The sequence below is a fragment of the Mastacembelus armatus genome, chromosome 22 (assembly GCF_900324485.2).
Source record: "Mastacembelus armatus chromosome 22, fMasArm1.2, whole genome shotgun sequence".
In the NCBI taxonomy this organism is placed as follows: Eukaryota; Metazoa; Chordata; class Actinopteri; order Synbranchiformes; family Mastacembelidae; genus Mastacembelus; species Mastacembelus armatus.
Genome location: NC_046654.1, coordinates 20563463 through 20692037, shown reverse-complemented (window position 1 = coordinate 20692037; position 128575 = coordinate 20563463). Strand labels below are relative to the sequence as shown.

The 128575-nt window shown below is 43.0% G+C and overlaps 1 protein-coding gene across 2 annotated transcripts; it reads right to left on the bottom strand.

The window, feature by feature from the left end:
* Positions 1–15018: 15018 nt before the first annotated feature.
* On the bottom strand, positions 15019–113787 carry gabrr2a (gamma-aminobutyric acid type A receptor subunit rho2a). Of its 2 annotated transcripts, none has more exons than XM_026302227.1 (9): positions 113666–113787; positions 110275–110381; positions 80802–80869; positions 69572–69795; positions 58309–58391; positions 57013–57153; positions 46698–46850; positions 22764–22972; positions 15019–15354 (listed from the first exon to the last, which is right to left on the bottom strand). In XM_026302227.1, the coding sequence occupies exons 1-9, from the start codon at positions 113785–113787 to the stop codon at positions 15019–15021; spliced, it is 1443 nt and encodes a 480-aa protein (XP_026158012.1). The 2 variants fall into 2 exon arrangements, with proteins under 2 accessions (XP_026158012.1, XP_026158020.1); XM_026302235.1 differs by having other exon boundaries at positions 110275–110385; positions 113673–113787.
* Positions 113788–128575: the final 14788 nt, after the last annotated feature.

Here is a 128575-nt window from a genome sequence, read left to right as displayed (position 1 = left end):
GCTCCAGGGAAACAGTGAGTAGTGGCGTTGAAAAAGCGTACATTCCTTATAATTGAGTCTCCGATGATTAACGTGGTTGGGGGGGAAAGGGGGCGTGGAGAAGACGCCAGTAGTTGGCCATTTGAGTCGTGTCGTCTTGCTGACTGGCGGGGAGGCGGGGTGGTGACATCAGGTGCTGAGGTGGAAGATGGAGGCGGCAGTTCGGTTGGTCCGTAGCTAGGGGGCCCGTGAGTGTGCCTGAGCACGGCCTCGCGAAGGATCCTACGGCGCACTGATGTAGTAGCTGAGCGGGATGGAGACTGTTTTCCGCCGGGGCAACGGGCTTCGCGAGGAGCACTTGGACTAAGGCGGGGGTAGCGGGTGTCGTCAGAGGGGAGCGAGAGCAGGTGACGGCGCCGAACGACATTGGCGGGTGACGGGTGTTGTTGGGATACCGGAGCGGAACGATCCGGTACGTGATTGGCAGATGAGACAGTGTGTAGGTCCGGAGTGGCAGAAGACAGAGGTGCAAATCGACTGGAGAGGTCTAGGGAGGGACGCGGAGACCCGTGGTGATATTTTTTCCGCCCACGAACCGCAACCTCGGTCCAGGAGGACCGAAGACATGGTGTAGAAGAGGAAGAGGGTCGTGGACAGGTTGACGGGTCCCATGGGGCAGTGTCCTGGAGAGTGAAGGTAAGTGTGGAGATCTTCCTCGACTGCTCGAGGGCAACGTCCCTGAAGCTAGTCAGTATGGAGTCTTTCTGTTGGAGATCGTGAGAGAGGCGGCGTATTTCCTGCTTTAATTTGGTGATTTCATTGTTTGCTAGACGGAGTAGTAGATTGGCATTGTCCGAGTTGGTATTGTCAGGTAGTGTTGGCGTTGTTGTTGTTCTTGGTGTTGGTGGCGTTGTAGGTGCCTCACTGATTGTGTCGGTCGCCATCTTGATTTAGCTTACGTGCTTACCAGAATGTTGCTCTATTGCTGTATGATATTGATACCAGTATCCAGTCATGTATCCAGTATCAACACTCATGTTGATTTATGATTTATGACAAGGATGCAGACGATTTCTATTTGTTGCAGACCTACTGCAGACCCACTAACGCGAGTAAGAGCTCATTTCATTAAAAGGGTTGACTGGATAAAAATTTCAGAGTGTAGTGTATTTCAGAATTAATTACTTCAATAGGTTGAAGGAAATATTCAGTGGCATCCCATTGCCACCGGTGTGGAACAAAACGGTAACGGCCCATATGCACAGCAGCAAAGAATGTTTTCCTGAATAGACTTAAGCCTGAAATTTCTGGGGTCATTCGAAAACAACAAATTGGCTGGTGAACATGTGCTTTAACTGATACTAAAAACTATGCTGTGCATGCAGACACTGTTCTCCAACAAAAATCTAAATTATAAAAGAAAAGCAGAAAAACAGCTGAAGTGTTATATGTTTTATGATGAAAAATCTGTTTCTGAGTAGTGTTTCCAGAGTAGCAGACGAGGACGTCGCAGTGATTTAAGACCTGGCAGACAGCAACAGCCTCAGCATGACTGCAGTTATGTCTCTGGAAAAACAGGCCACAAAGCTCGAATGTGTCCACAGCGTAAGAGACGCTGACAAATGAAACAGGTTGGATGCAAAACACACACACTGAACAACAGGGAGACATACAAGAACTACAGGTAGACAAAATATACATTCTGAGCTTAGATAGTGTTACTGAAATTATGCTCTAAGAGGAAAAGCTAAAGTAACGTTGGTACAAAGGCTTGAAAATAAAATTCCTTTATGGTACAAGAGCTTGTAAAATAGGAGTCCACCAGAGAAACTTAGTGTTTGACTCATTGTTAAAATCAGGCACTATGTAATAAACCATTGTTTCCTGTTAAGAAGACTGTCCCATCCACTGGGTGGAGGATAGTGCAAAACCTACAGGCTGTAAATTAAGCAGCAATACCTAGAGCTCCACTGGTACCAGACACACACACCCTGCTGAATGACATCAAGCCTAATTCAAAAGTGGTTTACTGTCACTGATGTGGCAAATGCTTTTTTTTCTCTGTTGAAGTTGACAAACAATGCTAATTTTGGTTTGCATTTGAGTTTTTGGGCAAAAGATGGACTTGGACCTGGATTCCACTGGGTTATTGTGAGTCTCCCACCATCTTTTCCCAAGTAATGTCTGCTAACATAGCTAAGTTTTCACCTCCTGAAGGAAATCAAATACTTTTGTGTTAGGTAAATTCTTTTAACAAATAGACTCAGAGGACGAACTTCGGTAAGATTAATTGGATTAATTTTGTACATATTTCACATTGTTGATTTTTTTTTTAAGAGTAGTTTGTAAAACCGTATGTTGTAAACACTTTGTTTACTAATCTACCATCCCTCCGGCTGACGTATGCACATTAGCATGCGTCAGTACAGCTGCATATCTAAATAAACTTTTAGCTAATCTTCTGTCAGAGGATGGAACAACACAATGCTTGCTGAAGTTTGGACTGTCATGGAGGCTGCAATAACAGCTTGAATACATACAGGCATTCGTCTTGCTATTGGATCCAATTGGTCAGATTATTAAGCAATAGGCCTCTTTTTGTCCCCATAAGGCTGAGTCAGCACTGAAGTCATGTGACCATTTTTACAATCAACAGTTTGCATAAAACATTTTTCATAGTTAGGCAGTCCTAAAATAGAAATGCTGGTCAGGGTCTTTTTAAGATCAAAGGCTTTTTCTGCAATTTTAGGCATTGTATTTTATCATAAGTTGCCATAGGTGTGTCATAGATAAATTCCAACAATGGACTAGACAACTCTGAATAGTTTGGTATCCCTGCTCTGCAGAAGTTTGTCATATCTAGGAAAGACATCATCTGTCTTTTAGTTTGTAGTTTTGGTACTTTAAGTATAGCTTCTTTCTTCAGAAAGACATCTGGGCCCTTATTAAATAGTCAAGGTTAGAGCAAACTGTTCTCACTGAGAGCAACAATTATATTTCCACAATATACAATACGCCCTATTCAGAAGTGTTTCAGTTATACTAAAGTAAGGTGGATCAGGTCACAGGAGGGTAAACATTTTAATTTCTCTAACATTTTGTATGTAGATGATATTTTGATATGCTTTAAAATACAAGAACAATGTAAAACAGACACCATAGCTCTGCTTAAGTTTCTAGCAGAAGAGGGACACAAAGTGAGTAAGAACAAACTACAGCTGTGGAAAAAGCAAGTTAAATACCTAGGTACCTGAGTTAAATACCTAGGTCACAACCTTTCACAGCAAGGGAGAGCTCCAGATTCACACAGAAAAGAAGCTATACTCAAAGCACCAAAACCACAAAGTAAAAGACAGATGATGTCTTTCCTAGATATGACAAACTTCTGCAGAGCATGGATACCAAACTATTCAGAGTTGTCTAGTCCATTGTTGAAATTATTGCAGGCTCCATGACAGTCCAAGCTTCAGCAAACATCATGTTGTTCCATCCTCTGACACTAAAGATTCTACATCTGATACATCTACAATGATAGCAACTATAGATTTTCAACTGTAGATGTGTTTACTCAGCAGTGGAAGAACAGAGGAATGATTACATCATCTGGTAAGCCCATCACACATAAAGATCTTATTTTATAGCTGTTAGATGCTGTGTAGCTACCTAAAGAGGTTGCTATTTGTAAGTGCAATATATACGTGAGGAATAGACATGATTTCTTTTGGTAACTGTAAAGCTGATGAAATTGCTAAATCAGTAACACAGAAACCACTGCCTGTTGTCTGGGGCTATATGCCCCTGGCAGGGTCTCCCAAGGCAAACAGGTCCTAGGTGACGGACCAGACTAAGAGCGGTTCAGTGACCCCTTATGGAGCGACAATTGAAGACCGTGACGTCGCCCGGCATGGCGAAGCCGGGGCCCCACCCTGGAGCCAGGCCTGGGGTTCGGGCTCGTAGGCGAGCGCCTGGTGGCTGGGTCTCCCCCCATGGGGCCCAGCCGGGCAAAGCCCGAAAGAGTGACGTGGGGCCGTCCTTCTGTGGACCCACCACCCGCAGGAGGATCCATAAGGGGCCGGTGCACAGTGGATCGGGCAGTGGTCGAGGACGGGGACCTCGGCGACCCGATCCCTGGGGGCTGAAACTGGCTCTAGGGACATGGAATGTCACCTCACTGGGGGGGGAAGGAGCCTGAGCTTGTGAGGGAGGTTGAGCGGTACCGACTAGAGATAGTCGGGCTCACCTCCACGCACAGCCTGGGCTCTGGAACCCAGCTCCTTGAGAGGGGCTGGACTCTCTTCTACTCTGGAGTTGCTCGCGGTGAGCGGCGGCGAGCTGGTGTGGGCTTGCTCATAGCTCCCCAGCTCAGCCGCAACGTGTTGGAGTTTTCCCCCCAGAGTGAAAGGGTCGTTTCCCTGCGCCTTCGGGTCGGGGATAGGTCTCTCACTGTTGTTTCGGCTTATGGGCCGAACAACAGTGCTGAGTACCCGGCCTTTTTGGAGTCTCTCGGGGGGGTGCTGAAAGGTGCTCCTACCGGGGACTCCATAATTCTGTTGGGGGACTTCAACGCTCACGTGGGCAGCGACAGTGAAACCTGGAGGGGCGTGATTGGGAGGAACGGCCTCCCCGATACGAACCCGAGTGGTGTTTTGTTGTTGGACTTCTGTGCTAGTCACAGTTTGTCCATAACGAACACCATGTTCAAGCATAAGGGTGTCCATCAGTGCACATGGCACCAGGACACCCTAGGCCGGAGGTCAATGATCGACTTTGTAGTCGTGTCATCTGACATTCGGCCGTATGTCTTGGACACTCGGGTGAAGAGAGGGGCAGAGCTGTCAACTGATCACCACCTGGTGGTGAGTTGGATCCGCTGGCGGAGGAGGAAGCGGGACAGACTTGGCAGGCCCAAACGTACTGTGAGGGTCTGTTGGGAATGTTTGGCCGAACCCACTGTCAGAGGGGTCTTTAACTCACACCTCCGAGAGAGCTTCTACCAGATCCCGGGGGAGGCTGGGGACATTGAGTCCGAATGGACCATGTTTTCCACCTCCATTGTCGACGCGGCGGCTAGGAGCTGTGGCCGTAAGGTTTCGGGTGCCTGTCGTGGCGGCAATCCCCGAACCCGGTGGTGGACACCGGAGGTAAGGGATGCCGTCAAGCTGAAGAAGGAGTCCTACCGAGCTTGGTTGGCTTGTGGGACTTCCGAAGCAGCTGACAGGTACCGCAGGGCTAAGCGTGCTGCAGCCCAGGCGGTGATGGAGGCAAAAACTCGGGTATGGGAGGAGTTCGGTGAGGCCATGGAGAAGGACTACCTGTCGGCCCCGAAGAAATTCTGGCAAACCGTCCGGCGCCTCAGGAGGGGGAAGCAGTGCTCTACCAATGCTGTTTACAGTGGAAGTGGTGAGCTGCTGACCTCGACTGGGGATATTGTCGGACGGTGGAAGGAATACTTCGAGGATCTCCTCAATCCTGTCAACACGTCTTCCATAAGGGAAGCAGGGGCTGGGGATTCGGAGGCTGATCCATCCATCACCCAAGCCGAAGTCACTGAGGTAGTTCGGCAGCTCCTCGGTGGCAAAGCACCGGGGGTGGATGAGATCCGTCCCGAGTACCTCAAGTCTCTGGATGTTGTTGGGCTGTCATGGCTGACACGCCTGTGCAACATCGCGTGGCGTTCGGGGACAGTACCCCTGGATTGGCAGACCGGGGTGGTGGTTCCTCTTTTTAAGAAGGGGGACCGGAGGGTGTGTTCCAACTACAGAGGGATCACACTCCTCAGCCTCCCGGGGAAGGTCTATGCCAGGGTGCTGGAGAGGAGGATCCGGCCGGTGGTCGAACCTCGGATTCAGGAGGAACAATGCGGTTTCCGTCCTGGGCGTGGAACACTGGACCAGCTCTACACACTCTCGAGGGTGCTCGAGGGTTCATGGGAGTTTGCCCAACCAGTCCACATGTGTTTTGTGGACTTGGAGAAGGCATTCGACCGGGTCCCTCGTGACATCCTGTGGGAGGTGCTCCAGGAGTATGGGGTCCGGGGATCTTTGCTGGGGGCTATCCGGTCTCTGTACAAACGGAGCAGGAGCTTGGTTCGCATTGCCGGCAGTAAGTCAGACCTGTTCCCAGTGCACGTTGGACTCCGGCAGGGCTGCCCTTTGTCACCGGTTCTGTTCATTACTTTTATGGACAGAATTTCTAGGCGCAGCCAGGGGCCGGAGGGAGTCCAGTTCGGGGACCACAGGATTTCATCTCTGCTTTTTGCAGATGATGTTGTCCTGTTGGCTCCATCGAGCCAGGATCTCCAGCGTTCACTGGGGCGGTTTGCAACCGAGTGTGAAGCGGCTGGGATGAGAATCAGCACCTCCAAGTCCGAGGCCATGGTGCTCAACCGGAAAAAGGTGGTTTGCCATCTCCAGGCCAGGGGAGAGATCCTGCCTCAAGTGGAGGAGTTTAAGTATCTCGGGGTCTTGTTCACGAGTGAGGGAAGGACGGAACGTGAGATTGACAGACGGATCGGGGCATCGGCAGCAGTAATGCGGTCGGTGTACCGGTCCGTTGTGGTGAAGAAGGAGCTGAGCCAGAAGGCGAAGCTCTCGATTTACCGGTCAATCTACGTTCCCACTCTCACCTATGGTCATGAGCTCTGGGTCATGACCGAAAGAACGAGATCGCGGATACAAGCGGCTGAAATGAGCTTCCTCCGCAGGGTGGCCGGGCGCTCCCTTAGAGATAGGGTGAGGAGCTCGGTCACCCGGGAGGAGCTCGGAGTAGAGCCGCTGCTCCTCCACATCGAGAGGAGTCAGTTGAGGTGGCTCGGGCATCTGTTTCGGATGCCTCCTGGGCGCCTTCCTGGGGAGGTGTTCCGGGCATGTCCCACCGGGAGGAGGCCCCGGGGAAGACCCAGGACACGCTGGAGGGACTATGTCTCCCGGCTGGCCTGGGAACGCCTCGGTGTCCCCCCGGAAGAGCTGGAGGAAGTGTCCAGGGAGAAGGAAGTCTGGGTATCCCTGATTCGGCTACTGCCCCCGCGACCCGGCTCCGGATAAGCGGTAGAAAATGGATGGATGGATGGAGAAACCACTGCCTTTACAAACTACAGTTGCAGTTGAACAGCTTGATGAGCAGATACTTAAAGACATACAGAACAGTGTACCTTAGAAATGAAAAGACTTACAGACAAAAAATGAGTGTAAATTAGATGAGAACGTTTGAAGATGTAAAGATAACAAAGTAGCGTTACCTAAAAATTTATTTAGATATGCAGCTGTACTGACGCATGCTAATGTGCATACATCAGCAGGAGGGACGGTAGGATTAGTAAACAAAGTGTTTACAACATACAGCTTTAAAAAACTACTATTAAAAAAATGTTGTCAACAATGTGAAATATGTACAAAAATAATCCACAGGGACAGATTGTGACAAGAAACAGTGGAAGGTTTCCACTACCTTAATATCCTTTTCAGTATATTTGCATGGATTTTATTGAACTAAATAACTGTGAGGGAAGGAAATACTGAATCTGACCAATTTGGTTTTAACTTTTGGACTGTAAGACATAGTGACTCTATCATTTGAAGATTCTTACAGAAAGTTATGTTGTGAGGTCATGAGGGCCTCTTGTCTTTTATTTTCACATTACCTCATTCTGTACCTGACCATTAAAAAGATGTCTCTGCCTGTGCCTAACCAGTGATCTCTCACTTTGCACTCTGTGTGCTTAGTGAGTTTACTCCTTGTACAAGTAAAATTGACTAAAACCTCTAAGTTCGTTCTCTGAGTCTATTTGTTAAAAGAGTTTATCTAACACTGGCAAACTGGTTTGTGTTATCAGGTTTCATAGATTTATAAAGCTGAGTGTCATCTGCATAGCAGTGGTAATTAATAGAGTGCTTCCTAATAACATTGCCATGTGGAACACCATAACTAACCTTTGTGCGCTGGAAGGTTCATCATGGACATGAACAAATTGTAATCTGTCCAATAAATAAGATTGGAACCATTTTAACGCTGGTCCTAAGAGAAGATCATTGGTAACTTTTAACAGTGCTGTTTCTGTACTATGATGTGCTCTAAATCCTGATTGAAAATCTTCAAATAGTTCATTCCTGTGTAAGTGGTCTGATAGCTGCTTAGCAACAGCTTTTTCTAGGATTTTAGAAATAAATGACAGGTTGGATATTGGTCTATAATTAGCCAAGACTCCTGGATCAAGACTAGGCTTTTTGAGTAACGGTTTGATTACTGCAGTCTTAAAGGCCTGTGGTACGTAGCCTGATACTAGAAATAAATTTACTAAGTCTAATAAAGATGAGTTAATTAATGGCAGGCGTGAATGTCTTTAAGTAGTCTAGTCGGATGGGGTCTAATAGACACATTGATGATTTAGATGAAGCAACTACTGATGTGAATTCAGAGACATCTATGGGAGAGAAGCAGTCTAAACAGTCTTACAGATGATTCAAGAGCTACTGTAGTAGAAGATTCATTTATTGCAGGTATAGGAAGCATCTGCTGAATTTGATCGTAGTTGTGAAAATAGTTGTGATTTTATTTGTAAAGAAACTCATAAAGTCATCACTGCTGAGAGCTAAGGGAACACTGGGCTCAACAGAGCTGTGACTTTTTGTCAGCCTGGCTACAGTGCTGAAAAGAAACCTGGGATTGTTCTTATTTTCCTCTATTAGTGATGAATAGTATGCAGTTCTGGCTTTACAGAGAGCATTTTTATATGTTAACAGACTGTTTTTCCAGTCTAGATAAAATTCCTCTAAATTTGTGGAACACCACTTCCTTTCCAGCCTTTGTGATGTCTGCTTTAAGGTATGAATATGTAAATTATACCATGGGGCTAATCTCCTCTGATTCACTAACTTCTTTTTCAGAGGGGCCACAGTATCAAACGTTTCATGCAGTGAGACTGCATGATTAAAGGATTGAGGCAGCTGCCCTCCACTGTGTTGGCACATGGCATAGATGAAAATAAAGATGGAATCATTTTCTTAAATTTATTAACAGCGTTGTCAGATAAACATTTACTGTAGTGGAATTTTCTTCTAAATGCTACATGATCCATTATCTTAAATTCAAAAGTTATTAAAGAATGATCTGACAAAATAGGATTTTGGGGAAAAACTATTAAATGTTCAATTTTGATGCCATAGGTCAGAACAAGATCAAGGGTGTGATTGAAACAGTGGGTGGGTTTATTAACATTTTGAGTGAAATCAGTTGAATCTAATATTGAATTAAATGCAGTGCTGAGACTATTATTTTCAACATCTACATGAATGTTAAAATCTCCCACTATAATGACTTTATCTGATCTAAGCACTAAATCAGACAGGAAGTCTGGAAATTCTGTTAAAAACTCTGAGTAAGGGACAGTTGGACGGTACACAATGACAAGTAGAACTGGTTTTTGTGTTTTCCAGTTTGTATGTGAGAGACTAAGAGTGAGGCTCTCAAATGAGTTATAATTGTTCTGAGAATTAAAGTTTAATAATAAGTTTGAGTGGAAGATTGCAGCTACTCCTCCACCTCGACCTGTGCTTCGAGGAACATGACAGTTTCTATGACTGAGGGCGGTTGATTCATTCAGACTGACATATTCATCCTGCTGTAGCCAGGTTCCAGTAAGACAGAGTAAGTCAATTTGGTGATCAGTTATCAAATCATTTACTAACAGAGATTTAGATGAAAGAGACCTAATATTCAATAATCCACATCTGACTGTTCTGTTTTTCTGTTCGATAAGAGGAGTGGTCTTAATTTTTATTGGGTTTTTATGAATAACTCCTCTTCTAATATCGATTGATATTGATATTGATATTCTAGAATGGCGCCTGTTAGGTGCCTGTTAGTTTTTTACTGAATTATCATCTGTTAATCCAAGTCAAGTCAAGATCTATGCTTTCTCTCTGATAACGGATGAAAGTGGATGAGATCTTCTAATTCCTGTGGAGAGACATATGGAGATTATGGAAACTGCATCAGAAAATATACGTTTCTGTGGAAACGGCATCTATACAAGAGAGCAACTGTTAGCTCTCAAGGGAACAAGTCTGCTTCTTGGTATAAAACCTGAAATCCCTCAAGACCTGAGGAGGCATAAGAGGGGCTGCAGAGCAGGAGTGAAGCATCGAGAAAAGCATAGGAGATTTAAACTATTTCTCCCAAAAATTTTGGGAAATGTGAGGTCACTCTGCAACAAAGTGGATGAACTTTCTGCTTTAGCTAGCAGCCAGCGAGAGTACAGAGAGTGTAGCTTGCTTTGCTTCACCGAGACCTGGCTGAATAAAAACATACCGGACAGCTCGCTTGAACTGCCTAGGTTCTCACTAGTGCAAGCGGACAGAGGCAAACAGAGTGGCAAGAAAAGAGGAGGTGGTTTTGCTGTTTTTGTTAACACCAAATGGTGTAACCCTGGACACATAACAGTGAAGGACTGCGTCTGTACTCCAGACATTGAGCTGTTGGTGGTTGGACTGTGGCCATACTACCTGCCCCATGAGTTTTCACACGCCATTGTTGTGACTGTTTACATTCCTCCATCAGCTGCAGCACAGAGTGTGATCCACACAGTTGTCCCTAGTCTCCAGACAAAACACCCCAGTGCCCTTATACTAATTAATGGGGATTTTAACCATGTCAGTATTTCGGGAACTCTGACCAACTTCAAACAGTATGTGGACTGTGCAACACGAGAAAATAAGATTCTTGATGTCCTTTATGCCAATGTGAAGGAGGCATACAGCCATGGAATCCGCTCAAGCATTATTTAATCACGTCTTCCGAATCTATGGGCTACCAGAAGATATTGGTTCGGATATAGATACGTCTCAGGTGTGGAAAGCCATCTGTCGACACTTGGATATTAACATAAGCCTCATGTCAGGATACCATCCACAATCAAATGGCCAAGTGGAGAGATTGAACCAGGAAATTGGTCGATATCTCGACAGAGCAGTGAGGACCCAAGAATCGTGGGGGTGAACTCCAATATCTGGTGGACTGGGAAAGTCATGGACCTGAAAAGAGATCATAGGTAACCACCCAGGACATCTTGGATCCATCACTCATTACAGATTTTCATAAAGCCAGACCCGATCGCCCAGCACCTCGGCCACATGGATAGCCTCATCAAGCGCCAGGAGACGCTCCTATGGGGGGGATTATGTAACACCACGCCAGCAAAGGGAACTCTCTTTGACTGATAACACACCCTTACTTCTACAATAATGTCCAGCTGAACAAACATTTAAGCAACAATTATTGCGAAGTATTGCCAGTTTCAGTGCTATACCAAGCATTCATCATAGCCTAAGTATTACGAATATGACTGTTACTTTGGATTTACATCTCTTGGATTTCCCTTTTTGATTGACTGTCTGTTGAATAGCTTCCTAGTTATTGGATTATTTCGCCTGTGACCATGACTTTGATTTTTGCCTAATGATTTGGATTTCAGTTTCAGTTTACAAGTTACAGCTTTATGTTCACATTGGCCTTGATTACTTTCATCTTTGTTTGTTGCCAGTTCCTTGGTTTCCCCTGCCATGTCTCTCTCTCCTTGTGTGTATCTAGAGATTGAGTCATAGTAAGTGGACTTTTCAGTTTTTAGATCAAAACGTTTCATCACTCATCAAAGTGGCTTCAGTTATCAGTCGTACATATACATATATATATATATATATATATATATATATATATATATTATCACATTACAGAAAAAACATTTCAAAGAAACATGACAGTGTAATCCAGAGAGGTAGGCAACTACTACCGTTTTCATCCTTGATGTGGTTTGAACTAGTTTTCACTCTTGCTTGATTCATCTTCATCAAATAATTTCAGTGCTCTCAAGATCAATGCCAGTGCATTATGAAAAGGAATAAATGAATAACCAGTCAAGTATAGTAGTGAATAAAACATTTCCATACTTGACAACATCCTGACTGCAATTTGAAAAGAAATGGTTGATTAAACTACTGAAATGGTCTGTAAAATGATTTTATTATATAAGCTGTCAGGTACCTATCCAGGCTGCCAGGCTGACTGGGTTTTGTTCCCCGCCCCTTTTCTCTCTCTCTTCATTTATGTGTGTTTGGTTTGTGTGTATGTGTTTACAAAAAACACCTGATGTTGATCAGCCATTAGAGGGACCTCTATATGACACAGCTTTCTACAACACCTCAGCGCCAGATTGTACTTCTGCCTTGGATAGTGGCAGTCGTCTAACCAACTGTTTGATATAATCAAGTGCATTTTCTGGATCATCGCGTCTCAACTACAAGGCTTTCCTGGTTCACGCCTGTGCCTAGAGCACTGTTTGCATTACGTGTTCTCCCAAAGATCTTACTGTTAATCCATGTTCTAGTTACTTAGTTACTCTGTAACTCTATCATGACTTTATTGTTTTAAATTTTAAAAAAAAGTCCAGAACAATGCCTTGCTGAATCATGGCATAAACATGATACATGATACACCTTACTGGTGTCCACATTGCTTTCCAAAAATGTGTTTTCTGAAATCCTGATGTTTTTTTTCTCATATTGTTTATCTTATAAATTGTTTTTTCTCAAGTACATTTACCCCCATCCACCCATCCATCCATTCTCTGTATATCACTTACTTCAATTCAGGGTCAGGATGGGCTGAAATCAATTCCAGCTGACACTGGGCGCGAGAAACCATGGACAGATCACCAGTCTTTCACAGGGATGACACATAGAGACAAACTGCCGCTGGAGAGCGTGGATAAAACCCACGCAGGCATGGGAAGAACATGCAAAGAAAGGCCCTGGGGTCAAATCCTTACTGTGCTGCTCTTGTGTTTACCCCCAGTTTTATTCTTTTTTGAAATATTGTTGTTTGCATTGTACTTTCTTATTGACAGTCTCTGTCATTAATATTTCAACTAAGAGTAGTTATTTGTCACATTATGTGTTCCAACCGTAGAAGTGCTGTCAGTACAGTATTTTAATGCAAACAAACAAATGCTCTTTTAACTTAGTTTAAATGCTAAGATTTTCAAATTTTACCAACCAGCAGGGAAGCAGATACATGTACATACTGTATGGACCACATGTGTATTGGCTTAGTGAAGCAAAAAAATTACATTTAGCAAGTAAAGTGTGAAAGTGCAGGACACTGATTCTCCATAGAAGATTATCGCTTTTGAAGTCACACACACATGAAAAACCATAGCTTGATAACAAGCTGTTATTTACCATTTAGTTTTAATAATACAAAGAATATGCAAACCACCCCCTGCAGCTGTTACAACACAATACAATAGCTGTTATCAGTTATTGAGGCCATAGCAAACAATTAGTAAAGCTCTACTCCATCACCTAGTTGACTCAGTAGGTCTATATCATGTGCCGGATCTTTGCTATCATGATTATGAAAATAAATGCTGAGCAGGCAAGTTTATCCATAAAAACTACTTTTTTATGTTTTGGCACAAACCCTCCTTGTTTACGTTTAGTAAAAGATGGTGTTTGGTTTCCAATGGGACATGAATGACTGTCTACCACTTTAAACTTTTGTGTTTATCACCCATCAACCCCAGTCTCCTCATTACACCTTCAAGACTCCTGGTAGGTGTGGCCAGCATCTACTGAAGCAGTTGTGGCACATTGTCTCAGTCACTGTTATAGTACTGTAAAAGTAAGTTTGTCTCTTTTATGACATTAGATTACTTGAAGATGAATAATACAATGAAAGCTTAGATAAACAACTACAATACAGTTAGGTGCTTTCTAGAGGTTTTGAAATAGACCTGTTTGATGATCGAAATATGCAAAACAATAAAAGGTCAGGAAGGGCGTAAATAATTTTCACACACTCACATGTATATGTGTCTCTCGTGGTTCAGTTAAATGATATTAAATTCAGTCAGATGACTATGAACCAATCATGTTGTGCTCGGATAAAGACACATTTAAGTAATGACTATAAAATGGTTATTCATGCAATGGGGCTGTGGGATGGCAAGTAGTAGATGGATTGTAAATTTATCCCCAGTTTAATTTAATGGTACAGATAGAGTATTGACTATAAAACCTTTGACTTTTCATATAGTATAACTAACAGGGTGACATTTTTGGTTCAGTAAAATGACTCAGCTGAGTGAAAAGTTATTGAATAGATTGTCATGCACTTTGGTAGAAACATTCATGATTTCCACAGTATGCATTGTGATCACTTAGTTGATCCAAATGTTTCTTCTAGTGCCATCATTATGTCAACGTGACATTCCCATTGGCTGTGCTTTGTTTTTAGCAAATATTTGTGTGTTACAGTAAGATGGTGAATATGAGAAATATGACCTCCTGTTAGCACGTTTAGATAAAAGCACCATTCAATACAGTCTCACAGAGCTGCTAACTTGATGTACATGTCTTCTTGACTCCTCAACATTCAGTTTTTTGACACAACAGGCTAAAATGTCATGGTCAAGTGTGTTGTATTAAAATTCATCATTATTGTTTAGAAGTAAATCACAGCTAATAAATAGGTCTAAAATCATGATGACTTTCAGGTTGACAAATGTTACAAAAAAATTCAAATGCCGGAATCAGTCAACCAAGTAAGTCATAACATGAATTCATGGAAATCATACCTTATCCTTATTGATCAACATTACAAGTCAAACAAAAATTTACTTTTTCTTGACAGTTAAACTTTCTAAACCAGCATCATCTTAGGAGCACTAGTAATGAAGACAAATAGCTTTTTAACTGCACTTGACAGAGAATTAGTATCAGTAGTTAAAGAAATTATTCCGTTAATTTTAGCTTGGAGTTTTAATGAACTTTCAGACTGCACAAGAAAAAATAATGGAGTGCTCTGAGAAGTGCCAAAATCTCAATATTCAAGTTCTGCAAGACTTTTGCTGTCCAAGGCTTTAAACCTAATGATCAATAAGCACTAGACATACAGTACAGCACTCATAATTTATCTAGAAATGATGCTCCATTCATACTGACTGTGTGTTCATATCTCTGGCTTCACTCCTGACTCAGGTGTGTCCTTTCAACAGTAGACAGACCAGTAGATAAGATTGAAGAAGATATATGAACCAGGAAAAATCATTCGGGAATATTTGTCAATGGCATGCGTATTCTGAATAATGTTGAGTGCCCGCAGACTCTTCTTTTTCTTGGTGGTGGTGGACTCGCTGCTCACTGACAGATGGACCACCATGTGTTCCTGTTTCTCCGGAACCTCATGCATCTCTTCCTGTTCTTCTTCATGGACCATGGGTTCCTCAGTGTAGCCTGCCAGGCTGTTGGTGTCAGCCTCACTGTAGGTACCATCCAACATGGTCATAGTTCGGGTCTGGGAGATGCCACAGGTGCAGGGTAGTGACTGGGAGAGAACACATACATTATAATCATTCTTATATATGGAATTTTAATAGTTAATTTACAATATCAAAATTTAGGCAGATTAGCAACAGATTCATTCATTCTTTTTTTCCCCCTAGTAATTATGGGGCCTAATTACAGCAGTCATTGTTGGTGATTGGTCACACCACCACTTCAGTATGAAATTCTGATCAACTATAGGCAACAGTATCATAATATTCCATTCCACTACTGTCTGGTGTTTAATGAGGTAATGGATATTAGTGTTGTTGCTTCCCTGTCCTTTCCAGTAAAACTGTGAGGCCTAAGGATGGTACTGAATGTTGATTTGTTGGTTGCTCCACCACTATGATATGTGGAACATTTAATGCCTCTTCGCACTTTACCTTGGTCAAACCTGCTCTTGTCTGCCCTTAGGAGGCAAGCAGGGTCTGATCTGGTTAGTACTTGAATTCGAGACTGCTTTGAAATGCCAGGTGCTGCAAGCAACGGTTGGGAGTTGGGCTAACATCCCAGATTAATATGTTTTATCACACGCAGGGTCAAAACTACTTATCCAGTAAAATACACTCCATATCAACTTGTGGCCAATAAAAACAAAATGTTTGTTCTGTTGCTTCCCCAAATATCACCAGAACTAATGTCCAACATTTTTTTATGTGGCAGTACAGGTATATGGAGCCAGAACAGTGACAGATGAACTTTGGCATGGAAAAATAGCACTTATAACACAAATAACACAATCAGAACTGAAAAATAAAACATTGGCATTAAAACAGGTCTCAGGAGATTGAAAAAAAAGGAGCTGTACAGCCCATTTGTGGATTAGCTACAGATGGAAGTGCTTCCCTTAGGCAATGTTTTTACGAAGCACTGTAGTAATTACCATTGTTAGGCAGATAACACTCAGCTGTATGTATCTATGAAATCTCATAACAAAAACCAGTTACTCAGATTTCAAGCATGTATACCTGACATAAGGGCCTGGATGACCCATAACTTTCCACTTTTTAACTCAGAGAAAACAGAAGTTATTGTATTTGGGCCTAAAAACCTCAGAAACAGCTTTTCTAACAATATAGCTACTTTAGATGGCATAGCCCCGGCCTCCAGCACTACTGTGAAAAACCTTGGATTTATTTTGACCAGGACATGTCCTTCAATTCACACATTTAATTCACTCACAAAACAAATCTCTACAACTGCCTTCTATCACTTAAGCAACATTGCCAAAGTTAGGAACACCCTGTCTCTTCATTGGCTTCCTGTAAAATCCAGAATAGAATTTAAAATCCTTCTCCTCACATACCCTTCATGATCAAGCTCCTTCATACCTTAAAGACCTCATAGTACCATATCATCCCAATAGAGCATTTAGCTCTCAGAGTGCAGGTTTACTTGTGGTTCCCAGAGTTTCCAAAAGTAGAATGGGAGGCAGGGCCTTTAGCTATCAAGCTCCTCTCCTGTGGAACCAGCTCCCAGTCTGGGTTCAGGAAGCAGACACCCTCTGAACTTTTAAGGTTAGACTGAAAATTTTCCTTTGTCACAATCCATATCCCGTCTTCCTATCAAATACTATTTTGCTGATTAGGTATCAGGTGGAGGAAGTATTTAAACCAGCTCTCCACTTCACCTAGTTGCTATATTGTACTGTGATCTTACTACTATCCCACTGCTACCTATGATCACCATGATCTTACTTCTAAACCTTGTTCTTCTCATGGTTCCAGTGTTCTGGACTCTTCACCTGTGAATAGTCAAAGTCTCCTTTGGCTCCTGTGTTCCATGTTTCCCGTGACTCTGTGAGTTGTCATACTCACCCTAGTCCCCTCAGTTTTCCCCTGGCTCCTTTAAAATAAAATCAGATGTCTGCAAGCTTGTGTCCAGATCTCCTCTATACACACTAAATGCAAGATTCAAAGGTTAGGGCTAGCTAACCATCCATTAGTTAGGCCTATATTTGTGAGGTTTGCTGTAGCTGAACCCAAAAGCACAGAGTCAAGCCAAAATAAAAGGTAGACCGTTCTTTATTACAACTGCTCTTGAGTCATAGAGCAGAGGCAGGCAGTGGTATCCAAAAAGGTACAGCTAGGTAGCAGGTCAAAACACAAGCAGAGATTTAATACACGAATAACTATCAGGACACAAGGAGAAATGCTGTTAAGCTGAACACAGGGGTATCAGACAAACTGGCAACTAGACAGAGGAACACAATATAAATACAGACAGGGGTGGAGTTAACAAAACACAGGTGGAAACAATTAGGGAAAACGTGTGAAACAAGGACATAGGAAATGGGGAAACAGAAACCAATTACAAAATAAAACAGGAAACTAACACAGTGACACTAACACAATAAAGCATGCCATACATGACAAGACTGTCACGATCCCGGTTTTGGACTTCTTGAGTTTGGACTTTTATTCTGGTGGTATTTCTTATGTTGCCTGGGTTCTTCCTAGGTAGTTTTGTGTTCATTTATGTTGATTGTTTTCACCTGTGCCTGGTTTCCCATGTGTTCGCCGCCCCTGTGTATCTCTCCTTCTCCTTCTATGTGGTTTTCTTAGGCAACTAGGTGATTGACCTCACCTGATCCTAATCAGTCATCAGAGCAGGAGTGTATAGTCCTGCTCCCGGCCTCACCCATTTGCTGGATTGTCCTGTTGGTGTCCCTGTTATGCTTTCTCTGGTCTTTCCTGGGATCATCCCTGTTGTTGAGCTAACTGCAACTTGATCTGTTCCTTGTGTGGTTTTATTCTGCTCCCTGTGTTTGCGTCTCTTTGGCTCCTGTTTTCTCCATGAGTGTCTGTTACCTGCCTGTTTCCTGTGCATGGCTACCTTCTCCTGTGTTTCTTTAGTTTCCTCCTCGTGTGTCTGGTGTTTCCTGCGGTGTCTTCATTAATTGTTTTGATGCACAGATCACATAAACATAAGGATTATAAGAACCTGTAGTAGCTAAAAAGGGAAGACTGAGGTTCTCAAGGAACTGTATGAAATTTCTGATAGCCTTGTAGTGTCGCTGTGATACAGCAGGGCCTCAAATGCAGCTGTTGAAGAATGTTGCCCCTGAATTAGGACGCAGCTAATGTAACATATTCTGTTATGTACTGTCTTAGTGCAAAGATGTCTAGTGTTATCTATAGACAGCAAAAATTGAGTGCAAAAAAATGTTTGCCACCAGCAGTGTATTTGGGTATGTCTCTCATGATACAGTGGGTACGGAAAGTATTCAGACCCCTTTAAATTTTTCACTCTTTGTGTCATTGCAGCCATTTGCCAAAATCAAAAAAGTTCATTTTATTTCTCATTAATGTACACTCAGCACCCCATCTTGACAGAAAAAAACAGAAATGTAGAAATTTTTGCAAATTTATTAAAAAAGAAAAACTGAAATATCACATGGTCATAAGTATTCAGACCCTGTGCTCAGTATTGAGTAGAAGCACCCTTTTGAGCTAGTACAGCCATGAGTCTTCTTGGGAATGATGCAACAAGTTTTTCACACCTGGATTTGGGGATCCTCTGCCATTCTTCCTTGCAGATCCTCTCCAGTTCTGTCAGGTTGGATGGTGAACGTTGGTGGACAGCCATTTTCAGGTCTCTCCAGAGATGCTCAATTGGGTTTAGGTCAGGGCTCTGGCTGGGCCAGTCAAGAACGGTCACAGAGTTGTTCCTAAGCCACTCCTTTGTTATTTTAGCTGTGTGCTTAGGGTCATTGTCCTGTTGAAAGGTGAACCTTTGGCCCAGTCTGAGGTCCTGAGCACTCTGGAAGAGGTGTTCTTCCAGGATATCTCTGTACTTGGCCGCATTCATCTTTCCTTCAATTGCAACCAGTCGTCCTGTCCCTGCAGCTGAAAAACACCCCCACAACATGATGCTCCCACCACGTTTCACTGTAGGGATTGTATTGGGCAGGTGTTGCTTCATCGAAATCATCAACGTGTCTCTTGGACCCCATCCCGACTAGACTGCTTAAAGGCACCCTGCCATTAATGAACTCATCTTTATTGGACTTGGTAAATTTATCTCTAGTATCAGGCTACGTACCACAGGCCTTTAAGACTGCAGTAATCAAACCTTTACTCAAAAAGCCTAGTCTTGATCCAGGTGTCTTGGCTAATTGTAGACCAATATCCAACCTGCCATTTATTTCTAAAATCCTAGAAAAAGCTGTTGCTAAGCAGCTATCAGACCACTTACACAGGAATGAACTATTTGAAGATTTTGCAATCAGGATTTAGAGCACATCATAGTACAGAAACAGCACTGTTGAAAGTTACCAACGATCTTCTCTTAGCCTCAGATAATGGACTTGTTTCGATACTTGTCCTCCTAGACCTTAGTGCAGCATTCGACACCATTGACCACAACATCTTATTACAGAGACTGGAGCATGTGATTGGTATCAGAGGAACAGCGTTAAAGTGGTTCCAATCCTATTTATCGGACAGATTCCAGTTTGTTCATGTCCATGATGAACCTTCCACACGAACAAAAGTTAGTTATGGAGTTCCACAAGGTTCTGTGCTAGGACCGATTCTGTTCACCCTGTACATGCTTCCTTTAGGATATATCATTAGGAAGCACTCTATTAATTACCACTGCTATGCGGATGACACTCAGTTATATCTATCTATTAAACCTGTTAACACAAACCAGTTAACCAGACTTCAAGCCTGTCTAACTGACATAAAGGCTTGGATGACCAGTAACTTTTTACTTTTAAACTCGGAGAAAACAGAAGTCATTATATTTGGGCCTAAAAATCTCAGAAATAACTTTTCTAAAATTATAGCTACTCTAGATGGCATAGCCCTGGCCTCCAGCACTACTGTAAAAAACCTTGGAGTTATTTTTGACCAGGACATGTCCTTTAACTCACACATAAAACAAATTTCTAGAACTGCATTCTTTCACCTGCGCAACATTTCCAAAATTAGGAACATCCTGTCTCAAAATGATGCAGAAAAACTAGTCCATGCGTTTGTTTCCTCAAGGCTAGATTACTGTAACTCATTACTATCTGGATGTCCTAATATCTTAATAAAAAGCCTCCAATTAATCCAGAATGCCGCAGCCAGAGTCCTGACAGGAACTAGCAAGAGAGATCATATTTCTCCTATATTGGCTTCTCTTCATTGGCTCCCTGTAAAATATAGAATAGAATTTAAAATCCTTCTTCTCACATACAAATCCCTTCATAATCAAGCTCCTTCATACCTTAAAGACCTCATAGTACCATATTATCCCAATAGACCACTTCGCTCTCAGAGTGCAGGCCTACTTGTGGTTCCCAGAGTTCTCAAAAGCAGAATGGGAGGCAGAGCCTTTAGCTATCAAGCTCCTCTCCTGTGGAACCAGCTCTCAGACTGGGTTCAGGAGGCAGACACTCTCTGTACTTTTAAGGCTAGACTTAAAACCTTCCTCTTTGACAAAACATATAGTTAGGGCTGGCCTCAGGCAACCCTGAACCATCCCTTAGTTAGTTATGCTGCTATAGGCCTAGACTGCCCGAGGACCATCGGTGCACTGAGCTCCCCTACCCTAACCCCCCCCCCCCCCCCCCTCTCTCCCACCTCATGTATATTCCACCATTGAATGTTACTAACCTTGTGCTCTCTCTCTACCCTAGTTTGTGCTCTCTCCCTCCCTCTCTCTCTCTCTCTCTCTCTCTGTACCTTCTGCAGGTGTCCCTGGTCCTGGAGCTGTTTATCGCTGATGTGCAGTTACTGGCCCCACCAACTTGCAGTGTCTATTTGTTGTTTATTGTTGCTGTTCTTTTCTCTCTGCTCTATCCACTCACCCCAACCGGTCGAGGCAGATGGCCGCCCAAACTGAGCCCGGTTCTGCTGGAGGTTTTTTCTTCCGTTAAAGGGAGTTTTTTCCTCTCCACTGTCGCCAAGTGCTTGCTCATAAGGGAATTGTTGGGTTTTTAGTTTTAGTTTTTGTAAAGTGCCTTGAGATGATTTGTATTGTGATTTGGCGCTATACAAATAAAAATTGAATTGAAATTGAATTGAATTGATGAGCAGTGCCTGGTTTTCTCCACACATACCGCTTAGAATTAACGCCAAAAAGTTCAATCTTGGTCTCATCAGACTAGAGAATCTTATTTCTCATAGTCTGGGAGTCCTTCATGTGTTTTTTGGCAAACTCTATGCAGGCTTTCATGTGTCTTGCACTGAGGAGAGGCTTCCGTCGGGCCACTCTGCCATAAAGCCCCGACTGGTGGAGGGCTGCAGTGATAGTTGACTTTGTGGAACTTTCTCCCGTCTCCCTACTGCATCTCTGGAGCTCAGCCACAGTGATCTTTGGGTTCTTCATTACCTCTCTCACTAAGACTCTTCTCCCACGATTGCTCAGTTTGGCTGGACGGCCAGGTCTAGGAAGAGTTCTGGTCATCCCAAACTTTTTCCATTTGAGGATTATGGAGGCCACTGTGCTCTTAGGAACCTTGAGTGCTGCAGAAATTCTTTTGTAACCTTGGCCAGATCTGTGCCTTACCACAATTCTGTCTCTGAGCTCCTTGGGCAGTTCCTTCGATCTCATGATTCTCATTTGCTCTGACATGCACTGTGAGCTGTAAGGCCTTATATAGACAGGTGTGTGCCTTTCCTAATCAAGTCCAATCAGTTTAATTAAACACAGCTGGACTCCAATGAAGGAGCAGAACCATCTCAAGGAGGATCAGAAGAAATGGACAGCATGTGAGTTAAATATGAGTGTCACTGCAAAGGGTCTGAATACTTATGACCATGTGATATTTCAGTTTTTCTTTTTTAATAAATTTGCAAAAATTTCTACATTTCAGTTTTTTTCTGTCAAGATGGGGTGCTGAGTGTACATTAATGAGAAATAAAATGAACTTTTTTGATTTTGGCGAATGGCTGCAATGACACAAAGAGTGAAAAATTTAAAGGGGTCTGAATACTTTCCGTACCCACTGTATATTGTGTTTTGGAGCCTGAGAGTGTTTTCTCAATTTGAACCTTTTCCCCCATATTTCACATGATTTCATAATACTTGTTAATGTAATTTGCACATTTAGATAGCTTCAATTGGAGATATGTCTCTAAAATGTCAGTTATAAGTGGTTAGCCTTCAGCAGGCAGTAATATGTAACTTAGCAGCTATTTACTTTCAAAGAACACTGTTGGACATGCTCCTGCAGGGATAATAACTGTTTGTAACTATTGATTACAAACATCCATTGTTCTTCTAGCTCTTGTTTCTCTCTGTTTTAGTGTTGCTTTTGTTTTCTTGTTTGCATCCATACAACCTGACAGATACTCTTGTAAATTGGTGGCAAGTGTTTGAGCTTTTGGGGTCTGGAGTCCCTAAAGAGCTTAAGGGACTGGGCAGCGGCTCATGAGAACAGAAAACAGCACCAAACACAAAGTAGAAACAAACCTGAGACCGTGCCCTCTCTCTCATCTTACGCTCCCGGCGATCCTGGACGGTGGAGAGGTAGTTGACTGCAGCGTATTCCAGCACAGACAAGAAGACAAAGACAAAGCTGACCCAGAGGTAAATGTCTACAGCCTTGATGTAGGATACCCGGGGCATGGATGCATTCACACCAGTGATGATGGTGGACATGGTCAGCACTGTGGTGATGCCTGAACACAAGATGCACAACATTCTAATTAAACTATGGGTTCAAAATTAGTTTCACTCTGAGTCTATTTTTATTGTCAGCGTGGACACTATATAGTGGATTTACTCACTGCCCTGACTCTGGGAGCCGATGCAGTATTGTGAAAAATGTACTTAAAAAGACATAAATATTAGCCCCAAAAGGCCTTGAAATATCAAAGGTTTGTGGAATGCCCCATTCAAATGTATTGTTGCATTCATGTGTCTAAATGTGTGAATCATTTGACCTACTATTTATACAAGAGCAGTTGGAGCTGCCTAGTTGTTATGGAACAAGTTCTAAAGCACTCAGAGAACTTTCTTTTAAGGTCTACCTCATGTCAGCTGTTTGCATGGTAAAGAATTCATTTTCACTCTAAAACCATGTGCACAGTGCTTAATTTTGTTTGAATTATATGAGAGGTGCTATTTCTCTACACTGATGAGATGACAGAGTTCATAAAATGCCTTAGTGAAGATGACTGCTGGGTGGAAACTTTCAGCTTCCTCAGAAATTCTTGGGAATAAAACTGCATCTACTGTTATAGAATTCTGTCTCCTAACATGAAATAATCAAATAACCGGCAATGGAAGGAAAGACAGGCTACAGGATCAAGTTTAAACGAGTGTGTGTGCATTCATGGTAATGAAGGAACATATCACACATCAACAATGTGGTTCATCTGTGTGTTTGTAACAGTTCTTTTTGTGCTAGTCATGCAGCATTGGATTGCAATAAAGCTGACTAAAAAGTTTGTTTTTAAGACTTAATGCAAAGCAGTGCAGCTCTGTAGTACAGAGCAACAAAACTGTTTCAGGCTTTGAATACACATGAAGTACATTTTAGTAAGCTATATTCATTCTCATTTTGATTCCACACATGGTATTTAATGACAGGAAGTATACCACCAGAATTCATCTTAAAGACTGCAAATCATTGTGTGCTTCAGTCTTTCTTTCATTCTGAAGTTGTCAATTCAACAACTGACATTCTACAGATCCCCATTCACTTTTCAACTAATCCTGTCACATACACCAGTCAGTGACTGTGAATATATAATGTGTTTTCCAAAGCTGAACCTGGAACAAGAGTAACTGACTGGTTGTACATTATGCTTACACTATATGAGCACTTGAAAGTGTCCATCCATCCACTCTCTATACCGGGGGATTTGCTCAACTCTGTTTGGGTGAAAGGGAGGGGTTGAAACTGTTCTGCTGTGCGCATGCCTCGACAGGTGCAGGCAATTATCTATCAGCCGAATGGGCCTCATGGTGTGTAAGCAGAACACTTTCATTTGTCTGGTGTGCACGGGAGCTGACGGACACCATGGCAGCTAATCACCAGCTGAAAGACACCCTTAGACACCCAGTGTGAAGGAAAAGGGACTGAAAACTCTATCCATCCATCCATCTTCTTCTGCTTATCCAGGGCCTGGTCGCGGGGGCAGTAGCCTAAGCAAGGATGCCCAGACTTCCTTTTCCCTGGACACTTCCTCCAGCTTGTCCAGGGGCAAGTCTCAAAACTCTAAAGTGTTTATTTTGTTTGTACTAGTTACTTACACTGGTGTTTTCTTTTGTAAAAGGTTTTTTTTTTACCTATGCTATGCTATGTCATGCTATACCACTATGCCACATGATCAATGAAAGAAACTAATTACTACATAGAGCATTGAGTGAATTCCAGTTGTTAGAAGTGAGGCCCTTCCTTTTTCAAGTGTGGGGAAGCCGTGCAATCAAAAGGCATTTTACAACTACAGTGGACATTTTACCATGACCTCGGGCCTGTTTCAGAAAGCAGGTTGAACAAACTCCGAAGTTAACCCTGAACTCTGGCTTGACTGACCCTGACGATGTTGAATGTGGTAATGAAAAGGAGCCATCCTTCCATCCATCTACATTCACTGCCCAACTAGCCATTGTAAGATTGTATATAACAGGAATGAGGAACATATTTGAGGTCTTTATTTAAGTACTCACAATATCGCAGGAAACGAGGAAACAGGAATGGTGTGTCCATAGAAATGTTACTGAGATCCGACAGTGACTCAGAGTGAGGGAAGTGCCTTTATACATGAGGGAGAGTGCAGAGGAGGTGCAGGTGAGTGACTTGGGAAGAGGTGAGACGAATAGTGGTGATTGCCAGGGGGAAAACCTGGCAGAACCGTAACAGTACCCCCCTCTCCACGGCCAACTCCTGGGGGCCGAACCCCCCTCCTGAGGACAGGGGACCGTGGAGACTGGGGACAGGGGACAGAGGAGACTGGGGACAGGGGAGACCGGAGACTGGGGAGAGAGGAGACTGGAGACTGGAGACTGGGGAGAGAGGAGAGAGGAGACTGGGGACAGGGAAGACTGGAGACTGGGGAGAGAGGAGACTGGGGACAGAGGAGACTGGGGACAGAGGAGAGAGGAGACTGGGGAGAGAGGAGACTGGAGACTGGGGACAGAGGAGACTGGAGACTGGGGACAGAGGAGACTGGAGAATGGGGACAGAGGAGACTGGAGACTGGGGACAGAGGAGACTGGGGACAGAGGAGACTGGAGAATGGGGACAGAGGACACTGGGGACAGAGGAGAGAGGAGACTGGGGAGAGAGGAGACTGGAGACTGGGGACAGAGGAGACTGGAGACTGGGGACAGAGGAGACTGGAGAATGGGGACAGAGGAGACTGGAGACTGGGGACAGAGGAGACTGGGGACAGAGGAGACTGGAGAATGGGGACAGAGGAGACTGGAGACTGGAGACTGGGGACAGAGGAGACTGGACACTGGGGACAGAGGAGACTGGAGACTGGGAACTGGGGACAGAGGAGACTGGAGACTGTGGAGACCGGGGACCGTGGAGATTGGGGACCGTGGAGAGGCAGCAGCCGCGGTGGCGGTGGTTCTGGAGGCAGCGGCAGTTGCAGTGGCAGCTGCGGTGGCGGCGGCTCCGGGGACACTGGCGGCGGCAGCTCGGGGGACTCTGATGGCGCCACCTTGGGGGGCTCTGACGGCGGTCGCGGCAGCGGTGACTCGGGGATCTCAGGTTTCTGCTGCAGGGGCGGCGACCTGAGACTCGGCGGTGACTCGGGAGGCTCTAGGAACGCTGGAGACGGCGACGGCTGGAGAGACTCTGGAGACGGCGACAGCTGGAGAGACCCTGGAGAGGGCGGCAGGAGAGACTCTGGCTCGGGCGGCTGGAGAGACTCTGGCTCGGACGGCTGGAGAGACTCTGGCTCGGGCAGCTGGAGAGACTCTGGCTCGGGCGGCTGGAGAGACTCTGGCGCGGACTGTACCTGCTGCGAGGGCGGTGGTTCCAGAGGCTGTGGCAGCGGCGGCGGCAGCAGCTCCGGAGGTGGCGGTTCCGGAGACCGAGGCAGTGGCCGTAGCAGCTGTGGAGGCAACGGCTCCGGGTCCTGCGGCAGAGGCAGCAGCCGCTGTGAAGGTGGAGACTCAGGAAGCTCAGGGGACGCTGGAGGCCCAGGGGACGCTGGAGAAACAGGTGACGCAGGAAGTACTGGAACTTCAGGGGGCCCAGGCGGCTCTAACTCATGTAGCTGGGGAGACTCTAGCTCAAACTCTGGCTGCTGATGAGGATTCGGGAACACTGAGGGCATGAGTGGGTCCGGGAGATTAGTGGGAAGGAAAGGATCCATGATGGGCTGCTCAGGGAACTCCGCTGGTGGCAGCGGCTCCGGGGACACTGGCGGCGGTAGCTCAGGGAACTTGAGCGGATCCGGACGTTCGGGTCCTGGTAGCAGCTCGGGAATCGGCCGCTCGAGAATCGGCAGCTCGGGAATCAGCTGTGCGGGGCGTGGCTGCTCGGGGAGCTCTGGCGGCTGCCGCGGCGGCGGCGGTACGCTGGCGGTGGCGCTGGCTGGCGAGGTGGCCGTGACGAGGGAGACGCCCGGGGAGAGGGGGACAGACATGTCCACGACTCGGGAAGCTCCATAGGCTCGGCCGGGTGCTGCTGCTGCTGGCGGCAGCGTAGGTGGGTCTGGGAGCGGAGGTGGGTCCGGCAACCCTGGGAGCAGAGGCGGGTCCGGCAACCCTGGGAGCAGAGGCGGGTCCGGGGGCAGCTGTAGGGACTCCGGAGGAGATGACTGGCGAGACGGTACTGGAGGCGGCGACCGGCGGGGCGGCACTGGAAATTCAGGTGTCTGCTGGGGTACTGGAAAGCGTGGTGCTGGAAACTGCGGCGCTGGAGAGGGCGGTAGCTGTGGGGGCGTGAGAGGAATCCCGGCAGCGGAGACTTCATTAGGGGACGGTGACTCTCGGGCTGGTCCATTACGACGGCGGCGATTCCGTCGCTGTCGAGACGGCAGGTCAGGTGGCTGTCCTCCGAACCTCCTTGCCAGATGGGTACCGCAGAAGGAGTTTCGGTGGGAATCCCCGATGAGGAGGTCAGTCCAAAAGAGGTCCCAGTCCTCATCGTCGAGGCCCTCCCTGTCTGAATAGTAAAGGAGATCCCATGGTTCTAATCTGTGCTGCAGAAATTCTAGATCCTCGGGATACTCCGGCTCCTCGGGATACTCCGGCTCCTCGGGATACATTGGCTCCTCGGGATACATTGGCTCCTCGGAATACATCAGCTCCTCGGAATACTCTGGGTCCTCGGGATACTCCAGAAACTGGGAAGAAGGGAGAACGGGTGGTTCGGTGCACGGCGGCTTCAGGGTCCAGGGTCTTGCCTTAAGTTCCTGCCAGATGGCACGTGCCTCAGCCGGGGTTAGAGATTCAGGCTTCGGGAATGAGTCCGGAGATCTCCTCCTGTTTGTTCGGTGTCGGTCGGATCTTCTGTAACGGACACCCTCAGAGACAGGAATGAGGAACATATTTGAGGTCTTTATTTAAGTACTCACAATATCGCAGGAAACGAGGAAACAGGAATGGTGTGTCCATAGAAATGTTACTGAGATCCGACAGTGACTCGGAGTGAGGGAAGTGCCTTTATACATGAGGGAGAGTGCAGAGGAGGTGCAGGTGAGTGACTTGGGAACAGGTGAGACGAATAGTGGTGATTGCCAGGGGGAAAACCTGGCAGAACCGTAACAATAATGACTTGCAATACTAAGTGGCTATGAAACTATGAACATTCTTTTTGTGTTCTTCTAGCTCCCAGAGAAACAACTGTATAAAGTATACTTGGAGAAGCAAATATGCTTAATGAATTTGGAGATGGATCATTTAAATCAAAAATATTTTTATTGAATTTACATGAACATAGAAACACTTTAACTATAACAAGTTGTAGGCTCACAAAAGGTCTATCATTTGAATTGAAAGTACAAAAACAGAAAAAGAAATGGAGTACTGCAGCATTGTAAATATGAAGACTTGGCCCTCAAAAGCCAATGATGTGAGTCCTTAGTGAGTATAGAAAAACTACAGTGTCCAAGAGAGCCTAAGATTGACGTATATCAAAACAAACCATACAAAATCATGGCATCTTTCCATCTGAGTAGGATAGCACGGCGTGCCAAGAATAAAGTGAAAGCCATAGATAATTAACTAATAACTTAAGTAACTTCAGGGTACATAGAAGACAGCCTGGCCTTGGAGATGTGAACCTGTGTATAACTTTAAATTGGATTAACCGGTGGTGAGCGCAAAGGGAAAATGAATTGACTAATCTGAGAGCCGCATCCCAGGCATCGTCAGTAATGGTGAGACCCAAGGCCTCCTCCCAGGCTTTTTAAAATTTGTCCACAGAGGGGCTTTTGAGGTCTAGCATAATATTGTACAGCTTGGAGATAAGGCCTTTGCTGGATGGATTCAGGGACAAAATTTGGTGTACTGTAGCTATTTCTGTAGTAATTGAAGAAATTGATAGTTGTGATGTAAAGAAATGTCTTATCTGAAGATAATGGAAGAAGTCTGTATTTAAAAAGTTAAATTCGTCTTTCATCTGAACAAAAGATGTTATGGTGCCATCTATCAGCAGGTGTTTAAAATGAGTAGCACCCTCCTGGGGTGGGGTAGGGGAGCTCAGGGCAGGTCCTCGGGCAGTCTAGGTCAGCTCAGGTCCTCGGGCAGTCTAGGCCTATAGCAGCATAACTAAGGGATGGTTCAGGGTTGCCTGAAGCCAGCCCTAACTATATGCTTTGTCAAAGAGGAAGATTTTAAGTCTCAGGTGTGAATGGGGAGCAGGTGTGTTAAATTTGGTGTTTGCTCTCAGTCTCTCATACTGGTCACTGGAAGTTCAGCATGGCACCTCATGGCAAAGAACTCTCAGAGGATTTAAAAAAGAATTGTTGCTTCTATAAGAAGATTGCCAAGACCCAGAAACTGAGCTGCAGCACAGTGGCTAAGACCATACAGCGGTGTAACAGGACAGGTTCCACTGAGAACAGGCCTCGCCATGGTCGACCAAAGAAGTTGAGTGCACGTGCTCAGCGTCATAACCAGAGGTTGTCTTTGGGAAATAGACGTATGAGTGCTGCCAACATTGCTGCAGAGGTTCAAGGGGTGGGGGGTCAGCCTGTCAGTGCTCAGACCATACGGCGCACACTGCATCAAATTGGTCTGCATGGCTGTCGTCCCAGAAGAATGCCTCTTCTAAAGATGATGCACAGCAAAGCCCGCAAACAGTTTGCTGAAGACAAGCAGACTAAGGACATGGATTACTGGAAACGTGTCCAGAAGCAGAACCAACTCTGATAATTGGCGATTCTCTAGTCAGGAACGTGAAAATAGAGACACCAGCGACCATAGTCAAATGTATTCCTGGGGCCAGAGCGGGCGACATTGAGTCAAATCTGAAGCTGTTGTGTGTGTTGTGTGGTTCGTCTGCAGACTGGCGGCAGACTAGCTGTGGTTTGGCACACCTGGGAACCGGCTAGACTTTGAACGGTTCACTGGCTGCTGCATTCCGGTGCTGGTCAGGTACCTTTCTGTTTTGACCGGTGTTTGTTGCTATTTCCTGACTTAGCGCTCGTTGGCCTACCGGTTAGCTTAGCTAGCTAGTTAGCTTGCTAACATGGCCTCTCCCTCTCTCTCTCTTTCTTGCTCGGTGTGCCACATGTTTAGTTATTCCTCTGCCTCCTTTAGCGATAATGATACCTGTATTAAGTGTAAGGTTCTGTTAGCCTTGGAGGCGAGGATCACTGATTTGGAAGCGCGGCTCCGCACCTTCGAACAAAAGCCAGCTAGCCTAGCCCCGTTAGCTGGTGTGGAGCCACCGAGCTCAGGGTCTGTTAGCGGTCCAAGGGCAGCTCCGGAGCAGCCCGGAGAATTAGCCTGGGTGACGGTCCGAAGGAAACATACTCCTAAGCAGAAGCCCACGGCTCATCACCTGCCTGTTCATGTTTCTAATAGATTTTCCCCGCTCAGCGACACACCCGCTGAGAAACCGACTCTGATAATTGGCGATTCCATAGTCAGGAACGTGAAGCTAGAGACACCAGCGACCATAGTCAAATGTATTCCTGGGGCCAGAGCGGGCGACATCGAGTCAAATCTGAAGCTGCTGGCTAAGGCTAATCGTAAATATGGAAAAATTGTTATTCATGTCGGCAGCAATGACACCAGAATACGCCAATCGGAGGTCACTAAAATTAATGTTGAGTCGGTGTGTAACTTTGCTAAATTAATGTCACACTCCGTAGTTTTCTCTGGACCCCTCCCCAATCTGACCAGCAATGACATGTTTAGCCACATGTCGTCGTTCCGTCGCTGGCTGTCTAGGTGGTGTCCAGCAAACGATGTGGGCTTCATAGACAATTGGGCCACTTTCTGGGGAAAACCCGTTCTGGTAGCGAGAGACGGCATCCATCCCACTTTGAATGGTGCAGCTCTCATCTCTAGGAATTTGGCCGAGTTTCTTAGCCAACCTAAAGCCTGACAATCCAGGGTGGGGACCAGGATGCAGAGACTCAGTCTAAAACGCCTCTCTGCAGTTTCCTTAGAGCTGCCGCCCCCCTCAAACCACATAGAGACTGTGTCTGCCCCTCGAACATATAAATTAAATAAATTAGAAGTTAACAGAAGAGGAGTTATTCATAAAAACTTAATAAAAATTAAGACCACTCCTCTTATTGAACAGAAACACAGAACTGTCAAATGTGGATTATGAAATATCAGGTCTCTTTCATCTAAATCTCTGTTAGTAAATGATTTGATAACTGATCACCAAATTGACCTACTTTATCTTACTGAAACCTGGTTACAGTAGGATGAATATGTCAGTCTGAATGAATCAACCCCCCTCAGTCATAAAAATGATCATGTTCCTCGAAGCACAGGTCGAGGTGGAGGAGTAGCTGCAATCTTCCACTCAAACTTATTATTAAACTTTCATCCTCAGAACAGTTATAACTCATTTGAGAGCCTCATTCTTAGTCTCTCGCATCCAAACTGGAAAACACAAAAACCAGTTCTACCTGTCATTGTGTACCGTCCAACTGTCCCTTACTCAGAGTTTTTAACTGAATTCCCTGATTTCCTGTCTGATTTCGTGCTTAGATCAGATAAAGTCATTATAGTGGGAGATTTTAACATTCATTTAGATGTTGAAAATAACAGCCTCAGCATTGCATTTAATTCTATATTAGATTCAATTGGTTTCATTCAAAATGTTAATAAACCCACCCACTGTTTCAATCACACCCTTGATCTTGTTCTGACCTATGGTATCGAAATTGAACATCTAATAGTTTTTCCCCCAAATCCTGTTTTGTCAGATCATTCTTTAATAACTTTTGAATTTAAAATGATGGATCATGCAGCGTTTGGAAGAAAATTCCACTACAGCAGATGTTTATCCGACAACGCTGTTAATAAATTTAAGAAAATGATTCCATCTTTATTTACATCTATGCCAAGTATAAACATAATCAAGATCAAGATCATGATGGTTTATTTGTCATATGCAGGTATAAACAATGCAATAAAATGCTTTGGATGAGAAGAACCGTCCAACCCGTGAAAAGTACTGATAGCATGCAATATAAAAATAATAAGATAAATAAGATATATTTACAAGTGCACAGGCAATGAAGTGAAACGTAACATATATAAAAAGAATATAACATATATGATGGTGCAGGTAGGATAAAAAGTATAAACAGTATTTCACAAGTTTGTAATGTTCCTTGATAATCGTAAGCATATTGCACATTGCACATAACATACTGCACAGTTGTGTAGCACGTTATTGCACAAGTAATCACTGAGAGAAATTATGAGGTAATTTGGTGACATACATAATACTGTAGTGACATACATAATACTGATCTAAGGGAAGTGTGGAGGGCAGCTGCTTCAATCCCACTCCCTACCAAATTGATCATATTGTTGACAGCGCTGTAACCTCACTGCGTGAAACGCTTGATTCTGTGGCCCCTCTGAAAAAGTTAGTGAATCAGAGAAGACTAGCCCCATGGTATAATTTACATATTCGTACCTTAAAGCAGGCATCACGAAGGCTGGAAAGGAAGTGGCGTTCCACAAACTTAGAGGAAATTTTTCTAGCCTGGAAAAACAGTCTACTAACATATAAAAAAGCTCTCCGTAAAGCCAGAACTGCATACTATTCATCACTAATAAAGGAAAATAAGAACAATCACAGGTTTCTTTTCAGCACTGTAGCCAGGCTGACAAAAAGTCACAGCTCTGTTGAGCCCAGTGTTCCCTTAGCTCTCAGCAGTGATGAATTTATGAGTTTCTTTACAAATAAAATCACAACTATTAGAGATAAAATTCAGCAGATGCTTCCTATACCTGCAATAAATGAATCTTCTACTACAGTAGCTCTTGAATCATCTGTAGGACCTCAGTTATGTTTAGACTGCTTCTCTCCCATAGATCTCTCTGAATTCACATCAGTAGTTGCTTCATTGAAATCATCAACGTGTCTCTTAGACCCCATCCCGGCTAGAGTGCTTAAAGACACCCTGCCATTAATGAGCTCATCTTTATTAGACTTGGTAAATTTATCTCTAGTATCAGGCTACGTACCACAGGCCTTTAAGACTGCAGTAATCAAACCTTTACTCAAAAAGCCTAGTCTTGATCCAGGAGTCTTGGCTAATTATAGACCAATATCCAACCTACCATTTATTTCTAAAATCCTAGAAAAAGCTGTTGCTAAGCAGCTATCAGACCACTTACACAGGAATGAACTACAGTGGGTACGGAAAGTATTCAGACCCCTTTAAATTTTTCACTCTTTGTGTCATTGCAGCCATTCGCCAAAATCAAAAAAGTTCATTTTATTTCTCATTAATGTACACTCAGCACCCCATCTTGACAGAAAAAAACAGAAATGTAGAAATTTTTGCAAATTTATTAAAAAAGAAAAACTGAAATATCACATGGTCATAAGTATTCAGACCCTTTGCAGTGACACTCATATTTAACTCACATGCTTGATGTAAAAAGGTCACCGATGACGCCATCCAAGATGGCGACCGACAAGATGGCGACCGACACAATCAGTGAGGCACCTACAACGCCATCAACACCAAGAACAACAACAACAACGCCAACACTACCTGACAATACCAACTCGGACAATGCCAATCTACTACTCCGCCTAGCAAACAATGAAATCACCAAATTAAAGCAGGAAATACGCCGCTTCTCTCACGATCTCCAACAGAAAGACTCCATACTGACTAGCTTCAGGGACATTGCCCTTGAGCAGTCGAGGAAGATCTCCACACTTACCTTCACTCTCCAGGACACTGCCCCATGGGACCCGTCAACCTGTCCACGACCCTCCTCCTCTTCTACACCATGTCTTCGGTCCTCCTGGACCGAGGTTGCGGTTCGTGGGCGGAAAAAATATCACCACGGGTCTCCGCGTCCCTCCCTAGACCTCTCCAATCGATTTGCACCTCTGTCTTCTGCCACTCCGGAGCTACATACTGTCTCATCTGCCAATCACGTACCGGATCGTTCCGCTCCGGTATCCCAACAACACCCGTCACCCGCCAATGTCGTTCGGCGCCGTCACCTGCTCTCGCTCCCCCCTGACGACACCCGCTGCCCCCGCCTTAGTCCAAGTGCTCCTCGCGAAGCCCGTTGCCCCGGCGGAAAACAGTCTCCATCCCGCTCAGCTACTACATCCGTGCGCCGTAGGATCCTTCGCGAGGCCGTGCTCAGGCACACTCACGGACCAACCCCCCCTAGCTACGGACCAACCGAACTGCCGCCTCCATCTTCCACCTCAGCACCTGATGTCACCGCCCCGCCTCCCCGCCAGTCAGCAAGACGACACGACTCAAACGGCCAACTACTGGCGTCTTCTCCACGCCCCCTTTTCCCCCCAACCGCGTTAATCATCGGAGACTCAATTATAAGGAATGTACGCTTTTTCAACGCCACTACTCACTGTCTCCCTGGAGCTACGGCCTCAGACATCTTGGCCATGCTTCCTGGATTACTGCCAACACTTCCGTCTTCCATCATTAGAATGATTGTTCATATCGGAACTTGTGACACGTCACTCCACCAGTCTGAACTAACTAAAAAGGATTTTCTCTCTCTCCTCCACCTCCTAAGCAACTGTGGTAAGACTATTTTCATGTCTGGTCCCATCCCCACGTTTGGAAGAGGCTCTGGCCGCTTCAGCAGAATCCTCAGTCTCAACACCTGGCTCAAGTCTGTCTCCCTGTCCTACAATCTCCAATTCATCGACAACTTCAACCTCTTCTGGAACCGACCTGCCTTCTTTGCAGGAGATGGTCTGCATCCCAACCGCCTGGGCTCCCATATACTTTCCACCAACATTCAACATGCAGTTCACTGTACCCCACACGCTAACACTGGACAACCTGTCCATTCTGTCCCACAAGCCTGACTATCTGACTCCATACTACCAATCCCCTCCATCTGGTCATCCTCCCGACCTCAGCCGAGGAAACCTGGTATACGCCTGATCAACCACTCTGTTCTAGCTAACATCCCCAGACACTTGGACTCTACACCTTTCCATAACACTCATTTTGGGCTACTTAACGTTCGCTCCCAAAATATCCATCCACCCCACTGTCACCTTTCAGTCCTTTGAAGCTCTCATAGCATGTATTCACGGTCACACACCAACCTTCCTGGCCACTATCTACCGCCCACCAAAACCTAACCCGACCTTCCTGGATGAACTGTCTGACCTCTTAGCTAACCTCATCTCTCTGTCAGCCAACATAATTTTTCTTGGTGATTTTAACATCCACTTCGACAATCCCAACAACACCACAACAAAAGACTTCATTTCCTGTCTGGACAGCTTTGGGCTCCAACAATACATCACCTCCCCAACACATTCTCTAGGCCACACCCTCGACTTAGTCTGCTGCTCTGGCGTCACAGCTCAGTCATGTTCTACCCTCGACACCTCCTTCTCCGACCACAAACTTGTCTGCTTTAACTCCAAACTACCTATCTTCAAAACCCACCTCTCCCGCACCATCACCTTCCGTAACTTAAAGAACATTGACCTCCCCTCCTTCACTGCTGCTCTCAACAACCTTTCATGTTCTAATTATACACCGTCCCTCTCCAACATGTTATCCAATTTCAACCGTGAGCTACGAAATCTACTCGACACCTTCGCCCCACTCAAAACTAGATCTGTATCCTTTACGCACTCTGCTCCATGGTACACCCCCGAACTCCGCCTCCTCAAAACCCAAGCCCGTCGCCTTGAACGTCTCTTCAAAAAAACCGGTTCATCCACCCACAAGGACTTATACCTAAACCACATACTGAAGTACAAGCAAACCATTACCCAAACAAAATCTGACTTCTATGCCTCTCTTATTGTATCCGCCTCTGGCTCCACGCGTTCCCTCTTCTCCACTGTCAAAAATGTATTGGGCCCTCCCGATACTCCTCTCTTCCCCTCACTCTCCACCACCTTGTGCAATAACTTCCTGGATTTCTTCTCATCAAAAATCGAAAATATACACCAGCAATTTCCCCCCATCTGTGACACTGCGAATTGCCTCCACTGTACCCTACCCTGTCTATCAGTATCCTCCCCGCTTTCGAGTTTTATCATTCCACCCACCACGGTTATCTCTTCACTGATCCTCAAATCCAAACCCTCAACCTGCAAACTTGACCCCCTACCAACCAACCTCGTCAAGCTCTGTCTCCCCTCTCTCCTTCCTCATCTTACCCACATTATTCACACTTCCCTCAGTTCTGGTATTGTACCCCCATCACTCAAGACAGCCATCATCACACCAATCCTAAAAAAACCTGGCCTCGATCCTGCGAACCTTAACAACTTCCGCCCTATCTCCAATCTCCCGTTCCCCTCTAAAATTCTTGAAAAAGTTGTCCACCACCAGGTCCATACCCACCTTGCCGTCAATAGCTTATACGAACACTTTCAATCTGGTTTCCGCCATCTTCACAGCACTGAAACTGCCCTGGTCAAAATCACCAACGACCTCCTAGTAGCCGCAGACTCTGGCCTTGTCTCCATCCTCATCCTCCTTGACCTAACTGCAGCTTTTGACACCATCTCGCACAATATTCTCCTCCATCACCTTGCTTCCATCGGCATAGCTGGCTCGGTCCTCTCATGGTTCACCTCCTATCTCTCTGACCGCACCCAGTCCGTCCATCTCCAGAACTTCCACTCCCAGCCCTCTACTGTCAGTTGTGGCGTGCCCCAGGGCTCTGTCCTGGGGCCCCTCCTCTTCATTATCTATCTCCTTCCTCTCGGACATATCTTTAGGCAACATAACATCAATTTCCACTGTTATGCAGACGACACCCAGCTCTACCTCTCTGCTGCTCCATCTTCTACCCTCCCCCCTCCCTCCCTCCTTACCTGCTTACATAATATCAAATCCTGGTTCACCCATAACTTTTTGAAACTCAACCCCGACAAAACTGAAATTCTCCTCGTGGGCACCAAATCCACCCTTTCTAAAACCAGCACCTTCTCCATTTTAATTGACAACAATACTGTCCTCCCCTCCCCCCAAGTTAAAAGCCTGGGTGTCATCCTAGACGGTACTCTCTCCTTCACTCAGCATATCAATACCACTACCCGGTCGGCCTACTCCCATCTCCGTAACATAAACCGCATCTGTTCTTCACTCACCATCGATAGCACGGCCATACTCGTTAATGCCTTTGTCACCTCTCGTTTGGATTACTGTAACTCACTCCTCACTGGTCTACCTCTCAAATCACTTCATAAACTTCAACTTGTCCAGAACTCTGCTGCCCGAATCATCACCAGAACTCCACTCTCACATCATATTACCCCTGTCCTTAAACAACTTCACTGGCTCCCTGTGTCCTTCCGTATAAACTATAAAATCCTCCTTCTCACCTACAAAGCCCTCCACTCTATTGCCCCACCATACATCACTGATCTACTTCACATCTATTCTCTGCTTCGTACTCTCCGTTCCTCCAGTTCCACTCTCCTCTGCACCGCTACAGTGCGCCTGGCCACCATGGGCGCTAGATCCTTCAGCCACACTGCGCCCCGCCTTTGGAACATTCTCCCTCATCGCATCCGGTCGTCTCCGGACTTATCAACTTTTAAATCATCACTCAAAACGTATCTGTTCCGTATAGCGTTTTCCACCTAACTGTCTTAACTTCTCAAAGCAGCCCGTGATGTTCTACCACCCTCCGCCTATTTCATATTGTCTCATATTGTTTCAAATTTGTTGTTCTGTCATCTGGGTTTCTGTGTTTCAATTTGCTCTTGCAGTACATCGCCCACTTCCTGGATGCTCTGCACTTTTGCCTTTACATTCTGGCCCTCTGTTAATGCATTGTTGATTTTATTGTTGTTTTAATGCACTCTATGTATTTCATGCTGTATGCTTCCTTTTTCTCTCTGTAAGGTGACCTTGAGTGTTTGAAAGGCGCCATGAAATAAAATGTATTATTATTATTATTATGCTGTCCATTTCTTCTGATCCTCCTTGAGATGGTTCTGCTCCTTCATTGGAGTCCAGCTGTGTTCAATTAAACTCATTGGACTTGATTAGGAAAGACACACACCTGTCTATATAAGACCTTACAGCTCACAGTGCATGTCAGAGCAAATGAGAATCATGAGGTCGAAGGAACTGCCCAAGGAGCTCAGAGACAGAATTGTGGCAAGGCATAGATCTGGCCAAGGTTACAAAAGAATTTCTGCAGCACTCAAGGTTCCTAAGAGCACAGTGGCCTCCATAATCCTCAAATGGAAAAAGTTTGGGATGACCAGAACTCTTCCTAGACCTGGCCGTCCAGCCAAACTGAGCAATTGTGGGAGAAGAGCCTTGGTGAGAGAGGTAAAGAAGAACCCAAAGATCACTGTGGCTGAGCTCCAGAGATGCAGTAGGGAGATGGGAGAAAGTTCCACAAAGTCAACTATCACTGCAGCCCTCCACCAGTCGGGGCTTTATGGCAGAGTGGCCCGATGGAAGCCTCTCCACAGTGCAAGACACATGAAAGCCTGCATAGAGTTTGCCAAAAAACACATGAAGGACTCCCAGACTATGAGAAATAAGATTCTCTGGTCTGATGAGACCAAGATTGAACTTTCTGACGTTAATTCTAAGCGGCATGTGTGGAGAAATCCAGGCACTGCTCATCACCCGTCCAATTCAATCCCTACAGTGAAACATGGTGGTGGGAGCATCATGTTGTGGGGGTGTTTTTCAGCTGCAGGGACAGGACGACTGGTTGCAATTGAAGGAAAGATGAATGCGGCCAAGTACAGAGATATCCTGGAAGAAAACCTCTTCCAGAGTGCTCAGGACCTCAGACTGGGCTGAAGGTTCACCTTTCAACAGGACAATGACCCTAAGCACACAGCTAAAATAACAAAGGAGTGGCTTAGGAACAACTCTGTGACCGTTCTTGACTGGCCCAGCCAGAGCCCTGACCTAAACCCAATTGAGCATCTCTGGAGAGACCTGAAAATGGCTGTTCACCAACGTTCACCATCCAACCTGACAGAACTGGAGAGGATCTGCAAGGAAGAATGGCAGAGGATCCAAAATCCAGGTGTGAAAAACTTGTTGCATCATTCCCAAGAAGACTCATGGCTGTACTAGCTCAAAAGGGTGCTTCTACTCAATACTGAGCAAAGGTCTGAATACTTATAACCATGTGATATTTCAGTTTTTCTTTTTTAATAAATTTGCAAAAATGTCTACATTTCTGTTTTTTTCTGTCAAGATGGGGTGCTGAGTGTACATTAATGAGAAATAAAATGAACTTTTTTGATTTTGGCAAATGGCTGCAATGACACAAAGTGAAAAATTTAAAGGGGTCTGAATACTTTCCGTACCCACTGTATTTGAAGATTTTCATTCAGGATTTAGAGCACATCATAGTACAGAAACAGCACTGTTAAAAGTTACCAATGATCTTCTCTTAGCCTCAGATAATGGACTTGTTTCTATACTTGTCCTCCTAGATGTCAGGATCCGAACCGGTTTTCCGGTTCTTAGCCCTGCCTGACGTTTTATTTTGGTTAGTTTCCTGTTTCTGTTCTGTGTTTTGTTCCAGGTGGCTTTACGTTATCAGTTGTAGATTGCTTTCACCTGTGTCTTGTGTTCAGTATTTAAGTTCTCTGGTTTCCTTTGTTCGTCTCCGGATCATTAGTTGTCTACAGCACCTAGTGTGAGTAGTGCTATTCATGTTTGTCTGCCTGCCTGCCGAACGGCGGAGATTTGAGTTTCCTGCCTGAACCCTGGAAAATAAAACCTGGTATTGTCTGCACTTGGGTCCTCACCTTTCCTCCTTCTCACCACACCACCCGCATTCGTGACAGAATGATCCGGACCCGAAAGGACCCAGCAGGCAGCGTCCGAGTGGGGTATGCGGCTTACAGATCGCCTCGGACCTTCCCGCATGCCAGGGATTCCCCTGTCCGGGGGCTGGAAGTTATGGGCAGGTTCACTTACCTGATCCACGAGGCCCGGCAGCACGCTCTACGGTACTCCCCGGGGTGGTTTTTTGAGGACCCCCTGGATAGTGACTTTTCCTCGGATGAGGACGACCCCTTTTCAGGGACCCGGCTGGTGATTAAGCCGGGAGGACTGCCCAGACGGAGTGCTGCTTGGCCACCGCCCCCGGTCTCGCCACCTGCCCGACAGTCACGGCGAAGACGCCGTCAGCAGAGGAAACCTGTCCGAGGGATCGCCCCCGCGGAGGGAACACAGCCGCTGCGGAAACCCCCGATCAGTTCCCCCAGCTCCGGTGTGCCGACGTGGCCGTCCCCGCCGGAGCCCAGCCCTGCCTGCCCGACCTCCAGCGTGCCGACCCGGCCGTTAACGCTAGAGCCCTGCCCAGCCAAGTCTCCCAAGTCTCCCAAGTCTCCGAGCCCTCAGCGTGCCGACGATGACATCCCCGCTGAGGTTCTGCCCTGGATTCCCGAGCCTCAGCGCGCCGACGACGACGTCCCCGCTGAGGTCCCTGTCCAGCCTGTCCCCGTCCAGCCTGTTCCCGTCCCGAGGCGTGGTGAAGTCGCCCACGCCGAGGCTGAAGTCCCAATCCCTCGGCGCCGCAGCCAAGCCACACGCGCCGAGGCTCAGCCCGCTTCTCTCCGGCCAATCCCAGCGCCTCGGCGTCGACTGCGAGGGCCTCCCTCCGTCCCTCAGTCACCGGCTTCCTCCATCCCTCAGTCCCCGGCGCCATCAGACCCTCAGCGCGCCGACGAAGACGTCCCCACTGAGTTTTCCGTCCAAGATCCCGAGCCTCAGTGCACCGACGTGTCCGTCCCTGCTCAGGTGCCAGTTCCAGCCCCGCCAGTTCCAGCCCCACAACGCCGAGGGCGAGGCGCCCACGTCGAGGCCCAGCTACCAGCACCACCGTGGTTGGAACTACCACCGTGGCCCGAACCTCCAGAGCCGTGGGAGTGGCCTGAACCTCCAGAGCCGTGGGAGTGGCCTGAACCTCCGGACGAGTCAGAGTTCCCGGACCCGCCTCCGCTCCCAGCTGATATTCCCGAGCTGCCGACCCCCGAGCTGCCGTCACCAGAGGTTCCTGAGCCGCAGCAGCCGCTGCCCACGCCCCCAGAGCCGCAGCAGCCGCTGCCTTCGCCCCCAGAGCCGCCTCCCCGGCCGTCTCAGCCGCTGCCTTCACCCCCAGAGGCGCCTCCCCGGCCGCCTCAGCCGCTGCCTTCGCCCCCAGAGCCGCCTCCCCGGCCGTCTCAGCCACTGCCTTCACCCCCAGAGGCGCCTCCCCGGCCGTCTCAGCCGCTGCCTTCGCCCCCAGAGCCGCCTCCCCGGCCGTCTCAGCCGCCTCTGCAGCCGCCTCCCCGGCCGCCAGTGTCTCCAGAGTCTCCAGAGTCCCCAGCGCCACCTCGTCGGCCACCGTCTCCAGAGTCCCCGGAGCCATCGCCGCCAATGCGGCGGCTACCTAAGTTTCCCGAACGGCTTCGGACCCGGACCCACACTTGCCTGCGTGGCCGTCCTCCCAAACGGCCCCAGACCTTCGCCCGTCTCAGGGGCCGTCCTCCCGAACGGCCTCGGACCCACGCCCGCCTGCGAGGCCGTCCTCCCGAACGGCCCCGCGAACCTTCGCCTGTCAGAGAGGCCGTCCGCTGGAACGGCCTCAGATTTTGTGTGCCCCAGAGGTTGATCCCCAGAGCGACCCAGAACTCTGCCCTGTGTGGGCTTAGTATGGACTTTGCTCCCGCCCTCCCGCCCCGAACTTTGTCATGGAACTTTGTGGGACGTCTGGGAGCCGGCCCTTTGGGGGGGGGGGTACTGTCAGGATCCGAACCGGGTTTCCGGTTCTTAGCCCTGCCTGACGTTTTATTTTGGTTAGTTTCCTGTTTCTGTTCTGTGTTCCAGGTGGCTTTACGTTATCAGTTGTAGATTGCTTTCACCTGTGTCTTGTGTTCAGTATTTAAGTTCTCTGGTTTCCTTTGTTCGTCTCCGGATCATTAGTTGTCTACAGCACCTAGTGTGAGTAGTGCTATTCATGTTTGTCTGCCTGCCCGCCGAACGGCGGAGATTTGAGTTTCCTGCCTGAACCCTGGAAAATAAAACCTGGTATTGTCTGCACTTGGGTCCTCACCTTTCCTCCTTCTCACCACACCACCCGCATTCGTGACACTAGACCTTAGTGCTGCATTTGACACCATTGACCACAACATCTTATTACAGAGACTGGAGCATGTGACTGGTATCAGAGGAACAGCGTTAAAATGGTTCCAATCTTATTTATCAGACAGATTCCAGTTTGTTCATGTCCATGATGAACCTTCCACACAAACAAAAGCTAGTTATGGAGTTCCACAAGGCTCTGTGCTAGGACCGATTCTGTTCACCGTGTACATGCTTCCTTTAGAATATGTCATTAGGAAGCACTCTATTAATTACCACTGCTATGCAGATGACACTCAGTCATATCTATCTATTAAACATGTTAACACAAACCAGTTAACCAGACTTCAAGCCTGTCTAACTGACATAGAGGCCTGGATGACCAGAAACTTTCTACTTTTAAATTCAGAGAAAACAGAAGTCATTATATTTGGGCCAAAAAATCTCAAAAATAACTTTTCTAAAATTATAGCTAGTCTAGATGGCATAACCCTGGCCTCCCGCACTACTGTAAAAAACCTTGGAGTTGTTTTTGACCAGGACATGTCCTTTAACTCACACATAAAACAAATCTCTAGAACTGCATTCTTTCACCTGCGCAACATTTCCAAAATTAGGAACATCCTGTCTCAAAATGATGCAGAAAAACTAGTCCATGCATTTGTTACCTCAAGACTAGATTACTGTAACTCATTACTATCTGGATGTCCCAATATCTCCATAAAAAGCCTCCAATTAATCCAGAATCCTGAGAAGCCAGAAGTCCTGACAGGAACTAGCAAGAGAGATCATATTGGCTATATTGGCTTCTCTTCATTGGCTCCCTGTAAAATATAGAATTTAAAATCCATTCATAATCAAGCTCCTTCATACCTTAAAGACCTCATAGTACCATATTATCCCAATAGAGCACTTCGCTCTCAGAGTGCAGGTCTACTTGTGGTTCCCAGAGTTTCCAAAAGCAGACTGGAGGCAGAGCCTTTAGTTATCAAGCTCCTCTCCTGTGGAACCAGCTCCCAGCCTGGGTTCAGGAGGCAGACACTCTCTGTACTTTTAAGGCTAGGCTTAAAACCTTCCTCTTTGACTGCCCGAGGACCATCGGTGCACTGAGCTCCCCTACCCTAACCCCCCCCCCCCTTCCTCTCCTCCCACCTCATGTATATTCCACCACTGAATGTCACTAACCTTGTGCTCTCTCTCTATCTCTCTGTTCTCTCTGAACCTTCTGCAGTACATCGCTGATGTGCAGTTACTGGTCCCACCAACCTGCAGTGTCTATTTGTTGTTTATTGTTGCTGTTCTTTTCTCTCTGTTCTATCCACTCACCCCAACCGGTCGAGGCAGATGGCCGCCCAAACTGAGCCCGGTTCTGCTGGAGGTTTTTTCTTCCGTTAAAGGGAGTTTTTCCTCTCCACTGTCGCTAAGTGCTTGCTCATAAGGGAATTGTTGGGTTTAGTTTTTGTAAAGTGCCTTGAGATGATTTGTATTGTGATTTGGCGCTATACAAATAAAAATTGAATTGAATTGAATTTAGCCCATAACTTAGCATTCTCAGAAAGGAGCAGGAATTCTCAAGGTCCAAGACTTGTTGGCTAAGGTCATCTGAGGCGAGTTTGAGGGAAGACATGCGTTGGTCATGGTCTTCCACAGACAGTCTGGTTTGGTCCAGTTTAGAATCAAGCACATTGAACGACACTTTAAATTCAGCAGCCAGTGCTTTGCAGTGTTGTTTAAGTAGGGCGGAAATGGCATCGAGCGTTAAGCTAGTGCTAGCATTAGCACCCTCCTTTTCGGTAGTCTTATGGCCTTTGGTCAGCATTCTGGGAGAGTTGTAGTCCACTCTGTCAGGCTTAGTAGAGAATGAAATTGCTCTCAACAAATGGCAGACGTAATATTTTCAGTTCTGTGGGCTTAATGGTAATCATTAAGGATCATTTAAAACTATAAATTACTAAGACCTAACTAGAAATCCAGCTGCTGGAACACTAGTTAACGGTGGGTAAGGTGATATTGTGCTACTGATGTATAATGGTTTTAACAACATAAAATTTGCATCTGTACTTGCAGGAAATAAACAAAATTTGGTACTTATATGTTCTCTTTGTTTTATTATGCAAAATGATTCAAACAAATTGCTTTGAATATGTCTATGTCATTTCAGTTCTGCACTGGGTCCTGCTGTTGGCTGAATTGAAATTGTACTGTGGGCCAGCTGCAGGATCAGGATAAGGTGTTGAAAGATGTCGCTGGCAGGTATATCCTCTGTCACCAAGGAGGTAAGCATCAAACTTTCCTATAAAAAGGAGTTTGATGTAGCTGTTATCCATGTATCTCCATGTATGGATGAAAAATTTGTGTGTGCCTTTACGTTCATTATCACATGTGATACATCACATATGACCTTAAGCACACAACAAAAAATCTGCATTAGCTGTCATGGAATTATCTTTCATAATGAATGCTGAAGGCCACTATTTACCTGAACATTAATGCTGTGAAATGACTTCCATCCATCCAACTATCCATCCATCCATTATCTGTACCCGCTTATTCCTAACCAGGGTCACAGCGATCTGCTGGAGCCTATCCCAGCTCTCTTTGGGTGAAAGGCAGGGATACACCCTGGATAGGTCACCAGTCCATCACAGGGCCACATAGAGACAAACAACCACACACACTCACACTCACTCCTATGGGCAATTTAGAGTCACAATCAACCTGACATACATGTTTTTGAACTGTGGGAGGAAACCAGAGTACCCGGAGAAAACCCACACAAGCACAGGGAGAACATGCAAACTCAGAACAGTCCCTGCTGGGTTTTGAACCCGGGACCTTCTTGCTGTGAGGCAACAGTGCTAACCAATAAACCACCGTGCTGCACTGGAAAGTTTTCCTATTGACATAATCGCCTTATATATGAGTCCCATCTATACAGCCGATCAAGCCTGGAAACCCTAAAATATACAAATTGATTTGTACATAAAGTGTCAAAGCTACAGGCTGAATGTGCCAATTGTTATTTATACTTAGTGATACCTGCAATTTTGGAGAATTCTTCCTCGATAAGACGCATGGGTCTGTTTGAGCACAAAGGTCACCTTTCTGACTGTGCGACATGCAGTGGCCTTTAAAATATGTTCTACATCACTGATGTTATAAAGGAATGTCCATTTGCAAAAAAATGAGGAGCTACTGAAAGAATTTGTTCTGATTTTACAGGGTGTCTTGATATGTCCGGATATGTAAGGGCTGAGTGTATTGTGAAGATAATGAAGCAAAGTGGCAGAAAAACTGTATTGCTCATAAAGATATTCTTCAGGAAAAGAAAAGATGTCTAGACGACGCAGAATTCTGCGAAGCAAAACGGCACGCCATGTCTCCTGCCTCCACCCGCCAAACTCAGGGTTTATAACAGGTTTATAACAGGCAGGTTTATAACACCTGCCAGCGAGCAGGTTTGGTTCACCGAGTAAGTTAGCACAGTAACTGACTCAGTCAATCTGAACCCACTTTGTGAAAATGAAAACCCTGAATATCCCTCATCTCAGTGTTAACGAACTGGATTTTCACTAAACCCACTTTCTGAAACAGGCCCATGAAGGCCACTTTGGTTTCAAACATTTCGTGTTTTGTTTTTTGCCACACCACTTGTCTTGTAAATCTGTAGTATGAGTCCAAAGTTGTGGATAACACTTGAATGAATCACAATGCAGTATCCAAATAACTCTTACCATGACATAATGTAGAGGGAAATTGCCCCAAACAAATGGCAGATGTAATATTTTCAGTTCTGTGGGCTTAATGGTAAGAAAGGTCTGAATTCTGTTGGAGTATGCTCGCCACACTCCATTCTATTAAAAACCGGAAGTCTCTGAGATGGATCATTTAAAACTCTAAATTACTAAGACTAGAAATCCAGCTGCTGGAACAGACATTAACGGTGGGTAAGGTGATATTGTGCTACTGATGTATAATGGTTTTAACAACATAAAATTTGCATCTGTAGTTGCAGGAAATAAAATTTGGTACTTATATGTTCTTTTTGTTTTATTATGCAAAATGATTCAAACAAATTGTGTCCCTAATTATTCTGCCATCTGGCACATCAATAGTCAAGATGGACAGTTTGACTTTGTGTTGGTGCAGGACATTGCGCTGTTCACGTTGTCACTATGTTGTGGAGAACCACACACACCACAATAATGTCACAGGCCCTGTCTGGTGTGACCCTGAGCCTGCAAAGGCACTGGAACTGGGCCTTGAGTATGTCTATGGCTATCCTTTTATGCATTGCTCTAATTTTAAAACTTTTCCTTTCTGCCGTTATTGTACTGTGGTTGCGGCCATGAACTGAAGGGTTTTCTAGTTTGATCCCTACCTCTAGTTCACATTTCAAGGTATTCTTGGGCAAGACACTGAACCCTACGTTGTGATTGTGTGTGTGAATGGGTGAATGGGCAAATAGTGTAAAAAGTGCACGTGTGTAGAAACGTGCACTACAAACATAAGGCCATTTACCATATTTTGAAAAACCAAAACAATGTATGTTTTTCTAAATGCAATAATACATAACGGGGAAGAGCCACAACAGATAAACTCAAAACAGACAGTAATTCAAAACAAAAGACTTGTAGAGTGTGTGGAAAGTGTTCATGCATGCATGTGTGTATTCTTTGTTTCCTTTTTATTTTACCTAGGGAAACTCTGGCTGGCACAGCCCGGCGGTCGATCCAGAATGACACCCATGAAAGCATCACCATAAGTGTGGCAGGAAAGTATGTCTGCAGCAGGAAGAAGAAGATGTGTCGTCGCAGTGTGAAGTTGATGTAGAGACGATTGTACCAGCCTGCAAACACAGCAACAGAGCAATTCATAGATGGGGGAACACTCCAGGTGTCAGCAATTTAGCAAAGTATTTGCACTAAGCATCATCAAGACTTTATATGTGAAATGCATAACATATATAGAGTATGAAGAATCCTTAATTATTTCCTTTAATATTTTGTAAATTTTCACTTGACATCAGCCAACACCTCCCTCGTAAAACATTCCTGTGCAACTACACTGCAAACGTAGATACATTTTGTAAGGAGCATATTTGATTATATTCTTTTTCATGAATGACGGCAGCTTTTGATTGGTTGAACACACCTGATCCAAGTAATCTGCAGTGGGTAGGGCAGGGATAGTTGGAAAACTATCTAGGAAAACCTAGAGGACTGGAGTTGGACATCCCTGCAATATAGGAAAGGTTTTGCAGAGGTGTGCAGCGCTTTTATGCAGGTGACCTGAGTTTGATCCCACTTTGAGCTGCAGTCTGTGGTTGCAATGGGAACTTTCTTTAATGTTCACTGTGAGAATCTGCACACCATAAATCTTTAAGCAAATAAAATTTAAGCTATAGTCAGAAAACTGATCAGTGTTAACCCTCTGGGGTCTAAGGGTGTTGCACCAGCACAAACTGGGCTACAATAATATGTGAGCAGCAAGGCAAGGCAAGGCAAATTTATTTGTATAGCACCATTCATACACTACGCAATTCAAAGGGCTTTACAAGGCATATAATTACATTAAAAGCATTGAAAAGAGCATCTAAAAACAAAGACATTTAACATAAAATAAATTTAAATCAAATAAAGTAAATTAAAATTTTAAAACATTAAGAAAACAAGGATGAACAATTATTTGAAGGCAGCAGTAAACAACAGTGTTTTCAGTCCTGATTTGAATGAGCTGACAGTTTGAGCAGACCTCAGGTGTTCAGGAAGTTTGTTCTACAAGTGAGGAGCATAGTAACTGAATGCTGCTTCACTTTGTTTGATTCTGGTTCTGGGAACACACAGTAGACCTGTCCCAGATGACCTGAGAGGTCTGGAAACCTCATAGGGAACTAATATATCTTGAATATATTTTGGTCCACAACCATTTAGTGCTTTATAAACTAGCAATAAGATTTTAAAATCTATCCTTTGACTAACGGGAAGCCAGTGTAGTGATCTAAGAACTGGTGTGATATGGTCCAGTTTCTTGGTGTTTGTAAGGACTCTGGCAGCAGCATTCTGGATTAGCTACAGCTGCCTGATTGACTTTTTGCTAAGACCTGTAAACAAGCCATTACAATAACCTAACCTACTGAAGATAAATGCATGAACAAGTTTTGCATCTTGTTTAGACAGAAAACCTTTTATTCTAGCAATGTTTTTCAGGTGATAATAGGAAGATTTAGTGATGTATTTTATGTGGTTGTTAAAATTCAGGTCTGAGTCAATGATTACACCAAGGTTTCTGGCTTGATTTGTAGCTTTCAATGACATGGAGTCAAGGTGAGCAATGACCTTTGACCTTTCATTTTTGGGGCCAAAAACAATCACTTCTGTCTTGTCTGTGTTGAGCTGGAGAAAATTGTGGCACATCCATTCTTTGACTTGATTAATACACTCACATAATGAAATTAGAGGACTATGATCATGAGATGATACGGATATGTAAAGTTGGGTGTCAATATATGTCAATGTTGTAGTATTCCATAATCTGAGCAAGGGGCAGCATGTAGATATTGAATAAGAGAGGACCAAGAATAGACCCTTGAGGAACCCCACATTTAATTTTTGTTCGCTCAGACTCATAATTACCAAGTGAGACAAAATAGTCTCTATCTTCCAAGTAAGATTTTAGCCAGTTTAACACTGTGCCAGTAACTCCCACCCACGTTTCTAGTCTATCAAGCAGCACATCATGATCAACTGTGTCAAATGCAGCACTGAGATCCAGTAGTACTAAAACAGAGGTTTTGGATTCATCATTATTCAAATGTAAATCATTTAAAATTTTAATAAGTGCAGTCTCAGTGCTGTGGTGTGCGTAAAATCCAGACTGAAGTGCATTAAAAAGATTGTTTTGCACCATAAAGCTTGTTGAAAAACTACTTTTTCAATTATTTTTCCCAAAAATGGAAGATTTGATATTGGCCTGTAATTACTTACTGCTGAAGCATCTAGATTAGGCTTTTTAAGAAGCGGTTTTATAACAGCAGTTTTTAAAGCCTGGGGAAACTTCCCTGACTGAAGAGAACTATTGACAATCTGCAATACATCTGGAGCTAAGCTGTTAAAAACATTTTTAAAAAAATTTGTGGGTAAAATATCAAGGCAGCATGATGTAGATTTTAATTGTAGAAGCGTTTCTGACAGAGCTGTGTTCTAGATTGAAATCTATCTAGAAATCTAGAAATGTTCCAGATTCACTGGAGAACAAGGAGGCACAGGTGATATTGTCATGTTCCTTGGACTGCAACTAGATATAGTTTGTCTTATCTTTGATATTTTGTCTGTGAAAAAAGCTGCAAAATCATTGCATGACTTTTTGGACAGCAGTTCAGAAGGAACAGAGGGTGCTGGGTTTGTGAGTCTGTCTACAACAGAAAACAATGTGTGGGCATTATTGCTGTTTCTATTGATAACCTCTGAGAAAAATGATTGCCTTGCATTTTTTAATTTTTGGTTATAGTTGTGAAGACTCTCTTTGTACAAGTCAAAATGAACCTGGAGTTTGGTTTTTCGCCACTTGCTTTCTGCCTGTCTGCATATTCTTTTCTGAATTTTAACCACTGTGGCATTTCTCCAAGGTGACTTTTTTCTTGCTGACAATAACTTGGTCTTAATTGGGGCAATGGAATCAATAACAGTCATAACGTTGGAGCTGAAACTGCTTACAAGATCATCAACAGGGGCTGATGGCATGGTTGGTGATGGTGCAAAAGCCTGAATGAATAATGCACAGCTCTTCTCTTTAATATTCCGCTTTTTAACTACCTCTGTTTCACCTGTGTTCAAAACAGCAGGGGTGGTTGTTTTAAAAAAAAACACAGCGATGATCAGAAAGAGCAACATCGGTCAACACCACCTCAGAAATATTAAGACCTTTAGAAATTATTAGATCCAGTGTGTGTCCCTTGATGTGTGTTGGATCTGTTACATGCTGAGAAAGCCCAAAGTTGTCCAGGATGTTCAAGAGTTCTTTTGCACTTGCATCATTGAGATTATCAACATGAATGTTAAAGTCACCCACTAAAACAATGCAATCAAAATCAATGCATACAATAGATAGTAATTTAGCAAACTTGTCAAAAAAAATGTGCATTGTACTTTGGGGGTCTATAAATAGTTACAAATGTTGCTCGACAGGAGGATTTGGTATGAAGAGCAACATATTAAAAGGAGTTAAACTTTCCATATGACATGTTTTTGCATTTGAGGCTATCATTAAATAAAATGGCAACTCCACCGCCTTTCTTATGTATTCTTGTTTCACTCATGAAACTGAAATTTGGAGGGGTTGATTCAATAAGAACTGCAGCATTATTATCTTGTCCTAACCATGTTTCAGTTAAAAACAAAATCAAGCTTGTGCTTAATAATAAAATCATTGATTAAAAATGATTTGTCTACCAAAGACCTGACATTTAAAAGAGCTAAATTTAGTGTGTTAAAAACACTGTCTTCCCCATGTTCTGGGACATGCTGTGGTTGGCAAGGGATACATAAATTTTCAGAATGCGTTGGGTAAATCTCATTTCTCTCTAGATTTACCAAACTTTTTCTGTTACCTATCAAAACTGGGATTGAAACAGCTATTTGCATACTGGGTCCCGGCTTTTCCTGGAGAGAGCCATGGCTAACAGTATTGCAGCCTGGACCCAGCACATATCAGTTAGAGCTTACTGTGCTGTTATCAGGCTGTGGAGACAATGATTTCTTTGACGGTGTGGAGGAGGGGGTGGTGGATGCTGCAGTTGTGATGATTGCAGCAGAGCTTGCTGAGGAATGGTGGGGCATGCTGCTTTGAGGGGCTTCTTGGGGGTGAAAATGACACTGGGGGAGGAGGTCAGTTTGGGCCCAGTAGTGATGTACTTCATCAGGTTGGCGAGGTTCTTGGTGATAGGGAATGGGATGCCCCGGGAAGATGGTGAACTAGGTAGGGTTTGCAGGGTTGTGGGAAGTGAATCCTCACAGGCAGTGTCTGCTGGTGGAGGGGGTGTGGCCTCCTCATCTTTGCTCTGACTTCTCTCCATGTTAGAGCATTCGGGGGAGAGTGTTGGCTTTGGATGTTTTGATGTTTCTTCATTTTGTTTTAGATTCCCGTCGTATCTTGTCCTTGGCATAGGGAAGATTGTGGCGCAGGACGAAAAATAGGTTGGAGGTGAAAGCACTCAGGCCTGCACTCGTCAGAAGCAGGAAGCAGAAAAGCAAGTTTATACATGATTGTGTTTTTGAGAAAACAGTGTTTATGCATGGTTAGTGGAAAACTACAATTTTTAAGTCACTGAAATAAGGCCATAAAACACATACAGAACATTGGTTCACAATGGAGAAATGCATTTTGTAGCCTAAAGTGTTTGCTTCAAAATGATGTGAAAATCATCTTGTTCACTCATTCACAGAAAACAATACATCACACAAACGCACAGAAAAAGTTAGTAAATTCTGTGATGAAGTTTGACATTTTATGTCATTTCTCTGGGGTGTGTACATAATTACCTGGCTCACCTCAGATCATTTTGACCATATGAACCGTGCACTCAGAGTGAGGTGAGATCACATTAGTTATAATGAGGTGAGGCAGGAGAAACCGTACCGCTCCTTACTTTCATATGGATTACATAAAAACAAATAATTTGTTTTTCGACTTGAATTGTTTCATTAAAAGAAGACATTTCAAGCTTTCTATGCATATATTTCTTGTCTTTGAGGCAAGTATTCACTGAGATTCAGGCTGTTTTATTTATGTCTGTGAAGAGAGGTGACAAAGAAAACAGAGAGCGCACCATCTGCTTTCTTTATTTTACAAAAGCACAGTGTTTTCTGGCTATTATGAGTGTACACAAATAAAACAAGACCTTTTACAGATTCAAATGATATATTGCTTTTGTCTGTACGATCAAAACTGAAAGTCTGTTTTGGCGTTATCAGGAAAAGGACACGCATCGACGTGTTCGTTGACTCCTGACGATTAAATAAACACTAAAAAATGATTATGTGAACTGCATAAACATATAAATGCTTTTTAGTGTTTAACACTGAGTTTAACACTGGCAATGTAATTTTTAACAGACTGTGTCAAAAATTAGAGCAGTGCCCAGCAGAAATTCACACCTTTCAGGTGGAAAACCAACATGAATTTAAAACAATTACTATGTTTTAGTAGCACAAACAGAAAGCTAGCCTGGTCAGGCAAACCCACTGCTTTCTTAGCGAAAGAATGAGGGTCTGGACCTCCTGCCATAGAAAGTCTTTTCCTCCGGCCTCAAATGTGCCGGGCCAATCACAGCTGTTTATTTGCTATGGGGTGGGCTTTACGCTCCAGTCGTCCAACCAGATTTAAACAAGCCTTGCACATACGCACTGACTCGTTCATAATGTTTCTCAATGTCGTCTGCAAATCTTTCTACAACTGGCTTTTGCTGTTTACTCTGTTCAAAAATCTGGACAGAACTGGTGATGTGTTCTCATGTTTTTACAACAAAAATGACTGTTATTCACTGGCATGTCTACTCCACTTCACGCCATTCACTGGTCTTACCATCATTTGTTTCTCTGATTGGTTTACTCTGCATCCATTGGCCTGCCCCCTGGAATTCGAGCTCAACCAAAGAGATTCCAGACTAATTGTTTGTACAGAATAGAAAAAGAGTTGGTCTGGCTGGCCAAGTTACCAGAAAGCTGCTATAAACTGTTATCTTATCACTCCCTGTTGGTTCACAAGCAGGGTCACGTTTTACAGTTATTTTTCCCTGATGTCCACACTTTTGACATTGTTTAAATCTAAATCCTAGAAATATGCCATATTACTGATTTACTTATTCATTTATAGTTTTCAGTCAAAAGGTAATAAAAATAATGTGTAAATGGGTGAAACTAACTAACTAAGTCACTGACAGTAACCCAGCTGCATCAAGTCTCCCATTACAGTAAGCCAGCATGTGCAACTTAGTCACGTAAAGCCTTGTCAACATCAGTATAGGAAGAAGTACTGAGATCCTTTGTAATAATACTCACAAGGAAAAGTTTGCATTTAAATATTTAGTTATGTAAACGTACAAAAATATTAGCAGCCAAATATACCTGCAGTCCCAATAGTAATCGTACTCAATATCACATCTTTAAATAATTGATTTCATATTATTGGATCTTATTTATTGATGCATTGGATTAGATTAGATTAGATTAGATAAACTTTATTGGTCCACAAGGGAAATTTCTTATAAATAAATAGAATAGAAAAATATGAGCAGAAAATACAACATTTGAATAAGTACAATATACACACAGATTAAAGTAAATATACACTATATACAAACATAAATAGTCAACACCACAGAAAAGACTCTGGTGGAGGATGGTGTAGTCATCTGCTGCAAGGGGGGAGTTATAAAACAGAAGGATGGAGAACGGTATGAACGAAGTCACTGTGACAGCGGAGCTGGATGAGTCTGTTGGAGACTGAGCTCCTCTGACCCTCTATGATCTGGTGAAGTGGGTGTGAAGAACTGTCCATGATGGAGAGCAGTTTGTCCAGTGTCCTCCTGTCCCTCACTGACTCTAACCTGTCATGTCCCTGCCAATAATGTGTCCTACTTTCCAGATCAGTTTGTTGATCCGACTGATGTCCCTCATGGTGGTGCTGCTCCCCCAACTGCCCACAGCAAGTCCAGCGTGCTGTTCAAGTGAACCCCGAGGTATTTGTGTGATCCACTGGAATCCTCTTCCTCCTGAAGTCCACCACCAGCTCCTTGGTCTTGTCCACATTAAGGAGCAGGTGGTTGGCCTGGAACCACTCCAAAAAGTTTCCGATCAGTGTTCTGCCTCCTGCCCATCCCTGATACACCCCACCACTGCAGAGTCATCAGAGAACTTCTGCAGGTGGCAGGACCCAGATCTGTACTGGAAGTCTGAGGTGTATAGGGTGAGGAGAAAAGGAGACAGGACAGTCCCCTGTGGTGCCCCCACATTACTGATCACAGTATCAGACAGGGAGCTCCCCAGCCACACAGACTGGGGCCTGTCAGACAAGTAATCAGCAATCCAGGAGACAGTGGAAGAGCTGACACCCATCCTGAGCAGCTTCTCACGCATCAGGAAGGGCTGAATGGCGTTAAAGGCACTGGAGAAATCAAAGAACATGATCCACAGTGACCTTCCCACCGTCCAGGTGAGAGTGAGCACGCTGCAGCAGGTAGATGCATCGTGCACACAAACATGAGGCTGGTATGCAAACTGAAGAGGGTCCAGGGCAGAGGCCACCAGGGGTCTGAGTTGGACGAGTCTCTCCAGGACCTTCAAAATGTGTGATGTCAGAGCAACATGTCTGAAGTCGTTGAGGCCAGATGGGATGGGCCTCTTGGGCACTGTCACTATGCAGGATGTTTTCCATAGCACCGGTATCCTTTCCAGCTTCAGACTCAGGTTGAAGATGAGGTGCAGGATCCCAGAGAGCTGTGCAGCACAGGTCTTCAGGACCCGGGGGTTGACAAGGTCCGGGCCTGGTGCCTTGCCTTGGTGGACTCTCTCCAGCTGTCTTCTCACCTGGCCAGGTGTTACTTAGTGCAGGTTTCATCAGTGGGGGTGGGAGTTGGGGGGGAGCAGAGGTGTCCGGCAGGAAGGGTTGTTGGAGTGTTGTGAATTGGCCGTCTGGGGAGGTGTAAGGACTGGAGCTGTGGGGGAAGGGCCAGCAGGGGGTCCAGAGCTGAATCTATTGAAGAAAGCATTCAGCTCGTCGGCTCTGTCTGGGTCGGCCTCCAGCTGCCGAGCTTTGGTGTTAAAGCCAGTGATCTCCTTCATGCCCTTCCACACGTCCCGGGTGTTGTTCTGCTGTCCTTACACCCCCAACTTCACCTTGAGTTGCCACTGTATCCTCTTCAACTCGTCCTTATCTCCAGATCTGAAGGCCCGCTTCTTCTGGTTCAGCAGTTCCTTCAGTTGGCTGGTGATCCAGGGCTTGTTGTTTGGATAACAGCGGACAGTCCTTGTGGGGATAACTGTATCCTCACAGAAGTTGATATAATCCGTGATGCAGTCCGTCAAATTGTCAATGTCATTCCCATGGGACTGGCAGAGCACCCTCCAGTCTGTGGTCTCAAAGCAGTCCTGAAGAGCCTCGCTAGTCTCCTGACTCCACCTCCTCACGGTCCTTGTGGAGACAGGCTGCCTCTTCACTGCAGGGACATACTCAGGTGTTAATAGCACCAGGCTGTGATCAGACCTTGCCAGGGGGGACAGGGCAGTGGCAGAGTATGTGTCCTTTGTACTAGCATACAGCAGATCCAGAGTTTTATTGTCCCAGGATGTACAGTAAACAACCTGATGAAAAGTGGGCAAAACTGAGTCCAGGGTGACATGATTAAAATCTCCAGAGATGACTATCAGGGCCTCTGGGTGTTTGACCTGTTGCCTAGCAACATTGGCGTAGTTCACATCACTAGCTGCCGCTTCGTCCGCTAAGGGAGGTATGTACAAAAAACCACAGAGAATTCTCTTGGTAAATAATACGGACGCGTTTCCACGGCCAAAAGTTCAATGTCCGGTGTACAGACGCACTCGTACACGGTGGTATGACCCGGATTGCGCCACCTCTCGTTCACAAACACAGCAATCCTGCCGCTGTTCTTTTTACCACTCAGGAGCGTGTGTCAATCTGCCCGTACAATCTTAAAGCCAGGTATAGATGCACTGTGGTCCGGGAAGTCCGCGTGCAGCCAGGTCTCCTTTAAAACACATGATGCTGGTCGCGGCGTACTCCCTCTGGGTCCGAACAAGCGCGCACAGTTCGTCCATCTAATTTCCCAACGACCTCACGTTCCCCATGATGATAGACAGAACCGCGGGTCTGAATTTCCTCCTCCGCTCCCTCACTTTTGGCCCCAGCACGGCATCCCTGGCACCTCCTCTGTAGTTCCATGGGAATTTCGGGCCTTGCTCCGAGCAGCACTGGGGGCTTGAAAAGCGCTAACAGGTGCTCCCGTGTGTACAAAAACAAAGAGCCACTCTGCTGAGCGCTACAGTCTAACACAAAAAGGCCCGAAAGAAAGAGAAAAAGCAGGTAGAAATGCCCACAAACCATGACGATAGGTTTATTGAGCCAAGTTATTAACGTTAAAATAGAAAAAGCTAAGAGAACACACTAAGAAAAAATTAAAAGTGTTGACAAACACGGGAACTACTGGTGACCTGCTGCCACTCTCTCAGGCACAAGACTGCAATGTTATATATTATTTTGTTCATCACTTTTAATGTTGCGGCTGCTAAAGGTGGAGTTAATCTTAACTGACATATATACAATATATATTTAGACATATAAATAGCATTCTTATCTGTAAATATTTGTAAATTTGTAAAATGTTTAATCTCTGCACACATTTTGCACATTCTTTATATTTTTCATTCTTTGCACCTTACTGTTGTCCTGTAGCTGTGGTAACAATTGAATTTCCCCACTGTGGGATCAATAAAGAATTATCTTATCTTATATGATCTGAGTGACTTCACATGCTATGAGGTAGCTCATGCATTTCACACTGAGGATCATTAAAGTTTTAAGATTACAGTGTACTGTAACTGACTTCAAAAAGTAACTAATAACTAACATAAAATAACATAAAATAAATATAGTGGAGTAAGTACAATATTTTCATCTGAAGTCAAAGTGTGAAATAGAAAAATACATCAAGTACAATACTTGAATAAATGTGCTTAGTCATTTTTCACAATTGCTTAGAATATCCAGTTTGTCCTGATGCTTGTGCCAAAGGAAAGGTCACAGGGTTATTAAAATCTAACAGGTTCATGGCCTGCCCAGATTCATACATTGAGGTCCAGCGACTGTAGACCAATCCTTGAAGGCAAACATGACTCATAATAATTACTATTCATAGCAAGCAATGTTGAACATGATTCATAAAAGATTTAATCCAAAATTGTGTGAGTGTGTGCGTGCATGTGCATCCCAGTTTGTACCTGTGCTGCTGTAGAAGGCTAAACGAGATGTGGTATGGAACTTCTGGATGAGAAATTGGGATAAGGAGATGCGATCATCTGTGCTGAGGGACTCATCACCGCTCTTCCAGTATAGCATCAGGTCTTCATCTGTGTAGGCATCTGCAAAATATCACACAGTCAAGTTAAATCTAATCATGGACTCATGTTCAACATTTATATCACTAGTCCAAAATGACTGTAACCATGGGACAAAATTGACACAAATCATCATAAAAATACTAAAAAAAAAAAATCAGTAAAGGTACTGTATGTAATTACTGTATATATTTTTTTTATTTAAACACTGCTCAGGTTTTCCACAGTTGCTATTTTTACTGTAGGTTAGCAATTGATGTCTGTACATGTCATGAAGTGGATTTTCTGTTTCCGGTTTGGACATTTATTTTGGTGCTTGTATTTCCTGGACTGTCTGATTTAGTTAGAGGTAACTCTATGTTGATTAGTTAGGATTGGTTTAACCTGTGTTCTGCTGAGCTTTTGTTTCGAGTGTATATATACCACCTAGTTTCTTTTGTTCGTTGCTGGAGGATTAACGTTGTTTCTTGGTACGCCAAGTGACGGAGTTTATGTTTTTGTCTGTACACCTGTAGGCTTATCAGATTATCAGAACAAGGACTTCTGGTTGTGCCCTGCTCAAAATATAAGACTTGTGGTAACCAAGCTTTTTCTATTGCGGAATAGTCTGGAAGTTAGACCTGTAAACCCAGTGGAGCATTTTAAATCTCTTCATAAATCTTATCTGGTCAGAAAGGCCTTATAATGATGTATGTGTTTGAATATATGTGTGATTGTGATTGTATGTACATAAAATGCCTTATGCCTTGTTTTGACTTGCACATACTTGTTTTCTTGCAAATTCTTTTTTTGTGTTTTCAAGTCTTTCACTGCAAAGCAGTTGGTGATTCATCAGCTTGGATGTGATCCTCTGACCCTGCACGTGGTGATAAATCAGTGCACTTCATTTACCCTTAACAACTTTGTCTGACAACAACCTGAGGCACAACTTCAAAACATAAAGCCACACTTAAATTAGTTAATGAGTTAAATCTAAAAAAATAACATTTAAACACATAATTTCGGTGTATTGTGTATATTAAGGAAAACAAACTATAGGGTCTTGATTTTTAAGGGTGGAATGGATTCCCTTGAATTTATATTTGATATCTGCTCACCCTAAAACAATCTCTATGGTTCTTGACTAGCCTGCTGTATTGCCATTTTGTGATAGAGGCACAAATGAAATAATTTACTCACAACTCTCCAGCTCCAGTGAGCAGGTCTGAGAATCCAGAGGAAAGCGGCTAAAGTCCATATTACAGGCTGCCGTCACCGTCACTCTGTTCAACAAAAAACAGAGACGTGATAAGAACTGCCATTGTGCTGCATACACTCACTAAAATCACTCTGACTTCCCAGTCTTTTTGCCCTGTCTCCAGTTATGGCTCCTTGTCCTGCTTCAAATCTTAAATTCTTGATTGCAGTTTTACCAAATGAGAGATTTCTCCTCTAAACTTCCCCAGTGATACAGGTACTTCAGGCCCAATTTGATTGAATCAACTGTTTCCTCATAAAATGACAACTACATGAGAAAAACATGAAATCAGAACAGAAATTTATTTCTCCATTGTTCTCCCCTATTAATCACCTTAATTTGATCACTGATCTCCCCATTGGAGGTTCATATACAGTATTATAATGCTGTAGCAAACCTCCATAAAGTCACTATATGAAGCAAAAACTTTTACCCCCAAGCATCAGGAGGATTTTGTTCACCACCCATAAAACAATTATTAATATAAGGATAAAACTTAAAGGAAAACGCTGAAGCATATTTAGTTCAGGTTAACCCTCAGGGGTCGACGAACGCACCGGCGTGTTTTGTGGCCTCTTCTCCTGATAACACTAAAATTAACTTAAATTACTCTGTCAGTTTTGACTGTACAGACAAGCGCAATATATCATTCAAATCTGTAAAGGGTCTAGTTTTATTTGTATACTGAAAGCTCTGAAAGTGAAGTGCTCTATTGGAATAATATGGTACTGTGAGTCTTTAAGGTATGAAGGAGCTTGATCATGAAAGGATTTATAAGTGAGAAGAAGGATTTTAAACTCTATTCTGTATTTTACAGGGATCCAATGAAGAGAAGCTAATATGGGAGAAATGTGATCTCTTTTGCTAATTCCTGTCAGAACTCTGGCTGCAGTATTCTGGATTAACTGGAGGTTTTTTATTGAGATACTGGGACATCCAGATAGTAATGAGTTACAGTAATCTAGCCTTGAGATAACAAATGCATGGACTAGTTTTTTTTGCATCATTTTGAGACAGGATGTTCCTAATTTTGGCAATGTTGTGCAGGTGAAAGAAGGCAGTTCTAGAGATTTGTTTGATGTGTGAGTTAAAGGACATGTCCTGGTCAAAAATAACTCCAAGGTTTTTCACAGTAGTGCTGGAGGCCAGGGCTATGCCATCTAAAGTAGCTATAATTTTAGAAAAGCTATTTCTGAGGTTTTTAGGCCCAAATACAATAACTTCTGTTTTCTCTGAATTTAAAAGTAGAAAGATACTGATCATCCAGGCCTTTATGTCAGTTAGACAGGCTTGAAGTCTGGTTAACTGCTTTGTGTTAACAGATTTCATAGATCGATACAGCTGAGTGTCATCTGCGTAGCAGTGGTAATTAATAGAGTGCCTCCTAATAACTTTGCCCAAAGGAAGCATGTACAAGGTGAACAGATCAGTCCTAGCACAGAACCTTGTGGAACTCCATAACTAACTTTTGTTCAAGTGGAAGGTTCATCATGGACATGAACAAACTGGAATCTGTCTGATAAATAAGATTGGAGCCATTTTAATGCTGTTCGTCTTATACCAGTCACATTCTCCAGTCTCTGTAATAAGATGTTGTGGTCAGTAGTGTCAAATGCAGCACTAAGGTCTAGGAGGACAAGTATAGAAACAAGTCCGTTATTTGAGGCTAAGAGAAGATCTTTGGTGACTTTTAACAGTGCTGTTTCTGTACTATGATGTGCTCTAAATCCTGATTGAAAATCTTCAAATAGTTCATTCCTGTGTAAGTGATCTGATAGCTGCTTAGCAACAGCTTTTTCTAGGATTTTAGAAATAAATGGCAGGTTGGATATTGGTCTATAATTAGCCAAGACTCCTGGATCAAGACTAGGCTTTTTGAGTAAAGGTTTGATTACTGCAGTCTTAAAGGCCTGTGGTACGTAGCCTGATACTAGAGATAAATTTACCAAGTCTAATAAAGATGAGTTAATTAATAGCATGGTGTCTTTAACCCATTAGATCGACCCCAGAGCGGATCCGTTCTGAAAGTTGTATGTCCAGACATTTCACCAAAGATTGTCACACAAATTTGAATACAATCTAACAAATTTTATATCTAATAAAAGCTTAAAGACTCACGATTCAAATGGTATAAAGCAATTGAATAATCACAGTGACTACAATTTCTTAATATTTAACAACAGTACAAATACAGTACAATACCTAGTTCTTACCTTTCTGTCGTGTTACTTCATACGTGTACTCAAACATGGAGTGTCGCATATCATTTTGTTCGTTAGAATCCATAGAACAAAGAAGATTAAGCAGTCTAAGAGACACAATGAGAAGCAACTACTGATGTGAATTTAGAGAGATCTATAGGAGAGAAGCAGTCTAAACATAACTGAGGTCTTACAGATGATTGAAGAGGTACTGTAGTAGAAGATTAATTTATGGCAGCTATAGGAAACATCTGCTGAATTTGATCTCTAATAGTTGTGATTTTATTTGTAAAGAAACTCATAAAGTCATCACTGCTGAGAGCTAAGGGAACACATGGCTCAACAGAGCTGTGACTTTTTGTCAGCCTGGCTACAGTGCTGAAAAGAAACCTGTGATTGTTCTTATTTTCCTCTATTAGTGATGAACAGTATGCGTTTCTGGCTTTACAGTGAGCTTTTTTATATGTTAATAAACTGCTTTTCCAGGCTAGATAAAATTCCTCTAAATTTGTGGAACGCCACTTCCTTTCCAGCATTCGTGATGCCTGCTTTAAGGAATATGTAAACTGTGCCGTGGAGCTAATCTCCTTTGATTCACTAATTTCATTTTCAGAGGGGCCACAGTATCAAGAGTTTCACGCAGTGAGGCTACAGCACTGTCAACAATATGATCAATTTGGTAGGGAGTAGGATTGAGGCAGCTGCCCTCCACTGTGTTGGCACATGGCATAGATGTAAATAAAGATGGAATCATTTTCTTAAATTTATTAACAGCACTGTCAGATAACATCTGCTGTAGAGGAATTTTCTTCCGAACGATGCATGATCCATTATCTTAAATTCAAAAGTTATTAAAGAATGATCTGACAAAATAGGATTTTGGGGAAAAACTATTAAATGTTCAATTTCTATGCCATATGTCAGATCAAGATCAGTGGAGTGATTGAAACAGTAGGTGGGCTTAACATTTTGAGTGAAACCAGTTGAATCTAATATTGAATTAATGTATTGCTGAGACTATTATTTTCAACATCTACATGAACGTTTTCAAGTTTGGATGTGAGCGGTTAAGCGTTAACTTCTGATTTATTTGATTTAAATTATTCGAGGGGCAGACACAATCTCTATGTGGTTTGAGGGAGGTGACAGTTCTAAGGAAACCGCAGAGAGGCTTTTTTGACTCTGCGTCACGGTCCCCACTCTGGATTGTCAAACTTTAGGTTGGCTAATAAACTTGGCCAGATCTCTAGAGATGAGGGCTGCACCAATTGTCTATGAAGCCCACATTGTTTGCTGGACACCACCTAGACAGCCAGTGATGGAATGACGAGGACAAGGAAACTTGGATGAAAAAACAATGGAGAAAACAATGAGACTAATAGTAGCATGAGGGCACGCAGGAAAATACTGCATAGAGGTAACTTGATTAATTGAAAGTGACTACTATTGTTAACTCTGGTAACCCATACTCGAAATTCCCCTCTGCATTTAACCCACCCGAAGTGCACATACACAGCAGTGAACACACGCGCACACACACACACACACACACACACACCACCCAGAGAAGTGGGCAGCTATTTGTCAGGTTCCGGAAAATCAGAGGACCAGAAATGCCACACACTAGAATGCTTGTAACGAGTTTATTTTCAAAACAACGAGGGGCTGGAGGCTTGAATGGAGACCGAGGAGTATAGCATGAAGATTCCGGGGAAGTCGGCAGCTGTATGGCTTGCACCTAGGCCCACACCGGGTAAGTCCACGGGGAGTCGAGGTTGATGGAGGAAGAACCGGGGCTGGGTCCGCAGAGCAATATCTGGCGGTGCAGTGTAATCTTGGTCAGGGATCCGGGTAGCGGCAGAACACAAACATTGATTCCTTGGGCATAAAGAAAAACACTTCCAAAACAAAACTCAGGTAAACGGTGGAGGGCAAAACACTCTGATCAATTCTTCTTTAAAGTCTTTCAGGTCAAAAATACATAAATCAGTTCTCTTTAAATCCTCACGCCGTTCCTCAGAAACTGAAAAGAGGTAATACTTCACGGGAAATACCAGGAGGAGTGGGACGGCGTGAGTCGATCCAATGCCTAGGACCGGAAACGTAGCTCCTTAGTGCGATCGGACGGCGAAGCTGGAGAGACGTCTCGGCGTAGTTCTTCGATTGGCGAAGCAGACAATCCCGCACTTGACTGTGGTGACCGAGGAGGATATATGCGGAGAATCCTGAAAGAGAGACAGGTGAATGGAGTAGACTACTAATCACCGGAAGTCCGGGAAGCCCAGACGCACGGGGAAAATTCCAAAACAAGAGACGGCTGGGAATCTATGTTCCCAGTCGTGACACTATTGCTGCGGCACCCGGGGAGCAGTTGGGGGTTCGGTGCCTTGCTCAAGGGTCTCACCACTGCTGGCTATTCACTCCCCCCCACCGACAATTCCTGCTGGTCCTGAGACTTCCAACTTCCAGGTTACAAGTCCGACTCTCTATCCTTTAGGCCACGACTGCCCCATTTTAATTATTAGTATTAATAAATATCCCTGCATTTTTAGTATTTTAAGCTCATACACAAAGGCTGGACTGTAATGTTACTTTCACCTGTGCGGTTTTTTGCTCCCTGGTTTCCCTCCCCTGTTTGTCTCTCTTCTGTGTGTTTGAGTATATGTACATTGGGGAGGCAACAAAGTGATGAGCCACACCCAATGGCCATCTAAACATCAGGAGAAGCCATATATAAGACCGCTCTCTTCTACACCCAGTTGCGAGATCATATTGTGACCTTTGTTGATCCCAGATGTCGCACCTCTCTCCTTGTATTTCCCAAAGTTTCCTGTTCAGCCACTCTCTCTCCAAGTAACCTGGTTCCTGTTCCCATGGTATGTACTCACCTGTCCCTTCGCATTTCCTGGATCCTTGTTACCTAGTTAAATAGTACTCATCTGCCTCTCTGTGAGTCCCGGATTGCTGTCTGTTCATACAACTTCTCCCTTTGTGTGTTCTAATCATTTACTTTTTTCAATTTCATCTCTACTTTTAGACTTGACTTAGACCTAGTTCAGTACTGGTTTACTATTCCTACCTTCAGTCTTTGGTCTCTGATTTTAAATGATTTAGTTACATTAGTATCATCATGATTGAAGTAAGTAAACAAGAATAAAAGTTCAACGTTTTGAAAATGATGAAATGAGAAACCGACAGTTGAAATTTTTTTTCCACACCTTGTTTGAGGGTATCTTTATCAGTGGTCCAGGATGTTTTGAATTTTGGATGAATAGCTGCAGCAACCAACTCTGGGTCTGAAATCATTTTCCTAAACTGTTTCCTCAGACCGTCAAGCATGGCATCAATGAGAGGCTTGCAAAATCTCAATGACGATCTTGCTTTGTGATTGTAGAGAGCAGCCATCCAATCTGAATGTTAGATTCTCCTTGCAGTATATGATTGCCTTCGCAACAGGTACCATGGTGTTGGTATATTCAAAACGTAATGTCAGCTGGACTGTACCTGACACAACACAAAAAGAAAAACCAACAAAATATTTCTTTAAATCATCTATATTAGAAGCAGGCATACTTAATTTAACATATAAATTATTCAGAATGTGGAGAAACTGGAGAGGAAACTCCAGCTCCAATGTGCAGTGGAGGAACAACACGGGTGGCTAGCTGTTGCATACTATGGCCATTTTCAATTGACGTAGAGATGGGTGCCAGGGGCTACCTCCAGTGGTGGGAGAGATGCCTAATCTCATTGGACAGCTACCGCCTGCCTTAAGATGGGCAGCCCCCTATCCAATTAGATGCTGTCCCGCTACAGCCTGCCTGCTTCATTTGATGCATGGAACTTAGGGATTCATCCTAACAAGTGGGCTGTAAACTTGTGCACCACGGAAAGCAAAAAAGTTATGCCCCCAGCACTATGCCTGGGATGATGGAACATTAGGACTATGACATCAGGGATAACAGACAATCTACAAGACATTAACAATGTCCACAAAACAGCAATTATCAACAACAAACTCCTGAAGCGAAGAATTGACATCTCGACTCTCCAGGAAACACGACTTCATTCATCAGGCTCACTTTGGGAAAAGGACTACACCTTTTTCTGGTGGTGAGGAAAGCCCCCTGAGGAAACCAGGGATTACGGAGTGGGTTTTGCTGTCAGGAACATTCTGCTAGGCACGATAGTACCCCTCACAGGTGGCTCAGAGAGGATCCTAGCTCTCTGCCTGTCTGCCTGCACACATCCGTGGGACCTGTCCACCTTGTGAGTATGTATGCCCCAACAAGTTTTATGAAGAACTTGAGGTGACGGTGAAAAACATCCCAACCGTGAACAGCTCTACCTGCTTGGTGACTTCAATGCAAGAGCTGGAGCAGATAACTCCTGGCCATCCTGCCTGTGGCATATGGTTCTACACATACCACCACCTGTGCATTACCAATACATACATTCAGTCCAAACCCATTTACAAAGTCTCATGGAGACATCCACGTTCAGGTCACTGGCATCAGCTAGTTTTGATCATAACAGGAATTGCTGATCTCAGAGGCATCCTCCAAACATGCAGTACAGTCTGTGACATGGACCACTCCCTGGTGTACTGCAGAGTCAACCTACAGGCAAAAAACATACACAGGGAGCCCCCCGTAGTGACAGCAGTAAAATAGCTGACACAACCAAAGTGGCAACCTTCCTCTGTGCCTTAGAGGATTCCTCCACCTGCGTCAGTCCTGAACTGCCCAGCAGTATTGGGACAGCCAATACCATACCATTACCATCCATAGCACATCCTTGTCAGCTTTTGGTACAAAGCTGAGAAGGTCAAATGACTGGTGTGAAGCCAACTCAATAGAAATGACTCCGATTATAGAAGAAAATTGTGCCACCCTCACTAACTACAGATCCACCCCTAGTGAACTGACTCTACAGGCCCTCAAATTTTCAAGGAAGAAAATCCAACAAGCGGTTCGATGTTGTGCCAACAGTTATTGGTTACAACTTTGTAGCAGCAGTCAATCAGCTGCTGACTCAGGCAACATCAAATTGTTGTACGACGGCATCAAAAAGACCCTTTGACCATCGCCTCACACTAATGCCCTGCTCTAATCGGCCACAGGAGAAACCATTACCGACCGCTCCAAGCAACTAGACTGCTGGGTGGAACACTACTCGGAGCTCTATGGCAATGATAACACTGTTTGTGAAGCACCACTCAGTAATGTACAGCACCTACCTGTAATGGAGGAACTAGACATGGAACCAAAAACCGAGGAGCTAAGCAAAGCCATCAACAGTTTGATCTGCAGAAAAGCACCAGGCAGCAATGGGATAGCTGCCGAAATCGTCAAGTGTGGAAAATCTGCCCTCCTGCACAAACTCCACAGGCTACTCTGTCTGTGTTGGAAGGTGTTGTCCCACAGGATATGAGAGATGCAAACATCATTACATTCATTGTATAAGAACAAAGGAAACAGCAGCGTCTGCAACAACTACAGTGGCATCTCTCTACTTAGCATTCACCGGTAAGCTCTTTGCTAGAGTTGCACTAAATAGACTTCAGGTCCTCTCAGAGAAGCTCTACCCAGAGTCACAGGCAGGTTTCCGAGCTGGACCATCCACTTTGGATATGATCTTCTCACTGAGACAACTGCAGGAAAAGTGCAGAGAGCAGTGAATACCACTCTACATGGCCTTCATCGATCTTACTAAAGCATTCGACCTCGTGAGCAGAAGCATCCTTTTCCAACTGGTCGAACAGAAAGCCCTCCAAAACTTCTCCGTATACTCCAGTCCTTCCACACCAACACAAATGGCACATTCCACTTTGATGGGACCACCTCAGACCCTTTCAAGATCTGTTGCGACATCAAATGGATGCGTGTTGGTGTGTACATTGTTTGGGATATTTTTCTCCCTCTTGCGGCAAGCCTTTGGTACATCAACTGAGGGAATCTACCTATACACAAGCACAGATGGCAAACTATTAAACCCCTCCTGACTAAAAGCAAAAACAAAGGGAAAACCACTTATCATCTGTGAGGTGCTTTTGCAGTGTGCTATCACACAGCAGTGATAGCACACTCCCAGGAGCACCTGCAGACCCTCATTGATCTTTTTAGTCAAGCATGCCATGACTTCAACCTGACCATCAGCCTGAACAAGATCAAAACTTTCGGATAGGGAACTGATTCTCCCACCTCCATTACAATTATCAACCACACACTTGAAGCTGTAAGCAGTTTCACCTATCTTGAGTCCACCATCACTAACAACCTTTCACTCACTGCTGAAGTCAGCAGCCATATCGAAGAAAGAGCCTGTACTTTTACATGTATTTGTACATGTTTTACATACATCCAGAATATGGGACAACAGCAAACTCATAACCTACACCAAGGTACAGGTGTACAAATCCTGCATAATCAACACACTCTTGTGTGGCAGTGAACCCTGGACCCGATATTCACATCATGAGTAGAGGCTAAACACCTTCCACCTGCACTGCCTGAGACGCATTGGCTGGAACATGTCCACCATATGGACGATGGCCAACTGCCAAAGGACATCCTTTACACTGAACTCCTATCTGGCAAAAGGCGAGTTGGCCACCCACTGCTTCGCTATAAGGATGTCTACAAAAAAGCTCTCAAATCATTTAAGATCAATCAAACCACCTGGGAACCTGGGAAGATGCCGTGCAAGACTCATCACTGGTAGCGGACTGCAGGTTTATGAAACCACCCTGTCTCAAAAATGAGAAACAATAAGACAGTACGGCAAAGATACAGTGGGTACGGAAAGTATTCAGACCCCTTTAAATTTTTCACTCTTTGTCATTGCAGCCATTTGCCAAAATCAAAAAAGTTCATTTTATTTCTCATTAATGTCCACTCAGCACCCCATCTTGACAGAAAAAAACAGAAATGTAGAAATTTTTGCAAATTTATTAAAAAAGAAAAACTGAAATATCACATGGTCATAAGTATTCAGACCCTGTGCTCAGTATTGACTAGAAGCACCCTTTTGAGCTAGTACAGCCATGAGTCTTCTTGGGAGTGATGCAACAAGTTTTTCACTCCTGGATTTGGGGAGCCTCTGCCATTCTTCCTTGCAGATCCTCTCCAGTTCTGTCAGGTTGGATGGCGAACGTTAGTGGGCAGCCATTTTCAGGTCTCTCCAGAGATGCTCAATTGGGTTTAGGTCAGGGCTCTGGCTGGGCCAGTCAAGAACGGTCACAGAGTTGTTCCGAAGCCACTCCTTTGTTATTTTAGCTGTGCGCTTAGGGTCATTGTCCTGTTGAAAGGTGAACCTTCGGCCCAGTCTGAGGTTCTGACCACTCTGGAAGAGGTTTTCTTCCAGGATATCTCTGTACTTGGCCGCATTCATCTTTCCTTCAATTGCAACCAGTCGTCCTGTCCCTGCAGCTGAAAAACACCCCCACAACATGATGCTCCCACCACCATGTTTCACTGTAGGGATTGTATTGGGCAGGTAATGAGCAGTGCCTGGTTTTCCCCACACATACCGCTTAGAATTAATGCCAAAAAGTTCAATCTTGGTCTCATCAGACCAGAGAATCTTATTTCTCATAGTCTGGGAGTCCTTCATGTGTTTTTTGGCAAACTCTATGCGGGCTTTCATGTGTCTTGCACTGAGGAGAGGCTTCCGTCAGGCCACTCTGCCATAAAGGCCCGACTGGTGGAGGGCTGCAGTGATAGTTGACTTTGTGGAACTTTCTCCCGTCTCCCTACTGCATCTCTGGAGCTCAGCCACAGTGATCTTTGGGTTCTTCTTTACCTCTCTCACCAAGGCTCTTCTCCCACGATTGCTCAGTTTGGCTGGACAGCCAGGTCTAGGAAGAGTTCTGGTCCTTGGCCAACCTTGGCCAGACTGTGCCTTGCCACAATTCTGTCTCTGAGCTCCTTGAGCAGTTCCTTCGACCTCATGATTCTCATTTGCTCTGACATGCACTGTGAGCTGTAAGGTCTTATATAGACAGGTGTGTGCCTTTCCTAATCAAGTCCAATCAGTTTAATTAAACACAGCTGGACTCCAATTAAGGAGCAGAACCATCTCAAGGAGGATCAGAAGAAATGGACAGCATGTGAGTTAAATATGAGTGTCACTGTAAAGGGTCTGAACACTTATGACCATGTGATATTTCAGTTTTTCTTTTTTAATAAATTTGCAAAAATTTCTACATTTCTGTTTTTTTCTGTCAAGATGGGGTGCTGAGTGTACATTAATGAGAAATAAAATAAATTCTTTTGATTTTGGCAAATGGCTGCAATGACACAAAGAGTGAAAAATTTAAAGGGGTCTGAATACTTTCCGTACCCACTGTATGTTAAATGTAAATGTATTCAATATGCTGCTAGCAAATGTAATCAAAGACAAATTACATTTCATAGCAAAACATAAATGAGAATGCAGTTTAGTTTTATAGGAATGCAATTTTTAGGATACAGGGGTACAAGCCCTTCTCATACACCCTTCGCACACTCCCGCTCTCTCTCTCGCTCTCTCATACACACACGCTCGGCACAGGATTGAAACCACTGCATTCCTGATGCAACGCCACTTCCAGGCAAAGATCCCGTGGTAAAAAAGTGTGACACTTTGAATCACTACAATTGTATATATGTGTTTGTTTTCACTGTACATATAAACACATTTTAGTGTTGATTTAACACGTGATTTTGGTGTGTATACATGTACATACTGTCAAAATATCTGATCCTCCAGCACAAAAGTCAGTTTTTTTATTTTATTTACCTGAAGTTTTATTATGTGCAGAATCTCACAGCAGAAGTTAAAAGTAATTCCTATCTTAACCTTACACTACAGCTTTAAAAGGGATTGAACTCCAGTCTCTTAAAGTGAAAGTGAAGCGTTGTTCACCTCAGCCAAACCTTCCGTATCGTACCTGGGTGTTACTTTGGTAAAAGGCACAACCTCATTCATTAAAAATAAATAAATAAATAAATAAGTTACAGACCTCAAACTGTAGAGGACATGTCCATCAGGAAAGACACGCAGCATGATGTTGTCGGTGGTGGTGTCATGAATAAAGGACCTCTTAGAATGGACAAAAAAGACATCGGGGACCCAGATCTTTTTCACCAGTCGACCATCAAATGTCATGCTCTTGTTGGTGCTGCTAGAGAATGACAGACGCTCGTCCTTCCAGTAGTGCCTCAGGTACAGGGTCATAGTGAAATCCTGGTAGAATTACAATGCACACAAAAGATGTTCATAAATCCCCCAAATGTTTGCCATTAATCCAGTACTTTTGTCTGTAGTGTCATTTTATAAAAATCACAATCTTAAAAGTTTAAAGAAAACAAAAAATACATTTCGCAAGTTCTAACCCATGCCCAACAACATCACATCCAAGTTCAAACTGTTTAAAGAGAATTTTTTCACTGGAACATTTAAGCGAAATAGTTTTGTTCAACATCAGTAATTTTTGGTACTTTGGAGGAACAGACTGGACAAACTGATCAAGAGGGCCACCTCTGTACTAGGATATCCCCTAGACCCAGGGGAGATGGTGAAAGACAGGAGGATATTGGCTAAGCTAACATCCCTGCTGGAGAAGGACTCTCATGAGATTCTGGCAGCACTGGGCACCTCTGTTAGCAACCAGACTGCTTCATTCCAAATGTGTGAAGCAGCGCTACCGCAGGTTCTTCCTGCTGCTGTCAGGACCGGCACTGCTCCTGATAGCCCCCCGAGTTAACCTCAACACCTATAGACTGAAAAAAATTGTAAATATATAATATGCCAGAGTCAGATTTTACTTTATATATTTTTTCCATTTTTAATATATTGTTATTGTAAATAGCTTCTTTTTAATTTTTCTATTCTGCTCCTATTTTTTATCTTGTGCCTTACTTGCTGCTGTGGCTATGTGAATTTCCCCACTGTGTGATAAATAAAGGTTCTTCTTCATCTTCTACAATTGTAGGAAAATGGTATATTGAATTTGTTATTATTTGTCAAACCTTTTGTGAGTCATTTCACAGCACTGTAATCAGCACAAACTGGGCTACCATAATATGTGAGTAGCATGTTTATACGATTGTGTTTTTGAGAAAACAGTGTTAATGCATGGTTAGTGAAAAACTAAAACTAAGTCACTGAAATAAGCAACGTGTTAATTTCGTTGACGAAATATTTTCGTTGTAATTTTCATCAACGACACGTTTTTACTGACGAAAACGAGATGATAACTAAATAAAAATTAAGTGATGATGAGTTACCAACGATCTTCTCTTAGCCTCAGATAATGGACTTGTTTTAATACTTGTCCTCCTAGACCTTAGTGCAGCATTCGACACCATTGACCACAACATCTTATTACAGAGACTGGAGCATGTGATTGGTATCAGAGGAACAGCGTTAAAGTGGCTCCAATCCTATTTATCGGACAGATTCCAGTTTGTTCATGTCCATGATGAACCTTCCACACGAACAAAAGTTAGTTATGGAGTTCCACAAGGCTCCGTGCTAGGACCAATTCTGTTCACCCCGTACATGCTTCTTTAGGATATGTCATTAGGAAGCACTCTATTAATTACCACTGCTATGCAGATGACACTCAGTTATATCTATCTATTAAACCTGTTAACACAAACCAGTTAACCAGACTTCAAGTGTGTCTAACTGACATAAAGGCCTGGATAACCCAATATCTCCATAAAAAGCCTCCAATTAAGCCAGAATGCCGCAGCCAGAGTCCTGACAGGATCTAGCAAGAGAGATCATATTTCTCCTATATTGGCTTCTCTTCATTGGCTCCCTGTAAAATATAGAATAGAATTTAAAATCCTTCTTCTCACATACAAATCCCTTCATAATCAACCTCCTTCATACCTCAAAGACCTCATAGTACCATATTATCCCAATAGACCACTTCGCTCTCAGAGTGCAGGTCTACTTGTGGTTCCCAGAGTTTCCAAAAGCAGAATGGGAGGCAGAGCCTTTAGTTATCAAGCTCCTCTCCTATGGAACCAGCTCCCAGCCTGGGTTCAGGAGGCAGACACTCTCTATACTTTTACTCTCTATACTTTTAAGGCTAGACTTAAAACCTTCCTCTTTGACAAAGCATATAGTTAGGGCTGGCTTCAGGCAACCCTGAACCATCCCTTAGTTATGCTGCTATAGGCCTAGACTGCCCGAGGACCATCGGTGCACTGAGCTCCCCTACCCTAACCCCCCCCTTTCCTTCCCCTCCCCTCTCTTCTCTCCTCCCACCTCATGTATATTCCACCACTGAATGTTACTAACCTTGTGCTCTCTCTCTCCCCTAGTTTGTGCTCTCTCCCTCTCTCTCTGTTCTCTCTGTACCTTCTGCAGGTGTCCCTGGTCCTGGAGCTGTATATCGCTGATGTGCAGTTACTGGTCCCACCAACCTGCAGTGTCTATTTGTTGTTTATTGTTGCTGTTCTTTTCTCTCTGCTCTATCCACTCACCCCAACCGGTCGAGGCAGATGGCCGCCCAAACTGAGCCCGGTTCTGCTGGAGGTTTTTTCTTCCGTTAAAGGGAGTTTTTCCTCTCCACTGTCGCCAAGTGCTTGCTCCTAAGGGAATTGTTGGGTTTTTAGTTTTAGTTTTTGTAAAGTGCCTTGAGATGATTTGTATTGTGATTTGGCGCTATACAAATAAAATTGAATTGAATTGAATTGAATGACGAAAACTCTAATTAAAATATATTGACATTTAACTAATGAAAATGAGACGAAAATGTGAGTGAGACGTTTTTGGAAAAGATCCAATCAGAATTAATCTTGTAAGACATGTAAGACTCACGCGCACATTTGAAAAGTAACTGATCCACCCGACGACGCGGGATGCGCGAGTACACAACATCATCGTGTATACATTGGGTGTCTGTGTGACTTAAACTATAATAAAATGGAAACAGCTGAGAGAAAACACAGAGAAGATATATGGGTCAGTTTCACGTTTGATGTCAAGACAAACAAGACTTTGTGTAAACCACGTGGAGCAGTTTTTCTTTTAAATATTTTGGAGTTGCACTTTTGCTTTAAAGAATGAAGAATGTCATATGCAAGTTATAAACAATGCATATCGAATTGTTTGTCTTTTATGAAAAGGCCATATTCCACATATTTAATGAAACATGTTTTTATTTAATTTTAAGTTATTTTGTATATTACAATAGTTTAACTAAATTACACTTAAATTAAACCCAATATATTTTAGTCGACTAAGTCTACAGTAGATTTAGTCGAGACTAAAACTAATCGAGACAAAAATAACTTATAGAGACTCTATAAATAACTTATAGAGACTAAAATAACTTATAGACTAAAACTAAAACAAAGCAGATGACTAAAATATGAGTAAAACTAAAATTGCATTTTAGTCAAAAGACTATGACTAAAACTAAATTAAAATCTGCTGTCAAAATTAACACTGGACCATAACACATGTGTGTTCTGTATGTGTTTTATGGCCTTATTTCACCTTAGTTCACAAGACTTTTTAGAACAGCATCTTGTAGCCTAAAGTGTTTGCTTCAAAATGATGTGAAAGTCATCTTGTTCATTCATTCACAGAAAACAATACACTGATTTAAATTTTCGAAGACATTTTTTTAGTAGAAAAGGAATATGCAAGAAGGCATGCCTGATCATGAATAATCAAGTGATTTACCTGAGAAGACAAAGACCCGCACAATACGCTGCATAATGAGCCTTTCAGTCAGGTACATGGCTGAGAAGGAATTACTTCAATGCAGATGCAAATGCAAACATTGCATCTGAGTCGTGTTTTTCCTCTGACAAGAAAGTAAACTCTTCATCGCTGTCTGGAACCATACAAAGCACTTCTTCACTCGCGTAGAGTGCCAACATCCAAACGCCCAGAAAAAGTGAGTAAATTCTATGATGAAGCTTGATGTTTTATGCCATTTCTTGGGGGCGTGTACATAATTACCTGGCTCACCTCAGATCATTTCTACATGAACAGTGTGCTCAGTGTGAGGCAGGATCACATTAGCTATAATGAGGTGAGACAGGAGAAATCATGCCACTCCTTACTTTTATACAGATTACATAAAAGGAGATGATTTATCATCGACTTGAATTGTTTCATTTAAAAGAAGACATTTCAAGTTTTCTATACATTTATTTCTCATGTCTTTGAGGCAAGTATTCACTGAGATTCTGGTTGTTTCATTTACGTGTCTGTGAATTGAGATGACAGAAAGAGAAGACAGAGAGCACACCATCTGCTTTCTTTATTTTACAAAAGCACAGCGTTCTGTTGTTCTTATGAGTGTATACAAATAAAACTAGACCCTTTACAGATTTGATTGATATATTGCTCTTATCTGAATGGTCAAAGCTGACAGAGTAATTTAAATTCTTTTTGGCATTATCAGGAGAACATGCCACAAATGCGCCAGCGTGTTCATTGACTCCTGAGGGTTAAATACCATTTTATATATAACATTTAAGCTCGCCCTATTGTTCTGTCTTCTCCTTTTGGAGATCCCACTATCACAGTAGTTCTCCACCAGACAGGAACTAAATTATTATTATTGAAAAATAAAACCTTTTATTTTCAATCTTAGACATCACTTTCTTCTTGACCTCATACCCAGTGTCCAAACCTAATATGATGGCCCATATTTAATGCTCATACCGCAATGAGGTATATACATGAACTGTAGTAATACAGTGGTCCAGCCATAATAGTGTGCCATGCCTCTCTTATGTACAGGTAAATAAAAATATCATCCAAAAGTTGATTTATTTCAGTAATTCAATTCAAAAAGTGAAAATTATATATTATATAGACTCATTACACACGGACTAATATATTTCAAGTGTGTGTTTCTCTTTATTTTGATTATAATAACTTACAAATAAAGAACACACCAAATTCTGTATCTCAGAAAATTAGAATATTACTTGAGACCAACATAAAAGGATTTTTAACAGAGAAATGTTGGACTTCTTAAAAGTATGAACATGTATAACATTCAATAGTTGTTCATGGCTCCTGTTGCATGAATTACTGCAGCAATGTGGCATGGCATGGAGGCCATAGAGAATCTATGGGGTTTAGGTCAGGGGATTTTCCTGGGCAATCAAGCACAGGGACACTATGGTCATGGACACTATGACACTTTATTCTACAATACCAACCAGTAATTGGTACTTTTGGCAGTGTGTGCCAAGTCCTGCTGGAAAATGAAATCAGCATTTCCATAAAGCTGGTCAGCAGAGGCAAGCATGTAGTGTTCTTAAACTTCCTGGTAGACGGCTGTGCTGACCATGGACCTGATAAAACAGTGGACCCGCAGATGACATGGCTCCCCAAACCACCACTCACTGTGGAAACTTTACACTGGACCTTAAGCAACTTGGATTTTGTGCTTCTCCTCTCTTCCTCCAGACTCTGGGACCTAGACTTCCAAATGAAATGTAAAATATACTTTCATCTGAAAAGAGGACTTTGGACCACTAAGCAACAGTCCTGTCCTTTTTGTGTGTTGCTTGTGCACTGTCAAGTCAGCAGTTTTCCCCATGATTGTGTGGCCTACTGAACCAGACAGAGACCATTTAAAGGCTCAGAAAACCTTTGTAGGAGTTTTGAGTTAATTAGCTGATTAGAGTGTGACACCATGAGTCTCCAATGTTGAACTTTTACACAATATTCTAATTTTCTGAGACACTGAATTTTGGGTTTTCATCAAGTTATAATCAAAATTAACACAAACACTTGAGATATATCAGTGTGTGTGTGTGATGAATCCACATGAGTTTTACTTTTGGAATTGAATTACTGAACTAAATCAACTTTTTGATGATATTCTAATTTACTGAGATGCATCTGTATGTATAGCTGTATGTGGGCAAAAGCACTTTATTCTACAATAGAAGATTATTACCTTCACATAACTGAACCAGGTGGTTAGCAGATAATGAGTTCACATCAAAAATGTCCGCATTTACTGTATATGCCTTATGTGGCCTCGCCGGCAACTACGTTAACCGTGACGACCGGTAATATTTGTGTTTTCCCTGAATCCTGGAATTTCCAGGAGAAAAGGGAAAAACGATTCTGTCCTGCATTTGGGTCCTGTCTCTCCTTCCTCCTTCCAGCACCCCAACATATAACATATGACACTTGTGACCCGGCAATCCACCTACAATACAGTATATTCAAGCTAAGTGGCAATATTAGGGTCAAGCAATATTCCTCGCTGTTAGACACTGTGGGCTAGCAATGTCATCCAGAGAGGGTATGGGACAGCCAGTGATTTCTTGGGCAGGTTTTTCCTGTGTGTCACTGTAATGGAAAAATTAGTTTTAATGATTGATTATTCTCACTGATTATGATTGTTACTGTTTCTTACTGTATTCTTGTTTTTTTAGGTTTCACAGGTTTTCATTTACAGGTTGATTCACAGAGTTCACTAACACTTGTGTTTTTCATAATCATATCTGATGTTTATGTTCTTCCTGACCTAGTATAGTCTGACACTAAGGGACACAGTGTTCTCAAGGATGTTGGTGAAGAGTATCTGGGAGAAAGGTTCCTTAGGACACTAGGTGTGAGGAAGGGACAAGTACATCAGAGCGTGACCAGGATGGAGGGTTAACTGTGGAATGAGAATATAGAGATTTAGAATAAAGCCTTATTAGGGAATCACTTTGTAGAACAATAGGGAAGTACAGACTTAATTATCTGATTATGCGAATAATTATTTGCATTTACTTTGCATGTCTGTATAAGTAGCGGCCTCAGCCTAGTAGGGGCTGGGGAACTGGGGAACAACATGGGAAGACTCTGATCAATTGTGTTCAATTATGTTTGCTCCTTTCCTGCAAGAAATATATTCATAAAAGACAGTCGGTCTGCACTCTCTTTATTGCTCATCCAACGGTTGTTTTGCCACAACAGTCACTGAGCAGTTTGTATAACAGACAGTGATGCAATATGTGTAAACACTCTATGGTGCTGTAGTAGAAGGCCTCCATCAGCTTCTCCTCCATATGGTTCCTTCTCAGCACCCTGAGGAAGTGGAGTCTCTGTTGGGCCTTTTTAACTACCACAGCTATGTTGGCAGTCCAGGAGAGGTCCTCAGCTATATGTGTCCCTAGGAATTTAAAAGAGGACACTTGCTAGTCTCTTAAAGTGGAGCTGGTTCCCTATTATGTTTGCTGAAGTTTATTACCATCTCTTGTTTTGTTGGTGTTGAACAGTAAGATGTGTTTGGTGCACCATCCGCCATTCGCTTGACCTCCACCCTGTACGCTGTCTCATATGTTCTGCTAACGAGGCCAATGGCCGTGATGTTGTCAGCAAATTTAATGATGGTATTGGAGGGGTGGGTGGGAGTGCAGTCATAGGTGTACAGAGCATACAGGAAAGGGCTCAGCACACAGCCCTGAGGAGAGCCCATGCTGAGGTTCAGGCTGGAAGGGTGGATGGTGCCCCATTTAACCATTTATGGGTGGTTAGTCAGAAAATCCTTGATCTAGGCACAGGTGGAAGGGGGGAGATGTAGGTCAGTCAGCTTGTCAAGCAGGATGTCAGGAATGATGGTGTTAAATGCTGAGCTGTAGTTCGTGAACAGCATCCTGATGTAGCTCTGTGTGTAGAGTTGTAGCAGTGGCGTCCTCTGTCTGTTAGCTCTATAGGCAAACTGATATGGATCCAGGTTTGAGGGGAGGCAGGCCTTGATGTGGTGCAGGATGAGCTTCTCGAAACGTGAAAAGAAAGTATTTAATTCCTCTGCCAGCAAGACGTCAGCAGTAGTAGTGATGGGTGTGGAGCCTTTGTAATTGGTAATGCAACTACCAACTAATGCCAACTGATGCAACCCTGCAACACCAGCCAAAGTCATCCAGGGTATTTGATTAGAATAGACCCGGATGTGCTTATCCACCATGACATTGTTGGTGTAGTTCGTTATATAGAACATAACAGTTCTGTGCACTCCTGTAACTCTAGATGTTCAAATACACTCAGTATGCTCAAAGCAGTCTTGCAGCTGGGTCAGAGCTCCATCACGCTAGATTTGAATGTGTTTCATGGTAGGTTAGGTTTTCTTCCTGATGGGGGTTATGCAGGGATCAGGAGCAGTGAGAAATGGTCTGACATGCTCAGGTGGGGGAGGGGTACAGCTGTGTAGGCTTGCTTTAAGTTTATATGTGATCTAGTGTGTTTTTCCCTCTGTTGAAGCACATGTTGTACAAAGTTATGAAGCACAGTCTTAAGGCAAGTTTGATCGAGGTCTGAAGCAACAATATTGGTTCCCTCTGGATGAGCCTGCATTTGTTTGTTTATGGTGGCGTACAGCTGAGAGAGACCTATGCTGTGAGCTCTTTGGGCATGTAAAAGAGTCTACATAGCACAGTCAAATGCATCCAGGTCTGGTTAACAATGTGTGTATATGACCCTATTGGCTGTACACCATTCCATATGAACATAAATACAGAGCCCCCTTACTCTGCTCTTACTGGAGCTTTTATTCCTAACGAAGTTGGTGTATGTAACGGCCGCTTAGCTGTCTGGGATGAGTGGCTGTAGCCAGGATTCTGTGATGATCATCACACTGCAGTCACAAATGTTCCGGTTGTTTGCCATCAGTAACTCCAGTTTGTCAGTTTTTGGGATGATGGACCTGGCGTTGCTGAGGAAGATGCTTGGCAGCGGTGGTTTGTGGGCCGTGCTAGTAGGCTACTTCTGCAGCCCCGCTTCTGCCTCCATTGTCAACACCGCCTATGGCGTCTTTCCATCGCAGCAACAAATCAGAGTGAGCGTGGCAGTCTAGCTATATCCAGTGGAATGTTGTGGGACCGCTGGTAGTCCATTGAAATGTCAACATGACAAGAGAATCCCACCTTTCTCAGCATAGCTGGAGTGTAGGCGTGTTTGATCTCACACATATTCACACACACACACGCAAAAGCATCCATACCATTGCAAAAACTGTGCACCGAAACAAAGAGCTAAGAGCCGTCCTTGCACGCCACCATCTTACAGAGAGTGGGTCAGGCCTCTCCACACATCTTGTACATTGTTTTGCTCCAGCTGCTCCTCCAGCTTGTTCATGTAGCTGTCCTTGGCTTGCCTGATCTTGTACTTCAGTTCATGTTGAACTCTCCTTTGCTCATCTCTGTCCCCTTAAATGAAAGCCCTCTTCTTCTTGTTCAGCAGGGCTTTAAGCTCAGGGGTCATTCAGGGCTTGTTGTTGGAGAAACACCATACTGTCTAGGTTGTGTTTTCCACACAGAGGTTGATATAGTCTGTGATGCAGTGGATCAGGCTGTTGATGTCTTCCCAGCTGCAGAGTGTCTCTCAGTTCGTGGTCTGAAACAGTCTCTCAGTCTCTCACAGGCCTCATCAGTCCACACATTCACTGACTTCTGTGTAGGCGCTCTTCTCACCCTGGGTGCGTATTCAAGGAACAGATGTACCAGATTGTGATCAGAATGACCCAGTGGTGGAAGGGGTCGGAGGTATATGCGTCCTTAACAGCAGCATACAGCAGGTCCAGCATCTTGTTCTCCTTGGTGTGGCACTTCACGTACTGGTATATACACATATATACACATAATGTGAGATTAACAAGGCACATCTGAGACTAATCAGATACTAATGACAAGAGGTGAAGCTGGAAACTGAAGAAATCACAAATAGGATGTCTCTTCAAACAACAGGAAGCATCATGCAGATCCTGACAGAAGTTCCCCATGCAAAACATAAGACCATACGCCAATGAACTGTTTTCTGTTGTGAAACACACCCAGGGAATGGCTATAATGCAAGGACAATAGACAAGACAATCACCATGACAGAAGCTGTTGCATGCACATCTATTGCAAGGGTTTCAAGAGTCAAGGCAAGTTAGAGTAAAACAGCATAGTTAATAATAGAAGCATGCTTTCATGTTTGTGTGACAAACTGTATGTGTGTGTATATATGTTTGAACTCTAAAGAAATTTTGCTGCTTTGTGGAATAGTCCCAGATGCATTTCTTCATTTCAAATAAATCATATTTGATTTTTTGTAATCCTGAGCCTTTTTGGTAAAATATTCCCATTAGAACATGTTGCCTTTGATTATTATATACAATACAAACAATAATAAATAATAATTAAACGTTTTTTTTCTACTAGCTCCTGCATCTTCCCCCGCGACCCGGCCCCGGATAAGCGGAAGAAGATGGATAGATGGATGGATGGATAGCTCCTGTCGGCCACCGTACAAAATAATACCTAAAATCATTAAAAGTGGAAAATCTTCACACACAATGTCCTTTCCTTACCTGGCCTTACTGCCTTCCCTGTATGTCTGGAATTTCAGAACCTTTATAGGAAGTCAGCTCAGCTAGGGAACATCTTTGGTTCCAGGCACTGTTTGATTTTTCATTCACTGTATCTATTAATTGATATTTCTTAGTAGATAATATATTGTTTAATAGGATTAAACATTAGATTTAGATATAAACTTGTTAGCATTGTTATTTAATTGATAAGCTAACATGTTTAGCTGTTTTTTTTCCCGGATAAACCAACTCAAACTATCCTTATTAAAAGGTTGAAATTAATTCTTTGTTATGTTTTATGGGGTGGAAGGATCAGAGCAGGACCCAAATGCAGACAATTCTCTTTTTATTTTTGAACAAAGTAGGCTCGGGTACATCTGAGAACACTCTCAGGAACTCGGGAACACTAAACAACTGTCTTTATGACATCTCAGCCACTCGGCATAGAAGCAAAAAATCTGCAGTGTAATAAGACTAGACATTAGAAAAAAAGCTTGCAAAATCTTTTCTTGAGAAGAATCACAGCAGAATATGCCACAGATAAACTTAGAAAATAAATTAAATTATTTGGTTAGGTTTAACCCCTTGGTTAAATGTAGGGAAAGTTCACTGTTTGGGTTTAAGGATAGAAGACATTTGTCACTGGACTTTATGCTTTGCACTTGCCATAATTATGACCACTAGAGGCCTGTGTCACCCGAAGAAAAACATAGTTGCATGTATCTCCCCATGTTTTTGAAATTTGCCAAAAAGACTGATGCTGTTTCACATCCAAACATCTCGTTTAATAAAATATAATCAGAGGTTGTCATAAGTTGCTTGTATCTTGGAGAGTCTCAGTAAATCATATTCTGTTTCATCTTTATCTCATACTATGACATGCACATTGTATGAATAAACACATCCTTACCATATCAACTTCTGAGATACTGTCCAAGCTCTCCACCTGAACATCCACTCCAACAGGAATTGCAGGACCTGCCAAACAAAAGTACATCATAAACTCATTGACGAAGAAGTGCAATGTAACAACAGATAATGCTGCTAAGTGGTTTATTAGAGACGTTTTTGAAGTGTACCATTTGACTGCCTTCTACCACTAGTTCGGTGAGTGTTTTGGACATACAGTAACCACCTATCATAACTTGAATAAAAGCTCCAGGTATATGCACTTGATGAAAAACTGGATTTCTATTTTGAGTGAGATGTATACAACTAAGCCAGTGCACCTAGTGTTCAGTCTGGATTGGCTACCTAACAGTGTTAGAATTCAGAGTCACCAGTCAACCTAAACTGCATATTTTTGGACTGCAGGAGGAAGTCAGAGTACCAAAAGACAAGATGAAGGCTCCACCACATTTTACAGTCCACACAGAAAGGCCATGGTTGTGCAGGGTTCAAACCCAGAGCCTTCCTTCTGTGAGCCCCCAGTGCTTACTAATGTACTTTTTCTGCCCTGCCGATAAATCATGTTTCTAATATTATTTATATGAGTAATGCACAGCGAGTATTTAAACATTATAAAATCCTCCTAACAAGTTCACTTCTTTGACCTTAAGCTACGGAGAGTTACCTTTAACATGCAGGAAATTATGAAATTGAATTTGAATTATGACCACTGTATGAGCAAAGTTTATATTTTTAATAAAAAATAAGTGAAAGAACAAATCACTAATGTCTTCAATCTGTAAAAAGTTCTGTAGTCCACATATCATGTCACTACTTAACCCTAATAACTTACTGCTTTCACTCTTACTCTTCTTTTCCTCCAGCCATTTTCCATTATGTCTTATGTCTAGTGTTTGTCCAAGCACAAACTTAAGCAATGCAAAGTCTCACCATAATTCCTACTGAAAACATCCAATAGTTAGGTCCAGAGCAAAAAAAAATCTCCATTCTACGGAATGCTAAGGATAAATCCAAATGCTTCTGTCTGTGGTCATGTAGCCTGGCATCATACCAACCTTTACAGACTTTTATCTTGCTTTGTGAACCTTTTGAAGATTTTCCCTTAATTTTATCAGAATAGGCTGTAAGCTAATAATATATACTATATATATTATATAATATATATATACTATATATATTTACGTATATTACTTTTAATGACTTATGAAGAGATATTGATGCATGGCACTTAGAAATCATAACTTGTCACAAAAGGGGACAATAATGAATAAGTTACGGACTGTCTAGTACAAATATGACTGCAAATACTATGTATTTTGTGTAGTATGTAAGATTTTGAGAGATATAACTGGCAGTACAAATAAATACATATAACAGATTGTAGCTTCATGCTACACCACATTTTAAAATATTAATGTGAGTTTTGTAGATTCAAATAAAGGGAATAGGATTTAGATTTTTGATGTCACTGGTGACAACAATTTATTTAATTCTGTGTGGACTCATGGTGACATTTGGCCCACTTTCTCAATGTGCAGAATCCACAAATTACTTAAGCAGTGAACAAAGGATCACAACACATTAAGCAGCTCCACAGCAGCAGATCAGAATTTTGCTTAATTCTGCTTTAAGGAAAAAAATATTTAAGCAACACTGCAAATGTCTCATGTTAAAATGAAGCACTTTCAGTTATTTGAAAGAAACCCTTGTCTCTATACTGCAAGTCCTGCTGGGAGTCCTGTTGTTGCTGTTAACAAGTATATGTATTGTGTTCTCAATTATATTTGTTTTCCCCAGTCTTGTTTTTTTTTTCTTTGTTGCACAGCCAATCACACTGTAAGAAGCATGCCATGTTGCTTCATCAGTGATCCAATGAACACACATTTGTACAATAAAGTTAGTGTGTGCCAGTCGGGTGACTGATGAATGATCTCTATCTATTTTCACTGTGTTGAAGGCTTGCACGTCAGAAAACGCTGTGTTTGTGAACTCTGTCAACAGGTTATGAGCCCAGATGATGCATAACATAAGCTGTGTCCCAATTCAGGGGCTGCATCATTTGAAGGCTGCGATCGAAGGCCAACCGCATCAGTGTTGCAACAAGGCCTATGTGGTCTATGTAGGTTACGAAGGCTGCACCTTTATAGATCACGTCCTTTGAAGTATGCTGTCCCTGAATTGGAACAGATCAATAGTGAAAGTGTCCCGTCAGGACTTTCACCCAGAGAAGCAGCAGACAATGGACGAGCAGCACTAAAGATTCTACATGACTATAATGCTGGCAAAGGAAAGCCCAGGATAATTACCTTGTACACTGAGCTAACTTCACTGCAAAAGTCTCTCAGTAAGTGTCACTGAATATGTCATCAGAGGTGAGACAGCAATCACTGCTTTGAGAAATGCAGGTGACAATCTGAGTTATGGACTTTTAATAGCAATGGTTTTGAAGGGACTCCCAGAGACATTTAAGCCATATGCCCAGAGTGATGTTAAAATGATGTTAACCCTCTGATGGACCTTCAAAAAAGTCAATGGGAACATTAATGTCCCTTCGACACAAAAATGTGCTTGGGATGCAACATGGTCGCCAAATGCAGAGGAGACGCAGAGATGTGTTTGATCTACAGCACAGGGCATTGTCTCAAAACAACTCAGAGGAACACTGTACATTCCATCATATCAGCAAGACATCTTCTCTGTGAAAGCAGCAAGCTTGAATGGAGCAACTGTGATACTTAGAGAGGAGAAGGACTTTCTGTAACAGTACCAAATTTCCCATTCATATACACAACAAATTATACTATTTGCACATGGTAGATATGGAAGGTGATGACCAATGAAAGAAATGTGACATACAGACTACAGGTCAACCAATATGGGTTTTTTAATGGCCGTTTGTGATTTTCAAAATCCAGTTCAGCTGATGGCTGATAAGCAATGCCAATTATTTGAGGCCGATATGCATAACCGATTTTCTTAATTTCAGGAAAGAAAAACTATTGAACATAGACATTTGTTTAATGGATTAACTGTTAAAATAGGCACATACAATCAAGCAATGCTTCAGTTCAAATTACTTCACTGCCTTCTCATCTAAACGGAACACTGGAAATAATCAAAATAAAAGACAAACATAGGCCTACAACATGAACTCTTCAACAGACTAACTTTAATAAGGGGTTTCAGTGCATAAGGACCCAAAACAGACACTTTTTTTTGGTTTGCTCAGTCTACATCAGGGGTCTCAAACTCAATTTACCTGGGGGGTGCTAGAGGCAGAGTGTGGGTGAGGCTGGGCCGCATCAGGTTTTCCACAAGAAAAAGCTTTGTTAAAAAAATTCCAATCTTCTTAAATCTCTTTATTTTTATTTTTTAACACAAAATAAGATAAAAAAAATAAACAAATTAAGAATTAATAAGAAAATAAATAAAATAAATATAAAATAAATAAATCAATCAGTAATAAATATGATCTGTTAAGTCTGTTATTGTTTTGTTGTATCTGTTGTCTAGGCAACTACATTGTAAAAGCTAACGTTAGCTTGTAAAGTTTTTTTTGTATTTTTATTAAACAGATGTACTATTCTATTTTAGTTTCGGTTTCAGTTTATAATATCTATTTTTTATATTTAACATTTTTATGGTAATGAAGAATATGCACAATGCATAATGCACAGTGTATATGCAAAATAATGATCTGATAAAAATAAAGGAAATAATCCTGAATTTTAGATAATAAGATTAAAAGGACTACGTTTATTATACATTTTATTATGTGTTTACATTTTTGAAAACCAATGCAAGTAGTATTTTGCAGCAGTGGTGTCTTTGTATAATGTATTAACGACGATTTGAGAGAAATATGATGTTATTTAATATAAAACCATGCAGAAGGCGCTCTGTGGCGCGGCAGGAATTTGAACATCGTCTTGAGTCGTAGCTGGGCACCACGGACAGACCGCCGGTGTGCGTACACTAATAATTTTAAAGACGTGGCGCGACGCGACGCTGTGTTTCTCGTTCGGTGTGCGACCCCCTTAAAGTGCCATACATATCAAACTTGGAAGAAAGTTCCACTGACTGGTGGCTCTCTGAGAGAAAGCAGATTGACCAAAAGAGGTTTTTCTTTGGACACTACATTCTCCCCTCACTGTCGACCGCGTGGTTCTAGATGATTTTTCCGATGAAAGCGAGACAAATTTTCTCAAAGGAGGAGCAGCTGAATTGTGGATAATTTGAAATAAAAGACGAATATTAGAATATTTAATCAAATTTTCAAAGCTGAGGATTTTATATTTCGTAAGTATATTACAGTGATGATGTAGACGAGTTTTCCTGTCATGAATTTTAAGTGCTCTTTTATACAGTGATTCAAGTGGTGTTAGAGATGTTTTACATGCCTGAGACCAACATACAATATAAAAAATGTGAAACAAACATGGTGTTTAAATACATATATGAGGCACCAACGGTCATTGTATTTCGAATATGATTGAAATTTTTCAAATTAAATTTCAACATATTTGCAACTTTTTTTATATGGTTTTTAAAACTTAAATGTGAATCAAGTATGAGGCCTAAATATTTGAATTCATCTACATTTTTTAATTTTTTCCCATCAATTATTATTTCAGGTAAGTGTCTAGGTTTGTAGTTGTTTGAGAAAAACAGGCAGTTTTATCTGTGTTCAGAGTAAGATAGGAATCTTGTAACCATTTAACAACTTTTTGCATTTCACTTGACAATTTGATAGCAACCTCTGTTTCATTTTTCCCATGAGTAAAAAACACAGTATTGTCAGCATACATTAACACATCGACATCAGTGCACACAGATGGGAGGTCGTTTATATACAGTGGGTACGGAAAGTATTCAGACCCCTTTAAATTTTTCACTCTTTGTGTCACTTAAGCCATTTGCCAAAATCAAAAAAGTTCATTTTATTTCTCATTAATGTACACTCAGCACCCCATCTTGACAGAAAAAAACAGAAATGTAGAAATTTTTGCAAATTTATTAAAAAAGAAAAACTGAAATATCACATGATCATAAGTATTCAGACCCTGTGCTCAGTATTGAGTAGAAGCACCCTTTTGAGCTAGTACAGCCATGAGTCTTCTTGGGAATGATGCAACAAGTTTTTCACACCTGGATTTGGGGATCCTCTGTCATTCTTCCTCGCAGATCCTCTCCAGTTCTGTCAGGTTGGATGGTGAACATTGGTGGACCGCCATTTTCAGGTCTCTCCAGAGATGCTCAATTGGGTTTAGGTCAGGGCTCTGGCTGGGCCAGTCAAGAATGGTCACAGAGTTGTTCCGAAGCCACTCCTTTGTTATTTTAGCTGTGTGCTTAGGATCATTGTCCTGTTGAAAGGTGAACCTTCGGCCCAGTCTGAGGTCCTGAGCACTCTGGAAGAGGTTTTCTTCCAGGATATCTCTGTACTTGGCCGCATTCATCTTTCCTTCAATTGCAACCAGTCGTCCTGTCCCTGCAGCTGAAAAACACCCCCACAACATGATGCTCCCACCACCATGTTTCACTGTAGGGATTGTATTGGGCAGGTGATGAGCAGTGTCTGGTTTTCTCCACACACACCGCTTAGAATTAACGCCAAAAAGTTCAATCTTAGTCTCATCAGACCAAAGAATCTTATTTCTCATAGTCTGGGAGTCCTTCATGTGGTTTTTGGCAAACTCTATGCGGGCTTTCATGTGTCTTTCACTGAGGAGAGGCTTCCGTCGGGCCACTCTGCCATAAAGCCCCGACTGGTGGAGGGCTGCAGTGATAGTTGACTTTGTGGAACTTTCTCCCATCTCCCTACTGCATCTCTGGAGCTCAGCCACAGTGATCTTTGGGTTCTTCTTTACCTCTCTCACCAAGGCTCTTCTCCCACGATTGCTCAGTTTGGCTGGACGGCCAGGTCTAGGAAGAGTTCTGGTCGTCCCAAACTTTTTCCATTTGAGGATTATGGATGCCACTGTGCTCTTAGGAACCTTGAGTGCTGCAGAAATTCTTTTGTAACCTTGGCCAGATCTGTGCCTTGCCACAATTCTGTCTCTGAGCTCCTTGGGCAGTTCCTTCGACCTCATGATTCTCATTTGCTCTGACATGCACTGTGAGCTGTAAGGTCTTATATAGACAGGTGTGTGCCTTTCCTAATCAAGTCCAATCAGTTTAATTAAACACAGCTGGACTCCAATGAAGGAGCAGAACCATCTCAAGGAGGATCAGAAGAAATGGACAGCATGTGAGTTAAATATGAGTGTCACTGCAAAGGGTCTGAATACTTATGACCATGTGATATTTCAGTTTTTCTTTTGTAATAAATTTGCAAAAATTTCTACATTTCTGTTTTTTTCTGTCAAGATGGGGTGCTGAGTGTACATTAATGAGAAATAAAATGAACTTTTTTGATTTTGGCAAATGGCAGCAATGACACAAAGAGTGAAAAATTTAAAGGGGTCTGAATACTTTCCGTACCCACTGTATATACTAAAGAGCAGGGGTCCTAAAATAGACCCCTGCGGCACCCCCATTGTGGACGGTTTAAATGAAGATCTAATATGATTCACTTGAACGCACTGATGTCGATCACTCAAATAAGAGTTGATCCAGTTTTGTGTTTGTTTTGAAAAGTTATAGCTGCTCAATTTGTTCAATAGTATCTGGTGATTAACAGTGTCGAAAATCGAGGAAGCCTGCTCCCACCACTCCTCGCCGATCCAAGTTGGCCCTGATCACTTCAAGGAAATAAGTACAAGCTGTCTCCGTTGAATACTTTGTTGTAAACCCAAATTGCATGTGATGCAAAAGGGAATGATTGTCCAAATGAGCCATGAGTTGCTCTGCTACAACTTTTTCCAGAACTTTTGAGACGACTGGAAGAATGCTTATCGGCTGATAATTGCTGATTTGATGTTTATCGCCTGATTTCAATATAGGAGTTATTATTGCAGATTTTAGGTCTGCGGGACAAATACTGTCATTAATAGATTTGTTTATGATTTTTGTTAAAGGGGAAGATAAAGTGTGTATATACAGTGGGTATGGAAAGTATTCAGACCCCTTTAAATTTTTCACTCCTTGTGTCATTGCAGCCATTTGCCAAAATCAAAAAAGTTCATTTTATTTCTCATTAATGTACACTCAGCACCCCATCTTGACAGAAAAAACCAGAAATGTAGAAATTTTTGCAAATTTATTAAAAAAGAAAAACTGAAATATCACATGGTCATAAGTATTCAGACCCTTTGCAGTGACACTCATATTTAACTCACATGCTGTCCATTTCTTCTGATCCTCCTTGAGATGGTTCTGCTCCTTCATTGGAGTCCAGCTGTGTTTAATTAAACTGATTAGACTTGATTAGAAAAGGCACACACCTGTCTATATAAGACCTTACAGCTCACAGTGCATGTCAGAGCAAATGAGAATCATGAGGTCGAAGGAACCGCCCAAGGAGCCCAGAGACAGAATTGTGGCAAGGCACAGATCTGGCCAAGGTTACAAAAGAATTTCTGCAGCACTCAAGGTTCCTAAGAGCACAGTGGCCTCCATAATCCTCAAATGGAAAAAGTTTGGGATGACCAGAACTCTTCCTAGACCTGGCCATCCAGCCAAACTGAGCAATCGTGGGAGAAGAGCCTTGGTGAGAGAGGTAAAGAAGAACCCAAAGATCACTGTGGCTGAGCTCCAGAGATGCAGTAGGGAGATGGGGGAAAGTTCCACAAAGTCAACTATCACTGCAGCCCTCCACCAGTCGGGGCTTTATGGCAGAGTGGCCCGACGGAAGCCTCTCCTCAGTGCAAGATACATGAAAGCCTGCATAGAGTTTGCCAAAAAACACATGAAGGACTCCCAGACTATGAGAAATAAGATTCTCTGGTCTGATGAGACCAAGATTTAACTTTTTTGGGCGTTGATTCTAAGCGGTATGTGTGGAGAAAACCAGGCACTGCTCATCACCTGCCCAATACAATCCCTACAGTGAAACATGGTGGTGGGAGCATCATGTTGTGGGGGTCTTTTTCAGCTGCAGGGACAGGACAACTGGTTGCAATTGAAGGAAAGATGAATGCGGCCAAGTACAGAGATATCCTGGAAGAAAACCTCTTCCAGAGTGCTCAGGACCTCAGACTGGGCCGAAGGTTCACCTTTCAACAGGACAATGACCCTAAGCACACAGCTAAAATAACAAAGTAGCGGCTTCGGAACAACTCTGTGACCATTCTTGACTGGCCCAGCCAGAGCCCTGACCTAAACCTAATTGAGCATCTCTGGAGAGACCTGAAAATGGCTGTCCACCAATGTTCACCATCCAACCTGACAGAACTGGAGAGGATGTGCAAGGAAGAATGGCAGAGGATCCCCAAATCCAGGTGTGAAAAACTTGTTGCATCACTCCCAAGAAGACTCATGGCTGTACTAGCTCAAAAGGGTGCTTCTACTCAATACTGAGCACAGGGTCTGAATACTTATGACCATGTGATATTTCAGTTTTTCTTTTTTAATAAATTTGCAAAAATTTCTACATTTCTGTTTTTTTTCTGTCAAGATGGGCTGCTGAGTGAAAAATTTAAAGGGGTCTGAATACTTTCCATACCCACTGTATGTTTTTAAGAAAACTGTATCAAAACCATACACATCTTTTGCTTTACTATTGTTCAGTGAGGAGGTTAATTTTTTTACATTTGATTCACTTGTGGAACACAAGGAAAAAGTGCACTGGTTGCCATCAAAAAGGGAAGGTGGGTGTGAAATTGAGAATTTTTCAGCCAGATTTTGTACAGAGTTTAAAAAATATTCATTAAAATTAGTTGCAGTTGTTAAAGAATCATCAATAAAACTTCCATTTATTTTAAGCTGTATGTCCTCTCTATTAGACCTTTCCTGTCCAATTAATTTATCTATTGTTTTCCATATTATTTTACTATTTCCTTGTGCATTTTCAATAATTTTAAGAAAGAAATTTGCTTTTGCCTTTCTAATCTGTGATGTTACTTTATTTCTCAAACTCGTGTAAATTAATCGATCAGTCGTTAATCCCGATTGCATAAATGTTTTCAAAGAGGCATCACGCTTTTTCATTAGATTCCATATAGTGTTATTGAACCATGGTAAATTATGTTTGGTGTTAAGCCCCGAGTCCTGGTTTCCTGTTTGCACTTTATTTTGGTTAATTTCCTGTTTCTGTTCCGTGTCGTGTTCCAGGGGCCTTTATGTTCAGTTGTCATTAGTAGATTGTTTTCACCTGTGCCTTGTGTTTTAGTGTTTAAGTTCTCCGGTTCCCTTTGTTCCCTGCCGGAACATTAGTTATGTACCCCTGATGTAGTTAGTTACTTCAACTCACTGACAGTTACATTCGTTCGAGGAGTGTGCTAGTTTTCTGTTTTCCTGTCTGTCTGCCCGCCGAGTTGCGGAGAGCACTTTGTGTTTTGTCTAAGCCCTGGACGATCCAGGAAAATAAACCTGCCTGCTGTGTCCTGCATTTGGGTCCTCACTACTCTTTCCCTTCACCAGCGCAACGAGCGCGCAACATTTGGCATTAGGTTTCCTCATCTTTTTTGTATAATTCAGTAAAATATTATTTACAATAGACAAAAAATCATGACAGCCCTCTTCACATGACTTATTTGTAATAACATCTTCCCAGTTTGTTTGTTTTATATCATTTTCAACAAACTGTAGATCCTTCTTTGGGATAAATGTTATCAATTCTTTACTTTTAAATGATGTTTGATTCCTAAATCGCGCTTTTGTCAATTTTCTGGCAGCTAGGGTAATATTATGATCCGAAAGTCCAGTGATTAGATTATATATATTTTTTATTCTCTCTGGTTTATTTGCAAATATTAAATCCAGCAAAGTTTGTGATGTTTTTGTTATACGTGTAGGTTTGTTTAACAGTTGTGTCATTTGAAACGAGTCAGTTATTTCCTTCAGTTTCTTTCTTCGTGCATTGTCCAACCAATTTAAATTGTAGTCACCCATGAGTATTATTTCCTTTCCATCGAACTGTTTGAGGATTTTACACAGTGAAACATAAAAGTCATTTGGGGTATTAGGTGGGCGGTAAATTGCCAAAACAACAAAAGACATTTGAGGGGACAGAGTAACAGTAATCCCCACACATTCAAGGCTGTTGTCTTCAAAGTCTATTTGTTTGCTTTGCAAGCTCTCCTTGATGTAAACCAAAACCCCGCCCCCTTTCCCTTTTTGTCTGTCCCGTCTATAAACCTTATATCCAGGCACATTAACCATAGATACAGGTGTTGTAGGAGTCAGCCAGCTTTCTGTAAGGCACAGGTAGTCTAGATTTGAGATTTGATGTTCAAGCTGCTCAGTCTTTGAAACAACGCTACGGATGTTTAAATGTCCTCCGAAAATGCCTTTTGGCTTAGTTTTCGGGTTCCACAGGACAGCCGCGTGGTTCACAGTTTGAAGCAGTTTTGACTCATGTTGTTTGACAGACGCGGTCGTAGTACGAATCCCAGCTGCCAACATTTGTGTAAAGTTTAGCGGGTTACCCCGTAGTCCCATGCGGGAAGCCTCGAAAAAGTAGGTCCGCGGCGTCTCCACTTGTCCAGAGGAAACAACCCCATAATCCACAGGCCCGGGGTTAACGTGGATGTCCCCACACAACAATAACACAGTGCAGAGGAGGACCGTATGTCCCCGGTAAGCTGATCCCGGTGTCATCTTTGAACCACGCCGCTCACGCAGCGTGTGTCCGACCAGTGCTCGCCCGTCATTCAAGACGTTTGAGTATATGATGTATTGGCACCATGAATCCAGTGGTAGGGCAGCATTAGATTTAACTGCGGGCGGTGAAGAGCGTTCACAAGCGGCAGACCAATTTCCCCACAGTTGAGGTAGTGTGACAGCCAACACATACAGAGATAAAACCATCAAATGGAATAAAGTCTCTGTTTTTAGTTTTCAGCAGCACCTGCCGAGCTGCGACAACCCGCCGCCATTTTCCAGGAGGACTGGTCTACATTAACAATCTAAATTGACCAAAAAGAGACAAGAGAAAACTGGCAATGTGAGAAAATGAGCAGCTTTCACATCAGTCTCCAAAAGTTTCTAATAACACCAGAAAAAGTTGCTGCATTTGTCACTAGTTCCTTTCTGAATATTCACTAAATATAGTGACAAAGTTGCTAAGTTGGCAACAGTGTGGCTCGCAGCTCTGTGCTGCTGGGGTCCGCAGAAGTACCTGAACAAAAATCGACCTCAACACTCCAGCACCAGCCGATATCCATTTTATCTGTCTAAAAACTGCAAATATCGGCCTGATATATCAGTCAATTGACGTATCAGTCAACCTCTAATCCAGAGTTGGCATGACGTAATGCCAGTGATTACAAAGCAGTTCTAGAATTAGTACACAGATTTAGCAGGACCTATAGACCCAGTGTATAGAGATGGCCAAAGGTTTGCATTATTCCAGTGCAGTGTTTGCATATTTTTTTGGAAAACAAGAGTGACACAGTGCAAGCAACACAGACTTTATACAAATATTAAATGCATCATTTCAGACAATGGGACAGAATTCAAGACAGTACCAGGCATTAGTGAGAAGATATAGAGGAAAATAAGAACAATCCCAGGTTTCTTTTCAGCACTGTAGCCAGCCTGACAAAAAGTCACAGCTCTGTTGAGCCCAGTGTTCCCTTAGCTCTCAGCAGTGATGACTTTATGAGGTTCTTTACAAATAAAATCACAACTATTAGAGATAAAATTCATCAGAGGCTTCCTATAGCTGCAATAAATTAATCTTCTACTACAGTAGCCTTTGAATCATCTATAAGACCTCAGTTATGTTTAGGCTGCTTCTCTCCCATAGATCTCTCTGAATTCACATCAGTAGTTGCTTCATCTAAACCATCAACGTGTCTCTTAGACCCCATCCTGACTTGACTGCTTAAAGACACCCTGCCATTAATTAACTCATCTTTATTAGACTTGGTAAATTTATCTCTAGTATCAGGCTACGTACCACAGACCTTTAAGACTGCAGTAATCAAACCCTTACTCAAAAAGCCTAGTTTTGATCCAAGAGTCTTGGCTAATTATAGACCAATATCCAACCTACCATTTATTTCTAAAATCCTTGAAAAAGCTGTTGCTAAGCAGCTATCAGACCACTTAGGAATGAACTATTTGAAGATTTTCAATCAGGATTTAGAGTACATCATAGTACAGAAACAGCGCTGTTAAAAGTCACCAACGATCTTCTCTTAGCCTCAGATAATGGATTTGTTTCTATACTTTTCCTCCTAGACCTTAGTGCTGCATTTGACACAATTGACCACAATTATTATTATCTCTTATTACAGAGATTGGAGCATGTGACTGGTTCCAATCCTATTTATCGGACAGATTCCAGTTTGTTTATGTCCATGATGAACCTTCCACATGCACAAAAGTTAGTTATGGAGTTCCACAAGGCTCTGTGCTAGGACCGATTCTGTTCACCTTGTACATGCTTCCTTTAGGATATGTTATTAGGAAGCACTTTATTAATTACCACTGCTATGCAGATGACACTCAGCTGTATCTATCTATGAAACCTGTTAACACAAACCAGTTAACCAGACTTCAAGCCTGTCTAACTGACATAGAGGCCTGGATGACCAGAAACTTTCTACTTTTAAATTCAGAAAAAACTGAAGTTATTGTATTTGGGCCTAAAAACCTCAGAAATAACTTTTCTAAAATTATAGCTACTTTAGATGTCATGGCTTCCAGCACTACTGTGAAAAACCTTGGAGTTATTTTTGACCAGGGCATGTCCTTTAAATCACACATAAAACAAATCTCTAGAATTGCGTTCTTGCCAAAATTAGGAACATCCTGTCTCAAAATGATGCAGAAAAACTAGTCCATGCATTTGTTACCTCAAGGCTAGATTACTGTAACTCATTATTATCTGGATGTCCCAGTATTGCCATAAAAATTCTCAGGTTAATCCAGAATGCTGCAGCCAGAGTTCTGACAGGAACTAGTAAGAGAGATCATATTTTTCCTATATTAGCTTTTCTTCATTCGCTCCCTGTAAAATACAGAATAGAATTTAAAATCCTTCTCACATACAAATCCCTTCATGATCAAGCTCCTTCATACCTTAAAGACCTCATAGTACCATATTATCCCAATAGACCACTTCGCTCTCAGAGTGCAGGTCTACTTGTGGTTCCCAGAGCTTCCAAAAGCAGAATGGGAGACAGAGCCTTTAGCTATCAAGCTCCTCTCCTGTGGAACCAGCTCCCAGTCTAGGTTCAGGAGGCAGACACTCTCTGTACTTTTAAGGCTAGACTTAAAACCTTCCTCTTTGACAAAGCGTATAGTTAGGGCTGGCTTCAGGTAACCCTGAACCATCCCTTAGTTACACTGCTATAGGTCTAGATTGCCCGAGGACTATCAGTGCACTGAGCTCCCCTACCCCTCCCTTCCCTTCCTTTCCCTTCCCCCTCCCTTCCTCTCCTTGCCCCTCACATGTATATTCCACATTGAATGTCACTAACCCTGTGATCTCTCTCTCCCCTAGTTTGTGTTCTCTTCCTCTCTGTACCTTCTGCAGGTGTCCCTGGTCCTGGAGCTGTATATCACTGATGTGCACTTACTGGCCCCACCAGCCTGCAGTGTCTATTTGTTGTTTATTGTTGCTGTTCTTTTCCACCTTTATAGCTAAATTCTTGCACTACTGCAATAGTTCACACATTGTATATATACTTCTTTTTTTAGCCTTTTTTTCCATCTTTATTTTAAACCTCCCAACTTCTCCTAGCTATTTAAATTTATTTAATTACAATTTCCATTACATAGAAAGAGTTTAGTTAATCAGAGTCAGGTTCCTTGTTTTTGTCCACAAACTTGTCCAATAAACACTATTCTGATTCTGACTAATTGGATTGAGAGGGACATACAATGGGGAAAGGCAGTTTGGAAAAATGGAAATATTTCCCATGTCTCTCCTACAGTGGGTACTGAAAGTATTCAGACCCCTTTAAATTTTTCACTCTTTGTGTCATTGCAGCCATTTGCCAAAATCAAAAAAGTTCATTTTATTTCTCATTAATGTCCACTCAGCACCCCATCTTGACAGAAAAAAAACTGAAATGTAGAAATTTTTGCAAATTTATTAAAAAAGAAAAACTGAAATATCAAATGGTCATAAGTATTCAGACCCTGTGCTCAGTATTGAGTAGAAGCACCCTTTTGAGCTAGTACAGCCATGAGTCTTCTTGGGAATGATGCAACAAGTTTTTCACACCTGGATTTGGGGATCCTCTGCCATTCTTCCTTGCAGATCCTCTCCAGTTCTGTCAGGTTGGATGGTGAACGTTGGTGGACAGCCATTTTCAGGTCTCTCCAGAGATGCTCAACTGGGTTTAGGTCAGGGCTCTGGCTGGGCCAGTCAAGAACGGTTACAGAGTTGTTCCGAAGCCGCTACTTTGTTATTTTAGCTGTGTGCTTAGGGTCATTGTCCTGTTGAAAGGTGAACCTTCGGCCCAGTCTGAGGTCCTGAGCACTCTGGAAAAGGTTTTCTTCCAGGATATCTCTGTACTTGGCCGCATTCATCTTTCCTTCAATTGCAACCAGTCGTCCTGTCCCTGCAGCTGAAAAACACCCCCACAACATGATGCTCCCACCACCATGTTTCACTGTAGGGATTGTATTGGGCAGGTGATGAGCAGTGCCTGGTTTTCTCCACACATACCGCTTAGAATTAATGCCAAAAAGTTCAATCTTGGTCTCATCAGACTAGAGAATCTTATTTCTCATAGTCTGGGAGTCCTTCATGTGTTTTTTGGCAAACTCTATGCAGGCTTTCATGTGTCTTGCACTGTGGAGAGGCTTCCGTCGGGCCACTCTGCCATAAAGCCCCGACTGGTGGAGGTTGACTTTGTGGAACTTTCTCCCATCTCCCTACTGCATCTCTGGAGCTCAGCCACAGTGATCTTTGGGTTCTTCTTTACCTCTTTCACCAAGGCTCTTCTCCCACGATTGCTCAGTTTGGCTGGACGGCCAGGTCTAGGAAGAGTTCTGGTCGTCCCAAACTTCTTCCATTTGAGGATTATGGAGGCCACTGTGCTCTTAGGAACCTTGAGTGATGCAGAAATTCTTTTGTAACCTTGGCCAGATCTGCGCCTTGCCACAATTCTGTCTCTGAGCTCCTTGGGCGGTTTCTTCGACCTCATGATTCTCATTTGCTCTGACATGCACTGTGAGCTGTAAGGTCTTATATAGACAGGTGTGTGCCTTTTCTAATCAAGTCCGATCAGTTTAATTAAACACAGCTGGACTCCAATGAAGGAGCAGAACCATCTCAAGGAGGATCAGAAGAAATGGACAGCATGTGAGTTAAATATGAGTGTCACTGCAAAGGGTCTGAATACTTATGACCATGTGATATTTCAGTTTTTCTTTTTTAATAAATTTGCAAAAATTTCTACATTTCTGTTTTTTTCTGTCAAGATGGGGTGCTGAGTGTACATTAATGAGAAATAAAATGAACTTTTGATTTTGGCAAATGGCTGCAATGACACAAAGAGTGAAAAATTTAAAGGGGTCTGAATACTTTCCGTACCCACTGTAGCTAGTTCTCTATAGCTTTATGTTTCAGTACCCTGATTGCTTTCACTTGTGTCTGGATCTTTATTCCTGGGTTTCTCCTCCCCTTGCTCCCTCTCTTTCAATAGGTGTGTGTGTGTTTGTCTTCCCTAGGGTAAAAAGGTGATGACACCTGATGCTTATTAGTCATCAAATGGATGAGGTATTTACACCAGCTCTCCACTTCACCTGGTTGCTGGATTGATTGGATTGGTTGGGCCGTGTTTGTTTCCTGGTTTCCAGACTAATGTGTTTGTCTTTGGTTCCTGTGTTCCCTGGATCCTGTTCTCTGCGAGTTGCCACACTCACCTGAGTTTCCTGTCTTCACCTGGCTCTGGTATTTTGTGGTTCCTGGCTTCTGTTCCTGCATTCCTGGATTCCCTGCCATATAATTTTGAGTTTTGCCTTTGGTTTGGTGTAAATAAAGTTGTTTTGTCTGCAAGCTTGGGTCTAGATATACAATTATTTACCCAAATGTGCAAGCTTGGGTCTAGATATACAATTATTTACCCAACTGTGACAAAATCTTGACAGTTCTTCATTAAAAGAATGAAGAATGTGACTTCTTTAAAGCCTGTTGTTCATCTGTGTGCTAGTGCTTAAGATGCATTGTACAATTGGTAAGGGCTGATATAGCACTAGTGAGGGTTGGTGTGAACCAGTCAAGCTGTGAATGATCTCCTTTCCAGAAGATGGTTAAGACTACATCCAGTGTATTTGGGATTTCAGGAAGATTGACCAGCTTGGAGACAGCATTTGTTTGTTTTAAAATGAGTTGAAATTGTTTTGAAATTATCAGGAACTCCATGCCTGCACAGGAGACGTAGGTACTGTATAGATAATGTATAACCTGTGGCCAGTAGAAATGTACATATTACCCTACCACAAGGGGTACATTGCATAATGGAGTAAAGACCTAAGTGCTTCACTCAGAAAACTAAGGTTGTAAAGTAATCAAAGAATATCTGTCTCATTATTTGACTGGTCTCACAAACATATAGTAGTAGCAATTAAGTGTTCCTGCCGCAGTAAGTTGCCACTTTCACCACGAGTATTCATCATTTGCACCAGAGCACAATATGTGTGACATTCTAATATCTACAGATGGCGCTCAGCTTACACTACCATGTACAGCAGCCTGCATATGCACAGACCATACTGTAGTCCATACTATAATGAATGTGTACTTAGAGACTGAAGTAAAGAAAATGCTCCCTGGCCAGTATTTGCTGTAAACTGTGATTATTTTGACTAGATCTTTATTACCTTAATGTTTTGAAAATTTTCACTTGACTTTATGAGGACCAAACCTGCAAACATAGGTACATCTTGTACATATTTGATTGTTTGATATATTCTGATATAACATAATTTTTGAATGAATGACATCCCATTTAGTGATACCCTGGAGTGATAGGGAAAGTTTGGTGGACCTGAACAGAGTTTAACTTGTCTGTCTTACTACAGGTGGAATATGAATATTTGTCTAACTTTACTGTAGTGCTGCACAGTTGTTGAGAATCATTGAAAGTGCAGGGGAGTGTGAAACCCAACATAAGATTAAAAGCAGATGGAAACACTATAAGTTATACAATAGAATGAGGTCTTTAAACTTCACCCTGGTTTGAAAATGAAGACAGCAAGAAAAATAAGGATTTTTGTGATTGTTAATGCAAATCTATAATCTATAATTCTGATGGGGAAAAGATGGGTTGACCTGTGATCTGCAGACCTGAACTATAAACACCCTAGTTAACAATGGAAAATATATGGGCAGTGACTCCCAGCTCCCTCCCAGCTGTGCAGGGCTCACAATATTATGATTATTTTATTAATTTATTATCTTACAACAGATAATTGGCAAGAGTTTAAGCTTGTATCATCATTAACACAGTGTCATTCATTGTTTAATATGCATGGCTAAGGATTTACTTTGTCTGTGAAAAAAGTCACAAAGAGTTGATTGTTTTTCTCCTACAGGACTTTTCCTGCATGTGTACCTACCTCTGTTACCATGGAAATAGTTTATGCATCACACACCAGTAATCTGGTGTGTGACACCAGATTACTCCCCCTCCTTCAACAATGCAAGCAAATTTCTGCTTTCAAGCCTAATGACACAACTAAAAGAGTAACTACTTCTTATTGACTAGTTGTGTAATTGTTACATTCTATCATGTATTCTTATCTACTGTATTTATTTTTTAGCGTATTAAGTCACTTGAACCTCCACTTTCTGTAGAGTGTCACAATTTTAGCAACCCCCCACCTCATCCCACGCCGTTTTCCACACACCACACACACACTGGCTGTAAAACTGAAATGTTCAGCTTACGGAATGTAAATGACCAATATAGTTTCGTCTTGCCTCAAATGTGAATGTGCAGTGTAACAAAATTTCTCTGCACAATTTGGATACAATATTTATATTAATTTTTCCCAGTATTTATACACTGACAAAAGCATATTTTTTTATTTTATTTGTATTGTGTATATTCTGATTGCCTTGGTTGTTACTTTTTCCTTTTACCTGTTATGTGTCAGCGTCTTCTCTGTAACAAAGTGTAATGTGGACGCAGATATTTAACAATAATAAATGAAGTTACACAATTATGTGTGATATGTGTGTGATATATGTGTGATATGCAGACTGCTGCCATTTGTCACTCTGTGACCTTTTCTGTTCTGTTGTCTCTGTAAAACAATTAATGTAGTATGTTAGATGTAATGAAAGTATATGCACCACTCCATGATAGTGCCACATTCTTACACATTACCATCACATAAACACTGCCAAAGAGATGGTCATTAAAAACTTCAGGATTTAGATTCATTGATTCTGGCCGGTCTTGTCTTAGTTTTGGAAATATTTATAATATAATTAATGATGTTACACCATTAGGTGTGTGCATGATGCGCTGCTGCCATGTGTCTACGTGACTGTTCTGTTGCTGAAATTGAACCTAAACTGCTTTTTTTACAGCTCTACACTTGGTACCCTCCCCATCCACTGGGAGCGTTGATTTCAACCAGACAGGCCCGTGGTACACTGTTAAAGCTCCAGTCTCCCCTGTCTGTGGTCAGCTCTATTGTGTTTTAATGAAGCCCAGTTGACAATATTTTTGCTGATAAAATGAAAGACAACATATGGTTTTGACAGCAGCTGTGTGATGTATCAGATTTCACTCTAGCAAACTGTACATGGTGTTTTACTGTTTTAGTAACTTATGGTGCTGTGCTCCATGTTTAATAGATCTTTGATTAGACACATGAAACCCAGTGTAACAGATCATAGTTATTAATCTCACCAACTATTTAACAAAAATTTGGTAAACATAATCCACATTAAGAATATCTGATATAATATGAATACATGAAATGCAAGCTATCCTCTTTATCTGGTCTTTTTAGAATACTTGAATTCAACAGAAGTCATCTCACTAAATAAACAAATGTAAAACCATTGGATGTAGTTCCTGGTATATTAAATACAAGGGGATATACAGTGAATAGTAAGAAAAAATGTTGTCATGACCCATGATTATAATGGACAAAAATATTAACACCCAGGCAATACAGAATTGCTTATACAGAATTTTATAGTACTTTCACCAACAATAGATGTACTTTTGCAGCCAGTTTTGGACCTTGTCTCATTTGCGTATCTGTTTTTCAGTTGGGACAAAGTGTCATTTGCTGGGTAACAGCTGTCTGATGCCGTAACAGATTGGTGCCTGTGCTAATCTAAGCTGTAAGCAGGAGGAACCACTGCCAGCTTAATCTGCTCATCACTGCTGGAATGAGGCCTGCAATGCAACTAGCCAGAGCTGGGCTAAGCTAACTGCACACAAACTGAATTACTCAGGGCAAGCCTAGCTACAGTCCAGTCCCCTCAAATTATACTGACATATCCAGATGGTATTTGGGTGACACTAACCTATCCATCAGTGAGAACTGGTTACAGCTTTAGCTACAAAAACAAAACTCTGGTGATTACTGTTATATTCCCCTGAGCTCACACGCAAGGATAGCATATCACTTTAGTGATCAGGGTTGAAGCAAATGTAAATTTTCTGATGACATTTCAAAAGCTGAGCCACATCTTGTACCAATAAAATCTTACTTATGGCCATATTTAAAAGTGGCAGCATTTGAATTTGGTTTGATCAAAATCAATGGATTATTGCAGTTTCCTTTGATGTGGCAAGCTCAATACAATCTTCTAATTGAATCTCCGCAGTTCTGACATCAAACTCTGGCCACACAGTCATAATGCTGATCTTTGGTGGTTATCATGCCATGTTATTTTAAGACCTGTAGGGGATGATATTCAGTCACTTCCTTTATACTAAGAGTTTAGGAGCCTCTAAATTGAATAATATTTAGCATAGTTTAAAGATGCATCACTGCTTCACAGCCTTTACTGAACTTCTCTCAGGGATTGGAACCATGGAGTACTTCCACAGCTGGGGGACTGTGCATGTATCCATGGATTTTTGGAACAAGAGGTGAAAGACATCTCCCAACTCTTCTGCACAAGGCCGCAGTATGCGGCCGCTGATATTGTCTGAGCTGTGTGCTGTGATCTCCCTGATCTTCTTAAAGGTTCTCATTACCTCTTTATTGAAGGAAAGGTTTCCTTCCACAGGCATTAAGGAGAAGATTGTGTTCAGAAAAGCAGAGGAGTTATCTTTCTCAAATCTGGAAAAGAAGGCATTGAGGTCATAGGGAAGGATGCCACTTAGATGGTTCGGTGAGTAGGGGGAATGGTGTTCACAGCAGCCGTATTCTTAATCCCCTGCCAGGCTGAGCAGAGGCTCACCTGTGTGAATTTTTCCTACACCTTGTTTTTATAATCCACCTTTATAATCCACCTTGGCTTTCCTGATGGCTGAGCCATGAAGCGACTGGTGTTTTAAAGTGTATTCTCTGAGATACAGTAAGCCTGGGCAGAGATCTGAGAACAGGAGTAATGTGGTTGTACTTCCTGATTCTAGTCAGGACCTGAGCAGCAGCATTCTGAATGTACTGCAGCTGCCTTCAGTCTTGTTTTTGTTTATTTGGAGAAAGTTGTTTTGCATCCACACAGTGATCTGTTCAATGCAATGAACTGACTGGTCCATATTCACCTGCTGTGAGTGAAATTTCAATCTGAGTGTCATCTGCATAGTTATGGTAGGACACATTATTGCTATGTATTAACTGGCCTAAAGGAAACATGTAAAGACTGAACAAAAGGCGTCCCATGATGGCCTCCTGCAGGACCCGACATGTCAAGGCCATTTTATCTGAGACACAGTTGCCAATTTCGACAAAGTACTTCCTGTCTTCAAGATAGGAATTCAGTCATTTAAGAGCAGTACCAGAGATGCCTATCCAGTCCTCTAACCTTTGTAACATGATCACATGGTCCACTGTGTCAAAAGCAGCACTGAGATCCTACAGTACTAAGACAGAGACTCTGCCAGCGTCAGTGTTCAGATGAATATCATTTGTCACCTTGATGAGTGCTGTGATGGGGCCTAAAACCTGACTGAAAACCATCAAAGCAGTTGTTTAGCAGGAGAAAGTCAGTAAGTTTATTTTACCTAAAAATGGCAGGTTTGATATGGGCTGAGAGTTGTTCAGTACTGTGGCATCAAGATTGCTCTTCTTTAGGAGAAGCTTGATGACAGCAGTTTTAACCCTCAGGGGTCTCAGACGAATGTGCTGGCGTGTTTTGTGGCATCTTCTCCTGATAATGCCGAAACAAACTTAAATTACTCCTCTAGTTTTGTTCGTACAGATAAGAGCAATATATCATTTGAATCTGTAAAGGGTCTAGTTTTATTTGTATACACTCATAATAACAACAAAGCGCTGTGCTTTTGTAACATAAAGAAAGCAGACAGGGTGTGCTCTCTGTCTTCTCTCTTCACAGACACGTAAATGAAACAACCAGAATCTCAGCGAATACTTGCCTCATAAAAATGAGAAACATATGGCTAGAAAACTTGAAATGTCTTCTTTTAAATAAAACAAATCAAGTCAAAAACAAATAATCACTTTTTATTTAATCCGTATGAAAGTAAGGAGCAGTATAGTTTCTCCTCTCACCTCAGTATAGCTAATGTAATCCCGCCTCGCACTGAGCGCACTGTTCATATGGAAATAATCTGAGGTGAGCCAGGTAATTCTGTACACAGCCCCAAGAAATGGCATAAAACGTTAAGCTTCATCATAGAATTTACTCACTTTTTCTGTGCATTTGGATGATGGCACGCTACACGGGTGAAGAAGAGCTTTGTATGTTCCAGACAGCGATAAAGAATTTACTTTGTCCTTAGAGGAAAAACACGACTCAGATGACGGACATTTGCATTGTATTGCATTGCATTGCACTAATTCTCTCTCAGCCACATTCCTGACTGAAAGGCTCATTATGTGGGTTTTTGTCTTCTCAGATAAATCACATGACTATTCATGATCAGACACACCTTTCTGCATATGCCCTTTCTAAACAAAAAGTGTCTTAGAAAATTTAAACTGGTATATTTTTTTCTGTGAATGAGTGAACAAGATGATTTTCACATAATTTTGAAGCAAACACTCTAGGCTACAAGATGCATTTCTCCAAAGTCTTGTGAACCAATGTTCTGTATGTGTTTTATGGCCTTATTTCAGTAACTTAAAAATGTTTGTTTTTTACTAACCATGCATAAATGTTGTTTTCTCAAAAACACAATCATGTATAAACTTGCTGCTCACATATTATTGTAGCCCAGTTTGTGCTGATCACAGTGTTATCATACTTTAGCCATTAAGGCGCTTGGAAATGTTCCAGACTGTAATGAGTCATTAACTACATGAGTGAGATGTGGTAACAAACTGCTTAGTACTGATTTCAGAAATCTAGTGGGTAAGACATCGAGGCAGCAGGTGGATTAACTCAGACTGGAGATGGTCTCTTCAGCTGTTTCGTCATTTACAGGTGTAAAGTGTGTCAGTTCTAACAAGTGTCTCCTGGATGGTTGTAGAATTGTTATCTGCCTTGTACAGTTAATTGCATGTTTAATACCCTGAACCTTGTCCATAAAAAATAATGCAAACTCATTGCATTTAGATGGTGACATTAATTCTGATGACAATGGAGACGGAGGGTTTTTTAATCTATTCACTATAGCAAACAGGACACGTGAGTTATTACTGCTGTTTTTGATGATTTCAGAAAAATACATTTCTCCTTTTCTACAAAAAAGCTTCACTGAACGCACATTTGCTTATAAATGTCATAATGAACTGAACTTTGATTTACGCCATTTTTGTCTAGCGTCTTCTCAAGGCGGTTGGTGCAGGTGATGTATTCGTGAAATTTTTTAAGTGCCTTGTCAGGTGTGTAGTCGTTAAAGTCTCTCATGATGAATTTAGGGGCATCAGATGATATCAGTTCATGTTTGTTTAGTTAGTTCCTAATGTGTTCTGTGGCACTGTATGCATTGGCTTTGGGGTTAATGTAGACCAGTATAAAGAATAGCTGAAGGAACTCGAGGAAGATAGTGGGGCACCTGTAGCATGGAGCATGGACTGAAAGCATGGACAGCAAGAAGCTCGATGTCAGGGATACATACCTCCTCTGACCATGACTGCGGCGCACCAGCGTGTGCTCACGTAGAGGCATACACCACTGCCATGTTTATTGGATAGCTCTGGGTCTGGGTCTATCAATTCTCAGAGGAAGGAAGAAGCAGTCTATGTGCAGTGAGTCATTTGTGTCAGATTTCAGAAAAAACAAGAATGGAGTGACTCTTGCAGTGATGCATGCAGAGCTTTCATGCACTGACTAACCAGCAGTTAGCTGACCAAAATTTCATGGACGCATCCGAATACAAGATGGGTCAAAAAGTCTGGCTAAGTGCTAAAGATTTCCCAATTCAGTTGGAGTGTAACAAATTGGAAGCCAGGTATGTTGGTTTCTTTTGAGATTGAGCAAATTATTAATCCCTGTGGTGTAAAGCTACCCGTTCATCCTTCTTTTCATGTTTCATTACTCAAGCCAGTATCTTCCACCATGCTCAGTTCCCAGTCTGAGGCTCCACCTCCTCCTCAAATGATCGACAACCACCTGGCATATACTGTGTGGACTATTTTGGATGACCAACATAGGGGTCATTGATTCCAATACCTTGTTGACTGGGAGGGTTATGGACCAGAGGAGCGATCATGGATTTCCCGGGCTCTCATGCTGGACCCTGAGCTGCTGAATGACTTTTGTATATGTCACTCAGATAAACCAGGCAGGTTGCCAGGAGGTGACCATTGAGGGGGAGGACTCTGGATTTTGCCTATGTACTTTCCTTTTTCCTCTTTTCCTTCCTGTTTCTCCCTTTTCCCTATCTCCCTTGCAGGTTTGGAGTGAGGGGCGTGGTTAGAGTGGCTGATCAGGCATAGCAGGGATCTGTGCCAGCGGTTTCCTCTCCCAAACTGCTATAAGATTCATTCTGCTTGAGTGAATGCTAGTGTGTCTCTGGCATTGCTCTGTCTCATGCATCACTTCAGTTCTCAGTTCTTCCATGTTAGCTACCTAGCTTCTGTATAGTTTTTGTCTTTAAGCTTATTGTAGATAAATCTTTACTTGTTTATACTATGTCTGCCTCCCTCCAATTTCTGCATACGCGTCCTACCAGCAAATCCTCACAAAAGTACTGGTATTTAACACAATGAGAATGAAAACAGATTGGTCAGTGTGATTAGCTCAGCCGTTTCAGAATGTTGAGACAAGTGATACTGATAGAGTTGAGAGTGTATTTATCTCTACAATGTCTGATCTATTCCTATCATCTGACTTCTGTTTGTGTTATCAAAACAGGGACACAGTCATCTGAACGACAGTTTAGATGAACCTTTTACTACATATCTGTGGATTTGGACATCCTTGCTAATATTCTGATGCCTAGGTTTGGTCAGTGAATCCAGCTTGGTGTTGCAGGAAATTCGTGAACGTCTGCAAGAGTATGTTTTTGTTAGTTTTTTTGATGGCGCTCGTGGCCAACCGCATGGACACTGCATATCACTGTTCTCTGCTCAAGCTAGAGGCCACGCAACACTGTATATTGTTCTTCAAGATAACGTCTGCTATTTTAAACCCACCTGTTAAGAACTGAGTAAAGTTTCTAATTGAAAATCCCGGCCTCGACAATGTCATAGTTATTGGCAAAGTTATTGAGTCTTGTCACAGGTCCAGTGGGGAGAGGAGCGAGTTTTAACATATGCCAGCAGCCACCTTACACCAGCTCAACAGAGGTACTGTGTCACTTGTTGCTTGCTGTTGTTTGTTTAACACACCAGTTCCATCACTACCTACTGGGCAGAAAGTTCTCGGACAAGACAGATCATGGCTGCCTTGCCTGGCTTTTTTGATTCAAATGCCCTGAGGGTCAGCTGGCTCGCTGGCTGGAAGAGTTGAGCCAATACGACTTCCACGTTGAACATTGAGCAGGTAGCCAGCATGCTAATGCAGATGCCATGTCGAGGCAACCAGGAGTAAGTCTACACAGATGTTACTGTTATCATGCTGGGGTAAATTTGTCTGACCTACCATGCAAAGGATGCAAGTACTGCCAGAAATTTCATGAGCAGTGATCAAGGTTTGATGAGGATGTTATGCCACTGACAGTGAGGTGTATTCTGTCTGCTAGCAAGACAGATGATGATGACACTCAGTCTGTGGAAACAGGACAGCCATCTTGGCCCATTCCCGATGTCCAGCTGCAGTAACAAATACATTCTTGTCATAATCAACCAGGTTACCCGATGGGTTTAAGCTTTTCCTGTTCTAGATCAGGATGATGTATCTACTGCAGGGTATCTGCGGTTCTTTGGATGTTGTTGTGGGGTCTCTTGTGACCTCTTGGAAGAGTCGTCACTGCGCTCTTGGGGTAATTTTGGTCGGCCGGCCACTCCTGGGAAGGTTCTCCACTGTTCCATGTTTTCGCCATTTGTAGATAATGGCTCTCACTGTGGTTCACTGCAGTCCCAAGGCTTTAGAAATGGCTTTATAACCTTTTCCAGACTGATAGATCTCAATTACGTTCTTTGTCATTTGTTTTTGAATTTCTTTGGATCTCGGCATGATGTCTAGCTTTTGAGGATCTTTTGGTCTACTTCATTTTGTCAGGCAGGTCCTATTTAAGTGATTTCTTGATTGCGAACAGGTGTGGCAGTAATAAGGCCTGGGTGTGGCTAGAGGAATTGACCTCAGGTGTGATAAACCACAGTTATGTTTTAACAGGGGGGGGCAAACACTTTTTCACACAGGGCCATGTAGTTTGGGATTTTGTTTTCCCTTAATAATAAAAACCTTCATTTAAAAACTGCATGATGTGTTTATTTGTGTTATCTTTGACTAATATTTAAATTTGTTTGATGATATGAAACAAAGTGTGACAAACATGCAAAAAAATAAGAAATCAGGAAGGGGGCCAACACTTTTTCACACCGCCGTATCTAGTCTGGCACTCCAAAACTCAAGGTGAACCGGATGGATGTAGCAGATTACCTCTACAATGTTGAAGAAAGTTTCAGAGAAGCGTATGACATGGCAAGAGAACATCTCCGCACTGCACAAGAACATCAGAGAAGGGTGCATGATCCTTGAGCAAGGGAACACTTCTACAGTATTGGAGATTTAGTGTATGTCAAAGATGACACCAAAAGGAAGGGACTGTGCCACAAGCTCCAGGTGTTATGGAAGGGCCCTCTGATTGTTTCAGCACTCCGTGGTCCCATACTCTACGAGGTTCAAGGGCCGAAGCTCAGCAGAGTAATGCATCATGATAGGATGAAGCCCTATAACAGCAAAGTAGTAGTGTGAGGTAGTTTAAGCTGTTTTCCCTGATGGATGGGTTTGGTCAGTGAATCCAGTGTGTTGCAGGAAGTTTGTCCTGCAGTCCTCAAGAGTTGTATGTTTTTGTTAGTTGTTTTGATGGTGCTCACAGCTCACCGCTTGGACACTTCATATTGCTATTCTGTGCTAGAGCTAGAGGGAAAGCAACACTTTATATTGGTCTTCAAGATACCAGCTGCTATTGTAAAGCCACCTGCTAAGAACTGGGTAAAGTTTCTAATTGAAGATCCCGGTTTTGTTGTGTGTATTTACACCCATGCACCTCCACCTGAAGCTGCAGCTCATCGTTAGAGGTAACACAAAGGACAATAATATGCAAAAATTAAATAAATTAATAAAAAATATGGAAAATGGAGATCAGTTTTTATCAGGACTGAACACTAGAGATTGCCTGAATGTAACACATAACTGTAACTCATAACTCACTGTAACACATAACTCATTCACTAGTTACCTGCTTCCATTCAATGCCATATTATCTTTTTTGTCGCTTGTCCCAATATACCTTTGCTATATTGTATTCACCAAATGTAATCAGCGAAACCAGTGAGAGCAGCAACATTGATAAAATAAATCGCAGAGAAAAAAAAGGAGCAGTCAACTAAATAAACCCACAGATTAAGTTTTTTGGAAGAAAAAGAAATGGTAAACATTTAAAACATTGCTTTAAAACCTGATCCTGATCATCTAAATGCTTCTTTTTCTGTGACAACTTTGAGGAGTACAGTTTTAAAAGTATCTGGTACAACTAATGCCAGGAGTTATGCAAATATATGCCAGGGGCACGAGCTATATATATATTTATATATATATTTACATAGGTGGCTTTACATAGATGTTGAAAGATGCTGAAAGACTAGATGAAGCCTTTGTGATGATGTTGGTGGAGGAATGGCATGGAGAGGTGTGGGGGGTAAGCGCGTGTTGAAATGCTTCCACCTACTGATGTACCACAAGCAAATTTGTTACACAAAGGGCCTTTAAATGATTACATTTTAATGATTAAATCTAAGGATTTAAACATATCTGTGGGGTGCAATCCTCTGGAAAGAATGGGTATGATGTATCTACTGCAGGGTATCTGCTGGGACTCTGTGCCTGTACCCAGGTTATTTTTAGTTCTGTTTTCATTGTAACATCATGCTATGTGTTCTGCCTTTCTCCAAAGTAACACTCTAACAGCAGAAGACATCTCTTAATGACAGTTTCATCTTCTACCCAACAAAGTACAGCTTCAGAGGAATCTGAGTCAAAAGAAGATTTATTTCTTTTGCTACCTTATTTTATTGAAGAGATGCATTTTCAAAGTCTTATGAAAGGTTGGATTTTGACCAGACCATACAAGTTGCATTTGATTACTCAAAAAAGGCACAAGAAATACAAAATACACACTTCTAACAGTATGAAAATAGACTTAGCCTTGAGCTACTTTCTGACATATTTCAATAATAAAAGTCTTTAGATTTATCCTTAACTGTATAACTGACCTTTAGACTGCACATAGAAGAATACCAGTCAGATATTAAAAACCCTTATATCTTTAGGAATAAGGTCTTAATGCTTGAACAACTGCCACAAAAAGAAATTCATCTTAAATACCCAGTTTGGGAGATTAGTGATACTGTGAACCACTTTTTCTTGCCATCCGTGTGAACAACATGGTTGTTCACTACAGTGTGGTGATTGAGCAGGATGCCTTATGTTTTTAGATGATTACAGAAGATAGATGGACACTTGGATAAATGGTATAACATGAAAGAGTCCTACATATGAGAGGTTGACCAAAGACCAATCACAAGACATAGGGGTAGACAAAGTGCTGGCATGCTGGCAGTGACAGGTAACACCTACACTCCGGTCAACCACCCCAGTCTCCATGGAGCTGTATAGAACTTTAGCATGACAGCATGACAAAAAGCCCAAACAAACAGCCATAAAGAATTATCTTGAGAGAGAAGAACAATGAGTCTTACAACAGATGGTCCAGTCCCAACTGAGCCCTGATCTCAACATCACAGACTCAGTCTGGGATTACATGAAGAGAAAGAAAAAGACATCTTAGTTCTCCTTGTTTGCAAGTGTAGCTACTTTAGGAGAATTGGTGTTGTGGGTTTGATTTTTTAAATTTATTTTTGTTATAGTTATGTGGTATTTTATAATTTGGCTTGTTTGCCTTGGAGAATTATATGTTGCCAAATTATATGCCAAGTATATGCCAAATTGTTTTGTCTGTTGTCCATTGATTTAAAATTATGTTGTTTTAGTGTCCTGTGAATGTGCTTATGTATGTCTAAAGTGGTTATAATGGAGACACCTGTACCTGACATTTTCTATTACTTAGCAAACAAAAAATACATTTGGAAGATACAATCATCCGTCCATCATGGAAAATCCAAGGTTGCAATTCCAGCTGACACTGGGCAAGCGGCAGGGTAGACCCTGGACAGATCACTAGTCTATCATAGCTCTGACACATAGAGACACTGTGGGCAATGTAGAGTCGGCAGTCAACCTAACCTGCATGTGTTTGGACAGTGGCAAGACGCCAGAGTAGCTATAGAAAACAGACACGGGGAAAACATACTCCACACAGAAAGGCCCCAGGGTCAAACAAGATTCAAACTGCGAGCTTTCTTGGCTGATACATAAAAGACCAACATATTGACTGGTCATCAAAATATCTGATGCTCTACAAATGTTTGCACTGCCAAAAAAAAAACCTTTGCCATCTGCTGCTTATATCTCATTTTCAGGCTGGAGGTTCAAACATTAATAGCCACTTACAATTTAATTAATTCTGCCTTTCTAACACACATATGCTGATGGATGTTTATGCTAATGAGATGAGGTTAAAAGTTTGGAAAAGGCAAGACCTGACCAGGTCTTGCTTACATGTAAACAGTATTTATCTACACAACATAGAAACATGTTAAAAAATAATGCGTAAAACAACAGGAATGCTTTCGACACGTACCTCCAAATGCTGGTCTCATGGTGAAGTCATGATCATCTACTTTGAGCAGGTGCTCTGTCTTCATTTTGCGAGACTTGGTTACATCTGGAGTCTTCTTTGTCAGTGAGCTAGAGGAGACATTCACTGTCAGAGGACACTTCACAGAAACACTCCACCCAAACTGGAGGATACCAGTTCAAACTGCTGTGAGAACTCAGAGCAAGACCAATATAAGTTGGTCATTTACATACATATTGTACAGAGCCCGTTTCTTTTTTCACTTCCACTTTTAAGAGGATTAGTGATAAAAGTATAAGTATTTCTCATTTCTCATTTTAAACATAAAAAAATCCATAACCATCATATCATGGTAGGGAAAATCCAAATGTATGTTTGAAATGTTGGATAAAATGTGTTCATGGCAAACAGCCCCCCTGACTGCAGCTATACCATTCATAAAACTGTCATTTCGTCATTGCTTGGCTGAATAGATTGTCAGTTGAATAGTGGATATGTAACAGTGCCGTGTTAAATGATCTATGAGGATGGATGCCTTGGTGAGGCCATCTGAAACAATTATTTAAATCTTTCAACTGTATAGTAGGGAGAATGGCTTGGATTTAGATGTTTTGGGATAGTTTTCCTTCAGTCAGAATGAGTCTGTGACTCACTGCTGAATTCTCTGCCTGCAAGTGTGGTTTTAATTTGCATCTAAATTTTTTCATCTCCCATATTGAAGATTTTGTTTTGCATAATAATGGTATGAAACAAATTTGAATCTGACTGAGACTTGTGATGAGTTTGCACATGACTTTTTTATCATGGCTAACACTGTGGCACTTGTTGACTTCTCAGAATTTTGAGACTAGAGTGCATTCAAAAAGTATTCAGACCCCCTTCACTTTTCAATTTTGTTATGTTGCAGCCTGATACTACAATTGTTTAAATTCATTTCAATTCATTTTTTCCTCATTAATCTACACTCAGTACCACATAATGACAAAGTGAAAACAGAATGTTAGGAATTTATTTCATTTCATCCATTTCATTATTAAATTTATCTCTGGTCTGATGAATTGTTTGGCCTCAATTCTAAATGTTATGTCTGGAGGAAACCAGGCACCTCTCATCAGCTGTCCAATACCATCCCAACAGTGAAGCATGGTGGTAGCATCATGCTGTGGGGGTGTTTTTCAGCAGCAGGAACTGGGAGACTGGTTAGGGCTGAGAGAAAGCTGAATGGAGCAAAGTACAGAGATATCCTCAATGAAAACCTGTTCCCCAGCACTCAGGACCTCAGACTGGGACGAGGCTTCACCTTCCAACATGGCAATGACCCTAAGCACACAGCCAAGACAACACAGGAGTGGTTTAGGAACAACTCTGTGAATGTCCTAGAGTGGCCCAACCAGAGCCCTGACTCCAACCCTGTCAAACATCTCTGGAGAGAGCTGAAAATGGCTGTCCACTTATGGTCCCCATCCAATCTGACTGAAACTGAGAGGATTTACAAAGAAGAACGGCAGAAAATCTCCCAATCCAGGTGTTCATAAGCTTGTTGCATCATACCCAAAAAGACTTGAGGATGTAATTGCTGCCATAGTAAAAGCTGCCAAAAGTGCTTCAACTAAGTACTGATTAAAGGGTCTGAATACTTGTCTGAATACAGTCTGAATGCACTGTAATTGTGGGGCTGATGGTTTGTTTCCAAATGAAACAAACAAATAAAATGACAGAATATGTGTTTTTTAAACTGCCCTCCATAATGACAGAGTATGACCACCAGCTGGACAGCACTGTCAATATACTGCATAATGTAAAAGATCTGCAAGCTTTGAGGTTAAAGTTATGATAGGCTTATAGCAATGGACAAGTTATAATGGCTATGGTTAGGGGATAATCATGAAAAAAATACTAGTAGGAAAAGTGAAGTTAAATCCATTACATTCAATCCATCCATTATCCTTGAACAGAATTTATCACATAAATTTTCTGTAGAGTAAATGAATTTGCAAAGAAAAAATACTGTGGCTGGGATCCTAATGTTACCAGGATTGTGTTTTCTAAAATAATGACAAATAATAAAATAATATGCCTGGCAAGTTGAAAAAAGTGATACTAAACAAATCAGTAAAGCGTAATTAATTTGTTTTCACCAACATATCTGATGTTGTAAAACAGTATTTGCTTGTTGTGACTGCAGCATCACTGAACTTTAATGGTTTACCTAAATGCTTTTGTTCTAAAACAGGTGAGAGTCTGGACTGATCTTAATATTAACTTTAACATTAATTATCAGCAGCTTTATTGACATGCTTATCCATCTTGCCTTCTGCCTTCCCACCGCCATGGTTTTGAGGTTCTACAGCAATGTCATGCATCAGTCACTAGAGGTGGTTTTGCAGGCTCATTTAGCCATTTGTACTGCTTTTCTAGGGAGTGTCTCCAACAGTGTCATAGCGTCCTTCAGAGCTCGAAACTCCTACTGATGAGCATGTCAGTGCCTTGCAGGTACCATCAGTGTGTGAATGTATGCAGGTGAATGTTTGCCAGATCACTTTGCACTAAAATAACGGCAGTGCATTTACCTTCATACCACATTTGCCTCATTTTAACAACTTACAGAATGTTTGATTTCCACTACTTCTATGTGATAAATCAGTACCTTTAACCTTGTTTTAAGATGTTGCATGCTATGACATGTCATCACTTTGCAGTGAGGCCATAGAGAGCCCCTTTTCACCATACTTTCTACCCAGCTAGTTAGCAAAGACTCTAATATAAGCTGCTAAGAAAAATGTAAAATGTGTCACATAAGATGCATTTCCAACTGACCATAAGACTTTACACCATTTTGATAAAATATATACTAAAATTACAACAGTCGAATCCAGTAAATTCTCCTTCATGGAGGTGATAATGTTCAGTTTCTGTTTCATATAGCTGTGTATTTACCTGGAACATCATTGTGGAGGCTGGAGCATTATACAAAGTGCTGTTTCTTTTATTCAGCCGAGCCTCATTAATGTGAATAGGCTGGACATTTTTCCTATTTCATCTAAGAAATACGCCAAAGCGTTTCTACACAGAGCAATGATCTGGCATGTGTTTGTGACTTCTTCTTGTTCTTATACCTCTTTTTATTTCCATTAGGTGAAATGTAAATAATTTTCAATAATACCACAAGTGATTCATGAGCTCCACTGCTCTTAAGCAAGTACCTAAAAAACCCCATCGTTGATAAACCCAGTTATACCTAATAAGTTGTCTTATAGCTGTACTATCTAAAGTACCTGCCAGATGTTCTGATAGTGACAGTTCATTCATAGATGTTTTTATGTTATCTAATGGATATGTGATCAGCTATGGCATGTCCACCTTTATCTTGTGTTTATTTGTATCCTACACTTACGTGCCATGCTTTTGGGTCTCCACGGTAGCAGTCCATCTCCGCACCCGGTGGCCGTGCTTACGGCATTCACTGGTAACAATCAAACACAAGAGCAAAATAAGAGGTTTGGTCAAATAAGGCATCCTGGCAACGCAAATCCACAAATGAGTCCGTTGAAAGCCCCTTTTACTCGTCTCATTCCAGCAGGGCTCAGCCGGCTGCGCATGGTTCTCAGCACAGGATGAACGCGTCCTCGGTCATGGCACCAGACCCTCTGCCGAGCGAAGCTGCAAGAGAGAACGTGTGCGTGCGTGCGTGCGTGCGTGTGTCAATCTGCGATCCTAAACACTGTCGGCACCCATCGCCTCACCACACAGAGAGAGCGACAGAGAATGCGAGAATGAGAAGAGAAGAAGAGAGAAAGAGACAGACAGGGAGAGAGGCTGAGCATCTGTAACGTACATGCTCCAAGGGAAAATAAACACACACACACACACACACACACACACACACACATACACACACGGATTATTTTCAGTCTAGCATGACACAACAAGAGACGCAGATTATTCCTCCCTTGTGTAAATAAAAGCCTCATCAGAGAAATCACGTTTCACTCAACTCAGGGAAATGGTGGAGCAGTTTAAATGCAACCCCTATTCCCATTTACTGTAAGTGCAGGACCATAGTACTCATTTGTAGAGCTGTAGTCAGACTCCTACACTGGTCATATTGTTAATTATGTTAATGTTCTGATGAGGTAATATATTTCATTGTGGCTGATTCCTACCTTCTTTTAACAGAATGTCAAAGTGACCTTGAGCAGCCCAGTTTATATGCCATGCCTAAACCACTCTTTGAGTGAATGCAGTGTTGTTTAAAAGCAGCAATCACAATAAAGGCATAAACTGCTAATATTCTGTATTTATCAATTATACTACAAATCAATGCATTATGTCACTCCATCTCTCAGTACTTTCTGACCTCCCTCCCCTGTCTGTGATTCACAATTTCAAGTACTTTGCTTTAGAGAAGACATGCATTTTTAAGAACAGCCCCCAAATATTGACTATAGTTTCAGACATTATTTTAAACAGCTGACCATTGTAGTTTTAAACAAAGTTACTCATACAGGGGAATAGTGCATTTTTTTACAGATTAATCCAAATTTGGAGCAATAGGCATATGCAATACTGTAGGCTTTTTCCACAAAGTGTTATGCTTCACGTAATCCCAGACTCAAATGCAGAATGGAACAGACCGGAAAGTCGGGAAGCAGGTTCAAGGAGTGTTTAATCACAAACACAGGACCAACCGGTCGAGGCAGATGGCCGCCCAAACTGAGCCCGGTTCTGCTGGAGGTTTTTCCTTCCGTTAAAGGGAGTTTTTCCTCTCCACTGTCGCCAAGTGCTTGCTCATAAGGGATTTGTTGGGTTTTTAGTTTTACTTTTTGTAAAGTGCCTTGAGATGATTTGTATTGTGATTTGGCCCTATACAAATAAACTTGAATTGAATTGAATTGAACTGAATATCAATACAGCATATCACTGTAGACTAAACTAAACTAAACATCGGTAGGGTAAACTACTAATAGACTAACACAATCACAGTGTCAACTGATGTCTCTGGTGGCCAAAGGAATCTTCCAACGTCCGCTTTCTAACATGCCGAGATATAAATAGGCCAACAGGTGACCAGCAAGCCTGCAGGGTCGCTCCCAAGTCCCAGGTGTTATCCAGATTAACCTGCTGAGAAAAGAGAACCACACCCACATTCACTCACTATCTTCAATGTACTTTTCGAGAACCCAAAAATGTTCATCTACAGGTGGTTTTTAAAACAGATCCAGCATTTGTGTTAAAATGTCATGAGATGGAGGTATTGCCATCCCAGGTCCTCTTATTTCTCTTTCCCTCTTCCTCGTGTGTGTTGTCTGTCTACCCTGTGTGCGTATGCCAATAATTATTCCAGAGTGGCTACTTACCTGCCTACGCTTATTTCCCAGGTCTTCTGCACTTGTCTCCTTGGCCAAGCGTGTTATTTTGACCCCATGTTCACCTGCCTCGGGTGACGTGTTGCCTCTGTGTATCAGGGTTACACAGAGGCAAATTTTGCCTGGTGGAACCAGTGATTTTTAGTTGTCCAAATAAAGACTTTGTTTTTTCCACATAAGCCATAAATTGCCCAGCCTGTCATCCGGTTCCACCCTCAAAGTAATAGCCAGACTGAGCGGGTCAACCAGGACCTAGAGGCGGCGGTCCGGTGTGACAACCTGTCCTGCCTCCTGGAGTATGCACTTAGCTTGGATCAAGTACGCCCACAATTCGCAGCTCAGCTCGGCCACTGGGTGTACACCATTTGAGGCTTCCCTGGGACATCAACCCCCCTGTTTCAGGCCCAGGAACCAGAAGTGGCAGTCCCGTCGCTGCAACATCATCCTCGCCGGTGTCGCCGAGTCTGGAACATCACGCACTGTGGAGGACCACTGACCAGAACTGGCAGATCACAGACCGCCACTGTATCCCTGCCCCTCAGTACCAACCAGGCCAGGAGGTCTGGTTATCAACCAGAGATGTCCCACTAAAGACAGAGTCCCAAAAGTTCTCACCCAGGTTCATTGGTCCCTTCAAAATCAAGAAGATCATCAATCCGGTGGCGCTCCGGCTCCATCTTCCAGCCACCATGAGAATACACCCAGTATTCCACAACTCCCAAATTAAACCCATGGTCACCACGGTCTCTCCCCAACTTCCTTGTGTGTGTTGTCCGTCTACCCTGTGTGTGCTTAATTAACAGGTGCAGGAGGAGATCGGGCGGTGTGAATGAGCTACGCCTGCACTGAATTACTGACCTTGGCAATATAGACTCCGGTTATTCTCCATGTCATCGCCAGTTTGTCCATTTAATAATTATTCCAGAGTGGCTACTTACCTGCCTATTCTTACTTCCCAGGTCTCATACACTCGTCTCCTCGGCTGAGCAGCTGTCTCAGGCGGCATGTTGCCTCTGTGTATCCCAAGGGTTTCCTTTTGTCCGAAGACGGATTTTGCCTGCTTTGTTTTTTCCACATAATCCTGCATTTGGGTCCTGTGTCAGATTTATAACATAAACAGGTTGTGAATTCATATACATATATACATATATATTATATATATGTATGTATAAAAAAAAAAAAAAAATTTCCCGTCTCACCCCTATGGGTGGTGTGTGTGTGTCTTCCTCAATCTCGGGTCCTCTACCAGAGGCCTGGGAGTTTGAGGGTTCTTCGCAGTATCTTAGCTGTTCCTAGCACTGCGCTCTTCTGGACTGAGATCTCTGATGTTGTTCCTGGGATCTGTGGGAGCCCCGAGGGTGCCGATTACCACGGGGACCACTGTTGCCTTCACCTTCCACATCTTTTCTAGCTCTTCTTTGAGCCCTTGGTATTTCTCCAGCTTCTCATGTTCCTTCTTTCTGATGTTGCTGTCACTTGGGACTGCTACATCTACCACTACGGCTTTCTTCTGCTGTTTGTCCACCACTACTATGTCCGGTTGGTTAGCCATCACCTGTTTGTCGGTCTGTATCTGGAAGTCCCACAGGATCTTAGCTCGGTCATTCTCCCTCACCTTTGGAGGTGTGTCCCATTTTGACCTTGGGACCTCCAGCCCATACTCGGCACAGATGTTCCTGTACACTATGCCGGCCACTTGGTTATGGCGTTCCATGTACGCCCTGCCTGCTAGCATCTTACAACCTGCTGTTATGTGCTGGATTGTCTCAGGGGCATCTTTGCACAGCCTGCACCTGGGGTCCTGCCTGGTGCGGTAGACCCCGGCCTCTATCGATCTTGTGCTCAGGGCCTGTTCTTGTGCTGCTATGATCAGTGCCTCTGTGCTGTCATTCAGTCCAGCTTTTTCCAGCCACCGGTAGGACTTTTCGATATCAGCCACTTCTTGTATCTGTCGGTGGTACATGCCGTGCAGGGGTTTGTCCTGCCATGACGGTTCTCCCTCTTCTTCCTCTGCATCAGGCTTCTGTTGCCTGAGATATTCACTAAGTATTCCATCGCTTGGGGCCATCTTCCTGATGTACTCATGGATCTTGGCTGTTTCATCTTGGATGGTGGCTCTGACGCTCACCAGTCCCCGGCCTCCTTCCTTCCTCTTAGCGTACAGTCTTAGGATGCTGGATTTGGGGTGAAGTCCTCCATGCATTGTGAAGAGCTTCCTTGTCTTGACATCAGTGGCTTCTATGTCCTCTTTTGGCCAGCTTCATATGCCAGCGGGGTACCTGATGACCGGCAGGGCGTAGGTGTTGATGGCTTGGACCTTGTTCTTCCCATTTAGCTGACTTCTTAGGACTTGCCTTACTCTCTGTAGGTATTTGGCTGTGGCTGCTTTCCTTGCGGCTTCTTCTTGGTTCCCATTTGCCTGTGGGATTCCAAGGTACTTGTAGCTGCCCTCAACATCCGCTATGCTGCCTTCTGGGAGTTCAACTCCTTCAGTCCTGACAACCTTCCCTCTCTTCGCTATCATTCGACCACACTTGTCCAGTCCGAATGACATTCCAATGTCGTTGCTGTATATCCTGGTGGTGTGGATCAGTGAGTCAATGTCTCGCTCAGTTCTGGCATACAGCTTGATGTCATCCATGTACAGGAGGTGGCTGATGGTTGCCCCATTTCGCAGTCGGTATCCGAAGCCAGTCTTAGCGATGATCTGGCTGAGGGGGTTCAGGCCTATGCAGAACAGCAGCGGGGACAGAGCATCTCCTTGGTAGATGCCGCACTTGATGGAGACTTGTGCTATCGGCTTGAGGTTGGTTACTAGGGTTGTTTTCCACAGCCCCATTGAGTTCCTTATGAAGGTTCTTAGGGTCCTATTGATGTTGTACAGCTCCAGGCATTCCAGGATCCATGTGTGAGGCATTGAGTCATAGGCTTTCTTGTAGTCAATCCATGCTGTGCACAGGTTGGTCTGCCTGACCTTACAGTCTCGAGCGACCGCTTTATCCACCAGTAGTTGGTGTTTTGCTCCCCTGGTGTCCTTACCCATCCCTTTCTGGGCCCCGCTCATGTATTGAGCTATGTGCCTACTCATCTTAGCCGCTATGATGCCCGACAGGAGCTTCCATGTTGTGCAGAGGCAGGTTATCGGACGGTAGTTGGATGGGACTGCTCCATTTGGGGGTCCTTCAGGATCAGGACTGTCCTGCCTTCAGTTAGCCACTCTGGGTGAGTCACATCCATTAGCAAGCTGGTTCATTTGAGCTGCCAGGCGCTCATGGAGGGCAGTTAGCTTCTTTAGCCAGTAGGTGTGGATCATGTCAGGCCCCGGTGCTGTCCAGTTCTTCATGTTTGAGACCCTTTCTCGGACATCTGCCGTTGCGATGGTTACTGGTTCCTGTTCAGGGAGGTTGCTGTGGTCTGCCCTCAGGTCTGCCAGCCACTGGGCATTGGTGTTATGTGATGCCTCCCTCTCCCATATGTTTTTCCAGTATCGTTCAGTCTTCAGCCTTGGTGGGTCAGCTCTCGTGTTGCTGCCCCCCCCACTGAGAGTACACTTTGGATGGTTCGGTGGAGAACATCCTGTTTATTCTCCGTGCTTCTATTTCTCTGGTGTACCTCTTCAGGCGTGTGGCCAGGGCTGTGAGTCGTTGTTTGGCCGTCTCCAGGGCCTCTGGTATGGACAGCCTGCTGTATTTCTTACCCAACTTCATCCCCCTTCTCTGCAGTTCTGATAGTTGGCTAACCTCTCTCCGTGTTGCCCTTATTTTTGCCTCTAACCTCCTTCTCCATGCAGGATACTGCTCCTTGGTGGTGGAATATATTTTGTGGCCAAGCATCTAAAGGATCACTGTTGCCGTGGTGTATATCAGCTTGTTGGTCTCGGTGATGGTCACAGTGGGGATTGTTTGCAATGCTGCATTCATGTCTTCTAGTAGACTTTCAGAGAGTACTTCACTTACTCTTGGTAATCGGCTGCAGAGGTTCCAGGTGTCCATCTTGCATACGATCCTCACCCTCAGGTCAGCTGCTCTTGTGTTGAGCGTGTCGGGGCTTGTCATTGGGGCTTGATACCCAATCTCGGGTGGGGGTGGTGTTGTTTCCCCCCTGACCTGGCGTCCTGGCTCCCCCTTGCCGTAGCATTTGTGTTGTATTTCTTCAATCTCTAGTTGTGATAGCAGCTGCCGTTTGCGGATGTTGGAACACTGAGCTACTAGATGCTTTGGCCCTAGTGTGGATGGTGGGTTTCGGAGTTTCCATAGGTCCCACATCCTCTTCATGTAGCCCTATCGCAGGGGTTACTCATGTAGTAGCACTCCAACAATTCCCTGTTATCAGCCCTTGTCCACGAGTGTCTTATTCCAGTAGCCCATTTCTCATCAGGTTGCCCTGGTCCCCTAACACCTGACGCGGACCTGTGTGTGTATGTATATATGTATATATATATATACAGTGATGTGAAAAATTGTTGGCCCCCTTCCTGATTTCTTAGATTCGTCGATTTCGTAGATTTATCTCTAGTATCAGGCTACATACCACAGGCCTTTAAGACTGCAGTAATCAAACCTTTACTCAAAAAGCCTAGTCTTGATCCAGCAGTCTTGGCTAATTATAGGCCTCAGATAATGGACTTGTTTCTATACTTGTCCTCCTAGACCTTAGTGCTGCATTCGAAACTACTGACCACAATATCTTATTACAGAGATTGGAGCATGTGACTGGTATCAGAGGAACAGCATTAAAATGGTTCCAATCCTATTTATCGGACAGATTCCAGTTTGTTCATGTCCATGATGAACCCTCCACATGCACAAAAGTGAGTTATGGAGTTCCACAAGTCTCTGTGTTAGGACCGATTCTGTTCACCCTGTACATGCTTCCTATAGGCTATGTCATTAGGAAGCATTCTATTAATTACCACTGCTATGCAGATGACACTCAGCTGTATCTATCTCTGAAACCTGACAACACAAATCAGTTAACCAGACTTCAAGTGTGTCTAACTGACATTAAGGCCTGGATGACCAGTGACTTTCTACTTTTAAATTCAGTGAAAACAGAAAGTTATTGTATTTGGGCCTAAAAACCTCAGAAATAACTTTTCTAAAATTATAGCTACTTTAGATGGCATAGCCCTGGCCTTTAATTTGAGGGGATCATGACAGGATCTGATTTTGTTTCATTTTGGTTCACTTTACTTTGACTTAATTAGTTATTGTTTTCACCTGTTCCTTGTTTGTTCCTTTCCTTTATATACCTTTGTTGAACCATGTTTGAGTTGCCAGGTTGTCTGTTCTATTAAGACATTGTTTGGAGCCCTATTGAGTGCCACGCTTCTAGTCAGATTGTTTTCCCTTTTTGAAAGTTTGATCATGGACTGCCTTTTGTTCTCCCTGGTTTAAGTTAAGTATTCTGCCTCTTTTTGTATTGGTTTTCTGTTTTTTTTCCCATGCCTTGTCTTGTGTCACTGTGTTTCATACTCATATTCATGTGTCTGTGTGGTCTGGTGCATCTCCCCAGGTGTGTGTGACCCAGACCCTTGTGCCTTGTTCCCTTGTGTCCATGTCTTTGTTCCATGTTCATGTTTCATGTCCTTGTGTTTCCATGCCTTCATCTGTACTTCTTTAGCCTAGTTTCTGTTTCTTGCTTTTGCCTTATTTAGTTAAATAAAGTCTTGTTTTGAACCCTGCGTACCAGAGTGGGCGCATCATTGGTCCTAAAATTAAATAATACTTTCCCGAAACCTGACAGTACAACCTGGCCACAGATTGAAACGGACCATGTCCTTTTCCACCTCCCTGGTACTAACTTTGCCCTGTAGTTTTTCTGCCACCATGTCCTCTCCATGCTACAGACAAATCCACAGACAGACCATAGCCACAGCCTTGGACTGTTTGAGGATGGGAACTTTTCTCACCAGTCCCGTTCCCACCTCGCCATGTATACAACCGCGTTACGCCCAAGCCTCTGACCAGGTAAACATCCTCACCTGGTTCACCAGCCAAGCCCAGAAGCACGACTCAAGGTACGCCATGGGGTCCTTTTTGGAGGATCCACTTGACAGCGAGTATTCCTCAGATGACAGTGCAGCCTGCAAAGCACCAGCCACAGTCTTCAGTTCCACAGTCTTCAGTTCCTCAGACCTCGCCTGTTTCCCGGAAAACCGCCGTGTCCGAACCCGCCTCCAGTGGTTTGGATTGGGAGATCCTCGACGAGGAGGAGGACTGGGAGTCCTTCGATGAGGACGACCCTGTCTGGAGCCCCCATCGAGACCCTTTCCTTGGAACCCGGGCTGGCAATCAGGCCTGGGGGCCTACCTCGAAGGAGTATGACTCTTTTGCAGCATCCAGTTCCGCAGCATCCAGTTCCGCAGCATCCAGTACCGCCGGAATGGCCAGAACCCCCAGATCTGGCAGAGTGGCCCAAACCACCAGAGCCACCAAGATGGCCAGAGCTGCCAGAAGGGCCCGAACCACCAGAACGTTCACAGCCCTTACCGTGTCCAGACCTGCCAGAGCTCCCAGAGTTTCCTGGATTGTCCACCTTCCTCCATCTCCCAGAGCTCCCAGTGTTCCCACAGCCATCTCACCTGCCAGAGCTTCCACGGCAGCGGCCACAGCCGTCTCACCTGCCAGAGCTTCCACGGCAGCGGCCACAGCCGTCTCACCTGCCAGAGCTTCCACAGCAGCAGCCACAGCCCCCAGAGTTCCCGAGCCGTCTCTGCAGTCGCCAGAGCCTTCACAGCCATCCCAACTGCCAGAGCCACGGGTTTGGCCCGAACCACCAGGGCCGCCAGAGTGGCCAGAGCCACCGGACTGGCCCAATCCACCTCAGCTTCCAGAGTTTCCAGATCCGCCTCAGCTTCCAGAGTTTCCAGGTCCTCCTCAGCTTCCAGAGCCGCCAGGTCCTCCTCAGCTTCCGGAGTTTCCAGAGCCACCAGGTCCTCCTCAGCTTCCAGAGTTTGCAGAGCCGCCAGGTCCTCCTCAGTTTCCAGAGCCGCCACAGTAGTGGCAGCTATCACAGTCCCCTGAGCCGCCACCGCAGCGGCAGCTACCACAGTCCCCTGAGCCGCCGCAGCTACCTGATTTCCCTGAGCTGCAGCAGCCACAGTCTCCACAGTCTCCACAGTCTCCACAGTCTAAGGGCCGCCTGCCAGAGCGGTCCCGGACCCACGCCCGCCGGAGAGGCCGCCCGCCAGAGCGGTCCCGGACCCACACCCACCGGAGAGGCCGCCCGCCAGAGCGACCTCAACCTCGGGTTTTGTTTTGCCCTGCCCACCCGCCCTCTGGAGCCCTCCTCCTGAGGTTCCCCGCCGCCCTGGGAACCACAAGTAGACCTGCACTCTGAGAGCGAAGTGGTCTATTGGGATAATATGGTACTATGAGGTCTTTAAGGTATGAAGGAGCTTGATCATGAAGAGATTTGTATGTGAGAAGAAGGATTTTAAATTCTGTGCATAAATCTCCACCAGGCTGGGGACATAGCCAAGGCTGTGGTGTTGGCTGGGGAGATAGACAAATTAAACAAATGCCTTGTACTGCACTGTGATTTGTAAATGGGAATGTATGATGAATGTGCATTTTATCAGGCCTCATGTATGGAGTTCTTTTGCACTAAATGTACTACACTGCTTGATAGTTTTCTAGTACAAGAGAAAAGGAGAAGTGTAGGAAATGACAATATACTCATTAATTGATTTTTGTTTTTTCATGGAACAATAATCTACGACGGCTGTATTGTCAGAATAAAGCCAAAAACAAAGCTGAGTAAGCTGTCACATAATTTACTTGGATGACATTTAGACAAGAGTTAATTGGTTTAAATTAACTTTGCAGTAAGAGCAAATTATCTTATATTATGTAAAATTAATCATAATGTTAATTATGTTAAAATATGGTAAAGACTGTTACTTTTCAACTTAATATGTTGTAAAGGATCTTAAAAGTAATATTGAATTGAAGAATTACAACCACATATTAATAAGTATAGCATAACAGAAACCCCAAAATGTGATATGAGAAGCTCATTATTTCTGGATTCATGAGTTCTTTAGATAAGTTTAAATTTAAGTCTTTGATGAGCTTTCTTCACAATAACAAAGGTATTCTCCCATTTTGAGGTAGAAGAAATTGTCACACCCAGAAATGTATAACTCTCTACGTTCTGCACTTTTAATAACCAGGGGTAGATGTTTCTCTTGAGTCTTACTCAAGTCCACTAATTGTTCCCTAGTATTACCAACATTTAGTTCCACAATATTTATACAGCACCAGTCCAACAGAAAGGATATTTCATTTCTGTAGGCAGTTTCATCATTCCTTGTTTGCATGTTAGTCTTCACATCACGTTCCCTGCTGCCCCGTAGACTCAGGTGGCTTTGGTTTAACTATTGTTGGAACTTTACCTGAAACTCGATGTTTTAGAAAATGCGGAATGTTCATAACTGCTCATAATTGAAAGATTGAAAGAAGTGAATCACTGAATGCACAAAAAGAGAGAGAGAGTTCTCATCTAAAGTCATTTTGAAAAAACACAAAATACTTTACACTTAGGTGTATCATTTTTTCTATGTAACTGCACTGAGATATATCAAGGTCCTGCTGTAGAAGAGAAGCAATGGTTCTAAATCATCAGAAGTTCCTCAAATTTCAGTCCTATCAGTACCTCTGCAAGTAAACACCAAAACACCAGATCCGCATTTTCTAGATGGGGCCAGAGTGTTGCCCATCCATCCATTCATTATCTATATCTGCTTATTCCTGTGGAGACTGTGCAGTGGAGACAGTTACTGGTGTCAAACCAGAGCCAACAGATTTTGAAGTGCTGTAAAGCCCAAATGAGTGATAAAATGCATCTTTTTCAATGACCGAATAGTTTTGATGGTACTTATTAAACTTTCTGGAGAAGAAGTTAATGGGACACTCCACCCCTTCATCATTTTCCTGCAGTAGCACAGCCCCAGCACCAATCTGACTGGCGTCTACCTGCAGTTTCAATGGTTGTACAAAACTTGGTGCCGCCAAAATGGGTGCCTGAGCCTTATGTGCCTTTAGAAAAGTCTAATGTTGAGGAAAAAAAGAAGGACACACATAGGGCAAGAAATAGAAACCTGCCTCCTCCATTTGCTGCCTATGGCTATTCCACCAGTAGCACAGGTTCTCCAAGCCCAGGTGGCTGCATCAGCAAGTATCCAGTCACATGGGAGTTCAGAAGAAGAACGAAGGTGAAGCTGAGCAACTATATCCTGACCTATCTTCTCTTTACATAACCCCTAAAACATCAAAAACCCAGACTGAGAAAAAAACTCAAAATTCACCTGATCCTCTAGAGAACAAAGAACAAAGTCTCCACTAGCAGCTATGTTTGATTACTGGCTGAGGAGCCAAACCAACAAAGGAGAAATACACCAGATGCCAATGATGACGTTCCCTAACCCTCAGCCTGTGCCACAAGATGCACAGGCACAGGCCAGCAGGAATCTAGAAGTGCTCATATATAGACCATGGCAGCCAGATGAACTGAAGGAGGTTGCAGATGAACTACCAGACCGTCAAAAGACTGGCAGTGAGAAATGGGTAACAGCAATGCAGCAATTACTCACTATGTATAACCCTATGTTACAGGAAATACAAGCTGTGTGTCGCAGGTTCTTCAAACTCCGATGGGCAAACATCAGACCCGCAAAATGGTCAACCACGGCAACAGTGGGATCACAACAATTCACGGCCACGATGGAAACCCTGTATGAGGCTGTGTGTACTGCTTTTCCTTTGAGAGTCTGCTGGCCTGAGATTCATAATATCAAACAAAAAGAGGGTGAGTCAGCAGCTGATTATCGCACCTGCATGGAAACTGTATTTGCTGCTCACTCCGGAATTGACCCAGATAATACTGCATACACTCACCTGTTGAAAACTGCATTAGTAAATGGTCTTCAAGTTGGCCTAAGAAGCTGCGTCATGATGTCATGTGTAGGCTGGGAAATAGACTTTGCCAACTGTATGGACACATCTTACACACAGAAAGGAACCGATTGGTGGCTGACATAAACCAGGTAAAGAATCTCCAAACTGCTCAGTTGATTGCTCAGTTTTACTACCAGTAGGGAACTACACAAACCCACAGAAGGGGCCTGAAATCTCGACAGAACAATACAAGAGGATGTAATAGGAATCAAAGATTTTTCGCAGTATCAGCTTCAAAGAGGACAGCTTAACATGGATGTACAGTGTTACACCTGTGAAGGATATGGACACATATCCCGAAACTGACCCACAAACAAAAGAAGTAACCAACAAGAGACACAAATGCAAGAGAGATCTTGGCCACATGCTCTGCCTCAGGGACTTTCTGTCCACTGACCAGGGTTCCAAGCCCCTCAACCATAGCAGACAGTGGAGGCAGGTCAGAGCATTGCACAACATAGAGACACACATACAGAACTAAATCCATGCACTAATAAGCCAGTTGTTACATACCATCAATACATACACATACTCACACTAGACTCCAAAACACCACCTAGATTAACTCTTAAAATATAAGGGATAAATGTAACATTCATAGTCGATACAGGTGCAGAGGTTTCTGTCATTCAATCTAAATTGCTCCCGAATGCACAGAAAACAACAAAATACCTGAAGACAATAGCAGCATCAGTCATTCCTGGCTTTGAGCCGCTATCTGAACCACTGACAGTGTGTTTTGGAGATTACAGAGGTGACCATGTGTTCCTTTTGTCAGATGTATGTCCTGTAAATTTAATGGACCAAGACCTCATGTGTGCAAGTGTTGCCATTCAATGTGAGCCCACAGACATAAAAATTACATGTACAACTGACAAAGACACACTGGAAATAAATAATAAGTATTAATAGGGCCAAACTGTGCAGCAGCTATAGTAAACCTCTCTAAGTCACAATTAGCTTTGTTTACAGAAATGGGCTTTATCCCTCACATTGCATTAACAAAACAACCATATCAGTCCTGGGAAGATATAGGTCTTTGGGTTGCCTTTGATGGCTGGAGAGGAAGCAATACTTTCAACAGTGCCCAGCAAATTGTGGGCTACAAGTAAATTTAATTTTGGGGAAATAAAAGGTGCAACTCTTGTTGTTGTACAGCCAAAGTCTGATTTTAGGCCTTGTAAAAAACAGTATACACTAAGGAATGGATGATGAGGTAAAAGCTGCCCTTCCTGAGCCTGTGATAGAACAACTCCATACCATCCAGGCAGGAGACTGGATAGTGGTTAAGGACCTTAAGAGAAAGCATTGGCACCAGCACTGTTGGACAGGACCATACCAGGTGCTAATAACAACCCCAACTGCTGTACAGATTGCAGAGAAGGATACGTGAATTCACGCATCCCACTGTAAATCCTTCCCACATGGTGCCACCGAAGAGACGACAAGGAGGTGCTGAGGAGATGCACAGACTTTGTGTGCTGTTAGCAGTTTTTATCATTGGAATAATCACCACTGCAGTCATCATTCAATGGTGGAAACAAGCTCAAAGAAAAGAGGGTGACCTTTTACTGTAGACATCTAAGACTGCATTAAGAACAGACAAAACCACAACAGGAAGAATAAACAAAGATATGTCACCCAGACAAGATCATGAGCCCCCAGAAGATGATATCTTAGAGGCAAACAAAGAACTATTAATAAGACGCAAAAAACAGTTGTTTGAACAGTCTGATTGGAAACCTTGGGGGTTTGATGCAGATGAAGTGCTATCTCAAACTTCTGTTCATGTTAATAGTTGGTATTCCTACATTCAGTGGCATAAAAAGAAACTTTATGGACCATATTCTAATATTTTAGCTATCCAGGGTCCTCCTGAAAATTGGCATTCTCTTTTCCAACTAAAGACAAGGCATTGCCCTTGTTTGGACCCTGTTATTAGTTTAGTACAGGCTTTTGCAAAATATACATCTGTAAGTAATCACATCAGACAATACTGAAAACATTCCCATCGAATGTGGTATAATGCAAAATCATATAGACTGGTTTTGTGATTATATGTTGCCTGCACCATTTCCATTGAATTCTACTGGAACCCACAAATATTTCACAATCAGTGTGTTTGTGTTCAAATGGAACAGGGGAGTTTATGGGAATATCACGATGTACAAACCCTGTTGCTGGTCTTACAAGTTGGGAAATCATAACTGAATATGGGACTAAGCACCAGCCAGCTTCTGGCTCAGTAAATATCACTTTTAAAGATGGACAAACAATATTGGTAAATGATTTCCTTCATGTTCCTGCATATACAGGTATACCTCCTATTGGCAATTTTTATTGGCTTCGTGTGTCAGGTTTCGGACTCTTGAGGTCCAAAATATGCACCCAAAAGTTCAAGTACTCAGTATCTCTTTATTTGTTTATTTAACAGTCTAAATCAGAAGATGAGAAAAGACGAGGGACCAGGAGGATGGAGAGACTTTATGGTTATGGGAGGTGGTGGTTTCTTCCTAGGCCCGCACCAGGTAATCTCAAAGGGGGTCTAGGCAGATGATGGTCGGAAACCGGAACATGGCCCGCAGAGCAACATCTTACGGTTCGGATGATTCTGGTCAGGAATCCAAATGATCTAGCAGGTGGCTCAAAAACAAAGTCTACTTTAAGTAACAAAAATTCACCTCCAAATTAATTCTTACTTGTGGTAGGAGGGAGGGAGGAAAACAGTCACTTGATTAACTCAGAAGACTCTCAATTGCTTTCGTAGTCCTTTAGCCTTGTCTGATGAAACGAAACTCAATGCATGATAACTCCTCCACAGAAAACAAACTTAATCCCTCTCCTGATGAGATTGGAAAGCGTAGTGTACGCCACTCGTTATTCCGCCGTAGATCCGGAAGACGCGATGTCTCCGTCTTCGGTGGCGAAACAGACAATCCGGCAACCCATCTGCGGCTGGAGGTGAGTATAAGAGCTGTG

Coding starts and splice junctions, on each gene's coding strand:
- gabrr2a (XM_026302227.1), bottom strand. CDS start 113,787: ATGCCTTATTTGACCAAACCTCTTATTTTGCTCTTGTGTTTGATTGTT. Junction 110,382..113,665: donor GAGACCCAAAAGCATGGCAC/GTAAGTGTAGGA, acceptor TGTCTCCTCTAG/CTCACTGACAAAGAAGACTC. Junction 80,870..110,274: donor CATGAGACCAGCATTTGGAG/GTACGTGTCGAA, acceptor TTTGTTTGGCAG/GTCCTGCAATTCCTGTTGGA.